This window comes from Ictidomys tridecemlineatus, chromosome 8, assembly GCF_052094955.1.
Source record: "Ictidomys tridecemlineatus isolate mIctTri1 chromosome 8, mIctTri1.hap1, whole genome shotgun sequence".
NCBI lineage: Eukaryota > Metazoa > Chordata > Mammalia > Rodentia > Sciuridae > Ictidomys > Ictidomys tridecemlineatus.
Genome location: NC_135484.1, coordinates 131,633,405 through 131,749,439, shown reverse-complemented (window position 1 = coordinate 131,749,439; position 116,035 = coordinate 131,633,405). Strand labels below are relative to the sequence as shown.

The window sequence follows — 116,035 nt, the reverse complement described above, 5'->3', positions numbered from 1 at the left end:
CAGATGGTGGACCTACCTGGTGTAAGGCTTACCCTGAAATGGGTGATGTGAATGAGCAGATTCTGTAACAGGCAGAATCCTGGGTGTTGACCATCATCAGGGGTCAGGGTGACCTTGGGCTTGGGCCAATTTGTCTTCTCCCACCTTTACATTGCTCCTCAGAACTAACTGCCTGGTGTCTCCTTAGGCACCCCTTCTCACCAGACCCTCTCAATTACTAACTCGCTGTACTTAGAATCAGAGTTGAAGCATCTGTCCCTGTGCCTGGATATCAGTCAGCTGAATCACATGGATCTTGATGGCATCAAAATTTAAAGCCAGGTGTGGTGGTGAACACCTGTACTCCTAGTGGCTCAGGACGCTGAGGCAGGAGGATCAGAATTTCCAAACCAGCCCCAGTGACTTAGATCCTCAGCAACTTGGCAAGACCCTGTCTCAAAATAAAAAAGGAAGTGGCCTGGGGATGTAGGTCTGTGTTAGAGCACTCCTGGGTTCAATTATCAGTCCCTCTTCCTCCAAAAGATGTCCAGTTGAAGTCCCGTGCCCCTCCAAGTTCTGCTACAGAAAGTCGTAGCTACTCTGGAGTCCCTGGAATTTCAGGACTGTGAGGTCATGGACTCACAGCTCCATGCCACCCGCCTTCCCTGAGCCGCTGCTCCCATGTTCAGCTTCTATGGTGCCTCCCGATGTCAGTCCTGGAGAACCACCTGCTGCACTCCATGCCACCCGCCTTCCCTGAGCCGCTGCACCATGTTCAGCTTCTATGGTGCCTCCCGATGTCAGTCCTGGAGAACCACGTGCTGCACTCTGCCAGGCTGAGCAAGTTAAGCCTAGAGTGTGTGCCCCACCCCTCTTGAGACCAATCAGTGTTGTACTCTCCATGTTGGTGGTTTGTCCAGCTTCATGTTAAGCTGATGGGGATAATGAGGGACATTAGGCCTCCCCTGAACATCTGGATCTGTGCCCTCTCTTGTGCTTACTGGTCAGATAGGCACCCTTTAACCTGGTGCAACTGGATGTTTCATGGCCCAGGTCCCTGTCAGGAAGCAGCTGTGCCACTACTGTGTGCCTTCCCAGTTGGGTGCATAGGAAAATCTTTCCCCCGGGCTCTTAGAGATGAAACTTAGCATGTAGCTGCAAATTCAGAGGACACAGAATCCTGGCTTCAGGGTAGCTGGGAAAAGACTGAGGTGAAGAAATCCCCCCTTCCTGGGGTGGGAATAGAACTCAGCCTTCCTGCCTGCTAGGTAAACACACTACTCCTGAGCTGCATTCGCAGCCTCAGCAAGTTAGCCAGGCCCTCAGCAATTTAGTGAGAACCTGTCTGAAAATGAAAAAAATTGAGAGCTAGGGATGTGGCTCAGTGTTATAGCACCCCTGGTTTTCATTCCTAGTATCAAAAATTTGTTTAAAAGTAAAAATTAAAGGGCTGGGGATATAGATCAGTAGTAGAAAGCCTCTGGGTTCATTCCCCTGGACCACAAACATAAATAAAAGATGAATAAATGGACTGGGCATGGTGACACATGACTGTAATCTTGGCAGCTCAGGAAGCTGAGGCAGGAGGATTCAAAGTTCAGGTCTAGCCTCAGCAACTCAGTGAGGCCCTAAGCAATTTAGCAAGACTTTGTCTCAAAATACAAAATACAGAGGGCTAGGGATGTGGCTCAGTGATTTACCATACTTGGGTTCAGTCCCCACTACCAAAAAGGAATAAAAAATAAAGTTTTAGGGAAAATTAGCATTCAGCAGCCAGAAGAGGGTGGATTTGGGGAGCATAAGACTGTTTACCTGCAGTGATCTCAAGATAAACTTTTTCAAGTAGTAGATTTCACATGCCACCTTCTGGTAGCTCAGAACTTGTGGCAAGAGTTTTTATAAGCATAACTACCATTGACTATTTTTCAGTGGTATTTTTCAAGACCCAGTACTGTAAAATGATGTTTGAGAACAAATATTTGTGCTGGGATTTTTTAAATAATGTGCATATTAATTGATTTCAAAACTGTAAAAGAAATTTAGTGCTGGGTTAGCTTTTTGTTATTGTAACCAAAATGACTGACATAATGAACTTAAAATAGAGAGCTGGGCAGGGTGGTACACACCTGTAATCCCAATGGTTCAGGAGGCTAAAACAGGAGGATCATTACTTCAAAGCCAGCCTCAGTAAAAGTGAGGCACTAAGCAATTCAGTGAGACCCTGTCTCAAAAATACAAAATAGGGCTGTGGATGTGACTCAGTGGTTGAAACCCTGGAACCCCACCACCAAAAAAAAAATTAAATGGGCATGAAAGTGCCCACCTGTAAACCCAGGAGGTTGAGGCAGGAGGATTACAAGTTCCAGTCCAGCCTGGAACCTTAGTGAAATGCTGTCTCAAAATTTAAAAAATAAAATAAAAATTGACTGTGGAGTAGGTCAATGCTAGAGGAACCCCTGGATTCAATCTTCAGTACCAGGAAAAAAAAAAAACAACAAGGCAGGAGATCTCTTTTGGCTCAGAGCTGGAGAGCCTCAGCCAGGGTTAGCCAGCTCCACTGTTCTGGCCCCTGAGTGAGGCAGAACAACATGGCCCAAGGACCTGGTGGAGCAGAGCTGCTCAGCTCCTGGAAACCAGAAAGCACAGGAAGCAAGAAAGAGGTCAGCAACAAGACACAACCCCCAGGGACCAGCACACCCAGTGACCTACCTGCTCCAGGCACACCCCCCCCCTTACAGTTACAGCTCAGTAACCCACTCAAATTGTTAGTTTATGCAGTAGATTAAACACTGAGGGGTTATAGCCCTCACTGCCTAAGCCCCACCTCTGACCTTGCTGCACTGGGGATCACCTTTTTTTTTTTCTTTCTTTCTTTTTTCAAAATGTGAGCTTTCACGGGAACATTTCTAGATCCAAACCATAAGAAGTACTTTCAAATACTACACTACGATATTTAAAATAAATGTCTAACTTGATTGATTCTCTCAAGGCAAACCAGATTTAAAAAAAATAATTTTAGACATAAATGAGTGAGATTTATTTCTTTAAATAAGCATTCAGAATAGTAAATGTTAGCTGGTCAAGGTGGCTCATGCCTGTCATCCCAGCAACTCCAGAGGCTGAGGCAGGGGGATCCCAAGTTCAAAGTCAACCTCCCCAATATGGCAAGGCCCTGAACCACTTAGTGAGAACCTGTGTTAAAATTAAAACAAACAACAACAAAAACAGGGCAGAGAGTGTCGACCAGGGATGTTGTTCAAAGGTAAAATTGCCCCAATTCAATTCTCAAAAGGCAGAGACTGGGGATGTGGCTCAATGTAAGGTGCCCCAGAGTTTGATTCCCATTACCAGAAGAAAGAAGAGGAGGAGGAAGGGGAAGTAGAGGAAGGAGGAGGAGGAAAAGCAAAGCCAGATTTTAAGGACAGGTAGTTAGTGTATATGGTAAATTGGGTCAAATATCAAGTTCCATAAAGAAAATGGAGACCATAGTGGGAATGGAAGAAGAGGATATCCGATCTGAGCCTGGGAAAGCTGAACAACACCTGGGTTATTAAATGTTAAAGTCCCCAAGGCCTGAGGCTCATCCCAGAGAACTATTCAGGAAGTAGCTCCCAGCAAACAAGGAGGTGCTAATCAAACCACCCCAGGCCCTTCCTGCCCAGATCACTCCTCCCCTTGCTCCTCTCTGGCCCATCCCTCCACCTATTTCCCACCTTTTGGCCTTCCCTCCTGCATCCTCCACCACTGCAGGATGGAGGGAAACAAAGGACAGGGGTGTGGGAGGACTAAAGGAAGACCTTAGCTATAAAAAAGAGGAGACCCCTCCTTCCACGGATTCTGCCTTTTGGGTTTCCTTCTTCCTCTGGGGGGAAGTCATTTTTGCTGTCCTTTAATAAAGCCTTCTGTTAAACCATGATGCAAAGAAGACCCCCGACTCCAATTTTAAATCAACTTAAAGCAAGCTTGTATTCTGTCTGGCCTGGACTCTCTCTGGAAACCCGTGGGTCAGAGGATATTGCCCCAGCTCTCCAGGAACAAGGTTTTATAGCATAAAAAGTTGCAAAGGGGGGTGGTTTTGAAACCTACAGATTTCAGGATTTTAACAAGCATAATACAAAGGCAGGTAGTAGGTTAATGATCTACATGACTCAACATTTCAAGATAGGGAGTAAATTTAGATCCCAACGCCAGAATTTATGAGGCCCCGCTAAGGTTTCAGAGAGAGTTGTTATCTGGCCAGGGAAAGCCAGGCATGGGTGAGTTCCAGGCACGGGCAGGCATTCCAAGCAAGTTTAGAAATCACAGTAATTTATAGTAAAACAGAAATTACCTTTTCACGTCTTTGTGATGAGGTGGCTCCCAATCTTAAGATGGAATTAGGCTGGGCTCATCACCTTCCCCTGTACCCTCTCCCCTTGGCTGGATGGGCCTCTCTGGAGTCATACTTTGGCATTCGGGGAAGCAAGGACTCCTCAGTAAACAGAAGGAGAAACCAACATTAGATCTGAAAGCCTACCCTTATGTTTTTTTTTTTTAACATAGACTGTATTTTCTTTGTTTGCTTTGTTTTAGAGTAGTTTTAAAACCATAGCAAAACTGAGCAGAAGCTCCACGCTTCCCAAGTCCCTTTGCCTACCCAGCCTCCCCCAGGACCAGCATCTCACACCAGAGTGGTACATATGCTACAATTCATGCCTCTGAAAAACTGATGTGACTCCATTTTTGAAAACAGCTTCTACCTCAAGCCCTGTCCAGAGAGAGGGGGTGTGTCCCTTGTCCTTGGAAAGACCCACAGAGCACTTCTAGGCACATACCCACCCTTCTGAGTTCTTTTTTTGCTAATAACAGGAGAGATCTGCAGCACCAGGTGTCCCTGACTCAGTTAGGTTAGTTGAGGACCCATAGCAACCCCCTAGCAACCACCAATTAGCATGAGACAGGGAAAATACCTGGAATGTCATATGACCCCCCCCAGTAGTCTTGGTGGTTGATAACATCTTGGGAAACCTGTAGTTTAGCACATACACCCCTCACAGATTAAACCAATTAGTTCAAAGGAATCCCTCTCTTGAAGTAACAGTCACCCCATACCCAACTTGTTCCCGCCAGTGATTGTGCTAATCAATGTTAAGAGTTGTTTGATTTTCCTGTGGTGTGTGATGTTTTGCTGTGTGACATTGTGACACATAGAGTATCCCCCAAAACCTATAAAATTTCACTGAACAAAGGACCAGGACTCACTCCCTGGAACTGGTGTATCAGAAACGGTTGTGAGTCCAGGCTTGAGTTTGCAATAAAGACTCTTGTGTGATTGTATCGGATTCGGCTCCTGGAAGTCTATTGGGGTCCCACAAATCTGGCATTATACCTCTACTGTGACACATCAGTGTTATGCAAAGTCCATAGTTGACTCCAGTTCTAGAGTCTACACTTCTGGGGTTAGAAATGCCCAATGACATGGTATCCCCCATTATAGTGTCACGCATAATAATTCACAGCTTACAGCCCCTGGGTGCTCCAGCTGTTCAGCCCTCTCCCCTACCCAAACCTGGAAACCACTGGGCTTTATCCTGTGCCCCTGGTTTTGTGTCTTCAGGAATGTCTACAGTACACTGCCCTCGGTTGTCTTCCCTCCCTAGTGACTGCACTTCAGGTCCTCTGCACCTTTTCACAGCTGTGTGGACCACTGTGTGTGCCTCCATTCCCCAACTGCAGGACATCTTGTGCCACTGAATAGAGCAGCTGGGGTCCCCACCCAACCCCTGGGGCAGCTTCACTCATGTGGTGAATGCCTGGAGCTCCGGGGCTGGATCATGGGCTAAGGATGTTTTCCAGCTGTTTACTGAACAATCTCACCTGATACATGGAGCTGCCCCTTGAAGGGCTGGGGCTGTGTCTCCATCTCCCTTGGAGCTGAGCATGGAACCTGAGGCTATGGTCACTATGTGTGTGCATGTGTGAGTGTGTGTTTATGTGTGTGTGGGCACGTGTGTGTGTGTGTGTGTGTGTGTGTGTGTGTGTGTGTGAAAGTCCAGCAATCCTAAGGGCCCTCGTGGGCAACCTTCACTCAGTTTTCGTATGTTCTTTACCCATGTAATGCACAACCACATTCTCCCTGTAAAAGGTCCAGTTATGCAGACACCTTCCCTGGCCTTTCCTTCATCCTATACCAAGCATGGGAACCTCTTGGCTTCTCAATGTCTTCTTCCTGTTTTTAGCTCCATCTCTCTTGAATCTTGTTTCATCTTCTCTTATAGATCATTTTTGCAAATTTAGGAACAATTTTCCATTGAAAACAAGGAAGAAAATGAAAAGAAAGAAAAACTTTTATCGCTCTCCACCCCCACCCCAGCCACAGATTCATTCCTGCCTAGGGGACCTTCTTAGCCTTCCCTTCTCTCTCTCTGAATCTCCCACACATTTTTTGCAGGGTGGGTGGGTACTTGGGATTTAATCCAGGGGCATTTAACCACTGAGCCATGTCCCCAGTCCTTTTTATGTTTTATTTTGAGACAGGGTTTTACTAAGTGGCTGAGGCTGATTTTGAACCTGTGGTCCTCCTGCCTCAGTCTCCTGCAGCTGGAGTTAACAGGCATGCACCATCATACCTGGCAGACAAATATTTCTCCCTGTGTCAATTGAGAGGATTCTTATTTCTTTTTCTTTTTCTTTCTTTCTTTCTTTCTTTCTTTCTTTCTTTCTTTCTTTCTTTCTTTCTTTCTTTCTTTCTTTTCTTTTCTTTTTTTTTTGCTTTATTTATTCCATAGATATGGTTAATCAATGAAATTGTTATTCAAATTCAAAAGGAGATTTGCATTCCAGGTTTAGTCCAAGTGTTAAGCCAATCTTGCAGGGGCTGGGGATGTGGTTCAAGTGGTAACGTGCTCGCCTGGCATGTGTGCGGCCCGGGTTCGATCCTCAACACCACATATAAAACAAGGATGTTGTGTCCGTTAAAAACTAAAAATAAATAAATAAATAAATATTAAAATTCTCTCTCTCAAAAAAAAATGTTTACTTATTAAAAAAAAAAGTCTTGCATTCCTGATGGATTTTCAACGCCTAACCAATCTTGCCTGGTCTTGGTCTGTATACTGCCAGAGGTAATTTCTTTCTCCCCCCTTCCTTCCTTCCTTTCTCCTCCCCTACACTCCATTTCTTTCTTTTTTCTCCTTTCTTTTCCTTCCCCTCCCTTTCTTTCTTCCTTCCTTCCCTCTCTCTCTCCCTCCTTTCCTCTCTTCTTTCCTTTTCCCCTGTATGAAGGAACTCAGGAGTCCTCTGTCACCAAGCTACATCTCTGCCCTTTTTATCTTTTCTTGTTTTATTCTGAGACAAGGACTCACTAAGCTGCTGAGGCTAGCCTAGATCTTGCCATCTCCTGCCAGCTTCTCTGAGTTGCTGGGGTTACAGGGGTGAGCCATCTCCATCTTGCCTGACTGTCAAAGGCAAATTTACCCAGACCTCAAAGTCAGAAAAAAAAAAAAAAACCTGAACTTGACTTAAGAAGTTCTGCCAATACCAGAAACCTGCACTGGGACCCTCAGGCTTGTCTCAGGGCTGGCAGGCTCCCAACAAGAAATCCGAATGTGAATCTGAAGATTCTTCTGGAATCTGTAAAGCCCCCTAATTTACCACTTTCCCCAGAACTAACACAAGTGAAAGATTTAGTGCTTGCTTGAACCTCAGCTTTCTTCTTCAGTGATAAATAAAACTAATGCCAGAGATTTTCTCTCTCTCTGGAGATAGCCTGCACTCTGCCTTTGTTATGCTCAAATTCAGGACCCCCAAAAGACCACCAGAGACCAAGGTCCATGTAAACAGCAAAGAGGTGTTTATTGCGAGATAGCATGGTCCTCCGCGTTCACACAGCAACTGCTGTGGCCGAGAGGCCATGAGCCCAGGGTTTGCAGCAGTTTTATACATTCTTTGGAGAAGGCAGGGACCCCCACATACAACATAGCATCTCTTAGCAAATCATCACACACCCTGGGAAAATTAAACAACAACTCTAAAACATGGTTAGCACATTCACTGGCAGGAACAAGTTGGGTAGGGGTGATTGGTTACTACCAGAGGGAGTTTCATTTGAATTGATTGGTTTAAGCCAAGAGGGGTGTTCATGCTGAATTATATGGTTTCCCAACACCATAAACCACTGGGAGGGTCATGTGGCATCCCAGGTATTTCCCTGTCTCATGGTGATTGGTGGCTGCTAGGGGTTGCTATGGGTCCCCACCTAGCCTGACTGAATCAGGGACACCTGGAACAGCAGATCTCTCCTGTTATTTGTAGATAAACAACTTAGCAGGGTGGGAATGTGCCTAGGAATGCTCTGTGGATCTTTCCAAGGACAAAGGTCATGTCCCTTCCTTGGACAGGCTTTGCTCTGAGGTAGAGGCTGGTTTTTTCACCTTGAGTATTCCTTGCCTTACCTTAAAGGCATCTTCCTTGAGATTGCACCATTCTCCCTAGAATTTGTATCTACTTTACCAAATAAACCTTTCTCTGTGGTTTAGAAAAAAAACAGTGTCAGAGCCAAGTGTGGTGGCAGATACCTATAACACTGGCCACGACGGAGGCTGAGGAAGGAGGATTGCAAATTCAAGGCTGATCTCACCAATTTATCAAGGCCCTTAGCAATTTGGCCAGAACTTGTCTCAAAATAAATGAAAGGACTGGGGAGGTAGTTAAGTGGTAAAGCATCACAGAGTTCCTTCATCAGCATTTAAAAAGGGTGGGGAGGGGCTGGGGATGTGACTGAAGTGGTAGCACACTTGCATGCGGCCCGGTTTGATCCTCAGAACCACATACAAACAAAGATGTTGTGTCCACTGAAAACTAAAAAATAAATATTAAAAAAATCCCCTCTCTCTCTCTCTCTCTCTCTCTCTCTCTCTCTCTCTCTCTCTCTCCCTCCCTCCCTCCCTCCCTCTCTCTCTCTCTCTCTCTCTCTCTCTTTAATAAAAAAATAAATAAAAATATAAAAGGGTGGGGAGAACAAAGATGGCAGGCCAGAGGGAGGCAGCCTTCTGTGTTGGTCCGTGATCCAGATCTCAACTAGTTGGAATACTGCATCACAGAGAGTGTTCGAGGACTCCTAAACAGCTGCTTTCCACAGAAATCACCAGCACTGTGACTCCGCACAGGGCTCCTGGCCTCAGCATTGGAGCAGGAATGAATAAAAAAAATAAAAAAAAGTGGCCTATAGAATAAAATCATGGCATTTGCAGGTAAATGGACAGCAGTGGAGAAGATAATGCTAAGTGAAGTTAGCCAATCCCCCCAAAACAAATGCCATTCTAATGTTTTCTGTGATATAAGGTGAGGGACTCATAGTGGGGTAGGGAGGGGGAGTTTGGGAGGAATAGATCAACTCTAGATAGGGCAGAGGGGTGGGAGAGGAAGGAAGGGGAAGGGATGGGGCAGGGGATTAGCAAGGATGGTGAAATGTGATAGATATCATTATCCAAAGTACATGTATGAAGACACAAATTGGCATGAGCATAATTATATACAACCAGAGATATGAAAAATTGTGCTCTATATGTGTAATAAGAATTATAATGCATTCTGCTGTCATTTATTTTTAATAAGTCAATGAAAATAAAATAAATAAAAGTGTGGGGTCTGAAGAGGCAGAGCCAAACTAAAACACCCTGGTTTCAAATGCCAGTACCACAAGTAAGTAAATAAGTAAATCTAGTTATCATAGAGTTTTAAAAAGTAGTTACTGTCATATAATATATGTTAAAAACAGCTTTTGCCAGGTGCTGTGTCTTATGCCTATAATCCCAGCAATTTGGGAGGCTGAGGCAGGAGGATCACAAGTTCAATGCCAGCCTCAGTAATTTCTCAAGGCTCTCAGCAACTTAGTGAGATCCTGTCTCAAAATAAAAAATAAAAAGGGCTAGGGATGTAGCTCAGTGGAAAAGCAGCCCTGGGTTCAAACTCCAGTACCAAAAATAAATAAATAAATAAACAATGGTTTGTGTGGGTCTTGGTGGCGAATGCCTATAATCCCAACTACAGAGGCTAGGGCAGGAGGATCTCGAATTCAAAGCCAGCCTCAACAAAAGTGAGACACAAAGCAACTCAGTGAAACCCTGTCTCTAAATAAAATACAAAATAGGGCAGGGGATGGGGCTCAGTGGCTGAGTGTCCCTGAGTTTAATCCTCAGTAGCCCCACCCCTGGAAAAAAAAAAAAAACAGGCCAGTTTGGGCAAGTCAGTGAGATCTTGTCTCAAAATAAAAACTGAAAACTGAGGAGCTGGGGATGTGGCTCAAGCGGTAGCACACTCGCCTGGCATGCATTCGGACCAGGTTCGAACCTCAGCACCACGTACAAAACAAAGAAATTGTGTCCGCCAATAACTTAAAAAAATAAAATAAAATAAAAATAAAAACTAAGAAGAGCTGGGAATGTGACTCTGTGTTAGAACACCCTGAGGTTCAGTCCCCGGTAGTGCAAACAACCAATCAGAACCAAACAAAGATGAATCCAATTTGTTCTTATATTGTATTTTATGAAGTTGTTTTTAAAAGCTGAAACAGAAGTGAATATGTGAGAGAAGGCTTGAGACTCTCAGGAGAATTATCATACACCTTTCTCACTGTTTTAGTACTTAGAGCCAGTATCGCTGGTTGGGGAGGGTTTTTTCCTTCTTTTCTTTCTTTTTGCTAAAATGTTTCATATCCAATGTACCTGAGCTTGCCTCCTGTTTGCCCTGCTTCCAGAATGTTTTCAGCTGAAGTCTTCAATCTCCCCTTACGAGGGCAAAACCTGCGAGGGAGATCTAGATGAGCTGCACAGGGGAAGCGGCCTGTGATCGCAGCATCTGGGGACATGGCACCCTGTGTGTGAAGACGAGTTCACTGTGGAAAGACATTGGTCTTCAAAAGCAGGCGGGAAGGGGAGGGTGGGGGACAGAGGGGTCCAGGGGGTAGGAATGATGGTGGAATGAGTCAGACACCATTACTCCAAGTACATGTATAAGACACGAATGGTGTGAAAATACTCTGTGTACAATCAGTATCTTGAAAAATTGTGGTTTATATGTGTAATATGGAATGACTGCATTCTTCCATTGTGTATAACAAAATATAACAAACAGAATAAAAAATAATAAAATAAATGAACTAGGAGAAGCAGTGTGAAACTCAGAGCCTGGGACTGGTGGGTGCTAGAAGTTGGCCACACAAAGTTCTGCGGCTCCAGCAGATTTTTCTCGAGGGCAGGCAGGAGGGAGGGTTGGAGGCCCAAAGCCGGTGGTTCCCATCTTGATAACTTCCCCACTAAGGAAACCATCAGGCAATGGGCAGATGCAGGCCTGCATTGGCTTCAGTCAAAGAAGGGAGGCCTGGGACATGCGAACTACCAAGTTATCACTGCAAGCTCTTAAGAGGTATGTGTCACTGACTTGAAGTACCCCATATTCTCACTCTCACTCACATCTGAGACCTACTGGAGGAGGGCAGGCCTCCAGAACCCCAGGAAGGAACACACCTTCAGGGATGGGCATGACGCTGAGGAGCTAGAGGTGAAGGCTGGGAACAGGTATCTTCCAGATGTCCTTGCTCAGCCTGCGCACTGGGGGCAGGGTGAAGGTAATCTCATACCTGTGCAGGATCTTCAGGAAGCCAACCTTGACCAGAAAGCTGCTGTCACCCTCCTGGTTGACCATGACCACTGAGTCATGTAGCTTCTCATCAAAGTGGACATGGCTCTGGGAGCCTTCGACATCATGGCCTGCTACAAAGCGGATACTCCAGACTCTGGGCTTATTTCCCTTATTGGCTGCAGCCATGGACGCCCTCCCTGCCACCGAGTGAAACACACAGCTCCTGCTGTATACCTCCGCTCCAGCTCAGCAGCCTCCCATGCTCCAGGGACACAAGCAGGAACCTTGTAAGCGCAACCAAAAGTTCTGATTTTCATTTTGGGGGTCCAATGGGATCTAACCCAAGGTGATATGTGGGCTCAGTAATCTCCTTTATCACTGAGCTACTACCCTCAGCACAGCTCCTAAGCTATAGCTATATCTAGATTTACATCTGTGCATGTCCACATATGTATATAGTTTTGTGTGTGCATGTGTGGTACAGGGAATCGAACCCAGGGTCTCACATGCTTGACAAGCTCGCTACCACTGAACCACATCTTGAGCCTCAGACAAGGTCTTGCTCAGTTTCCCAGTCTGCCCTCGAACTTGAGGTTCTCATTTTTTAAAAAACTATTATTTTTTTTGGTAATGGGGATTGAACTCAGGGTGCTTTAACACTTAGCATTTGAACTCAGGGTATTTTACCTCTTGAGCAATTCCAGCCCTTTTAATTTTATATTCTGATTGGATCTCTCACGAGGGCCTTGGGTCTTGTTAAGTTTCTGAGGCTAGACTTGAACTTGTAGTCCTACCGCCTCAGTGTCTCAAGTTGCTAGAATTACAAACTTGTGCCACCAGGTTGGGCATTGGCCCTGTGACATTTCTATTCTCTTTAAGGGGGTCCTAAGTGAGGTTTAGGTTTGGGATGTGGATCAGTGGTAAGGCAATTGCCTGGCATGCATTCAGCCCTTGGTTCACTCCCCAGGATCTCAAAAGTGAGGATGAGTCACCTGTCCATAGGGGGACTGGTGAGCCTTCAGACTCCTTGATAACCAGTGGGATTAGAGTTGGGAGGACCAGAGGTGGAAACTGGATACTGGGGATTAGATCCCCACCACCGAAGTGCTATGGCTTACCAGGATTTGGACCTCGGCTGGTTGAGAAGGGTTTTTTCAGGCTTGGCCTGAAAGAGTGCCTCTGTTCCCTGCAGATTCAACAGGATGAGCTTCCAGACCGTACTCACACTCCAGGATCTGGTGATACAGAATGTACTATGCAAAAAGGACTTGCCCATTCCCAATCTGGAGTACCTGCCCAGGGTGCTCATCCTACAGTTGTACAAGGAGGCTATAATGGGGGGTCACAAGGAGATGCTAAAGAAGATGGTGCTGTCCTGTCCCTTGGCTTGTCTGTATGTGGACTACCTGGTGAAGACAGGAGATCTGATGGCCTTAAGAACTCTACTGTATGGGCTAAGCTCGCTGATTTTCAATAACGTTCACCCCAGGTGAGGGGGGCCCAGGAAGAGACATCTGGGGGAGGCAGGGCAGGGTGAAGGGTGGACCAGGTGGTGCCAGGGAGGAGGCTGCCCTTCCCCCTCCACGGGGAGGGTCCCTGGCTGGATTCAAGGAGAAAGGATATGGAGAAAAATAGGAGAGCAGAGGAGCAACCGCCCAGAACAAGGGGTTCATTGGGGTCTAATGCACAGATTGGAAGTTGGCAGGTCTTTGTCTATTTTTCCAGCATCCTTCCCGTTTTTTCCATAGGAAATAGAAACTGAAAGCAATCGATTTTCGATTGAATCAGGACTGCCCCAATGAGTGGTCCAGAGCCCCACTGGGCGCCTGCTCACAAGAGGCCACGTCTCCAAAGGAAAGAGAGAAATGCAGCCAAAGAGCAACGAAGCCACACTTGAAGATCTTCATAGAATTCTGTCTGGACAAAGTCTTCCGAAGATTCCTTGGCATCCTCACTGAGTGGGTGGGGGAAGCAAGGAGGGTGGTCTGTATATACTGCAAGAAGCTCCAGGTTGATTGTTTCTACTCAGACTATCAAATCTGGAGGACTGTGTCCTTTTACTACCTGCGGGAACTGGAGGTGAATGCTGACCACTAGAGTTGGAAAATAATGGAACAATTTTGTTTTATCCTGATCAAGATGAGGAACCTTCGCGTCCTCCATCTCTCCAAAATGAGCCCTCAGGTCTTCAGCAGGCGCTCCATAAACAGGTGGTATTCCCATAGACACAACCTTCAACTGCGGAAGGTGAACAAACTCCGTGAGCTCTACGTGAACAATGTCTTCTTCCTCTACTGAGCGCTGCACAAAATCATCCTATAAGCATGAGGGGTGTGCATTGCTGCAATAGCCATTTTTGCTTACTGAGCAGTTAAAGGGCTTGTGCTCCGGCCACTGGCCATGTCAGGGAAGGAGATGCTGGAGAATGACTGAGTGACCTCAGGTTCTGGTCCCCTGCTCAGTCCTGAAGGACAGTCTCATCACCACCCACACAGAAGCAGAGGGCTAAACTGGGGTGCATGGTCTGGGAAATGCCACCATGCTGGGAAGCCAGCTGGGGGGGACAAGAGCTAGTGAGGGTGGATGAGGTTCCTTCCCTGGGAGGCCTGTCCAGTGAAGGAGATGGGAGATGGTGTAGAGGAGAGGACGCTGGAAGAGGGAAGCCCCCACACCTGCGACTTGCAACAGGGAAGCTCTGTGCTCTCCAGTGGGGAGCAGAGGAGCTGCCCCCAATTCCCCCCTGGGGAAGGCTGCTCTGAGCCTCAGGTGGTGATTCTGGAGTTGAGGGTGAGGAGCAGGGATGGAGGGTACAGGGTGTGAGCCCCACAGGTGGACAACTCAGGTGGTTTTCCTTCATCTTGCCTGGGTTTGTCCTTTGTACATGACTCCCCCTGGCCTCCTGTGGCCAGAGCTGTGGCCTTCTTCTTGGCAGTTAGGGGAGGAGCCTTAGAGATGATGGACCTATCTGGTCACTCACCTGGTGGTGAAAGGCTCACCCTGAAAAAGGTTGATGTGTATGAGCAGATTTTGCAACCTGCAGTGTCCTGGGGGTCCACCATCATCAGAAGGTCAGGTCGACCTTGGGTTTGGGTTTAGACAGTTCTCACCTACCATTTCCCACTATATCCACTTGGTGCCTTCATTCTCCAGAAGTAACTCTTTGTTTTCTCTCCAGGAGTCAGACCCCCTTGAAAACACTTTCGCCGAGAGGTTGACCACTCAAGGAGAAGGATTTAAGGCATCTGTCCATGTGTCTGAGCACTGATCAACTGAAGTCTCTGGATCTCAGCTCTTTTTCCATGAAAGATATGAGTCCTGCGCCTCTCTGGGTCCTGCTGGAGAAGGTGGCACACACCCTTGAGACCCTGGTCTTAGAGTTTTGTGAGATAACAGAGTCCCAGCTAAATGCCATCTTACCAGCCCTGGGTCACTGTTCCCAGCTCAAAACCTTCAGTTTCTGTGGGAACCAAATCCCCCTGATTGCTCTTAAGAACCTGCTGAGCCACACTGCTAGCCTGCCACTGGAACAAGCAAAGAACCCTGCCCCTGTGGAGAGCTTTGACGAAATCCTCAGGGATTTTTGGGTTGAGATCAACCCCATGAAATTGACCAGGTTCGGAAGGAGTTGATGCAGCTGGTGAAGGACATCAGTCCTGTCCATGACATCCAGATTTATTCTTACAATTGTGTTCTTCACCTCAAACATACAGATTTTATTGCCTGAAACCCAGTGGCATTGGGTAGGCAGGGGATTATTGACATGCACAACACATTAGCTTTCTTGGGCTGGGGGTGAGGCTCAGGTAGAGTGCGCCCTGCAGGCATGAGGCCATGAGTTTGATCTCCAGAACCTCAAGAAATGCTTCTTATAAATTTCTGATGGGGTTCATGTGTGCATATGGCCTCAAGTTTGAGTCCAGTCTTGACAACTCAGGATGATCATCTCAAAATAAGGGCTGGGGATGTAGCTCTGGTCAAATGCCCTGGCTTCAATCCCCAGTACCCCTGAAAAATGGGTTAGGGTTGGCCTTCAGGAAGATAGGTATAAGGGCCTTCATTTTACTATGTTACTTGGGTTTTGGCTCTATTATTCCATAATAAAAATGTACTAAATTTTTACTGCTATGATGATTTTTTTTTTTTTTGTGTGTGTGTGTATGTGGGTATTGAAACAAAGAGTGCTCAACAATTAGGCCACATCCCCAACCCTTTTTAAGACAGGTTCCAAGTTCCATAGGACATAGTTAAGTTGCTGAGGCTGGCCTTGAACTTGATCCTCCTGCCTCAGTCTCCGAAGCCACTGGGACCACAGGTGTGTGGTACCACACCAGGCTGCTAATTTGAAATCCTTGGGAAGCATGGGACATAACTGCCATACCTGTCTTGCTGGATTTGAAGCCCTGCTTTTTTTATGTGCCTCTGCTCAGGGCAAAGAAGCAAGTCTGAGCTACCAAGACAGACCAGCAGTCCAGTAAGCCTGGTGCTACTTGCAGATTTGTTCAGGGAAGTGAAGGGAGAGGTTAACTCGGAAAGATCAGACAACTCTAGTCAAGGTCAGAGGACAGAAACCACAGGTACTTTAGAATTTTAGCCTGCACTGTGTGACCAGGCTATTTAAAAGGACTTCCAGTTGCCTAATTCAGATACCACTGGAGGTTAAAATCTACTTTATGGCATAACTGAGGAACAGGACTCAAGACTAGGATTGTTCTCTGTTCGGTGGGAGCTCAAAATAGATTTTTTTATTTGGTCATTTGCTGACAATCTGCCCAGTGTGATGAATAAAGCAGGACACTCCTCCACCCCCTTCCTGTGGATTTAACCAAACCATTTCTCGATTGTTCTTTTTGTGATCAAATAACTCTCTCCTTGCTCCAAGCATCTGCAGCTTCCAGAACAAGTGGACAAGTGTTCTGAAGGGGCTCGGATCTGTAGAATTGTGGCCAGGCTGCCATTTGGGAGGAGTGTGGAGAAAGATCAAAGTGCTGTCACCTTCTGCAGCTGCAGCATGTTGCCAAGGTCACTCTCCTTCAAGCAGACTGGCTCTCTCTCCCTCTTGGGGTGAAAATCTGCTACTTGCCAGGCAGGAGCAGCTGCTGAAGCAGGGGTTCAGCCGCTGTGGTGACTGTGGCTCTGGCTGTGGAAGGGGCAGGCAGGGGGCTCTCTGCTGTCCCCATATGCCCCCTACTTCCCAATACTAGACTAGCTCCTTCTCCAGGTCTCAGTTGGCATCACCTCAGAGGCCCACCTTAAACACCCCATCATGCACACCATGGTTGTTCCATAGAGGGAATGGATCACAGTTGGCCACATTGCACATTCTAGCTTCTTATATGTGGCCAGCCCCAGAGACAGGGACTCTCCTGCCATCTTCATCCATGTGGACCCTACCTGAACCCCTGCCTAGCCACATAGGTGCTTAATACATAGTGTTATGACTGAGCTACATTTTGACACAGGGTCTCAAGTTGCTAAGGCTGGCCTGCAACCTGTGATCCTCCTGTCTCATCCTCTTGAGTTGCTGGGATTACAGCTATGTACCACAGTGCTCTCTGGTCTTCTCTGTATGTGGCCTGTTGCCCACAAGGGCCTTCCCCCGATGAGTGTACTTCTCAGCATGGTAGTCTCAGGAGGGCTGAGCTTCCTACATGACAGTGGCTCCCAAGGGGCAGAAAGCACAGCCTTCCAGGTGTGTTAGGCTCCTCTCCAGGGCCCAGTTCAGCAGCACTCCAGCATATTTATATTCTATTCCTCAGAGCAGGGCTGGGGATGTAGCTCATTGGCAAATGCCCCAGTCTCACTCCCTTATACCAGGCTCAATTCCTTATAAATAAATAATAATAATAAGGAGTGCTGGGTGTGGTTGCACATGCCTGTAATCCCAGTGACTGTTGAGGCCAAGACAGGAGGATCTCAAGTTCGAGGCCAGCCCCAGCTATTAGCAAGGCCTTAAGCAATAGGGAGACCCTATCTCATTAAAAAATTAAAAGGCCAAGCCATGTGGCTTAGTGGTAGAGAACCCCTGGGTTCAATCCCCATTACAAAAAAAGAAAAAAGAAAAGCCAGTGTCCTGTGGATGCCAGAGAACCACTGTGAAGCTTCCTTCCCATTCCATCCAGAGCCCTTGTACTGGCTGTTTCTCACTGGGCACATGAATTCCCTTGTGAGCCCCAGTGTCCATGAGGGAAAAGCAGCTAGTAGGACCACTCTGGTGTGGATATTTGAAAATTATGGAAAGTACTTGGCCTGTGCTAGGAGCTCACCGGGTCACCAGGTCATCATCAGCCTGACTCTCTTCATTCTCCATCCTCTCAAGGTTGGAAAGACCCCAGGGCACATCTGTAGTCACTTTCCTTGAAGGAGCCCAGGGTTCAAAGCCATCGTGACCTACAAGAAGAGCAAGCTGCAAAGGGAATTGGGGCCTCCTCTACCCCACCTTGAAATCCACTTATCTATCTCAAGAAAGAACACTGGAGGTTGCTGCCTCTGGTCAGATGTCCCTTACAAGATAGTGTCTGTCCCCGGGGCTCATTCAGATTCTAAAGAGGTAGCCCAGTGCTCAGACCTGCTGGGTTCCATCCCCAGTGCATGTGTACACACACACACACACAAACACATACACACACACACACACAAATGTGTTCGCGCGTGCATGCAGTTCCGGAACTATTCGTTACCCAAATAATAATTTATAAGCCCTCAAAATTGCCTACACTCTACATTATCTTCCTGCTGTATAGACAAAAAAAAAATGACATATAAGTTTGGCTAGGCATGATGGCACATGCCTGTAATTCCAGTTGCCCTGGAGGTAGAGACAGGAGGATTTGGAGTTCAAAGCCAGCCTCAGCAACAGCAAGGTGTTAAGTGTCGTCTGTGGCCCTCAACAGCTAAGCACCTCAGTGAGACCCTGTCTCCAAATAAAATACAAAAGAGGGCTGGGGATGTGGCTTAGTGGTGAAGTGGCCCTGAGTTCAATTCCTGATACCCCCCCCCAAAAAAAATAAATAAAATAAAAGATAAGGTTGTGTATAAGTTTAAGCATGTGGGAACACCTGAAATCCTAGAGACTTGGGAAACTGAGGTAGGAGGATTTGAAGTACGAGGTCAGCCTCAGCATTTTAGTGATACCCTGTCTCAAAATAAAAAAATAAAAAAAGAGTGAGGTTGATTTAGGAGTGAAGCAACCTGGGTTCAATTCCCAGTGCAAAAAAAAAAAAAAAATCAAGAAACCCAGAGACAGCTAGGTTCCAGGCAGAAGTACCCAGAGGAGGCCCAGCTGGGGAGCCAGGAAAAATAGATCCCAAAGGCACAGCACAGCCAACACCCCTTCTCCCAGTGGCAGCAGGGCTTCCCTGGGAGGTACAGGGATGTGGCCCATTAAGCTGTAGCTCTCTAGGTAAAGGGAAGGACTTCATTGCCAAGTGGGTCTGGGCTCAGTGCTGCCTCCACTGATCCCATCTTCTCTACTCTAAAAGTTCTAATGTTCCAGCTGAAACTTAGTTACTTAATCCACCCTCCCTGATCCCAGGGCTGAGGTGGAACCCAGGGCCCTGTACATGCTGGGCTGCTCCACCACTGAGCCCCCTCACCAGCCATGTCTATCCAGGACTTGCTCTGGGCAAGGAGGTTCACCACCTGTCTCTTCCCCTGCCCAAACAGAAGTCCTGTGTAACCACTGGGGCCAGGGCTGCCCATGAGATGTGGAAATGGGAGGGCAGAATTGACGGTGAGCTGACTCTGGGCTTTCAGCTGATCCTCTCTGTGTCTGCAACACTGTCCTCCCAGCCCCTGTGGCTGCTCAGGCGAAAAGAGAGTTGCCCATTGATGGAGGGCTGCTGTCGGAGGCCACTGCCTTACATGGAGGGCTGCAGAATCCTGGAGTCTCCGACATTCACTTTCCACAAATCAGGAACTAACAGATTTCTTTTTTTCTTTCTGATTCTGAGGCAGAAACCACACTGGCTCTAGCATACAAGTAAGAAGTTCCTGCACCTGGTGCCATGAGTTCTGAACTCAGAAAGAAAGACACAGAGGTATTCAGGTAGCATTTCCTCAAGAGTCCATTGTCCATTTGCCCCTTTGGAGAAACATGCCTGGAGAGATCAAAGGACCTGATCACTGTCAGAGCCCTCAAGTCTATGCAGCAGTAATGACAGGAAGGGGGCTCAGGGGTGGGGGGTGGGGCTTGCCTAGCAGGATGGAGGCCCTGGGTTCCATCCCCAGCACTGAAAAATAGACAAATAAAAGCTCCTTAGCAATAAAAAGAATGAACTTTTAATATGTGTAATAAGGATGAACCTTGAAATAGTCATACTGAGTGAAAGAAGCCAGACCAAACAGAATAGGAAAGTTCTAGAAAATGCAAGTTATTTTAAAGTGACAGAAAACATACATCTTTGATAACAGCAGCCTTGAAGTCCATGAGGCATTGGCAATAAATTCCCACTGAGTGTATCTGCAATATCTATTGAACTTGTGTGATGTTAGTGAGGTCATTAACTGTTTCAAGTTCATTATTTCTGTGCCCTGTCTGTGCTTTCTCTGAAGGATCAAGACACATTACCCCAAAATATGCTGCACTGGCCTAAGGACTAAGTGGAGGAGAACTAAGGGCAACTGAGGCTCCCAGTTGCAGGTAGAGTTCTCTGCCTTTGCTCTCTCTGCAAGACAGGGCTGTCCTGGAAGGAAGGCCCCAGGCCTGAGGACAGCAGGGCAGAACTGTTGTTCTCATGGAAGATAGGGCCAATGCCACTGGCGAGAGGAGTCTGTGTCCACAGCCCTCCTGGCAAAATCCCTCTCTTCCCTTACTTCTGTCCTGTATTTCCATCCTTCCTACTCACCACTCTGAGCTCACATGATTCTTGGCAGAATTCATTTCCCAGGGCTGGGGATGTAACTCAGTGGTAGAGCACTTGCCTAATAGTGTGAAGTCATGGGTTCCATCCCCAACAATGCAAAAAAAAAAAAAAAAGTGAAGAATTTATTTCCCTGCACCTGGAGAATGTAAGGCAGCAGCCGGCTTCTTCAAGTCCAGAGGGAGACACAGTCTGCCTCCACTATTCCCCATCAAAGTACTCTCCCAGCCACATGCAGTGGTGCACACCTGTAATCAATCCCAGCAGCTCAGAGTTTCAGGCAGGAAGATTGCAAATTCAAGGCCAGCCTTAGCCACTTATCGAGGCCCAAATCAACTTAGTGGGATCCTTTCTCTAAATAAAAAGCTGGGGATCAAATAAATTTAAATAAATTGCTCACCCAATATGTCCTGCTCTCTTTGATAAACCCAAAGTCAACCCTTCACCTGGCTTTTTTTTTCTTTTTCATTTTTTTTTCTTTTTGTGCATGCTGGGGTTGAACCCAGGCACACTCTTCCAAGGAACTACATCCCCTGCCCTTTTTATTTTATCTTGAGATAAATTCTAAATTGCTGAAGCTGGCCTTGAACTTGCAATCCTTCTTCCTCAGCCTCCCAAGTAGCTGGGATTATGGCTTTGACATTTCAAGGTTGAAGAATTCAAGTCTTAGGGTGGAGCAGGGGGGAAGGCCAATCCTCCCCCTGGGGAACATTTGGCAGATTTTGAAGACATTGTTGGTTGTCTCAATTGGGGAAGGATGCTACTGACATCTGGTAGGCATAGGCCAGGGATGCTGGGTGCACAGGACAGCCTCACCACAAAGAATGATGCAGCCCTAGGGAGAAACCAGAAATGGAGTGAGGGAAGCAGGAGAGGAAAAAATGAATACCAGTGGGATTCCGGGCATGTCCAGACTTAGCCCTATCCCTGGGGGACTCTCGAGCACGCATTGTCTCCCAGGACTTGTTCCACCTTAAGTAGATTGAGTGGGCTTTTGTACCCCAGTCGCCTCTGCCCTTAGTCTCTGGCATGGGCTTGGGAGCGTGTGGGGAGAGGGCACAGGCCTCTGGACATGGCTCCCCCCTGTGGCTGAGTCCAGTTATGCTCGTGTCTTCCTGAGTCTGCTGTAACTTCACATTGGTAGCCTGACATTGGCCAAGACACAGAAAGAGTCAATCACTACAAACCAGGGGCATTTTTTTTCTCTTCATGCCCTTGTGGGAAGGGGTGTCAGCCTGGTGGAGGCTGTGTTGGCTTGAGGGCAAGTGCCATAGAAGGCTGCCCCTGTGCCCTCCAAGGCTGAGCAGCGGTGGTGGGGTGAGCAGAGCCTGACCCGGGGAAGTCTCTTCTTGCCAGGCAACATGGCTGCCTTGGGAGGCCAGTGCCCATCTCACTAGTGGGGACTGCAGAAGAGGATGGGGGTGAGCAGTGGAGGCAGTGCCCCTATAAAGACCAGGGATGGAGGGAGCAGCTCCTTCCTGCAGCCTCCTGCTGCCCCTAGCCTGCTCCTTGCCCCATTGTCACTCCTGACCCCTGTGGGGTGTGGTTGAGGACAGGGCCACATTAAGGAGAGGCAGGGACGGTGGAGGCTGGAAGCACCACAGCGGGAAGACTCATGGAGCCTCTTACCAAGTAGATTTTAAATGGAAAGAGCCCAGCTGGCAGCCTCAGGCCTGGGAGCCAGGCAGCTCTGGTTACCTGCCCTCCCTGGAGCTTTAGAAAGGAGGGGCAGTTCCTTGAGAGTCCTTGGTAGGAGTGTGCTCAAGGTCTCATGAGGCTTTCTCCCCAGCTCCCAAGGGGAGCTCCATGGCAGCTCGCACCACCTCAGGCCACACCAGACCACATGCCACCTCACACCCACGGGGATGGCAGAGTCACAGCAACAAGGGCCATTGAACACACAGAGAAATCGGAACCCTTGTCTGTGTCTAGTGGAAAAGGGCCCAGATTTTGTTCCCATAGGCAGCTCCTGGAGTCACCAGGGGACCCAGAGATTCCACCCTCCCACATTCACCTGGGGGGACTGACAGCATGCTCAGGAGACACTCGAGCCCACGGGCGTCCTCAGCAGACCACTCACAGCTGCCCAGGGGCAGAGGTGTCCAATGTCCAGGCCCCACTGAAGGGATAAACAAGGTGTGGGGTCCGAATAGCAGACGCTGAGGAAAGAGCTCATAGGAACTGTCCAGAATAGGAAGTGGACACAGAGGTAGATCGGTGGCTGCCAGGGGTTGGGGAAGTGCCGCAGTCTGGTTGGGCACAAACCAGGAGCCACTGAAGCAGGAACAAACTTTATTTTTGAACTCCACCAAAACACTTCACACATGCTCCTGGGGAATTCCCCCGAATACCATGGGGCTCGTCCAGGAACCAGCCACCGGAAATATCTCCTCTGGAAACCCCTTCTCCTGCACTTCCACAACCAATGGGAACTCTCCAGGAATCCCTGGGAATCCCCAGGAGAACTCCCAAGTAGCAGCAGAGACAGATAGTAATGCCTCGTCTGTCAACCAATACTATTGGAAAAATGCAGGGGCCATTCCGACTCAGCTGTGGCTCTCAGCAGGGAAGGGGCATAGGGGTCACTGCTGATGGACATGGAGATGAAGTGTTCTGGAGCTGGACAGTGGGGATGGCTGTGTGATGCTAAAGGCCCCTGGCTGCACCATTGCAAAGGCTGAGCTTCCAGGCTGGCGAGTGGCTCTCGGGGAGAGCACAGCAAGCTCCAGGTCCTGGGTTCCATCCCCAGTGCCACAGTGAACAGAAGAATGAGCGTTAGGTGTGTGACCCACATCCCAGTTTTTAAGAGAGGGAAGAAGCCCTGTGGTGTGCATCCTCTTGGTCTCCAGAGAGGGCTGGACAGCCCCAAAGCAGCCCAGCAGATAGGGGGTGGGACCTGGTAGAGCAAATCCATGAGGGAAGAGAAGCTCCAGGGAAGCAGGAGACGCCCTGTGCCCCTGAGAGGCGGTCATGGGGATGCGTGGACAGGCTGCCCACAGGGCAGAGGAACACTCGTGCCAGGGAGACCAAGGGCCCCAGTGACCCGCTCTCCTCTCCACTCCAGCTCTTCTGAGCCTCCTTTGGTTTCCCTTATTCTCTGCCTAGAACATCCTCCACCTGCCCCCTCGCTCCAAACCCTCCCACTTAGCCTGACCAGCCCATGCTCTGCTTCACAATGTCCCTCTCACAACATCAAAGAGAAACAAGAACAGGCTTAGTTAGACAAAGCGTATTTTTATAGTGGGGCAAAAGCAGACCTCCATTCTGGCTTATACAGAGGTCACCGGGCATTTTATTTTATTTGTAGTCCTGAGGATTTGAACCCAGGCATGCTCAGGTTTTTGGTTTTTTTGTTTTTTTAAGGCAGAGTCTCACTAAGTTGTCCAGGCTGGCCTTGACCTTGTGATCCTCCTGCCTCAGCCTCCTGAGTAGCTCATACCACTGGGCATTTTAGAGGCTGCATGAAGGAGGGGGAGGTCGAGGGCTCAGGGGAGTCAAAGAAGTAAAGAATCACACAACATTGGCCAAGGAGAGTGTGATTAGCCCAGGGTCTGCAGCTGGCAATGACAAAAGTTAGGGTCCCACCCTCCTGTGAGGCTTGGAGGCAGAGGCCCCACCTTTCCTGAACACATGTCAAAGAGCTGGTCCCCAAGTCCTTGAAAGGGACACACTTGAGTTGCTGGCATGAATTTCACATACATCTCAAAAGGACAGAGGACACTATGCTAAGCCCTTTATGTAGATGCGCTGAGGGGGGGTTGGCTTTGGGGGCAGGTGGTGTCCCAGTGCTCAGTTTTTCCACCACCCCTGGCCTGGCCTCCCACTGCTACAAGCCCTGCTAGAGTCTGGCCATCGCCAGACATTTGGACAGACCCCTTATTGCTGAGTATTCCACAGATCTCACCAGAGACTCTTTCTCTTACCCCTGAGCCATGACCCTGAGATGGCTCCTGCTCTGGGAACCCCTGATGTAATCATACCTGTGACAAGTGGTTGCTCCTGTACTTGTCTTCTCTGGCAGGAAACCATCACAGTGGAGGCCTCATGGCCTGCTGCCTGACCAGAGCCTGGCCTGGGGTGGCTACTTAACACAAATCTTGAATGAGCGAGCGAACTGGTCTTGCATACAAAGCCTCTAGGACAGGGAGGGCTTAGGCAGGAAAAGTGGAGGGAATGAGAGGAAAGAACGACCAAAGAACCTGGTGCCCGTATGTAATGGCACTCTCCCTCCACAGAAAACCTTAACTAAGCTTCTCCAGAAATCTTCACCATAATTGATTTTAGAACTATGAGCAAAAGAATCTCTACAAAAGAGTTCAATGGATGTAAACTTCCTATTTTCCTGCTGCTCTATTACTTGACCACTGGCCTGGAAGAGATCAGCACCCAGGTGCTTGAGGCCCCTTTACTTATTTTCCACAAACATGGATCCAGTATAGTAGTATAGTATAGAAGTGTGTTCGCAAATGCAAAATGTGATAATAGAAAGATAAATCCTTTAACAAGGCCTCTGGCCTTGAGCTGGGCTTCACAGAGATGTCTACATTTCTAATATCAGAGAAGTTACCACCTGGGCTCCATGGTAACAACTGGCAGGGGAGGAGAGAAAAGGGAGAAGAAGCTCTCCCCTTCTCAGGTGTTGTCCTTGAAGGGTTAACTTGCCCAGCACAGTGAAAGAAGAAGCTGCTTTTATGTGAACTTCTGCAGACTGTGAACTTCTGAGCTCCTCCCCTTACATGCTGGGTATAAAATTCTGAAACTGCCTGAACTCGGGGTTCAGGAAATTAGTTGATTACAGTGAAAGCTGTGCCCTCTGAACCTGACTGCAGCCAAATAAAACTGTTTCCTGCTATCTTTGGTGCCCTGCCTTTCTGCACTAGAGGAGGGGCCAAGATAGTAGCCCTGTGCATCAGGAGATGTTTGAGGGATGGTAGGAGCTGTAGGCTTTTGTTCTTGTATGTGTGTGTGTGTGTGTGTGTGTGTGTGTGTGTGTGTGTGTGTGTGTTGTGGGGAGAGTGCTGGGGATTGAACTCACGCATTCTGGTGAGTGCTCTACCACTGATTGACCCCCCTAGGCCCAGCTGTTTCCCCTTATGACTTCTGTACAGGGTTACGGCTGCTATAGGCGGGTCTTTCCTTGGTGGAAATCAGAGAGGGGGCCACAAATAAAAAGACCAGTTAATTCCACACTGCACAGTGGACCGAGGCCTCTGCCCTCTCTCTCCTTTCTTCCCACTATCACACTCCTTCCCCACCCCCCCATAAGCAAATCAGTCACTTTAGAAAACATGGGATTAGCAGAGCATCTGGTCTTTGAGGGAGTCCATCAGAGGACAGGTTGACCTCAGCCGGGCTCAGAATCTGCAAAAATCGATTTCTGGGGTATAAAATAACCTAAGCTGTGTCCAGTCTCCTCCCTGGAGGGGCAGGTGGTGGACAAGGACAGATGAAGAACACCCCTCCCACTTCCCTAGGTTTTAAGCTGTTTTTATATGGAAATCCTGTCCAAGTAATTAACAGAAGTAATTAGGGGTCAGATGGTCACAAATGAAAATCACTCAGTATCCAGCACTGGTGCCAGGCCCGGAAGTGCCAAGGGAAAAGAGAGAAAAGGGAGAAGAAGCTCTCCCTTTCTCAGGTGTTGTCCTTAAAGGGTTAACTTGCCCAGCACAGTGACAGAAAAAGCTGCTTTTATGCGAACTTCTGCAGACTGTGAACTTCTGAGCTCCTTCCCTTACATGATGGGGTTGGTGACATGGCAGTCTGACTAGGACTCTGGGGGAAGGCCAGGTGTCCTAGCAGCCTGAGCTATGACAGAGACAGACAACTACCAAAGAAGGAAACATAAGCGGCTCCCAGAGCCCCAGGCTCAGGGATGTGCATTTGCAAGGCAGAGAGGGAAGAATTCCTTTAATGTAAGGAGTGTGAATCTCCCTGTTCCTGGGCCTCACACAGGATGTGCAGCTTTTAAATCCTTGAAAAGGGCAGGAATTTATCACCCATCCATTCATCCCTGCTAGGAGCCACTGCAAAGTATTACATTCATATGGAAATTGGGCTCCTACTGTTCACTTAGGCCCATTTGGGGACTCAAGTTACAAGACTCCTGGAGAGTTCCCATTGGTTGGGGAAGGATGGTAGGAGGGTGTTCCGGGGGAAGTGGAGCCCCCCGGGTCCGGTAGGGACACACGTGTGTGGGTGTGTGGACCGGCTTGTTAGGGGGACGCACACGGCCTCTCACAAAATAAAACTTTGTTTCAGTTCCATCTGGCTTGTGTTTTTGTGCTCAGCCGGATTGCAGCATCGCAAGCCGGCGTGCACTGACAGCGACCCGCGAAAGCGCCCAGCAGGAAGGCAGCAGGTGAAAACAGCAGCGGGCAGAAGCGGAGCCAAGGCTCACGCGGGCCCCGCCGTCCAGCCTGCAGCATTTTGGTGGCCCTTGTACGGGGAACGCCCAAAATTTATAGGTGAGTGATATCGCTCGCCCCTAAGGAAAGGCGACAGAATGGGTATTTTTGTTTTGATTTATTCTGCTTTTATTTCAGGCTCTCTAGCCTTACAATTTTTTCAGGCGAATTGGGAAAAATGGTTGGCTCAAGGTTTTAAGTTATTCGGCCCTGAGAAAGAAAAAATTGATATAATCATTTTTCTCCTCTCCGTTTCTGTTTCATTCTGTTTTGGCTTTCTTCTATCCTACCTTATTGGGTTACGTTACCTTTATAGTAGATTAGAATCTAGTAAAAAACAAACCGAAAGACTGTTAAGTAAATTGTTAGAGGTCCAGGCTATGGCAGAAAACTTATTAGGTCAAGCAAAACAAAAGGTCCCTCAAGCTAGTCAGACAGAAGAAAAATTGAAGAAGGCAAGCTTAGGGAAAAAACGACCCTCAGATAGGGAGGCTAGTACTAACTCCGTTCCATCACCAGAGGGCGTAATTCAACCAACAGCTTCACCTGTAGCTGAGCAGCCCTCAGTTTCCATAGGTGATGAACAGAATCCTGAGGCAGGACCCCAAAAGTTAGCATGCCCTGTAGTTGAGCGGGGAGAAGAAAGGGAACGAGTTTACCGTGCCTTAGATTTCAAAATAGTAAAGCAATTAAAGGAAGCTGTACAAACCTACGGGCCTGCGGCTCCCTTTACTGTCAGAATGGTCGAATCTATTACCAGCTGGGACTTAACACCAGAAGATTGGGCTAGCGTGTGTCACTCTGTGCTAAATGGAGGACAATATTTATTATGGAAAATTGCCAATGAGGAATTTTGCAGGGAGACAGCTAGGCGAAATGCAGCAGCAGGTTATCCTGAAAGAGATTCTCAAATGCTATTGGGGAAAGGACCTTATGAGGGTCAGAGGCAACAGATTAGATATGATCCTGGCGTATACGCTCAGATCACTATGAATGCAATTAAGGCATGGAAAACTTTGAAGGGACAAGGGGATTTACAAGGTCAACTATCTAAGATAACACAAGGAGTTAATGAGCCCTACGCTGACTTTGTAGCTAGACTTATTGAAACAGCCTCTAAGACATTTGAAAATACAGAACAGGCAATGCCATTTATAAAACAACTGGCTTATGACCAAGCAAATCGTTGCTGCAAAGAGGTCATTAGACCGTGGAAACATGGAGATTTAAACACATATATTAAATTATGTAGCGACATTGATGAACAAGGACAAGTCATGGCAGCTGAAGTAAAACAGGCTTTAGATACCAAACCAAAAACATGCTATAATTGCAATCAGAAAGGACATTTTAAAAGAAATTGCCCCATAGGAGGAGGGTTTAACAAAGCTAGGTATCAAAGGAGTAGAATCCCGGGTATTTGCCCACGATGCCATAGAGGGAGACATTGGGCTAATGAATGCCGTTCTCAAACCACCATAGAGGGTATTCCGTTATCAAAAAATGGACAAAGACCAAGTGTCTACCCACAATATCGTGGAGAAAGGTATCAGGCCCCGTTGTCAAAAAACGAATTGGAGGGCCCAATGCCCCGGGGCCCAAAGCCACAAATATACGGGGCAATGGAGGAACCCAGCAGCACCATCAAGGTAGTGCCCAGGACGCACTATCCATCAGATCCCTCATCAGACAAACTAGAGGGAGCGCAGGGTTGGACATCTGTGCCTCTGCCAGAGCAGTATTAACTCCAGAGATGGGAGTTCAAATCATTCCCACAGGAATAAAAGGACCTCTTCCCCAAGGAACAGTAGGCTTATTATTAGGACGCAGTTCTTCTACACTAAAAGGACTTATGATAAGTCCTGGGGTAATTGATCCCGATTATGAGGGTGAAATAAAAATTATAGCCAGTTCTCCAAGAGGTATATCCGTAATTTCATCAGGAGATAGAATAGCACAGTTATTAATAATACCCAGCCTACATGATGAATTTTCCAGTTGTAATGTAGAAAGAGGTTCCAAGGGATTAGGCTCCACAGGTGTAGATTGGGCTATGCTTTCTTTAAATTTAGATTCTCGCCCAATGCTAAAATTAAATATTCAAGGACATGATTTTAATGGGCTGCTGGACACAGGTGCTGACCTCAGCATCATATCTCGTCAGGAATGGCCAAAGCACTGGCCATTGCAACAAGCCACTCAAACGCTTCGAGGCCTAGGAGTGGCAACTAACCCCCATAGAAGTGCTATGGTATTAGATTGGAGGGATCCTGAAGGATGTGAAGGAACTATACAGCCTTATGTATTGGACCATCTTCCCATAAATTTATGGGGACGGGATGTCCTAGATCAATTAGGATTGACATTAACAAATAACGTCAATTCTAACGCGCCCACTAGTAGGGCTAAACAAGGCTTTAGAAAAGAAAAAGGATTAAGGAAACAAGATCAAGATATGATAGCACCAATTCAAATAGATCAAGAAATAAATAAACATGGATTGGGTTTTCAAAAAGGGCCACTGAGACAATCAAAATTACATGGAAATCAGAAAGACCAGTGTGGGTTCCTCAGTGGCCCCTGACTAAAGAAAAGATACAAGTAGCCCACGATCTGGTCAAACAACAATTAGCGGAAGGACATTTACAACCTTCCGTATCTCCCCATAATACTCCCATTTTTGTCATTAAAAAGAAATCTGGTAAATGGAGATTATTACAAGATTTAAGAGCCATTAATAATGAGATGGTTATTATGGGACCTGCTCAATCAGGGATTCCCCAATTGTCTGCTTTACCAAAAACCTGGCATGTGTTAACTATAGATATTAAGGATTGTTTCTTTTCAATTCCAATTCATCCCGAGGATAGTCCACATTTTGCATTTACTATCCCTGCACTAAATCATGAAGGTCCTGATCAGAGATATGAGTGGAAAGTTTTACCCCAGGGGATGGCGAACAGCCCGACTATGTGTCAAATTTATGTTAATAAAGCAATCCAGCCACTTAGAAATCAAAATCCTGAACTACAAATATTTCACTATATGGATGATGTGTTATTAGCACATAAAGATAAGAACACATTGCTAGAATGTTATGCCACACTTACAAACTTACTAAAAAATTATAATCTAGACATAGCAATAGATAAAGTACAATTAAATTTTCCAATTAATTATTTAGGAGTTTTATTATCCTCAACCATGGTCCGTCCACCAAAAATTCAAATACGAGTAGATCAACTCAAATCACTTAATGACTTTCAAAAATTATTGGGAGACATAAACTGGATAAGGCCTTACCTAGGCATACCAACAGGAGAATTAGGACCCTTATTTGATATCCTAAAAGGTCCATCAGATCCAAATTCACCCCGCATGTTAACGCCTGAAGCAAGAAAGGCATTAAAAATCATTGAAACATATATGGAAAATATGCATTTGGATAGAATTGATATAAGTTTGCCTTTATTATTTATTGTACTACCAACAAAAAATATTCCTACAGGAGTATTTTGGCAAGAAGGTCCATTATTGTGGATACATTTATCGTATTCCCCTAATACTATTCTTACTAGATATCCTGAGGCTGTAGGACAATTAATACTCAAAGGGATAAAAGCAGCGAAGGGAGTGTTTGGGATTTCTCCCAATAAAATTATTACTCCATATACTATGGATCAAATTGATGAGTTAGCTAATGAGTTAAATACTTGGGCAATAATCATGTGTAAATCTAGTGTCTCATTTGATAATCACTTGCCATCTAATCCCTTGTTGTCCTTTTGGTCTAAGCATCCTGTAGTTTTTCCTAAAATGACAAAAAAAAACCCTATCATGAATGCTCCAAATATATTCACTGATGGGTCAAACAATGGTACAGCAGCGGTAGTTACCCCTGATCAAACTTTTACATTTTTAGTACCCAAACAATCAGCTCAAAAGGTAGAGCTCAATGCAGTATTACAAGCTTTTATGATGTTCAAAGATTCTGTATTTAATTTATTCTCTGATAGCCAGTATGTAGTTAATGCTATAGCATCCCTTGAAGATGCTGGTAGGATTTCTCCTTCCTCTACTGTTTTCTCTTTGTTTTCTGCTATACAAACTCTAATCTGGGACAGAAAAGATCCATTCTTTATTGGACATATCAGGGCACATACAGGGTTGCCTGGAGCCCTTAGTTTGGGTAATGAACTAGCAGATAAATCTACACATGACATACATATTTTCTCCACAATAGAAGAAGCTATAAATTTTCATAAAAGGTTCCATGTCAATGCTAATACCTTACAAAAACGTTTTAAAATAACTAAGGAACAAGCCAGACATATAATAAAACAATGTCAAAATTGTGTGACATTTTTACCACAAGTTAATCTTGGAGTCAATCCTAGAGGACTGATACCTAACCATATTTGGCAGATGGACGTTACACACTTGCCAGAATTTGGAAAATTAAAATATTTACATGTTACAGTTGATACTTCTTCTGGATTTTTAATGGGCTCCCTTCATGCCGGAGAAAAAACTAAAGATGTTATAGCTCATTGCTTACAAAATTTTGCCACTGTGGGTGTTCCTAAACAGTTAAAAACTGATAACGCTCCTGGTTATACGTCTAACTCTTTTAAACAATTTTGCTCATCATTTGGCATTACTCATATAACAGGAATCCCATACAATCCACAGGGTCAAGGCATAGTTGAAAGAGCTCATCAAACTATTAAAATGTACTTATTAAAACAAAAGGAAGGAATTGGAAAAGGGTATATATCCCCCAAAGATAAACTTAAAATAACCCTTTTTACTCTAAACTTTCTAAATTTGGATTCATCAGGACTTAGTGCTGCGGAAAGACATATGTATCCGAAAAATGTACATAAGCCTAAGGTACTTTGGAAAGATATTCTAACAGAACAATGGAAAGGTCCGGACCCAGTAATAGTCTGGAGTCGGGGCTCCGTCTGTGTTTTTCCACAGGAGGAACAGCAACCAATTTGGATTCCAGAGAGATTAACTAAAACAATTTCTACAGAAAAAGAAGATGATTTGACTCAAATCCATAACAGCTGATATCCAGAGCTCCAGCTTGGCTATTCTTACATCTACAACAGTGATTTACCACGGTGCCTTTTTCAATATCTATTTTATTATTACATTTTTCCCACATCATAAGGTTCTATTTTATTTATTTATTTATTTTCTCTTTCTTTTTGAGCTCATACAAACCTAGGTTAATGTTTTTCTGATCAGTTTTATTTTTTGACTGTGTTTTATTTTTTTTTAACTGTAAAGTTTTTAAACATTGCAATGGAGATTTCACCTAGGTATAGCTACAAGGCCTTTATTTACTATTGTCCTATATGTTCTATGTTATGTATGCACTGTTTTGTGTTGTATGTCTGTATGTGTGTATGTCCATATTTCATTTATAAGGAGCGCTCATGTATAAATAGATATAAATGGATCCAAAAAAAAAAAAAAAAAAAAAAAAAAAAAAAAAAAAAAAAAAAAAAAAATCACGTGACTTATATGGTTTAATTTAAATTAGGTAAACAGCTGTTATAAATTTTGCTTTTAAAGGTGGTTAACAGATCTGTTTGTTTACTTTCACCTTTCCTTTTCATTATATTTAACAATTCTGTTCAAGATAATGTCTCTTTAGCACCATGGCCAGAATTCCCATCTCCATCCCAATGCCGGTGAAGACTAAGATAAAACCAAACTACAACTTCTATGATAGCTATCACAGTAAACTATATAAACTGATACATCAATCAATATAACTCAATAAGTATCCTCAATCAAGGACTTAATTTACTTTGGGAGAAAATGGACATATTGACAGACTCCTCCACTTTGAACTGCTCAATCAAGGACTTAATTTACTTTGGGAGGAAATGGACATATTGATAGACTCCTCCACTTTGAACTGCTTACACAACTTGCCTGGACTATGTATCACCTGTATGCATTGTGCTCTATTTGTTGATACAGTGAATTATGGTAGTGCTGAAATATCTTAGCTGCTGTGTCACCAGTGTTACTGTTCTTCCTAAGGAGCCGTCAATTGGCTTGGTGTCGTGGCATTTCTGTATCTTCCTCCCTTCTACTAGTGATGGTCTAAAACTTGGGGGCCAACAGAGGTGAGGCAAGAACCTCACCCCCCCACTGGCACCAAAGTTAAATTTGGGGGCCAACAGAGGTGAGGCAAGAACCTCACCCCCCCACTGGTGCTTAGGCCTATCCACAAGCATGGCTATGCTAGACCGGTAGTCAGTGACGGGTTGATCTGATTACAGTGGATTCAACCTAAGACAGGAAACTGACGTGTAAAAGTCAGTTCTCCCATGACGGGTAAGAACCACATGTTAAATTGGACAACCTACCAGGCACGGTCCCTAGCCACATTGCCATTGCTTAATTAAACAGAAGGGGGCAGATGCTAGGAGCCACTGCAAAGTATTACATTCATATGGAAATTGGGCTCCTACTGTTCACTTAGGCCCATTTGGGGACTCAAGTTACAAGACTCCTGGAGAGTTCCCATTGGTTGGGGAAGGATGGTAGGAGGGTGTTCCGGGGGAAGTGGAGCCCCCCGGGTCCGGTAGGGACACACGTGTGTGGGTGTGTGGACCGGCTTGTTAGGGGGACGCACACGGCCTCTCACAAAATAAAACTTTGTTTCAGTTCCATCTGGCTTGTGTTTTTGTGCTCAGCCGGATTGCAGCATCGCAAGCCGGCGTGCACTGACAGCGACCCGCGAAAGCGCCCAGCAGGAAGGCAGCAGGTGAAAACAGCAGCGGGCAGAAGCGGAGCCAAGGCTCACGCGGGCCCCGCCGTCCAGCCTGCAGCACATCCCACCCACCTGCCATCCACAACCCACCCATCTGTTCATAACCTACCCACTTATCCAAACCCAAAAGAGAGAGAGAGAGGCACAGAGAGAGAGAGAGAGAGAGAGAGAGAGAGAGAGAGAGAGAGAGACAGAGAGAGAGAGACAGAGAGAGAGAGACAGAGACAGAGACAGAGAGACAGAAAGAGAGAAAGGAAGGAGGGACTGAGAGGTATCAGAGGGATTCCTTAGGGGAGCTGGCTCAGGTGATCATGGAGGCTGGGATGTCCCATGATGTGCAGAAAGTTGGAGACACTGGGAAGCCTGTGGTTCAGTCCAAGTCCAAAGGCCTGGGGGTCAGGGGAGCTGGCAGCACAAGTCCAGGCGTCAGAATGCTGGAGAACCTGGGGTCTGACGTCCAAGGTCAGGAGAAGGGTGTTGGCTCCAGAAGAATGTGCCAGTGAGTTCACCTTTTCTCTGCCTTTTTGTTCTGTCCAGGCACTCAGCTGGTGGGACAAGGCCTGTCCACACTGGGTAGAAGCCACCATCCACCAACTGAAAGGTCAGGCTCTGCCAGACACCCCCAGAAAGGGTGCTGTTGCAGCCCGCTGAGTACCCTTTAGCCCCAGGCAAGCTGATGCCTTAAACTAACCATCACAGAGGGTGACAGGGGAGGGTTTCTTTGCCTGGGATTGGCAGGGAGGGCCTCTCTGAGAGGGTGATCTTGAGAGGAGATCTGGATGCCAAGACAGAGGAAAGACTTGAGGGAAAGCATCCTAGATAGAGAGGACAGCAGGAGCAAGGGTCCTGTGGCTGGGACCAGCTGGAATTATGCAAGGATTTCAAGGTGGGTGGGGGGCTTCAGGGTACTAATAATGGGGAGAGGGACAGAAGCAGGTCTTTTTAGGACCCTCAGGACAGCATCATGGGCTAAGGGCCATTGGAGTGAGCAGCAGGCCCCACTCAAATGCCCCAGGTGCTCAGGTAGAGTAGAGATACACTGCTCTGCTTGATTATTTTGTGACTCTAGCATCCTAACCCTTGGGTACAATATTCCTCCCACCAGTCCTTCACCTTCTATGGTTTCAATTAGCTGTAGTCAATCATAGTCTGGAAATATTACATGGAAAATTCCTGAGATAAACACTTCATGAGTTTTAATAACATTTATTTATTGTTTGTTTGTTTATTTTGTACTGGGAATTGCCAGTACAAAATTTGGGTTTACCACTGAGCCTAATCCCCAGCTCTTTTTATTTTTTATTTTGAGACAGGATTTTGCTAAGTTAATTAGGGGGCTTCGATAAGTTGCTGAGGCTGGCCTCAAACTTGTGATCCTCCTGCCTCAGCCTCCTGAATCTCTGGATTACAGGCGTGCACCAGCACACCTGGGTAAATAACTTCTATTGTAGTATAATGCTAGACTTACTATATTTTATTAGGAGTATTGCTGACCTCTTACTGTGTCTAATTTATTTATTTATTTACAGTCCTGGAAATTGAATCAAAGGCCTCACCCATGCTAGGAAAACACTCCACTGAGCCACATCCCCAGCTCTTTTTATTTGATTTTGAGACAGGGTCTCACCAAGTTGCCCAGGCTGGCCTTGAAGGGGTGATCCTCCTGCCTCAACCCCCTGAGTAGTTTGGATTACAGATTGGTGGCCACTGTGCTGGGCACTGTGACTAATTTATGGTTTACATAGGTGTGTATGTGCAGAGGAACACATGGAATAAGTGGGGTTGGGCACCCTCTCTGGTTGCAGGCATCCTCTGGGGTCGCTGTGAACAAGGGTTACTGTAAAGCTTCCCCAGATACCCAGCTAGACGGCTGCAGTGGGCTTCTGAAAGGCCAGCACAGTGGGCTCTGGTGTGGACCAGCCGCACTGTGTCCTGCCTCCCCACTCCCAGGGACTCGCCCTCCAGCTAGGTCACTTGCTGTAGCTCTTGACCTGGGAACCGTGTGTCTGTGTGTCCATCTCTTTGGGCCACAGTTGAGAGGCCTGCCTGCCAGGGCTGGGCCAAGGTTGTTATTTAATGATGAGTGACGACCTCAGCTCTGGCCTCATCTATGGGGACAGAGGATTCCACAGGGAGGAAGGGACCTATCTTATGGGGCCACCATAGTGCCCCTGAGGAGGTCCCTGCGTTTCTCACCTCCAAGGTGATGGCTGGGGTGTGTGCCGAGTCCACAGCCTCCCCGGGAGCCCCAGGACTTTCCGGCTTCCTCGATGTCCATCCTGTGCCTGCTCTGGGAATGCGCTATCCTGTCTGGGCAGCGGCATCCCTGCCCCAGGGAAGCTACTCAAGTTTCTAAACATGAGTGGAGGGAGCCTGAGGAAGGGGAGGTCTTAGAGTCCAGGGAAGAGACTGGAGGCAGATATTAGAGGGCTGGTCCTCATCCTGTCCATGGGACTAGGCCTGGTACCTGGCAGTGGGCATGGTTCCCATTTCTGTGACAGGCAGGGTGGCCCTGTCATGTGCTGGGGGCTGAAAGGAAGCTTAGTATGTGAGCACCTCCAGAAACAGGCACTTCCTGATCAAGCTTTTGGGCAGGCAGGAATGGCCTGAGGAGGGCCCCCAAGGGGGCAGAGCAGCGCTGGTGGCAGCCACGCTGTCCTGGGCAAAGGTGAGCAGACATGGTGTCCTCTGGATGGATGCCGTCAAACTGGTTTTTTCAAGAGGAAGTCTCCCTCTCCCCACCTATCACCTGAGGGTTGCAGCCTGGGCCAGGGGGACTCTTGCATTCAGGCAGAGTCTTGCATTCATTCAGGTGATGGTGACCAGGACATTATTTAGGTGTTCAGGTGTCCTCATTTGCCTTCCTAGGTGAGTGGGCTCTGGGGGTGGGTGGGTCACATGTGTGGAAGCAGCTCCAACATTCATCCAGATTCTGAGTGCAGAGGGGCAGCTGGGTCCTTAGGCCACCACAGCAAGGCTGGAGACAGCTATGAAATGGAGAATCCAGAGTCTGGTCTGCGGACTGACTCTGGGACTCTGCTCTGGTTCCCCAGAAGGCACTCTGGGACTCTCAGGGAGAAGGGCAGGGAAGAGAGTTGGCGGGCAAGGTGCACCCCTTGCTGCACAGGGCTCTTCCCATTCTGCCAAGAAGTCAGGGTCACTGAGCCCCTATGGAGGGCTCCTGGCTCCAAGAGGATCTGCAGCCCACCAAGGCCACTGGCTGTGAGGACCGGCTCACTCCCTGGGAGCTGCTGTGGAGACAGCTGACATTCATTCGCTCCGCAGTGGGATTCCATTCAGAGGCTGAGGGGGCCTGAGCACAGTGGTCTGTGCCGGATGCTGAAGAGATGGTTTCTTGGAAAACCAGCTCCTGGCTCAGCTTCCAATGGGACTCAGAGCAAAGCCTGCACAGAAAATGGTCCCAACTGTGGGTGTGAAGATTTCCCAAAAAGGACATAGTGTTATTCCAGGGCCAAAATATAAGTCACACCCTGGGAAGGTATGTCATTAAAAAAAAAAAGAAAAAAAAAAGATCCCATCTGCAAACAGCAGAGAACAGTGGTCTTTCTCATTTTTAAACTCTCTTTTTTCCATGGAAAAACATTTAAAGTTTGGACATGTGTTTATTAGCCTGGGGACTTAAGAACAAAGCTACCTTGTTGGTTGCAGGCAGGTGATACCCACAGGGGCCTGCAGATGTGGCTCAGGGGTAGAGTGCTGGCCTCACAAGCAGAGCCCCGGGTTCTACCCCAGCACCACAAAGAAAAAAGAAAAAGAAAAGAAAACCCAAAGGGGTTTCCTTCTCAGATCACTGCACAGGGTTTGAACAGATCACTTATGCAAATAATGAGTCATTTCAAACTTGAGGCCACTAAAAAGGAGTTTATAGCCAAGGTACAGAGATGGTGGCTATCTTAGTAAAAATTTTTTTGACTGTGAGAGATTTTTATTCAATTTGTTGGTGTTTGGGGCTGGGGATGGGACCCAGGGGTGCTCTTCCACTAAGCTACAGCCCCAGCCCATCTCTCTCTCTCTCTCTCTCTCTCTCTCTCTCTATATATATATATATATATATATATATATATATATACAGACATATATATGTATACACACACACAGTTGTAGATGGACACAATACCTTTATTTTATGTATGTATTTTTTAATGCGGTGCTGAGAATCGAATCCAGTGCCTCATCCATGCTAGGCAAGCATTCTACCACTGAACCACAATCCCAGTCTCACCAGCCCTTATTTTTTATTTTGAGACAGGGTCTCACTAAGTTGCTGAGGCTGGCCTTGAACTTGGAATCCTCCTGCCTCAGCCTTCTGAGTAGCTGGAATCACAGGCAAGTGCCACTCCACCCAGCTGTAATAAAAATAGTTTTAAGATAAAATATTAATGCACTCTTAAAACATTGGTTTTTTTCACTTGACATTTTATCTCTCTGTGCCCATTGTTATTACAAAAAATCATAAATGTCAAAATTCAGTACAATATCTACACCAGTAGTTGCCTAAACAAAAGTTAATTTCTATAAAACTATTAACTTAATGCAGTTCTATTAAAAGAGATTCAAATTTCCCTCAGTTAACAAGATATTAATAGTGGTATATATGTTTTAAAGCAGAAAATCCCAAAAAAACAAGGAGAAAATATTAAATATTTTGATCTGACGGTTCCTACAAGTGGTAACTTCCAATACATATAAAGGAAATGTTCATGGTTAAAACTCTAGAGTGCAAGTTCAGAATTTACCCCAGGCTACATCGTTAAGTGGCATTAAGTGGGGGCACCATGTATGGCCCCATGTCACCGTGTTCTACATCTAAAGCCTTCCCTGCAAGACAAGTTGCAAAGTTTAAATGAGAAGTCAGGAAAAAAGACACTTCTTTTTTTTTATTTTTTAGCTGGACATTGAACCCAGGGGTGCTTTACCACTGAGCCATGTCCCCAGTCCATTTTACTTTTTTATTCTGAGACAGGGTTTCCCTAAATTGCTGAGACTGGCCTTGAACTTTTGATCCTTCCTGATAGGAACAGGTGTGCTTTGTTTGGCTCTTTTCTTTGCACAAATCACTACTAGGCATCTCTGTGAGGCTACTCCTTGTGCTGGGAAGCAGCCACGTCATCAGGAACTCTACAGAGAAGAGCAAACCAGCTTTTCAAAACTACACCCATGTGTAAAAGGTAAATAACCATGCACCCCATTTATTGCCCCAGTTTATCATGATTAGATATAACTCACAAAAAGAAAAAGGACAATTTCTAGTGACAATATTAAAACATATCTAGACACTGGCATAAAGAAAAAAATGCATTTTTTTTGTGGTAGTGGGGATAGAACCCAAGGGAATACCACTGAGCCTCATCCCCAGTTCTTTTAGGTTTTTTTTTTTTTTTTTTGAGACAGCTGCTGAGGCTGGCCTTGAACTTGCATCCTCCTGCGTCAGCCTCCTGAGCTGCTGGGATGACAGGCTTGCACCACGGCTCATGGCTTGTTCCCAGTTTTTCAAAGGAATTTTATATTCAGGAAGTAATGGTTTCACTGAGCATTATGTGAAAACTCCTCTTTTTTTCCCCCCAGAATAATGTTCATGCTAAAACTGTGGGATGTGGAAAGTACTGTCCCTTCCTCACTCAATAACCCTTTCAGGGACTGCTGCACAGGGCTGGTACCATGACCCTCGAGGGGCAGCATGACCCTCGGGAGGTAGGTTGAAAGACTAGAGGAGACAGGGTGAGAACTTCATCCTCCAGAACCCACTAGAACAGGGCCTAGCGCCATGTCCATTGCCTGGGCACCACCTCCTGAGGATTCTGGGAGAAACACACTCTTCAATGGGGCCGAGAAGGGTTCAAGCCTTCAGCTGTGACCCAGAGAGTGGTGCTCCTGGGGATGGGGAACAGGTGATGGCAGCTGCTCCACACAAGCCTGGATGAGTGTGTGGCCAGGCTGTGAGCAGCAGGTGACCGACAGGTGATGACATTAAGTAGTGTCTGTCTCCTGGCTTCTGTGCTCCTCCCACTGAGCTCTTCTGGAGTCTTCTCCCCTCCCTGCATGGCCCAATGTGAGTGGAGCCTCCCTCTGTTCTGAGTGAAAACCTTCCCCCAGGAGCCTCCATTCCCATCAGGGTGTAAGTGTCGGCTGGAGCTTTCAGACAGAAAATCTAGCAGTGTCTCATGGCTCAGGATGACTAGTTTCTGGGTGCCTACATGGTTTTCTCAACAGAAGTGCCACCTTCACCGACATCAGAGCCCACTTGGCAGCTCCCTAAGGTTCTGAGGTAACCATGGAGACCAGGAGGAGGCTGCTCACTTCTCTACCTGCCCAGGGACTGTGAGAAGACAGTTCCTCTGAGCAAAGGATCTCTGCTGGTGACCATAATGGTGGATCGGGAGTCTCCTCAAGGTTGATGAGGGTAAAGAAGGGTAGGAAAGGAGAGTGGAAGAAGAAGAAAGAAGGGAGGGAGGGAGGGGAGAGAAGAGGGAGTCAGAACCCGGTTTAAAGGCTACCGATCACAGGAATACTAGTTTTATATGTCAGCTTGACTGGGCTACAGGGTGCCCAGATATTTGATTAGTTCTGTGTGTCCACTGAGGGTGTTTCTGGATGAGATTAACATTGGAATAGGTAGAGTGACTTAGATGACCTTCCCTTATATATTGGACACCATCCATTCCACTGAAGACCTGAAGCGAACAAGAAGGTTGAGAAAGGGGACATTTGCTCTCTGTCCCCCTGACTGCTGAGCTGGGGCTTTTCCTACCCTTGGATCAAATGTCACCATTGGCTTCCAGCTCACCAGCCACAGCTCCTGCTCCTCAGCTTCCACAGCTATGTTAACCAATCTCTTTTTACACCTTCTGTTGACTCTGTTTCTCTACTCCTCAGAGACCCCTGAAGAATATGCCCTCTACCTGCTCTACAGCAGCTCCCAAGTTACTTTCTATCACAGGAGTTTATTGATTTTCTTTGTGGAGAGTTTCTCTACATGCAATGATACTTTTGGCTCCTTGCTGGTCCTGTGTCCTACCCATAAAAATATAAGGCCTTCCAAAGAGAGCAGGACTGTCTTTCATAATTAAAGCAGTATCTGGCATTTAGCAATCACTCAAAAATTACTAATGGAAGCAAAATTAGAGAGATGAAGGAAATATAGCAGATATATTATGAAGCTGGGCACATTGGTGCAGACTTGTAATCCCAGCTCCTCAGGAGGCTGAGGCAGGAGGATCACAATTTAGAGTCCAAACTCAGGAACTTAGAACCTTAAAAAGGGGTGGGGATGTAGGTCTGTGGTAGAGCATTCCTGTATTCAATCCTGAGTGCTGCAAAGAGAAAACAAAAAAGATATCTATTATGAGTAACAAAGGAGAAATGTTTTCCCCAAATATCCCAGGACCTTCTTGAGAGCCTTCCATCCAAGATTCTGTCGGAGCCCGTCCAATGCTGCTCACGGGACGTCTTGCATCAACCCAGGGACACACAACCTCTCACATGGTCTCCAACCGAAGTGCTGCATTCCACATCCTGAAAAACACTGCCTGTCACAGCCCACTACAAGAAAAGTTTTCCAAAAGTTCCAGAGAGGACGAGTTGGGGCCTGTAGAATGGCCCAGTGGGACAGGCTGAGGAGGACTCAGGAGGGGCTGGGGGAAGGGGAGCACCTTGACTCCAAAGAGACAAAGTGACTGTCCCTCCTCTGCAAGTTGCTGCCTCTCAGAAAGAGGGTGGGGGTTTGGTTATACCAATGAAGGTTTTTCCAATGACTTACCAAAACAACAGCAGTGAACGCCCTGTGATCAGTTCTCATTTCTTTCCTTGATAACCATTTTTAAAAATTTATTTTTCAAGGTCCTAGGGATTGAACTCAGGGCACTTTAACACTGAGCTACATGCCCAACTCCACCTCCCTTTTTTAAGACAGGGTTGCTGAGGCTGGCCTCACTTGTGATCCTTTTTCCTCAGCCTCCCGAGGAACTGGGATTACAGGCATACTCTTTGTTCCACCTTAGCTGAACGCGGTCTTCTAGGTTGCTTGGGCCACTATAACAGAACACCACACCCGGGGTGATTTATAAACAACACATTTATTTTCCACAGTTCTGGGAGCTGGAATTGGAAGATGGGGGTGTCAGGATTGAGCTCCGATTACTGGTTCATGGATGGCTGATTTCTGGCTGTGTCCTACCTGCTGAGGGAGAGAGGGGTTCTCTGGCATCTCTACTCTGAGGGCAATCAGGAGAGTCCCACCCTCACAACATCCCAAGGGCTTCACCCACCCTGGGGATAAGGAATCCACACAGGGAAGTGGGGGGAGGGACACAAAGGGTCTATTGCACATAGATTGATTTGTTCTCCATACAACATCCCAAGGCTGCTGAGGCCTATTTTATGGAGAGAATCCTGCTTCCTGCTTCTGGAGGAGGCTCTGAACTGGAGGCCCTGCCTGGGCAGCTTCCGGCCTTGCAGGGGAGAGGTTGATCCTGATCTCCCAAGCACAGCTCTGGCCCAGAAAGAAGGGCTGAAGATGTGTCTTGGCATCTCCTGCAGAGACCCCAGCTGGATCCTCCCCGGCCCCCGCAGCCTGCACTGAGAGTTGGCCCTGCTCAGGATCGACCCACCCAAGCTCCCCAGGCTTCTGGGCACTGCGATGGGCAGGGCCAGCGGGTGCCCCAGTCCCCTAGGCAGAGGAGGCTCTGTTCTGTTCACAGAGGGTGGCTGGTGCCTCCCTGTCTTGGGCGCTTTCCCCTCCCTCTCCAAGAGGCTCTGCAAGCTGGGTGTTGCCAAGGGAGGCGCCGGAACAGGGGGCTCAGTCGTCCTCGTCCTCCGCGTCCTTGTTGGGGGCGCATCTCTGGAAGCACTGAACGATGGTGGCCAGGAAGAAGCTGGAGATGATGGACGCGATGGAAACCGCCTAGCCCGAGAAGATGATGATGAACAGGTCGGTAAGCAACAGGCTGAACTTGCACTCGCTGAAGCTGGCCTCCGACAGCTGCCGCAGCGCCACCCTCCGGTTCTCCTGGGACAGTGAGCACTGGATTTCCTCCAGGCCTGTGGAGAGGTGGGTGGCCAAAGAGTCAGCCTCAGCCCAGCCCAGCGGTATCCCACCCCACCCCAGACACAAGGAGACAGGAGCTGGCCTGAGCGGAACTGGGACTTCTCTAGACCTCAGAGTCACCATCGTGGGGAGAATCATGCCTCTGGCTCTTCCCTGGGCTCCTAGAGGATTAGGCGCCCTTTGGGTTTGGAGTTAGGGTGGCATGGGGGGCGCTACACTCCACTTAGGGCTGGGAACCTCTCTAGACCCGGTCACAGCCAGCCATGGCGGGGAGCAGGAGGTGGCAGCAGGTGCAGGGACTAGGAGCAGGGCCCACCTGGTGGCAGGACCCTCCAGGCTGCAGGGCCAGCGCCCCACTGGATGCCATGCTCCTCTCCACCATCCTCAGGGCAGACAGGAAGAGAGGCTTTCCACTGTGTAAAGCCCCACCACCTCGACACAGGAGAGGGAAGGAAGAGGAGGCAGCTGAAGGGGGTCTTCCGGTGGCATCTGGTACTTTTTTTTTTTTTTTTGTACCGGGACTGAAACCAAGATTGTCATCCACCACTGAGTTACAGGTTTCATAAGCTGCCCAGGCTGGCCTCTAACTTGGGATTCTCCTGCCTCAGCCTCCTCAGCGAATCACTGGGACAACAGGCATGTGCCACCACCCCCAGATGGAGTATTTGGTACTTGGAACTTGAGTGAAGCTTCCATGTGCTGAAGAGTCACCAGAAGACTGTGCTTGGATGCAGGCTCCCCAGGGATCCATCCAGAGGTCCTGGTGGGGGAGGCTACTCTGCTTTTTTTTTTCTTTTTTAAGTACTGGGCATTGAAACTAGAGATGCTTAGTCACTGAGGCACATCCCCAGCCCTTTTGTTTACATTTTACTGAGAGACAGGGCCTTGCTATATTACTGAGTCTGGCTTTGAACTCCTGGTCCTCCTGCCTCAGCCTTCTGAGCCACTGGGATTTCAGGGAAGCACCACTACATCAGCCCACTCTGCATTTTCTAATAACTGGGGGATTCTGTTGTGGCCGGAGGCAACTTTGAGAAGTTTCACTATCCAAACATCCAAGGAAGAGGCCTGAGCCCACCCCTGATATGACCAGAGGAGGCCTCTTGCACTCTTTTTTTCTGTATTGGGTTGACTGTAGGATTTCACTTGAGTGTTTGACTAATTTAAGAAGAAGCCTCAAACCCTCCAGTCTAGAAAAATGTTAACAAAGGAGCCCATGCTGAGTAAGGGCTTGCTAATAATAACCACCACACTACCATCTCCACAAGGATCTCTCCATAGGACTCACCCAAGCTCTGTTCTGAGCACCTGACTTAGATGAACTCATTTAATCCTTACAACAACTCTGTAGAAAGACCTCAATATCAGCCCCACTTTTCAGATGGGGAATGGGCTCAGACAGCTGAAGTCACTACTCAAAGTTGGACAGCTAGTAAATGGCTGAGCCCGGATTCGAACCCAAGCAACCTGGCTCTGGAGCCAATATGCCTCCAAAAGGAAGAGAAAGGGAGAGCAGCCAGGAAGAGAGGGCAGGGTGGGAACAAAAGACACAGACACTTCCTCCCCATGACTGCCATCAGGTAGCCACCTGGTCATAGGAGATGCAGTTTCCAGGGTAATTAGTTCATAACATTTTTAGAGACACTTCTGATGACTCCCCTTTTTTTGGTGAGCTGTTTCTCTTGGGGTCCCCCTGTCTGCCATCAGTGAAGTAGGAGGCGGTCAGAGTAGCAGGCAGGTGAAGTCTGTCCCTACCCTTGACTTAGATAAGGAGGGCAAAAATGAAAAAGGAAAGTATGGCACTCATGGTTCTGCAGTGTCCCCATGGTCCTCAGAGACCAAAGGAAGATTGGGATTTCAACCTTGGAGAGACGCAGCTTGAGAGGGCCTCTGGGTCTCACTGTATAAGGGGGCAGAGAGGACTGTTTTAAATGGGGGTTAGGAACTTGATATGGGATGCCCTCAAGGTGGGCCACCAAACAAGTGGTAAGAATAACCCAATAGAGTCCAGTCCATTTTGCAGAGAATTGAGAGGAGGCGGCAGGCTTTTGGGAGTGGTAAAAGTACCAGGTCACCAGGAGACAGAGTGGGAGAAAGAGAAGAGGCAGAATTGGCTTTGCCAGAACAAATCCCTGTGTTGCCAAAGAAGGATTCTAGTGTATGAAAGAAGGAGCCAGAAGAGATGAGGAGCAAGGGATAGTGGAGAATCAGAGGGTGGTGAGCTGAGCAGGGAGGTGGGCTGTCCATATAGAAGCTCAAAGGGGAGATGTTGAGTGGTTTCTTTGGGAGGGCCTGTGTCAGAAGAAGAGCCAAGGAAGGATTTTAGTTCAGTCTAAATGTAATTCAAGGGACAGTAGACATTGAGAGGGGCTCCCTTTGCCAAAGTGAAGGCTCTGATGAGGGCAACAAGTTCAGCCTGCTGATATTGGGAGTGGAGGCTCTTACACAACTGAAGCTAGAGATACAATTACCTCCCTTGCCTGATGAATTCCCTCCTGAAGGAAAAAGGAGCCATTTTTGAACCAGGACTCAGAGTGAACTTGCGAAGGAGAAGGGATGAGAAGGTCGAGAATCTTGGTGCTGGGCCAAGATCTAAGTTAACTTTTGTGTCTCAAGAGGAGACTTGTCACTGCCATCTCTAGGGGGTAGGCTTGTGAGAAGGAGGGGAGGAGAAGGATAGGGTCACTTCCCCATGGGAGCCGGTGTGTGGATAAAGAAGAAGAGCCCTAGGTGAATGGAAGAAGGTGTGTGGTCATTGTCCTGGGCCCTCAGGCCAGGGTTCAAAGGGGTGAGAAAAGCTGTTGGGGTCAAGTCTGCTCTGCAAAGAGAGGGACAGTATCAGCAAAGAGGGAGAGCAGGTGTTGTGATTGGGCAGAAAATGGAGGAGGTTTTGAGACAAATGTGAATGGTGGTGTGAGGTGATAGAAAGACTGTAAACATCCACCTCAGAAGCGGGTCATGGGAAGGCACTGGCCAACAGAATAGGTGATGGTCCTATGGTAAGGGTGAGGGTCAGGGGAGCAGCAGGTGAGTCTGCATGGAAGCATATATAAGGGGAGAAGCAGAGCATAGTCCCCAACTTTGTGATGATGTCCCTTCCCATAAGGGGAACAGGACACTGTGGAATGACCAAAAAGGAATGAGTAAAATTTAGAGAGCCACAAATACAAACAAGGCTAAGTGTCTGTAAGGGTTGGTAGTCAGCCGCCAGAACACCTTGAGGGCTAAATATGTAGCCCTGGTGTCTAGGAGAAAGGAGATGGGCCTACCTGACATATGCAGTGTTATCCTGAGTTTCCATGGAGTGATGGTAGTGGTTGGGTGATGGGGACCTGGATCTTTTCAGTCCTCTGCATCCAGTCCTAAGAGTTGGAAAGGGGAACCCAAAGGGCCAGGTGGCTGGGGGGCCCCAATGTGCTTGGGGAATGTGAATATCCCTGTGTCGTTCTTGATGACATTTAGGACAAAAATCCAGAAAGTATGAAGCTTGGGACATGTACAAACCCAGTGACCCATCTGACCACATTTAAAACAGGGTCTGAGTTGTCCTGAGGGACTGTCCCATGGGCCAGTGACACCAGGGACAGATGGTTTGAGCGAGCATCTGCTATCTCTACTTTTAGGCCTTCTCACCTCTCTCATTATACACCTTAAAGGTCACTTCCAGAACCTCAGCTTTGGGATTTAGAAGCCCTCTCTCAAAGCATCTGTCACAAGGAGTCAAAATTGCAATATATGCAGTCCAGGGGATAAATAAAGAATGTCCACATGCTTCTGCCCCTTTCATGCTTTATTCACTCAAATTACTCAATGCAATTTCACACTATAGATTATTTTATTTAACATTTATTTTTTAGATGTAGATGGACACAACACCATGCCTTTATTTATTTATTTATCTATCTATTTATTTATTTATTTAGAGAACTTTAATATTTGTTTTTAGTTTTCGGCAGACACAACATCTTTGTTTTGTATGTGGTGCTGAGGATGGAACCCGGGCCACACGCATGCCAGGTGAGTGCGCTACCCCTTGAGCCACATCCCCAGCCCCAATGCCTTTATTTTTATGTGGTGCTGAGGATCGAACCTGTGTCCCACCCTTGCTAGGTGAGCGCTCTACCACTGAGCCACATTCCCAGACCTCTATATGTTCTTAATCAAGAAAATGACAATCCTTAATGCTAGGCACTGCAATAGACATAATCAACTCACAGCAAACGATTCTAGATTAACTACTTCACAGCAAACAATTCTAGATTAATTTTAAGCACTGCAAACACATTTAATCATGACAGCCTAATAACAGACCTTCCCTCTGCATGCTTATTTTTATCAAGCCTGCTTGCTGAGCCAATCCCCCCAAACACCCTTTACCTTGCAGGGAAACAAAGAATGCTTCTCCCTCCCTGTTCTCACGGGTAGGTTTGGGAGTCTCTGCTATGTCTCTAACAACTCTCTTCCAATTTATTCTTTTTGTTTTAGTTCTTATAAGATTCTTGCTTAGCACCTGGATGACCATCTTAAATGACAGCTGCCATTTTAAGGAAAACATTTCACTTTCCTGCCCAAGGGAGTTACTGAGAAAGGCTCATCACTCCCTCATACCAACCAACCCCTTAACCACCTGCATTAGGGACCACTGAGTTTTGATTCCTCAGCTTCCCCAATAAAAGTCCCAGAACTCAAGCCTGTTCTGCCTCTCTGTCTTATAGAGAGATGCCTTCACTTGTCAAGTCTGAAAAATAAACTCATGTGTATGCCTGCCAAGTCTATGTCTTTCATTTGTTGCTCATTTATCTTTCATTCCTTGCTTTACCTTCACCCTCATCCCAGGTTTTCATTTTTTTTTTGGAAAAGAATCTTTAAGGACATCAATTTTACATGCCAGTGCATACCAATTAAAAGTAGAAAGTATAAATACAAATTAAAGAATGAATATCATTGTGTTTATATGGGCTCTGGTTCTCTTCTCAGATAGACAATTTTCTTCAAATTAAAACTCCACCCCCCCTGGAGTCATATCCATATTGGATTTACTTATTCACTTATTTGTTCACATACTTTTGTGGTTCTGGGGATGGAACCCAGGTCCTTCCACATGCTAGGCAAGTGCTCTACCACTGAGCTATGTCCCCAGGCCCTCAGTTATCTTTTATGAAGTTCACTGATTTCTATGGAAAAGCATGGGTTCTGGGTTCCTAGATTGTACAGGGAAAATTGGCCAGTGTTCCAGTAGGGGATCTAGACTCTTTTGATGCAGATGCACAAAGGAATGTGCACCTTTCAGTAGCACTGCAGGGAGTGAAACCCAGTCCCCTTCTGACATGGCCAATTGTAACCTTACAGACCTGGTCCTGTTTGTCATGACATCCTACAGTTGTGGACTGTCTCACAGCACAGATGAACTAGAGTCAAAAGTTGAGGAGCTGAAAGAGCAGTCTGGGTGCTTTATTCCCAGGGCTGTGTGAGGACACATGCAGCTCACGGTACTTATACAATTCAAGGAGTCTGGACACACCAGAATATCTTCAAGTCCCTTTTTGGTCATGAAAACCCTTAAAACAACCAGTGATGACACATCTCATATTGCAGATTTCCTTGCCTTTATTTGATCCTAGAATCCAGCAGCAGAGTAGAATGAATGCTGTTCAGAACTTCCCCCTCACCATACACACAAGTTAGACATAGAGCCAGAGGGAAGGAAGTGTCATAAAGAGAGATGAGGCACACAGATCGCTGTGTGAAGGAGAGATGGGTTGGCTGTGTAGGACCTGGACTCTGCTACCTATTCCAAGAGTGAGCTGAAGTCTGCTTACAGATCCAAGTGGGTTTTAGTTCACTGTGTATGGAGAAGCCTTCAGGCCCAAATTAGAACATGTACACAGGCAGCTTTAGGATAACTCAAAAGAAGATTGGGTGGACCTCCTTCTCCTCCATGGATGTGAAGCTAAGGCTAAGGTCACTGCATAATCCCACCAGCCTGAGTCCTCAGCAGGAGTTGTCATTTAGGGAATCTTGGTCTAGGATTAGGGAGCACAGGCAGGGCCTCCCATTTGCCCACAGCCACCTCATCCTTACTCATCCTCTGATCATCTGCTGATTGAAAACCTTCTTTCCCTGGGTAGAGAGAGATGGAAAGTGTCAGGGGAAGATCTGTCAGTTATGAGCAGCCTTCTCCCCCACCAGAAGGTGGTAATTTATTAAGTTATTTTAGACACATTCAGAAGTGTTATCTACCTATATAATTTTACTATTTTGATGAAAGCCAATTTGGATGGTTTCATTGGCCATGACTTGGAAAAGTCTGAAATCCACCAAGGGTGGAAACTGTGGGCAACTTGGGAATGGGAGAGAAAGGGTTGGACAGCAGGTGTTTCTGACAACATCGAGGCAACCAACTGGAAAGTCTTCATGCAGAATCAGGGACCCAAGGGCACATCTCCCAGGCAACTTTTGCTCCAGGCAGTTTCCAGGGCCCTTTAGGCTGTGAGAAGTTCACAGACAAAGGAAAATTTGAAGAGTCTAAGTAAAAAGTAATTCAGGAATTGAAGAAGGAGAGACAGAAAGAGAGCGAGTGCTTGGATGATGAGCCATGTGAGGGGAGGACTTGCAGGGAAGATGTAGAAGGAATGGTTTGATTGGAGGCAGTTACACAATTGCATTTCTGCTTTGTTCTGTCTTTGTGTTAGCCAGCTTTTTCACACTGTCACTACAACACCCAACCCCAACAACTACAGAGGAGAAAAAGTTTATTTGGGGACTCATGGTTTTAGAGGTGTCAATGCACACACAGCAGATTCCATTTCTTGGGCCCTCACCTTCAAGGTGAGGCTGACCATTATAGTGGGAGATTGTGGCAGAGGGAAGGTGCTCACATTATTAGAGAACAGAGAGGGTGAGAGATGGCCCCTTGCCAGATACAAAATATACACACCATATTCACACCCCCAATAATCAGGTTCCTCCAGCCACACCCCAGGTGCCCCCTATTATCACTCAGTTAATCTCATTAGGAATTAACTTACTGACAAAGTTAAGGCTATAAACCAATCATTTCTCCTCCAAAGCCATTCTCTCACAGGTGAGCTGTTGGGAGACACAGCATCTAAACCATGATGGTCTTCTTGGGTATCTGTTGGAAAATATCCCTGTTCACATTACAGTTTAATACTTACAGTTGGTTGAGATGATCTTTGGTATCTGTTTCACATAATGACTTACCACAAATGACACATATTTAATCTCCTATGTGTGCAGTGAAGTAGGGATAAGGCTATTTCAGAGACCTCATTGCTTTTTAGGTTTCACAACAATGAAAATTTAGTTTCTCAACTGAATTCTAAATTCCTCTGCCATTTGTCTGTGTGTAGCCAGCTGGAAAGGGAGACTTCATGCCAAAGCCCTGCCTTCTCTTCCCACCCTTGACTTGGTGCAGGAGGCACATAAATGTTTCTGTCAACCTAAGTCACAACAGACAGTGGCTCTCCAAAGAACAAGTGTAGTCAGACATAATAGGGCAGGAATGCAGGACACCTAAAGAGAGATGAGTCAGAGCCCCATCCAGGAGGCAAAGGGAGACAGGGTGTCAATGGCAGCTTTGAATCAATTATCACTGATTCCACGAATTCAGTACCAAGGGTGGCCTCAGTTCAAGGACAACAGGCGGCTACTGCCAGGTGTCCTCCTAGAGTTTGGGGGGTGCAGGTTGGGGTGAATTTTATGCACATGTGAGGTTGGGGCTGACTGGTTTGTGATACTTCCTGACATCAGGCAGGGCTGCCCAGGGACCCTCCCCTCACAGCATCCTGCTTCCCCTTCATCAGGATTTGACACAGTTCCTGCCTGTTGATTTGAGCACCATTATGTTTCCCCCTTGGGATGAAGATTTTTTCCTCTGGATGCATCACATAATGGTTAGGGTTTGATTCTCTCTCAGTGCCAGGATACACTTTTCCTGATTGGTCCAGTCTCCCATTGGAGGGAATTAATAGATGACTAGGAATCAATGTTGAAACTCATTGAGCCACATTTGAACAAGGTGGGTTTGGAGGGAGTGGCTCTCAGTGTTCCTCCACCCGAAAGTCACTGATAAATTCTAATTTGCTTGTTCATTAGGCCTTGGGTACCTCATCTCCAAGCTCCAGCCTTTATTATTCTATAAAGTGTTAGACTTTTGCAAAAATTTTATGAGTACAGGTGTTTATTTTTAAAAAATATTTAGGCCCTGAATTTATTTATTTTTATTTTTTGGCATTGGAGATTGAACTCAGGAGAGCTTCACCACTGAGCTACATCCTCAGCTTTTTTCATTTTTAATTAATTACTTAGTTAATTAAATTATTAATTTATTCAGTTTGGGTACCAAGGTTTGAACCCAGGGAAACTACACCACTGAGCTACATTCCAAGCCCATTTTTTAAAAAAAATTTTTGTTTTGAGACAGGTTCTCACTAAATTACTGAGACAGGCCTTGAATTTGAAATCCTTCTGCCTTAGCCTGCTAAGTAGATGCTGTTATGAGGAGTCCCTCCAGAAAGCACTCTAAGTCTGAATTTCACATCAAAAGAGAGCTTTACTTACCTGACTAGTGACTGTCACACACCACAGAGACTCAAGCTCTGTGAGAGGAAAGCAGCTTCCTGGTCCATCCAAAAACTATATAAGCACAAAATCCACAACTCAGTGATTTGCTTATCGTCATGTAAGCTGGCCAATCATAGAAATCAAAACATTAATAAGTGGGGCCTCTGTGCTCTAGGCAGGACCAGAATTTTCCAGTCGGCAAGCCAGCACATTAGCTTTGCAGTTTAGTTGAGCATGGTCCTGGGTTCAAGCAGGTGCTAGACAGTCATATCCTGAATTTGGGTGGGGGTCAGTGGGGCGACAATGTACTTCAAAGTCCTGTAGACCCACAATAGCATTCAAACCCAGGATGTAGCTCTCCATGACCACCACTGCATCCTGAGTAGGGTACAATTTGTGGGGTACAAAGTACAGAATAGCATTTTTTAAATAAGAAAACATTTTTCATTTCAGTTTCTCAGAAACAGCTCTTGTAACAGTTTTTCATAGGAGGCACCAAAATGGAGTCTCAGGCCTGCCTATGACAGTTCTTGCTTTATAATTGTCTTATCTCACTTTTCAAAATTTTATATCCATCATCTTTTTTTACTAATCCATAACTGATAACTGACACACTTATTGATTGTATTTATCAGTTCACAGGACAGCAGATGGGATTACAAGTGTTCACCACCACACTCTGTTTTGAATTACAATTTTGAAAAGGTAGAGAATTTGCCTAGCATGCATGAGGCCCTGGGTTTGATCCCTAGCAATAATAAATAAAGAAACAAATAAATAAATACATAGATATATAGATGAGAGACCTGTGTTCAATTAAACTTGTTAGAGGTTTTTTCTTCTTAATCAATTAATCTGATTTTAGTTATGTTCAGGGAAAAAATCCAAATGATAGCTCTTGATGATGAAAATTTAGATTTTTAACATGGTTAAAATCTTTTTAATAACTGTAAACAGTTATTAACAAATTGATTTGATTGGCATATATTTTAATATAGTGTCCAGAATTATGTTTGCAAACATATGAGATTTTTTATGAATTTTTGCCATTTTAAAGCAAATATTAATAAAATATCCAAATAAATATAACTTGAAAAAGTTATATCATATTGGACAGGACTTTCCATCATATCAAATTAGGCTAATTTTCTTAATGTCTCTCTTCTAGAAATCCCTTGTGCAACTATGGAATTTTCTAGAACATCTCAATATTAGCTCAAGTTCAAGTGACAATGTAGACTTTGATCATAGAGAAGTTAGTAAATAATTTCAAAAAATTTAAAGCACTTCATGAAACTTGGAGTCCTAGATCATTATAAAAGATAAGTCATTTAAAAAGATTCATGAAATATATTTAAAGTGAATAAGGAAATTTATGTCCTATGAAATAATACTTCAACTTTTAACAGAGATGACTCAGTTTTCCTTTTCCCATGTAATCAGAGAATTTGATAAAACCAACTTAAAGCCTAAAAACTTACTCTCCCCTCCTCCAGTACTGAGCATTGAACCAGGGGCACTCTACCACTAAGTTACCTGCCCAGTTCTCTTTGTTTTATTTTCAAGCAGGCTTACCAAATTGCCAAGTCTGGCCTGAATCTTGCTATCCTCCTGCCTCAGGCTCCTGAGAATCTGAAATTACAGGCATGACCCACCTCACCTGGCTTAAAATGTACTTCTTAAAGAACAGCCTTTTGAGAGATGTTCAACTGGAACATTCCACATGGAAGCCATTACTGTTTTTAATTGTCTTTGGAATCATTTGCCCACCAATTTCAAAATGTGCTTGAGAAGGAACCATAATAGTCTCCTCTGCAGTGCAGAAGAAAGGCTCTCCTGGATTTTCTTGGAGTTTTCAGGTCCCATTCTGTGTTTTATTAATCTCTAGAGAGCCAATGATAAAAGTCCTATGATCTTGTTTGGAGAGTAAGGAGTTTAGAAGCAATTTTTTTTTTTGTGTGTGTGTGTGTAATGTTGTGGTTTTGGCAGAGTCTTCCTGAAAGTCTATTATCAAAGGACCAAGCGCAAGGACCTTCTCCTGCATGGTCCCCTGCCCTACACTTTTGTGAGGCTTTGGTACAAATAATTCCATTTTGATTCTGCAGTCTTTCACAGTAGCATCATCAGCTGGGACACTGTGGCCATGGAATATTCTAAGTTATTACATGGTCAGTATTGGCTCCCTTTAGTTGTCTAAATCTGATTGCAATCACTTGGCATGCATGAGGCTGCTGGACTGTGTGTGTGTGTGTAGTACCAGGGATTGTGTACCTGGGGCACTTTACTACTGAGCTACATCCCCAAAACTTTTTATATTTTTATTTGAGACAGGGTCTGACTATGTTGCCCAGGCTGGCTTGGAATCTCCGATCCTTCTGCCTCAGTCTTCCAAGTTACTGGGATTGTAAGTGTGCATCTCAGTACCTGGCCATAGAGCATTGAAAACCCTCAAGATATTACACTATTCATCAGTGATGAATCCTCTGATATACAAATAAAAAAAAAAAACTACCCTATTCACTATATATATATATATATATATATATATATATATATCTTTTTTACTTATACATGAAGCTAGTATTATTCTGATAGATAAACCAGGCAGAGACAGATCTCCTTGAATAGTCATAGAAATAACAAGCTGAGAGTGTGGAAGTAAACCAGAACATTGATAGTGAAAATAGAACAGAGAGATGTTCAGGAAAGAGAATCATCTGGGGTAGAAAACTAATTGTGGGTGGTTGGCATTGTGGATGGTGGTTGAACACTTGCCTAGCACATGTGAGACACTGGGTTTGATACTCAGCACTGCATAAAAATAAATAAATAAAATAAAGGTATTTTGTCCAACTCTAGCTAAAAATATTTTTTAAAAAAGAAAACTAGCTGGGCAGTGAGAGAGAAATTGACCGTGATGTTTCAGTTTCCAATAGAGAAAATGGGAAGTATATCCCACATACAAAGATAGAGCAATTTTAGGGGTGTTTTTCTTTCTTCTGCTGCTAAGAGTTTGGAGTAGTTCCTCCTATTTACATGCATTTTATCCTAATATAGTACTCTGAAACTCAGTTTGGTGTGCGGTAAGTATCATAATGGAATAAATTATTCTTTCCCTAGACCCACCAAACTTGTCCCTTGACAAACATTTTGTAGTCTTCTGTAGCCCATGTTTTCTCCACCCTTCTCAAGTCATAGTAAACTACCATTAAGGACCTCTATTAGGCAAATCTCATATACTTTATGTGTTCTTCTTTTCAGGGTAGTAGACCATTCTGAAGAAAACCTGATGAACTCAAAAAACTTGGGGATGGTATTTGGACCCTGCCTCATGAGGCCAAGGCCTACAACTGCTCCTGTTACCGCCTCATCTTCCCTTGTTGCATATGTCAATCAGGCCCTGTTGGTATAGTTCCTCATTATCAATTCACAGATGATTTTCGATGGGTCCCTAGAGACAGAAAATGTTTTGTGTAGTACAGATGTTATTGCACCTCAGGTGGATAAAAGCTGTCCTTCCAAACCCATGATATCACCAGAACATTCCACAAAGTCACAATATTTTTCTACAAAGCAAGCGAGTTTTGACCATTATAGAACTGCATTAAATTTATGATGTTTATGTTAACTAGTTAATAGTCTTTGAACTGTTTATTTTGAGATTTTTTTGCTTTTAATTTAAATTATTTTTGTATCAATATGATATCCACACTGCCGATATTGAAATTGAAAATTTTGAATCGGCTACATCATGTGAGGACTCAGAATGTAAGCAAAATGCATTGGAAAAATTGGATGCACGTCTCATTGGTGAGTGGTCATGTAACATATACGGTTGCATATTTCAAACCTTGCCAAGAAGTTGTGATTAAAAACCAAAGTGAGGGTTGGGCTTGTAGCTCAGTGGTAAAACGCTTGCCTCAGCATGTGTGAGGCCCTGAGTTGGACCCTCAGTACAATATAAAAATAAATAAATAAAGATAAAAATATTGTGTCTATCTACAATTCTCATTCTTAAAAAAATCAAGGTGAATTATGTTGAGGTAAGTTCAAACTTTAATGTTTTATTAGATAACTTTGCTAGCCATTGAGAAACTTTAATGAATGTCATTTAAATGAATATCATGCTTTGTTTCTTTCTTGTAAAAAGATATCTTGAAATTCATAAATTATTTTTGTTCTCCTTCTGAAATTTGTTTTCAAACTTACTTCTTTGTCATCAATTAAAGTCAAAGAAGAAACAAGATGGACTCCTGAAATTAAAAAAAAAAATAGACTCCTAACGTTTTGATGTCTCTTGACCTGTGAAATAAAGGGACATGATGTACACATGTCTTCCATTTTCTTGGCTGCAGTGCTTTTGTTCATTGTTTTTTGATCACTTTATTTCAGTGAATGGTTTCTGATAAGGGGGTTGAAAACCTTCCATTTGTTACTGCTTTAGTAGAGCTAAATCAGAATTTTTCAACATATAGCCATATATGTTGAATTTGATATATAAAATTAATGAAATATCAATGAGTGAAGCCTGAAAATGTCTGAAAACAAAAGGAGTCCATTACCTCTCTGTGAAGAAAAGCACTGGACTCACTGATTCCATTTATCTGATTTGATCTTATTAGCCCTTCTGTGCTATGAACATTGGCCTCATTTAATCCATAGCTAACAGTCTGAAGAAGGTTAATAATGCCAAAGGTCATGTCCCTAAATTATTGTTGATTCAGGATTTCAACCTCATCCTGTCTAAATGTAACCTTGTTTCACTGTCCAATGAAATTTGATTCCCAGTTAGGTATAGTAATAACAATAAATAATTTTAAAATATTTTGAAGTTTTCATTACATACCATGTAATTCTGAGCCTTTTCTTTATTAGATTATTAACACCACATGTCATCATAGCTCTATATAGGATTCTGTCTTGACAGAGAATGCAGGCAGGGCTAGTGCACTAGACTTGCCCAGGGCAGAACTGGAGCAGAGCTGAGCAAGCACCCAGGCAGCTGGCTGCAGAGCCTGCACTCTTCATGGTGCTTGAAGTTCTGCAGGACTGTAAATATGTTCTGGTGCCATCCAACCACAATGGCTCCATTTCCTTTTATCAATGTGGAGAAGGGTCCAGGACAGCAAATCATATGAGCACTGCATAGGAAACAGGGAAGAGAGGCCAGCAGCCTCAGGTGAAGAAGAAGGTCAGATGAGATGATGAACCTGCAAGTGATGCTGGTGTTCACTGTCTGCAAACCACTGTCCAAGGATATGGGAAAAGGACAAGGTGGCAGGGATGAGGACTCTGGGCTATCTGACGGATCTGGAAATCCGTCAGATCACTGGTAAAGCACACAGTTGTCTGATGTTTTTTTCAGCAGGGAGAGGAGGATCATGGCCAAAGGGCTGCACCTTTCTAGCAACAAGAGCTTCTGGGGTACACTCAACAAAGACAGAGTGTGAGGATCTAGGGTTCTAGGTGAGAAAACAGGAACCCTGAGACCAGACTAGAGGAGAAAGAGAAGGAAGTAAATCTGGAATCACCAGGACCAGTAGCAGAATGGCTCTTCAAACTTCCTTTGACCAGTGGATGTTGCCATGAATTAGTGGATCAGCTGGGAGAGCACCCAAATCCTCTCTGGTATGTTGCCCTCAGTATGGACAGAATGAAACTGGAAAGCAGATTAATTGACAGGCAAAGTCCTTGGGATTCATGACATGGCTTTTGTAGGTGTACAGAATAGTGTTACGGTTCTATAGTTACTATTGTCTGCCAGTTGAAATCAGGAAAGTCCTTACCCAGAAAATATTCATTCATGGGTAGTATATTAAAACAAGTTACTTTAGGAAGTGTTTATTGTTGTTGTTATTGTTGTTTTAATTTTATGTGCTTTGTGGCTATCTGTTGTATTGATTAAGATCAATTTTAAAAAGTAATGCTTTAATTCAAAATGTGCCTTTATTTTTAATTCCTCTGCATAGATAACTGAGAATATCATGTTGGAAAAAATATGAAAGACTATATTGTTTGAGAGAGTGCCCATTTATAAATAACCACACTTTCTTATTAATCACGCTCCATGAAGTTAAAAAAAAAAAAAACCCTCTACTTTGTCAGATATCAAAGAACTTGAATCATCATCCCAAAGATGGACACTATGTGAAAAGCCATGAAACAACTTAGTCTGAAATCTGATGTGGCAACAAATGATATAAAAAACATACTGCTCAAGGGAACCATACACCAACAAGACTTGACAATCATTAATATGTATGCTCCAAACAATGGTGCAGCTACATTCATCAAACAAACTCTTCTCAAATTCAAGAGTCTAATAGACCACAACACAATAATCATGGGAGATTTTAACACACCTCTCTCACCAATGGACAGATCTTCCAAACAAAAGTTGAATTAAGAAACCATAGGGCTCAATAATACAATTAATAATTTAGACTTAATTGATATATACAGAATATACCACCCAACATCAAGCGGATACACTTTCTTCTCAGCAGCACATGGATCCTTTTCAAAAATAGACCATATATTATGTCACAGGGCAAATCTTAGCAATTACAAAGGAGTTGAGATACTACCATGCATTTTATCTGATCATAATGGAATGAAATTGGAAATCAATAATAAATTGAGAAAGGAAAAATCCTACATCACATGGAGATTAAACAATATGCTACTGAATGAACAAAGGGTTACAGAAGACATCAAAGAGGAAATTTTTAAAAAATTCTTAAAGGTAAACAAAAACTCAGACACAACATATCAAAATCTCTGGGACACTATGAAAGCAGTACTAAGAGGAAAATTCATTTCATGGAGTTCATTCCTTAAAAGAAAGAAAAACCAACAAATAAATGACCTCACACTACACCTTGAAGCCTTAGAAAAAGAAGAACAAATCAGCAGCAAATACAGTAGAAGGCAAGAAATAATTAAAATTAGAGCTGGAATCAATGAAATTGAAACAAAAGAAACAATCGAAAAAATTGACAAAACTAAAAGTTGGTTCTTTGAAAAAATAAATAAGATTCATAGACCACTAGCCCCGCTAACAAAGAGAAGAAGAGAGAGAACTCAAATTACTAGCTTACGGGATGAAAAAGGCAACATCACAACAGACAATTCAGAAATACAGAAGATTATTAGAAATTATTTTGAAACCCTTTACTCTAATAAAATAGAAGATAGTGAAGGCATTGATAAATTCCTTAAGACATATGAACTACCCAGATTGAGTCAGGAAGATATAAACAACCTAAACAGACCAATATCAAGTGAGGAAATAGAAGAAGCCATCAAAAGATTACCAACCAAGAAAAGCCCAGGACCGGCTGGATATACAGCAGAGTTTTACAAGAACTTTAAAGAAGAACTAATACCAATACTCCACAATCTATTTCAGGAGATAGAAAAAGAGGGAGAACTTCCAAATTCATTCTATGAGGCCAATATCACCCTGATTCCCAAACCAGAAAAAGACACCTCAAAGAAAGAAAACTACAGGCCAATATCCCTAATGAATTTAGATGCAAAAATCCTCAATAAAATCCTGGCAAATTGTATACAAAAACATATCAAAAAGATTGTGCACCATGATCAAGTAGGATTCATCCCTGGGATGCAAGGCTGGTTCAATATACGGAAATCAATAAACGTTATTCACCACATCAATAGACTTAAAGATAAGAACCACATGATCATCTCAATAGATGCACAAAAAGCATTCCACAAAGTACAGCATCACTTTATGTTCAAAACATTAGAAAAACTAGGGATAACAGGAAATTACCTCAACATTGTAAAAGCTATATATGCTAAGCCTCAGGCTAGCATCATTCTAAATGGAAAAAAAACTGAAGGCATTTTCTCTAAAATCTGGAACAAGACAGGGATGCCCTCTCTCACCACTTCTATTCAATATAGTTCTTGAAATACTGGCCAGAGCAATTAGACAGACAAAAATAAATTAAAAGAACAAAAAGACAAGACAAAAAAAATTAAAGGCATTAAGATAGGAAACGAAGAACTTAAATTATCACTATTTGTGGATGACATGATTTTATACCTAGAAGACCCAAAAGCATCTACAAGAAAACTATTAGAGCTAATAAATGAATTCAGCAAAGTGGCAGGATATAAAATCAACACGCATAAATCAAAGGCATTCCTGTATATCAGCGACAAATCATCTGAACTGGAAATGAGGAAAACCACCCCATTCACAATATCCTCAAAAAAATAAAATAAAATACTTGGAAATCAACCTAACAAAAGTGAAAGATTTATACAATGAAAACTACAGAACCCTACAGAGAGAAATAGAAGAAGATCTTAGAAGATGGAAAAATATACCCTGTTCATGGATAGGTAGAACTAACATCATCAAAATGGCAATATTACCAAAAGATCTCTATAGGTTCAATGCAATGCCAATCAAAATCCCAACAGCATTTCTTGTAGAAATAGATAAAGCAATCATGAAATTCATATGGAAAAATAAAAGACCCAGAATAGCAAAAGCAATTCTAAGCAGGAACTGTGAATCAGGAGGTGTAGTGAAACCAGATTTCAAACTGTACTACAGAGCAATAGTAACAAAAACAGCATGGTACTGGTACCAAAACAGGCGGGTGGACCAATGGTATAGAATAGAGGACACAGAGATCAATCCACAAAATTACAACTATCTTATATTTGATAACGGGGCTAAAAGCATGCAATGGAGGAAGGATAGCATCTTCAACAAATGGTGTTGGGAAAACTGGAAATCCATATGCAACAAAATGAAACTGAATCCCTTTCTCTCGCCATGCACAAAAGTTAACTCAAAATAGATCAAGGACCTTGGTATCAAATAAGAGACTATGCGTCTGATAGAAGAAAAGGTTGGCTCTGATCTACATATTGTGGCGTCGGGCTCCAAATTCCTCAATAGGACATCCATAGCACAAGAGTTAATAACTAGAATCAACAAATGGGACTTACTTAAACTTAAAAGTTTTTTCTCAGCAAGAGAAACAATAAGAGAGGTAAATAGGGAGCCTACATCATGGGAACAGTTGTTTACTCCTCACACGTCAGATAGAGCCCTAATATCCAGAGTATACAAAGAACTCAAAAAAATTAAACAATAAGAAAACAAGTAACCCAATCAACAAATGGGCCAAAGACCTGAACAGACACTTCTCAGAGGAGAACATACAATCAATCAACAAGTACATGAAAAAATGCTCACCATCTCTAGCAGTCAGAGAATGCAAATCAAAACCACCCTAAGATACCATCTCACTCCAGTAAGATTGGCAGCCATTATGAAGTCAAACAACAACAAGTACTAGCGAGAATGTGGGGAAAAGTGTACTCTTGTACATGGCTGGTGGGACTGTCAATTGGTGCGGCCAATATGGAAAGCAGTATGGAGATTCCTGGGAAAGCTGGGAAGGGAACCACCATTTGACCCAGCTATTGCCCTTCTTGCACTATTTCCTGAAGACCTTAAAAGAGCGTACTACAGGGATACTGCCACATCGATGTTCATAGCAGCACAATTCACAATAGTTAAACTATGGAACCAACCCCGATGCCCCTCAATAGATGAATGGATAAAAAAAGTGGCATTTATACACAATGGAGTACTACACAGCACTAAAAGATGACAAAATGATGGAATTTGCAGGGAAATGGATGGCATTAGAGCAGATTATGCTAAGTGAAGCTAGCCAATCCCTAAAAAACAAATTCCAAATATCTTCTTTGATATAATGAGAGCAACTAAGAAAAGAGCAGGGAGGAAGAGCAGGAGGAAAAGATTAATATTAAATAGAGTCATGAGGTGGGAGGGAAAGGAAGAGAAAAGGGAAATTGCATGGAAATAGAAGGAGACCCTCATTGTTATACAAAATTACATATAAGAGGTTGTGAGGGGAATGAGATAAAAAAATAAGGAGAGAAATGAATTACAGTAGATGGGATAGAGAGAGAAGATGAGAGGGAAGGGAAGGGGGGATAGTAGAGGATAGGAAAGGTAGCAGAATACAACAGTTACTATTATCGCATTATGTAAAAGTGTGGATGTGCAACCGATGTGATTCTGCAATCTTTGTAATGTTTTGAATAACCAATAATAATAATAATAATAATAAATGATATACATAGGCCTATGCCAAGCACCAAGATCAGACATTTCCATTTGCCTGTAGATAGGTTCCATTTTGCAAGCTCTCCTAATGAGAGAAACAGCAGAAATGTGGAAAATGTCACTTCAGAAAAGTTTTGCCAGAATCTTACCTTTGGAGGACTTAATAAAAAAGATACCCCAGTACTGTTGGTTCCCAATTTAATGGCTTTCATCAGCAGATTCCACAAAAAACTCAGGGACAACAATGTGAACCAAAGAACTTAACTGGCATGAGTGCGGTGATTGTGCCAAGTGCACTCCAGGAAAAAGTGACAATGAGAGTCAGGGTTAGTGGTGATCATTTCAGAGGTGCCACAAAGCCCAACATGCCAGGCAGATCAGCAAGAGAGGCATCAGAGAGAAGATTCTCTCATTCTTACTGTCTTGCTCCTACAAGAGCACCCAGAACACTGCAGCCCCATCTCAGGACAGCAGTTTACATACCACCTACCCTGACCAGCAAAGCCAGAAGGACTGAGGAGAAAGCAGCTTCAACTTCAGCAGCAGTGTCTCCTAGTACAACTCTTACTCCCTTGAGTCATGTGGAGGAATCCATTCCAGAGGCAGACAGCAAATCATCGTGTCCTTTGCAGCCAAGTTCTGAGTCTAAAAAGAACTCTGAGAAGCTTGGCCTGCCTGACATGAATTGAATATGCCAGTGACTGAAGATAAATGGAAGAGTTACAAGACCTTGAATTTGAAATGTCACAGTTTGTGTAGGATTGTCAAAATTCAGTTTTTCTTTTTCTTGTTTTGTTTTATGTCATTATGTTTATTTTAGGAAAGAATGCTGTGACAGAACCCCTTTTGTATAGGATTGCCAAAGTGTGTATTTTGCTTTAGGGCCTTGTATCCCATTTGCTAGTCATATAGAATGGTAGTGTTTTAGTTATATAGAATGATAGTGCCTCACTGGTATTGTCTTTAAATTCTGTGTTTTTGAAGTTTTGCATAAATTAAGTATTATGATTTTAAAATTTCAAATGATTTTCTCGATAAAATGATTTATGTAAATGATCCTTAATATCTGATACTGTTCTCAACAAATAGGGGCAATAGGGGAAAATGAGCTTTGTTTTGGAGCAAACCTGGTGCTTATTCATAAAATGTTTCTGAATGCAAGTGCCTGAAAAATCCTGATTGGGTATGAATATATTTCTCACCACATAATGTTCTAGTGCATCTTTGACCTCTTGTGTTATTATAGTTTGTATGTAAGCATTGGCAATTCACTTAATTTTTTAATATTTAAGTACAGGCCAAAAAGCTTGCAAACTTGAATTTAATTGCATTCTAATTATCAATTTTTACATATGGTAGTCAGTACAATTGTAGAAAGAAAATGCACTTCAATACTAAAAAGTTTGGAACTGTCATAAAATAAAAATTTATACAGATAAAACTAAAGGATAAAACATTTTCAAAAGCATCTAAAGCCAAATAACTAAACTATATAATTTAAATAATAATATATTTATATATTATACATTATGCATTATATATTATATACTACATATTATAGAATTACATATATCTATATGATATAATTTCAATTATATATAATTATAACATAATTCATATATTTTATATATTTTATTAATATAAATTATACTAATATAATACTAATATTAATAATAGAAATCATATTATTATATTATAATGATAAATATTATAATATAAATTAATATAAATCTAAATAAATTATGTGATATATAATATATATGTTATATACATAATAAAATAATATATATTTAGCTTATATATATTATTTTATTATATGTGTATATTGAATATGTATTTTCCATATCATATAATTTATCTTTAATATGTATAATTCATATATATTTTTATACATAAATATATAATTTATATCATATATCATTTACATAAAATATATAAAATAAATATATATAATTTATATATAAGAATATAAATGTTATATATTATATAATTTATATATAATATATGAATATATAATATATGTATATATAAATATGTATAATTCATATACATAAAATTTACATATATAAATTTATAAATATAATTTATATATATTTTATTATGTGCATATATAATAAAGTAAATATATAACATTATATAAATTAATATATGTGAGAATGTTATATAAATATATTTTATTCAAATTGTATTATATAATATATATTACTATATTATATAATATGCAACATGTTTATATAATATTATATTTTAATTTATATTATATCTTATTTGACTTTAGATGACTTTACCACATTTGATAGTTTTTAACCCCTTAGCTTTATCTGTATAAATTTTTAGTTTATGACATTTTAAAACTGTTTCATAATTTTTAAAATGGCCTTAAAAATGCATTATTCTGAAATTTTTAATTGCAATGCGTTTTCTCTTGAGATCATATGGGTATTGTTAAAACTATTCTTTTTGGCCAGGCACAGTGATGTATGCGTGTAATCCCAGTATCTTGGGAAGCTGAGATAGGTGGATCTCAAGTACAAAGCCAGCCTTAGAAATGTCGAGGCACTTAACAACCCTGTCTCTAAATAAAATTTAGAATAGAACTGGAGATGCAGCTCAATGGTTGAATGTCCCTGAGTTCAATCCCTAGTACCAAAAAAAAAAATCCTTTTGTATGAAATGTTTTGACTTATAAATCACTTTACATACTTTTTCTACTTGAACTATAAACCAATGAAAATGTATATGTCATTAGAATTTAACAATAATTTATTTAAGTTCATTTTGAGAGTATAGTAAGTCTCATTGTTTGGAATTGGAGAGACATAGTTGACTGAATCTTTTTCATTTATAAAATACCCAGTTTTTATAAACTAATCAATTCCTATTATTTTCTGGGTTTCATCATTTTGCCTAAAATAGGATGTAAAAGGGAGAAAAATAAAATAGTCTTCTTTGGTATGTTTGAACTATATTGTGAGTCAGTGTTTTTGTATAATCATGTTATACTTGATAAAAAATTATATGTATAGGTTTTGTACACACATTATATATACATAAATTATTTCAAGTGGCTTCTCTGAAATTGTTGCCTCTTGGAGTATGATACTCTAAGATTATTAACTATTAACTCAGGGGTCAACACATGGGCTCATCACTTGACTATAATATGAATTTGATTTTAGGGCATGTTGTCTTATAGTTCTCTGTAACATTAAGGACTAAGGAGAAATGAACAAATGCATTTTTATGCTAAAGCAATTTTTTAAGCCTGCCTTATAGAAAGTACAAGAATCACATTGGTTTTAAAACTTAAAAATAAAATCAGAGCTAACATTTATTGAGCTTCTTTTGTGTATTTAGATTTTACCAAGTTGAAATTTCACAGCAACCTCTAATGGGTAAGTAAGCATTTTACAAATCCTGTGTTACAAATGAGGAAACTGAGGCTTAGCTAAGTGACATGCTTTTAATTTCCAGAGATGCAGCAAGTCAATCCAAACCTCAAATACAGGGCTGTCAATTTTTGATGAGTGCTTCTTTTTTTTTTTTTTTTGGTACCACAGATTGAACTCCTAAGCACTTTGCCACTGAGCCACATCCACAACATTATTTTGTATTTTATTTAGAGACAGGGTCTCACTGAATTTCTTAGTACCTTGCTTTTGCTAAGGCTGGCTTTGAAGTTGCAATCCTCCTGCCTCTGCCTCCCAATGGCTGACAGGCGTGCACCACTGTGGCCAGCTGGTTAGTGCTCTTAATGAATGTGATTACTAAATATTAGCAGGAAATACTTAACAATAGAAAATGCATCTTTAGATGTTTTTATTATAAAATACACATACAATTTGCCATTTGAACCATTTTGAAGTTTACAGTTCAGGAACACTTTGTATATTCACTTTGTTCTCCAACTATACTCAATTGTCCATTTCCAGAACTTATTCATCATCCTGTGAGAAAACTTACATACATTTAAACTCCTTCAGTTTTAATACATGGATACAACCCAGTCAACCCTCACAAGTAGAGTTGCACTTTCATGTCCTTCCAAGGAGCTTGTTCAGCTTGGAGCCTTCAGCCTGAATGTTCCAGCTTCCTGGAGGCACTGAAGCAAGTGTCTCCTGAGAAGGGGTTGCATTTCTAGAGTGTCCAGAGCATACACAGTGCCCTGCTACTCAATAATGTGATAGAAATTGTTCATTGGAAAGTTGTCTTAGAACAGTTGGAAACAAATGTGAGTATGGGGAAAGGGCATTATGGAGATTTCTGATAGAGCTTCCAGGCCACCAGAAAGTTTTGTGCAAAGCATATTGTTCATGTTTATGAGAAGTGTTTGTGGAGGGTTCTTTATACTTACCCTACATGGACCTGTTTTACATGCTGAGGATTTCATGAGAATTTATGAGTATTTTAAAACCTCTTTTAATGTACTGTGTTGGTATGATTATATATGTAGACAATTCAGTGAATATCTGTAGTTTGGCAAAGTTCCATCTGCCATCAGTATGTAGTATACTGTCATATTCCTGGATATGGGCCACAAACAGAAATTATATAGAAATGATGATGACATCTAACTCACAGATTGAATTCACATTTTGGTAATTGCCCCCCAAATGCTGCTGTTTTCAAGCATCCCAATCCAGGATAACATGTTCTCCTTGGTCTGGTCTCCTTCCATCTGGAACAGTTTTTTGGTTTTTTCATTCATGACCTTGACACTTGAGGAGCATAGGCCAATTTGTATAATGTTGCTTACTCAGTTTAGGTTTCTGTAATATTTCTCATGATTAGAATCAGGATATACATTTGTGTCATAAATATCAGAAATGATGTTTTATTCTTTTTGTTGTGTCATACTAGAAGATGCACAATGTTTGTCCTATTTCTGGTGATGTGGTCTTTGGCCACTAGGTTAGGATATCTACAAAGTTTTTCAATTGTAAAGTTAGTAATTGAGTAGACTGTGAAATGTCCTAATTTCTACTGAATTGCTGACAGCTAGTTTGAGTCTGTTGATAATTCTTGCCTGAATCAGTTACTATTTTGATTGCCAGGTGGTGAGTCCACCACTTGTGCTTCCATATCCTATTGTAAATAAGAACCTTCCCCTCTCTATGTATTTATTCATTTGTATCAGTTTAGGCTCCTGGGTTCTCATTTTACTTAAGTAGCTAATAATATATCATTTATTTTCATGCTGAAATTTCCCAGATTTTGGCTGTGGGAATCTCTTTACACTGTCTTCTATAGTCCTTTCAACATGTCTACATTACTTTTTGGATTCTTCCTTATTTTTGGTACATCAAAGTGTTACAAGTTCATCTTGTACTCATCCCCCAATATAGATTACACAGTTTCAAAGGAACACTGTTTTCTTTAAATGGGGAATGGTATATGGAAGCCAAGACTGGAGAAGGATTCATAGCTAACTGGGAAGTTACTGGTTTTAAGCCTATTGGTAGTCAAACTTGTACATTTACATATGTATACACAAACTCATTGTTATGCATGCTCATGTAAGCATGCATTGTGAACCTTGAAAAACTTGAGTTCACACTGATATCTAATTCTTCTTCTTCATTACTTTGGGATCTCAACTATATCCCTTTCCAAATTTGTAATTCCCTTTTCTCCTGGATTGGGATGCTTGAAGACATCCCAATCTGGCTTCCATAATCCTAAATATTTTATTTGTTCCCTCAACCTCCTGACAAGGTCAACTGCTGCTTCATTCTGCCTGGTCTCAAACATGCCAAATCCAGTCCTCAGTCATTGCTGTATTTGTCATGTCCACAGTGATGCCTGAAATGCCACTTGAAACCTAACCTCTACTACACCAGCCCAGACAACATGAACTGAATCTATAATCCCAGGGAAGTTCATGCTGAGCCCACCATTGGAATCTTAGATCCCTATAATTTACTAGAGGGAGGCAAGAAAAAAATTGACTATCTTTTGAAAATGAGCACTAATTGAATTTTGAGTTTACTAAGTAAGATTTAAAAAAGAATGATTACACATATTAACCAGAAATGATTAAACAAGCATGTATTTATAATATTTGTATAAATAATTTGTAAAAAATAAAGTATGATTTTACTTTTGACTATAAGAAATTTCAAATAATATTAATACATTAGTAAGTAAACCATATATGTTATGCTGTTCTAAAATGTCTTTACAAACAGCCAGTTTAATCCTAGCACATAAGAAGAAGAAAAATAAAAAGAACAAAATGAATTTCTATCTACCCATATAGCTCTAATATATTGTTAATGAGCAACTTACACATCCCTTCCTGATCACGGCCTATTTCTTTTCCCACCAGGATAAACATTATTGAATGTTTGGGCTGGGGGGTGCAAGAATTTACCCAGCATTTTTCACATACTAGGCAAGCATTCTACCACTGGGCTACAAGCCCAGCACTTTTTCTATTGGATGTTGAGGCAGGTTCTAAGTTGCTCAAACTGGCCTATTGAGATCCTCCTCAGCTCAGCTGAGATCAGCCTCAGCCTCCCAAGTAGCTGGGATTGCAGGTGTGTATCACATCACCCAGACATTATCTTGAGTATTATTATTTTTTTGTTTTAATTTGTTATCAACTTAGTATTCATTTTTGCCTGTTTATTAACCTTTTTACAAGTGGAATCACCGAATATTTTTTTACTTTGTACAAGGATGGAAAAAGAAACTTAGAACTCTCAATGTAAAAGCTCACCTAACTACATTGACATCTGATTAAACAGATTTTAAGTGAAGAAATAGTACCAAAGAGAAAGAGAAATATTTCACAATGATAAGGAAGCCCATTCTCTAGGAAGAATTTCACAATTCTAAACACTGTTTCAAAATATGTAAGGCAAGAAGAGACAACTAAAATGAAAATATGGTATAAATCCACAGTATGGGAGTTGCTGAGTATACCTTTAAACAGAAAGTTTGTAAAAACAGTATGAAGAGTACAGTTAAAATCTTGACCTACTTGAGATACATAGAACACTTTTAGCAGGGACACAATTTCTATTTCACTTATACCCATGTGGAAAATCTACCAAAACAGACAGTAAACAGACCACAAAAAAGCCTCAAAATATTTCAGAGAATTTAAATAACTCAAAATACACCCTATAACCTCAGGAAAAATATCCAGAAGTTAATAACAAAAGATGACTAGAAGCTCCTCAAATTTGTCTCAATGCCTAGAAATTAAACAGAACATATTTCTAAGTAACCCAAGGATTGAAGAGGAAATAAACATTAGAAAATATTTTAAACTGATAATGAAGAGTTGCCAAATGAAAAAGTATGGGCTGCAGTTAAACCAACATTTAGAGGGAAATTTATAGCTTTACCTACACTTCCTATAAAAATTATGAATTGGGGCTCAGTGGTAGTGCACTTGCCTATCATGTGTGAGGCATTGGGTTCAATTCCGAGCACCACATAAAAATAAATAAAGGTATTGTGTCCATACACAACTAAAAAAATTCAAGAAGCAAATGTAAATGGACAAGTAAGAGTGTCAATCACTGCAAGACAAAGTTAAAAGAAAAACAAAACTAAAAGCTGATTCTTTACAGAGATTAATAAAATTGATAAACCACTAGTAAGAGTAATCCATAAAAGGGGGAAAATAACCTCAGGAATGAAAACATTGCTAGAAAACCCACAAACATTAAAAATGTTTGAAGAACTTAATATCAAGTTGAATAAGAATGAAATTAAAGTCAAAAATTTAAACTAAAGCAAGCCCAGAGTTTCCACTGATTGGTAGAATTCCATCAGTTAGTTAGTTACACATTTTTTGGTGGTCTTGACGGTTGAACTCAGGGGCTAAGTAAGTCAAACAGTTATTTAAAAGCTTTCCATGGAGAAAATGTAAAGGCATCGTGGAATCTTTTCAAACATTTAAGGAAGAAATTACCCCATTATACAATTTCTTTCAAAAAGAAAAAAAAGAAAATGCTTCCCAACTCTAAGTCTGTTCTTACCTTGATAAATAAACTTGACAAATATATCAAATATATAGAAAATAAATTAGCAATATATAACAGTGAGAAGAAGTCTCTATAGTGTACAAAAGTGTCTTAACATTTGGAATACCAGTTGTATTTGTCACAATTTTTAAGGAATAAACTTAAATCCAAGTTTTCAAAAGAATTGGGTAAAATTCAACAGCTAAACCCAACCCCCCCCAAAAAAGGGAAATAAAGGACTTTCCTAATAGGTATACAGTATAGTTTTCAGCAGGCTGCCTTGTAGTAAAATATTGAGTTTGGCCCCTGAGATCTGTAATCAACAAGAATGCCCCTAATTACTACTTCTATTCAACATTGTACAGAACTAGAAATTGTAACCAAACAATAAGGCAAGGAAAAGAAATGAAAGATGCAAAGACTTTTCTGTTTGTAAATTTATCTTTATGAAAAACACAAAGAAATTTGTAAACTATTAGAATTAGTGAATAATTTTGCAAAAATAAAGATTGCTTAAAATTCAGCATTCAAAGTCCCTAACATTTATATTTTAATACAAATAAGAAAATGAAATTTGTGAAATGATAATGTTTAAAATAACACCAAAACATCAAATAACTAGGAAATATAAGCAGAGATGTGTAGAGAAGAGATTAAAAGAATCTACACTGAAGTATAAAAAAATATTCTTGGTACAAAGAACTAAATAACTGGAAGAATATACCATTTTGAGAATTAGAAGATTCAGTATTATGAAGATTGCATTTCTCTTCCAATTTTTTATGCATTCAACCCAATCCTATTTATTCTTGTTAATATTTTACAGATGTGTTCTAAGATGCTTTGATATAGACTGTTTCAGGATCCTCAGAAGGACTGATGTTTTGAACTCTCTCTTAGCGGCTTAGTTAACTTGCCACAGGTTGTACAGCTAGTAGGAGAAGATAGCACCTGAGACACCTCTGTGTTATACATTATTTCTTACTGTATTCTTTCTTCCCTCTTATATTAGTCCTATTCTTGCTGGGCACATTTCTTCTTCCTAACATCTCCACACTTAGTAAATGTGCTATAGGATCTAACTCACCTGAAACCCAAATTCCATGTCCCATTTTTCTTTCTTTGTAAAATGCTCTATAATACAGAATTTGTATTCATCTAAATAAATCCCTTGAATTTAAAGTTGGAAAATTTTTTTTCCTTACAAAACTGAAGTTTGTAGGATGATTATCAACTGTCACTTTATCCCTAGTCTTCTTTTTAAAGTATTGCTATTTGAAGTTCACTCTGGAAATGTGACCTAAGTATTTAAGTGACTCTCAGTGGTTCTAGTTGGTCCCAGGAATTAAGACTCCATCTGGAGAAAGCCCTTAATTATTTGGGATCCTGTGAGATTTCATGTGACAAAGACAAACATTTTCTGGCACTAAGGAGCTGGATAGTTTGTCTTAGCCACAAATGGGGGAATCCATTGAATAGTTATTTTCCTTCTCACCTCTCTTTTAAGCTAAGTTTAATGTTAAAGGGGGATTTTAATTTTAATTTTATTATTATAATTATTATTGTTACAGTGCTGGGTATTAAACCCTGGGCCAACAACATGCTAGAAAAGCCCTGAGCTCTATCTCCAGGCCAAAGGCAGATGTTTTTTTTTTTTTTTTTTAAAAAAAAAAAAAAAAAAAAACAAACTCAACCTTATTTGGGCTAAGCTAAAGTCTGAAAAGATTCCTCATAAAATATATCCAGTGCAATGCAAGCTTTCCACAATTTTAACAGTATCCCTTGGAATCACATCAAAGATAAAGATTACAATTGAAATATATTGTATAATAATAATTGAACATGTAATTTGAAAAGAATATTGTAACATAATTTGAGAAGAATGTAGATATACCTATTAGCCATGGTGGCAAAACACTAAGGATTTGTTCAAGAAATGTTGAAGAACTAAAGGATTTTAGTGAACTATTGTGAATATGGAATTGAGGATGAAGCTAGAGTTGGACAAGATTTAAAAAAAAAAGAGCCATAATCTGGAAACTAGGTCATGTGATAAACAGGATGCCTCACCTAAGAGGAAATTTGAGGGACATACAGTAGTCTCAAACATTGGAAGTTAAAAGGAATTAAAATGTTTGCACTTTGTGGGACTTTAATTGAAAACACTCCTGAAGGCTGGGATGTGTTTCTATGGTAGAGAACTTTCCTTGCATGCTGAGGCCCTGGGTTTGAGCTCCAGTGCTAGAGACCAAGAAAGGAAGGAAGGAGGGAAGGAAGGAAGGGAGGAGGTAAGAGAGTCAAAGAGAGAAAGAGAGAAAGGGAAGGAGGGAGGGAGAAAGGGAGGAAGAAAAAAAGGGAAGGAAGGAAGGAAAGGAAGGAAAAAGGGCAGGAAAAGAAAATCATAATGAACACCAATTAAAGTGTCTTCTGCTAACCTACATATTAACTATCCAATACAGGAACTCAAACCCTTGTATAACTATTTAAATTAGTTAAAATCCTACAAAATTAAATTTGAGTTTCTCGGACACACTACTTATTTCAAGAGCTCAGTAACAACATGGGTTGGTGGCTATCATACCTGATAATGAAGTGCACATACTATACATTTCATTCATGGCAGAAAGGTCTATTGGACAGTGCTGATAAAGAGGAAACATCACATCAAGGTACTCATATTGTGGATGTGTTAAAGAATATTCAATAAAATTCAATACCATTCATGTTAAAAAAATTTAGCAAATTGTGACCTACAAGAGGACATCCTGAAACCCAAAGAGGACCTTCTTACCAAGCCAGGCAAATCGGCAGCATCTCATTCATGATGTTGGCAAAATAACATCATTTAGAAAATAGCCTCTTTGCTGTGTATATACAAAAAAGCATTGTAATCACTTTAAAATTCCCAATTCTTGTGTACAAATCTGGGTTGATTATCAATCCAATGTTACAAATAGAAAAAAAAAATAGGAAAACATCAAATGTATATTGGCACAGCATTAAAATAACAGACTGGAAATTCTTCCATGAAACAAAGCCAAGCTAGGGGTGTGTTAACACAGTGAAACTGCTTTGTTGACTAACTGCTCAACAGGGATCAAACTAGACTTCTATAATTCATGAGGAATTTTGTAAATTTTTTTGACTGTGGTCTGCCTTTAGCTCATTATGCACATATGTGAATATACTTTTTTAAATTTAACTATATTTTGTTCACTTTTTTTGTTGCAATAGTTCATAAACACTGATTTAAAAAACTATTTGTTTTCAGGCAGCGCCGTGTGCAGGGCTTGCAGCTGCAGAGCGCTCACCTTGCTGAGCTGTGGTCATCACTTGAGCAGAGGCGCCAGGACCCACTGCATCCTGCTCATGCCCCCCCCCTGGCAGCGTGAGACCCGCAGCCCTGGGCCACCCTGCCCCCAACACACACAATCATGTCTGTCTGATGTTGCTTCTTTTTCAGAGATTATGGCAGTTCCAAGAGGAAATCAGGTGCTGACACCAATGCCGAGCCCATGATCCTGGAACAGTATGTGCTGATGTCCAACTATAAGAAGCAAGAGAACTCAGAGTGAAGCCTCCAGGCTGGGAAGGTGGAAGAACAAGAGCGATATAAAATCATGCAGATTTTAAAATGTCTTGGTAAGAAGCAGGGTGGAGATTGGCATTCTGTCTTTCCAAGGGGGATACTGAAGTCCAGAAAGGATGGTGGTTTGATAGCACATCTGAGGAGCAGAGCTGGGTCCCTGACACCTACCTAGAGGCCCAGAATGGGACACCTCCAAGATGGGGGAAGTGTCCAAGAGACAAAAGGCCCATCTGTGGCTCCTGGATCACCGGTGGACCCTGGGCAGGATGGTGAACAGGCAGCACAGCTGAGAAGAGAATTATGTCACTGTTCAACCCTATGTCAGGCAAAGCAAGGACGAGATTGGCTTTGAGAAGTGTGTCACCATGGAGGTTATCCAGAAGAATTTGGAGGGCTGGTGGTATATCAGATACCTGGTCAAAAGAGGGCTGGGCACCAGCATCCTACCCAAAGAAGGTCAAGGATGACCTGCCAACCTGGAAAAAGAATCTGGCAGGCCCCTTGGAGATCACTGGGAACATCATGGAGATCAGCCACCTGTTAAACAAGAAGAGGTCTGGGGACAAGGAGGCGAAGGTCCTGAAGTCCCTTTGCTAAAAAAGAGATTAGCCTTCCCATCCTGTGCAATACTTCCAATGGTAGTACCCTCAGTGTCCCCAAGAGGACCGTCTCCAAACTGGCCCAGGGTTCTCCAGCTGTAGCGAGGATTGCCCCACAGAGGGCCCAAATCAGCTCCCCAAACCTAAGGACAAGACCTCTACCACGCCAAGAATCCAGCTTGGGGTTTCAGCTGCTGAAGCCACCAGAGCCCCCTTCTGTCGAGGTGAAGTACTACACTATTGCAAAGTTCCAATCATGCATCTCTGACGTGATCAGGTTCCACTGTGGATTGAATGCAGAGGTCATTGACAAGAACTCAGGCTGGTAGTAAGTGCAGATCTATGAGAAGGAGGGCTGGGCCCCCGCATCCTGTATCAATAAGCAAAAGAAGCCCAACTTGAGCAGCCGCAGGAACACATTGACATGGCCGGAGGTCCTGCCGCCAGTACCTCTCAGCAAGCCCAAGGAGACCAACAAGAGCCAGGGACCTGTGGGTGCCAACAAGAGCCAGGATTCCCTTTTGAAGCTCAAGTAAGAGGAGCCTGAGTATGATATCTCCACCTTTGGCTTTGACTCTGAGCCAGAGCTGAGTAAGGAGCCCAGAGAGGTTAGAGGCTCAGGAGACCAGAAGCCTGCCCAGCCCTGTAGACCTTCACATGCCTCCTCCCTGCAGTGGGCCTGCTTCAAGGCGGGCGAGTCTTCAGAAGATGTGGCCCAGAGAATGAGGGCTTTTGGTCATATGGAGAGGACACCCTGTCAACCAGAGGCTCCTCTGGGGACAGTGACTCCCCAGGGGGCTCCTCACTGTCCCTTGCCAAGAGAAACTCCCCCAAGTCAGGCTCCCCCAAGTCATCATCACTCCTAAAGTTCAAGACAGAGAAGAATGCCCAGAAAGAACTGGGGAAGAACCAGTCCTTGGCCTCCTTTTCCTCATCCATCAGCATCAACACCACCTGCTCCTCATCCTCCTCCTCTTCCTCCTTCTTGTCAGAGAACAAGGGTGACCTGAAGCCATGCTTTGCCTAGGATGCAAGCATTCATGGCACTCCCAAGGTCGGGGCCAAGAAGGACACTGATATGAGGGCTGGGCTGACCTCCTGTGCCCAGACCAAGCCATCTGTTCAGCCTAAGCTCTTCCTGAACCAGGCAGAGTCACAGAGTCAAGAGAAGATGGACATCAGAACTTTAGGATGCCAACTGAGACCCACAGGCCAGCTCTGGGGGAAAAGGGGCCCTAAGGGGTCCTAAGAATGAGGATTCAGAGCTTACCCCACACATAGCCTCTGAAGGGCCCAATGAGGGGGGCTTGGAGAGGCTCAGCCAACATCAACACCCTCCCGGCCACCGCTCTCCCATGTATCCGTAAGATGGAGTGGGAAGGGCCAGCCATGTTCTTTGTGACATGTAGCGCCTACCAGAAGATCCAGGACTCAGAGATCAGTTTCCCTGCTGTCGTGGAGGTGCAGGTGCTGGAGAATCAGGAGAGTGATTGGTGGTATGTGAGGTTTGGGGAGCTGGAGGGCTGGGCCCCTTCCCACTACTTGGTGCCTGATGAGAATGAGCAGCCTAACACTCCTGGAAAAGAGCAGGATGTGCTAAAGAGCAGGCAGAATGAAGGCAAGTCAGACAGCCTGGAGAAGATTGATAGATGGGTGCAGGCACTCAACACCATCAACCAGAGGAGAAGGACAACATTAAACCCTACAGATGTGGGACCTGAAAGATGGCCCGCCTCCCAGCTATTGCCTGTAAGGTAGAATACATTGAATAGGGAAGGGAATGACCTGGAACCCAGACATGAGAAAGCTGGGACCTACAGTGCAACTTGATGACTTCATTGATGGACTGCATGTCATTTGGGACAGGACAACTGGAAAACCCCAATTGTGCCTTTGCTGCAAATCTGGAAAAGATGTGGTCATAGGGGGGCCTCCAGCATCCTGCCTGTTTGGCTGTTTTGGTGGCTACCATGTTGCCACCAGAGGTAGCCCTTATTTTGTCCTTATCCATGTTTGTGGATCACACTATTTCCTAGGGATTGCCACCACCCACCATAGCTGGGTGTATGTGAAGACCCCACAGGCCCTGGGACTTGGAGTTGTCTCATGAGCTCACATCTCTTCCTAGACCAGGCCACTGTCAGTGTCTGGGAGTTAAAGAAAACACAATTCCCAGGTGCTGGTAAGAACTACCTTCTTAGCTGTCATTGCCCTGATCTTGAGAAGAGAGTTTGCTCTCTTTGGGGTACCCATGGAAGACACAATGCTCAAGTTAAGATGGTGGGAAAAGCCATCATGCTCTCCATCATCAGCACAGATGATTTGGGATATTTCTGGGTGAGCAGTTCCTTTGCATGTTTCAGGAGGGGTTTGTTGATTTGGGGTTTACATGTCAGACTTTTGGTCTGAGTTTTATTTTAGGGGTTGTTTGGGCTCCCTTGGGGGTCAGCCTCACATGGGAACAGAAGGAGTGTTGGGTGGGCTTTTCTGTTGTACTCTGTAGAGTGGTGTTTTGTTTTGTATTTGGCTTCCCATTCTCCCCCTAAATAAGCCACGTCATTTTGTTTGGTTTCCACTGTGTGGACTTTGGCTGCACGGCACTTGCCAAAGGGATTTGGGGTTGGGTAAGCCCATGTCCCAGTCTTGGCAAAACAGAGAAACTATCCTTCTGGTTCCTGCCCAACCTTGGTAGGGCAAAATCTCCCAGGAGGGAGGAAGGTGTTGTTAGGATCCAGACCTTTGGAGAGAAGGCAGCTCCCAGGCTGCTGGGTGGTTGCCATTCTGTGTATGTTCTCCCACCGGGGCAGGGCTGAAAGCCTTACAGAGACTGTGGAGAAACAGCGGTGGCCCCCACCCTGGGTGGAGGAGACCCCAGCTGGGCCTCCTGGTCAGACTGGAGAAGACATCACCAGCACTTCTCTGGACTACTGGCAATGCCATGATTGCTCGCGAAGAAGGAGGACCCCAGTGCCTGGATCCAGTCTGGTCTTCCCAGGAGCAGTGCCCCAGTAAAGAGAGAAGCAATAGAGTGACATTTCCTGCAGGTCTTCTGTCAATTTTGGGTTGTATTTCCATTGTTGATATCTCAGAGGGACTCTCCAGAAAGAAGCCCAGCCAGTTTCTCTAAGGACTCACCCTATGTTGGGAGTAGATTTCTGCATGTGCCTTTGATTTCAGGCAGATCAGGCTTCACAGCCACTGAATGAGCTGCCAGAATCACCAGACAAAGGGCTGTTGATTCCTAAAGAGGGGGGAGGCCCTTCCCTCACCTGCTCCTCCCTAGCAGGCCTTTTACCCTCTCACCCCACCCACCAGGATCCCAGAGGCCTTTCCCAGAGGCCCTTGTCCCTCACCACACACCAATCCTGGCAGCTGTAGCAAACTGCTCAGTGTTCTTTGTCAGAGGGCCATGGTGAGATTGTTTTAGCTGTTTTGTTTTTGATTGTTTTTCCTTTTGTTTTGTTTTTGAGTTTGTTTAAAACCAAAATTAGATATTTTCTTCCGCTGGACAGTATTAAATAGAGCAGGATGTTAAGTTGATCTGCTAGATTGCAGTACTAATGGTAGTAGATTAGTGTCTTCCTATTAATATTATTTTTACTTATTTGAACAATAATGAGAAGAAGTGGTTCATTATGTTTTTAATTGATGCACTTTAAGATGGAATGGAAAGAAACCCAGAGAGCAAAGTGCATTATTAAAGATGAAATATATATATTTTCTTATTTATAAACAGCACATATTTATTAAAAAAAGTAATTTATGGTTATTTTAAAAAAAACTATTTGTTGCTACTTCAGTTTATACTATTAGAGCTAAATTCCAATTGATATATGAAAATAAGGCCCTGTATGATAACTTTGATCTGAAATCTGGTATCAGTAATCATACGGTCTAAAAACCACTGCACTGAAGCTTAGTAATTCCTACTTATTCCTTGCTGACCATAATACAAAGTGCTTAATTCTATTTATCTTTTTTATTTCTATAACAACTATGTGTTATGAAGTAGGTATTATTAATCCTATTTCCTAACAGGCTGATTTAGTTTAATAATGTGCTCCAAATTGCAATCCCAATGAGTGGTTCAGTCAGAATTTGAACCCAGCCCCTTCCATTCATTTTACTGTCACAAGATCTAGGGCTCCTAATGAGGAATATTAAAAAATATATGTAAGTTAAAATTTTTAATTTTGACTGCTTATTATATGCCAGGTAATTCTAAGCCTGTTCCTTAGTAAATCATTAACACCACATGACAATATAGCTCCATATAGGAGTCTATCTTGACAGAGGAAGGCGTAGGGCTAGAGCAATGGACTTGCCCAGGGCAGAACTGGACCAGGAGCTGAACAAGCACCCAGGCAGCTGGCTGCAGAGCCTGCAATCTTCATGGTGCTAGAAGTTCTGCAAGACTGTATAAATGCTCTGGTGTTTACCATCCAACTACCATGGCTCAGCTTCCTTCTATCAATGTGAAAAAAGCACCAGGACAGCAAATTACTAGAGCACTGCATGGGAAACAAGGAAGAGAGATCAGCAGCCCCAGGTGAAGAAGGAGGTCAGATGAGATGATGAACCTGCAAGTGATGCTGGTGTGCACCTATCTGCAAACCACTGCCCAAGGATGTTGGAGAAGAACCAGGTGGCAGGGAAGAGGATTGTGGGCTGTGAACATGGCTAGTGGAAAAAATGTCAGACAAGTATCAAGGTGCACAGTTCCACTATCCCAAGATATACAGTACACAATAAGAAATGTTGATATTAACAAGGTAATGATAAAGTGCACTGATAATTTATTAGGTCAGGTACTGTCCTAAGTACTTTTCATCTCACTCAACAAACTCCAACAAACTCCTTGTTGATCTACAAGGTTATGCATGTACGAACTCAAAATTGGCCGTTTAATTAAATGCCATTCAAAAAAAATTGACACACACCAGGTACAGTGACAAACATTTGTAATCCCAGTGAAGTAGGAGAATCTCAAGTTCAAGGGCAGCATGGGCAATTTAGGGAGAACTCAAAATAAAAAGGTCAGGGGATGTAGTTCTGTGGTAAAGCACCCCTGGGTTCAGTTCCTAGTACCAAAAAAGAAAGAAATAAAGAAAAAAAGAAAGAAAGAAAGAAAGAAAGAAAGAGAAAGAAAGAAAAAGAAAGAAAGAAGAGAGAAAGAAAGAAAGAAAGAAAGAAAGAAAGAAAGACATGTGTCTCTTTTGTCAGGAAAACTTAAGTTCTTGCTCTTGAACCAAGGTCTTCTTAGAAAAAAAAGAATTCAATACATCTCTAGATCTTGCTCAGCTTCAAATTCTTGAACTGCTTTCTGAGTGCAAAAATTATTGTGGCCCAAAGAGGCCATGATGTTCTCTAAGCCTCCTGAGCTCATTATGCACATCACTACATTTTGTGTTTTTATACTTATAAAGACAGTGTGATGATTTAAAGTTCCATTGATTTTTCATTCCCATAATGAAAAAGCAGTCTCTTTTAGTTCATCTTCAACAAAATACAGTTGTTGAACTGATAGAGTTAGCCAGAAGCTACTTCATTTTCTAGACTGGAGCTAAGTGCTTAAGTATAGAAATAGTATTTCTAACCACAATGGTTAAAATAAAATATTTACCATATAAATTATATGGTTCTAAAAAAGAGCTTGACTTTAAAAAAAGAGTTTTCCTCTGTTAAGCATAGCTTTTATTTTCCAAATGACAATTGACAGCTTCATTTTCTAATATTTTTCCATATCAGCCAAAGGTTGCCAACTATATTTACATATTGTTTTACTAAGATTTTTGTTTTTGCCAGTGACCATCATCGGGATGCACCTAAAGTTCTTTCTGAATATTATTGTTTAGTTACATTTCATTATTTAGCTTTTTAAACATGTTTATAGTCTTTTAAGACATGAGTTTCAACAAGAAAATTATACATTTCCAATAAAATTCAATGCTGAAAATTTAAACATTTTATGTAATGGTGAAAAGCTCAGAACAGTGTTAAAGATTAAAAAAATTAAAGTATGTGCAACAGAGCAGAAATATTTGGAGAGTGATGAACTATTACTGGTTTTAAAACATGACTTCTTTAAAGCTCACAAATCAAAGACCAGATTAATTGTATTTCTTTTATTGTAAAAAGGATGCTTTATAAAACTGTTAACTTTTAAAAATTTGGTACAATAAAGTTTTTATTTTTTAAAAAGATAAATTTGGTTTATAATCCAAGGAGGATTTATATTATAACCAAGGCCACCATGTACAAACACAAGAGGGGAGCTTTATTTCTTGGTCTCTTTCTCCTTGGACAGAGTCTTTATGATGTCCACCTCCTTGGCCTGGAGCGCTCCTCCTAGCACTTGTATGCCTCCTTGTTCTTATACCTGCAGGTCTTAGCCTGGTCAGCCAGAGGCTTCTTGTCAGCCTTATCTGCCTTCAGCTTGTGGATATCCTCCATGAGGATCCACTTGTTCTTGTTCATATTGCCCTTCAGGTAGAGGCTGTGATACATGTGGTGGTCAATGTTAGATTCATGGTATCTCTGAGCAGCCTACACAGAATCTGAATCCTCTGCACCAAGGTGACCTTCTCCTGCATTGGAGCATTAGCTATACTCTTCTGCTTACATATTCCCACATGCCTGTGCATCTGGGGAGCCAAGATGTTTTTCTGACATGCAGCCCCAGAATGGATGATCACTGTTTTGTGGATGATCAGCCCATCTTTGATCAGCTTCCAGATCTGCTGATGAGAGTTGGCCTTGGAGATTACATTGGTCTCACTGGGATCCAATCAGACCTTCTTTTATCCACAGCAGAGGACACTGGAGGCCAGCCTCTTCTGAAGCCTGAGCATCCTTCTGGCTGGGGCTGTAGCTGTAAAAGGAAAGAGCCCAATATAGTTTGAAGCTTTTCATAATATATATAAGATTTAAACATTAAATACTTGTAACATATTACATGTATATAATGTACCCATATATTCACACAATCATCTTCATTTGTTATCAGTGTACAAATGGTTACATAGTACAGAGATCATATTTATTTAAACTTGTTTCTGAAGAGTTCAGTGAATCATTTTAGTTTTTCATCTTTCACATTTTATCAAAACATCCTGAATGCAATGCATGACTCTCTTTCTCATATATCTATATCTATATATATATCTATATATATATAATTTTTTTAACAATGGTAACATAAAACTCACAGGCCATATCTGGCCTGCCACTTATTTTTTGTTTGTTTGTTTTTTCCAGTAGGGGATACTGGGGATTAAACTTCGGGGCACTGAACCACTGAGCCACATCCCTAGCCCTATTTTGTATTTTATTTAGAGACAGTGTCTCAGTGAGTTGGTTAGCTCCTTGCTTTTGCTGAAGCTGGCTTTGAGGATCATGAGATCTTCCTGCCTTAGAATCACAATCCAATATAACAATATTGTATTGTAACACAATCACACTAGTTTATTTTATAAGTTGTCTGTAATTGCTTCCTTGCTACAACACCAGAGTTGAGTAGTTGGGACAGAGAACTACCATTCTGCAAATCCTAAAGGATTTACTATCCTGTTACAAAAAAAAAAAAAAAAAAGTGTGCTGACCCATGGGCTTCATGAATGTGTCATATTGTGAGCTAAATATTTCACTTGCTATTCCAATAAGTGTCCTTTTTATGTTTGGAAATTTCCTCTTCTGGGTTTTGACTAATGTGTTTAAAATAGAATACAATATGAAAAAAGCCTAAATGTCTATATTAGTATATGCATATTATATTCAATAGTACTGAATATTGATTTGCATGATCATATTATAGCTTATTATATATATTTTAAATGTGTAATTTTTGTAAACAATCTATTTTAAGGACTCATGTCTCATCTGAATTTGTGGTCACTTAGACTTTATTCAAGGCCAAGAGGCCTACACTTTTCAACATTATGAATCACACCGCCCTTGGCTTTGAGCTAAAATGTATTTTATAGGAAGTTGTATTATAGTTCTCAACATCATTAAAAACTACAGGGATATAAATAGCTCTTTTTTGCCCCAAGGCCTTGGGGTCCCCCACACATACACCCATTGTATGTGAATGTATGATTCTTTATATTTCACACCCATTTGTGTGAAATATAAAGAATCATATTATTTATAGAAACCTAAAGAGAAAATAATGGTAGCTCACATTTGTTGAACTTCCATGGTACTTCCATGTACATTTTCACATTTCATCTACACCAGAACCTTAAGAAGGAGAGTGGTGTATTACAAATATGAAAATGAAGGCTTAATTAATATACTGGTCCAAGATCACACAACCCATAACTGACAGAGCTAGACCTCACATGTAGAGTTGTTAGATTATCAAGGCAAGGCTCTTAACCACTATCTTACTATTAAATAATAGGATTGAGTATATATACACTTTGAAATACCTTCACATAGGGTGATAGATGTTAATTATCTTGATTTAAATATGTGTAAAACCATTAATGTCACTTTATACCCCATCATGCATATAATTATAAATTTAATTTAAGTATAATTTATTATAACAGTTTCTAAATAAAAAAATACTTTCACCTGCCTTTAAGCATGGTAAGATAACCAGGCTCAAGAATGTAACAGAGTTTCCTGGTAAACTGATATCTTCATTTCCTTCACTGGCAGACCTCAGTGGGAATGTCATTTTTTTTTTTTTTTTGCTGCCATTCCTCTCTTGTTGCCTAGTCTCTCTTCTCCATTCCCCCACACACCTGTATACCCTGAAGTGAGTTGAGAAATCATGCCTTTGTGGGGTCTCAGCCTATTTATAATCCTCAGCCTGTAGACATGTCTCAGTTTCTGAGTCTAGTAAACAAGAAAAAGAGCTGCTATCTCTCCTGTGCAAGTCACTAGTCTGGAAGGTGACTTTCTGCAAATAGCAGAAAGAGCTGACCCACGGGAAGGGGCAACAGGGTTGAGTTCCCCTGGGTCCCCTACCCTTCAAAGTCTTCATGGCTTGTAGACTGAGTGTAGTGGGTAGTAAGAGACTCTCTGAGTGTTGAGATCTCTTCTAGTCATCCATCTTTGTCACTTAAATACTCAGTTACATATGTGTAAGAACATTTGAAAATGCTTCTTACAGGGCATATATCTCAAAATTTACAAATACAGAGATAGATAAGGTGTGTTTCCTGTGGTAAACTTTCAGTCTAGAAATTAGTTTATTCATTTATTTACTCGATAAAAGTTGCTGCAGCATTTTTTAGCCCAGCCTGGCTCATGCTTTTTTCTTTGCCCCAAGGCCTTTGGTCCCCCCAACCCCTTTGTGTGAAATATAAAAGAATCATATTATTTATATAAACCTAAATAGAAAATAATGGTAGCTGACATTTGTTGAGCTTCCATGGTACTGTCAATTCTGCAGTTTATTCCAGGAATGCCTGAGTGGTCCTGTCACATAAAACCAGATACTGTCACTTGATCTGGGGACTGAGAGGGATGGCAACCTTCATCATTTTTCAACCTTCATCATTTTAATTGGGTTAACAACACGGTGACGCCCTGATGTAGATCAACACAACAAGAATGTGGCTGTAGCTGCTGTTTGTTTACTATTTAACTCTGCCCTAGAAATATCACCTGACACAGTGAAAGTAATGCCATGGGTTTGATCTCCTGCACCAAAAACATTAAAAATCTAAAAAAATAAAAAATAGACCAGAAAGGATGTAAAGACCTTGGAAGAAATAGATCAAATAAATGATCACTATGAAATATAATTTTAAATGTAAACACCCAAACTACAAACAACAAAAGAATCTGGTAAGCTGCTGGCAAATACCAAAATGATACTAACTTAACAGGCAGCACCTAAGAGCTGCCTTGAATCATTGTCACTGGGCCACCTGTTGAGAATGATCTCAGGTGAAGGCTAATCACAGGATCCTTTAGACCATCTGATTTTAAAATGTTTAACCTCCTAATTCTGAAAATTCTCTTCTAGACAATGTCCTTAAATTACCCAGATGAATCTTCCTGAAGTGATACAAAGAATATACAAAGCTGATTAAGCACTTTCCTAAGCAGTCGATTTAAAAAAAAAAAAAAAAAAAAAAAAAAAAAAAAAAAAACCAAAATCCCTCAACAGAGTTTTTGGCATGTATACCATCTGAGGACCACTAGCTGCACTCAGTTTGTCCCCTATGCTGAAATAGAGGTAGTCCTGGGACTTTTAGACCAAGGTAAATCAGGGTTTCTGAGCATGATCAAAAGAAAAAAAAGCAATTTCCAGAGAATGTTTGTCACACCCCTTTCAATAATCATTGTCCCTGGGTCTCCTATAATAATACTTGAAATCAGATGGTTCTGACCCAGTGAGAGGCCAGGATTAAAGAAATATGCTTAGAATTGAATTGAGTCTACCAGAGCTTCTTCCAAGAGAAATGCATTCCACAGAGTGCTCCTCAGAGAACCTCTTCTTACCAGACTGTAAATCTTTGACTTCTTTTCACTTGATATGTGACCACCTGGAATTCGTTTAAACATGACTGTGAATATATGCTCATACATGTTCAGAGCATATTACTTACACTTCCATTTTTCCTGGACAACATATGCAGTCTTTTTTTTTATGCCCTAATAGTAACTGTTGTATTCTGCTACATTTCCTATCCCCTACTATCCCCCCTCCCCTTCGCTCACATCTTCTCTCTCTACCCCATCTACTGTAATTCATTTCTCTCCTTGTTTATTTTCCCATTCCTCTCACAACCACTTATATGTAATTTTGTATAGCAATGAGGGTCTCCCTTCATATGAAGTCTTATGTAGGACTTTGTTATCCATAACTTTGGGATAAGAATGAAATGTTGTATAGCTTTAAAATAAATTGCATGCATTCTAGATAATTTCTTTTTATAATTTTATATGGTTTTAAATACATCACAATAATGAAAGAGTCAAAACATTACCTTTCAAATTAGAACTAGCTGGAGCCCTTATTTACTATTTTTAGAAATGAACAGCAAAATATATTCTGCTACTAACCAGATGCAATAAAACCAAGATGCCTTTTCTCATCTCTGACAATTTATGTTTATTTTTTCATTTTTACAGTTGTTTCTCATGCCATACTTGATGTTATCTATGGCTATTGTGTTTAGTCTAGAACCTTCTCTTACTACATGTCCTCATGCAGATGGGTTTGCATTAAGATTATCTATTTGAGTTTGAAACTCTTAGGTGGAGGACTCTATAGGATTGAACTCAGTTGTTTTTCAACCTGACTCTCATTCCAAACACCAGAGAGACTTTATAAATTCAGCCTGGGTGCTAATCCCAAGAATCTAATTCAGTAAGTGTGGGGTGAGGCCCATACTCAGTATTTCCCATACTCAATATTTCTTAAAAAACTAACATGTAATTCTAACACATATCTAAGAGATGAGAAGAACTTTTAATACTGCACTTAATTCTATCCATAGTAAACAAGTAAATTACCTGGCACATAGACAACCCTCAAAAACTGTATACATAATTGGTGAACAGGTTTGAGATTGAGATTTATGAAAGAAATTTCTTCACTGGGGTGGCCATTGTCAGTCATTACATTGAGTCAATCCAGTGTTTCTGCGTAAATAAGATGCTAGTAAACCCACAATAAAGTTTTGTCATTTGAGTCTACCAATTATTGATTTAACCTGGACGAAGCCAAAGTTTTCAAATCCAGTGAATTCAACTTTTCTTCCAAAGCTATTGGAATGTTTTTGCAAATCCTACCCTTTTATTTGAATCAAAATAGGATACAGACGTCACTAAAACATTATCAAGCATAATTTGTAATCTAATCAAGAGAGATTAATACTAAGTAATCCAATGAGGTAGGAGTTCTCCTAGTGGGAGAACAGAAGCTTGGATGCAGGCTGCACCAGTGCTAGAGTAAAATGGCAACTGCTGGGAAGGCTTTTCGGGGAGCAAAGGTGGAGACCTTCTGCTCCTGCATCACTGGGACCTCGCTGCTTGAGGGTGTGCTCTGTGTGGTTCTAACACATATCTAAGAGATGAGAAGAACTTTTAATACTCACCTAATACTGTCAGGATTCTAACCTTTCTCTTCTATCAGCCTTTATTTTTTCTAGGATTTCCCCTCTTTTCACCTTTTTTCTCCCCTTTTCCTTCCCCTTACTTTTTCTCAAACAAGTGAATAAAATCTGTGTCATTTTGAAGGTGCTATTTGACCTTTAACAAAGACAGTGCCAGATACACTGGCCATAGACTCCAGTTCAGAAGTCTCATCTTCAGAATTGAAAGAGCAGACCCACCCAATCTTTTCCTCTCTTTGGATGCTCATAATGACCACTAAAGTCTATTGATAATTTCTGAAACAGGAAAGAAATAGGAGAGTAGGACTCCTGGAACTAAATGGAACTGCAGACAAGCTGCCAATATGCAGATGAGCCACCAAAGCCTGGGAGCTATTTGCCATCTGTCAGCATAAAGGGAGGTTAGAGTGGGAATCCCCAAAATACAAGTGACTCAGTTTTCCCCTATAGAAAATTCTTCATTCCAGCTGCCTGATATTCCTGCTTAAATAAAGGGGATATAACCATGACTGAGCAGGAGGGGGAGTTCACCATGCTTCCTGTACTAGGGGCAATGTCAATTGGGATATTCCTTTACTCTCTGAGGCCTTGGAGAGCTCTCTGCAGAAGCTTAAGATATTACATACCAGGAAGGGAAAAATACAAGTCGAAGGGAGATTCAACTATGCATTTTCTTCTTTGTCAGAGACTTGTGTGGTGGGAAAGAATGAGAAGGGCTGTTTCCATTTCAACTTTTCTACTAACAGACTGTGCCACCTTGGCAGGTTACCCACCCTTTTTGAGAGTGTTTCCCAAATGTGAAATGAGACTAGTACCTGTAACACAGCATAGGTGTGAAGGACAGGTGAGTTATTGTACCTGAGTTAGTGCACATTTTAAGCCTATAGAAACTTGAATCTGGATGCAGCAGCACGCACCTGTAATCCCAGTGCCTCAGGAGGCTGAGGCAGGAGGATCAGCCTCCTAAGTTACTTAGTGAGATCTTCTCTCAAAATAAAAATGAGAGAGAGAGAGAGAGAGAGAGAGAGAGAGAGAGAGAGAGAGAGAGAGAGAGAGAGAGTGCTAGGATTATGTCTAAGTGTTTAAGCACCCCTGGGATTCAATCCCTAGTGCAAAAAAGAAGGATAATATTTTGGAGAATGTATTTGGAGATTTTTTGGTACAGAAAGGAGGCAAGAGAGAGAATGTGGAGGTAAAAATGTTTGGATATAACTGATCTCACAGGTATATTTTTATATGTATGAAGATGGATCTTCATTTTAAAAAGTGCAATTGTGTCATCATTGATTTTAAGGTATAAGGAGAAAGACATCAACAGTAGATATTTCTGATCAAAGTCCTAATAATATAGAAGCTTTCCTTTTATGCTTCCTTTAAACTTAGCACAGTGATAAGCTCTTCTTTTCATATCATCTCATCATCTCATTTAATCTCAGCCCCAATGATGTAAGAGTTCTCAGTAGCCATTATCCATAACTCTGTGCAACAGTTAGTGTTATTCCCATTTTTCAGATGATGAGTTGGATCAAAAGAGAATTTTAAAAATATTTCCCAGGATCTTCACCTAATAAGCAGGAGAATAGAGTTTCAACATCAGGTGAGTGTGACTCTACATTTTTTAATTTTAACATTTTATTTATTTATTTTTATATTTTAACATCTTGAAGAGAATGGAAGCCATGCTCTCCCTAACTGGAAATTACTTTTAAAAAATTTTGAAATGAATTATTTTTTTCAAAATGAATTCTTATGGCTAAATGTTGGTGTCCATTATCCTAGAGGACATCCCCTTGTGTGTTCTCTCTCCTCCACATGGCCTTGGCATTTGGGAAAGCTGACCACCTGAAAGGTGGACGATATGTTCACGGTCCTTCCATCCCAAAGGCAAGCCCAGGGAGGGACCCTCAGGGAGGGAGCCAACCTGCCTTCCTTTGGCTCTCCCACCACCAGGTGACAGAAGAACCCCTAGCCCATGCCCCATGAGGCAGGCACTAGAGACTGGCACAAACTCCTCCAAGAGACTTGGCATAGCAGCAGGGAGATTAGTGAAGTAATTTGGTGGAAGTGTACTGTTTGATTACAAAATATACACCAATAGGAAAACTATCAGTTGTTGGTAAACCTGTCCTACTTTTATGAAGGCTTCTTAAGAAAACAAAGATAAAATCATCTATATTTAGAAATGTGAACTGCCCTTAAAATATTTCTTTTCTTTGAGAGACAAATAATCAATAAGCATGTGGCCACATTTGCTATCCTATTTTTTAAACTAGACTACTATGCAAAATGTCAATCAGCTCTGACCTAGGATGTAGAAGCTTCCATCAAGGGCTATATTCTTGCTGGGTGGGCCATGGGTCTGCATTGCCAGGACACAACCTACCTTATTCTCTGGCCCCAAATTCATGCACACATACATGAAGTGTCCAGGGTCATGTCGTGATCATTCCACAAACATCCCCCTTCCTCCTACTTTCTCCTGTGTAAAAGACTTTAATAATACAGTGAGTACAGGCCTAAGTACCAGAAAAGAAAATTTATAGAATTAATCCTCAGAAAGGACAACTCACCCTTGGAAAATGTTGCATAATGTAAAAAAGACAACTACAGCATGATGCAATATAGAGGGAATGGAGTCTCAGTTTCTTTGGATATAAAATGAGCTTTGTATTAATACCTAGTTTGGCAAAGTCAGAAAACTATATTTAGAGACATAATTAAACATGCTCAACTCATCAGTTTCTGTCACATTGATAGCAAAAACTATAAATAGTTTCCTCTTCTTTATATGAAGATTCTGTCACTCTCTGAACAGTGGAAGCAGATTAGTGTTGATTCATCCAGGTATTTGAGCCCAAGTTTCTCCAGTGACAGCTGCCCTCCACTCAGTCTCTAAGTTTACTGCATCAATTAATGAGCTTTGTCTGGGAGAAACTGCCAACATGGAGATTGTTCCTTCAGAACTCTAGGCTTAGGCTTAAACACTATCCACATTCAGCTTGTGGAACAAGACCTCCCAACACTAAGCCATGTACTGGCTTTGAAAATAGGAGTTCATCTTGCTGGTAGAGCTGTTCCACAACTTGTTTCACTGTGTTCTAAGTATTCTTTGTAGAGTTGCCAAGACCTGCAAGGGTTCAGAACTAGGAAATGCATATTGGCTTCTATAATCACTAACACTCAGGAAAGAGAGACAAATAAAGAGGCCTGACCCCATTCAGCACCCATTCCATATATTTTTAAAAAGCCAGTTGCCTACAATACAGGTCACACCTGTTGAACAAGCTGTAATTGTAGCCTATTAAGATCCACAGAGAAACTAAATAGTAGCAGAAAAATAACCTAAAAAAGCTTAAAAATTCTGTTCTGAATAGAAAAGAATCCCATGTAGTGGCAAGATGGCATGTGAAATTGTAGGTTAATGGCCTTGCACTTTAGAATATAATGAAACACTTACAGTCTCAGCCTGGAATAAAATGTATTGTATGATACTAATACATATAATAACAGTTTATAAATAAGTTGTGTTAGCACTGATTGCAATAAATTGCCTTGTTTTAATATGATGTTGACATTAAGATATGATTGGCTTGCTGCCTGATTCTTGCCTAATTTGGCACAAATACAAATATTTTTTTCAGCAACAGTAGTTGTGAATGAACCTAAACTACTTTTACTAATATTCTTCTTGTTGGATGAACATCTATTAGAAAAACAGATCACAAGTTGGATAAATCTGTGCCCTCTTAGATAACAAATATTGTCATTTCTGACTCAAAATTCTCCCCTAAAAATTGTTTACAATGTATAAAACTTTTTTTCTAAATTAAAACCCTAAATAAACACTCTAGCTTCAATTGCTATTAGTTGATTTAAAAGGCACTAATTTGGGAGGTCACATCCATTATTGGTCTCTACTAGCTTTGATGAGTGGGTTATGATAATGATAACCAGGGCTACTCTTCAGGGACCTAAAGGCTACTTTTGCTGAATACACCACTGAGTCTTCATTTGGGCCTACAGATATCTAATCAGTAACTGGAATAGGATGAAAAGTCTGAAAATCTCAGTCTTTATTCTGTGTCTGTCTCCTTTGTTACCTTAACCTTTCGCCAGACTCTACCCAGTTCTACATCTAGACACATGGATCATTTTGGAAATGTTTTGTCTAAAATTAATATAAAGAGTTAACATGACTCAGACTGCACAGGGTTCTGGGTCTGTCTCTCTCTCACTCCTTCCTCAACTACTAGTCATGATGAACACAAATAACAAACCATGAAGAACTGAGAAAAGGTGGCACAGGAATTCCTGCAAGCTCTCTGCCAATTCCCAGAGAAGACTTGATTATTCCTTTCCTTTCCTTCATTATTCTATCCATCTCTCTCATCATTCCTGTCCTGTATCTGTAACTCACCAACCTCATGCTGACTGGTAAGCAAAGCTCCCTCTTTTTTCTTCCACCACTCAGTAAAGTCTTTCTTTCTCCCCAGCACTCAGCTCTCAGATATTGAGTTTCCTGTGGGATGATCTTATGATCTGAAGTTGGTAACACAATTTCCCCTTCCATCTGTTCTATACCACTGGGTATTGCCGCAGTCTGACTGGGCACAATTCAGGAGCCACTTGTCAAAAGAAACTAACTTTATTTTTAGAACCACACACGCCAAACAAAACAGCTCCTCAGGAAAAAAACCCCAGAGCCCAACTGCCACCACCGGCTTCCCACAAGCCTCTCACCCCAACACCAGCCTCTCCACCTCCCACAATCCTCCTGCTCTTGAGGCCGATTGACTGGGTCGTGTGGGCAGAGCCAAAGAAGTCCCCCAATGAGCAGCTCCGTGGTTTGAAAGGGCAGGGAAACAGCCCAATGAGCATCACCGCAGAGGAGCCAATCAGCTAGATGTTGCTGGGGCCACTGTGAGCCAATCATCAGCTGGCAGTCTGAAAGGGCGGGGAAACAGCTCAATGAGCATCTCCAATGAGCATCACCACAGAGGAGCCAATCAGCTAGATGTTGCTGGGGCCACTGTGAGCCAATCATCAGCCGGCAGCTGGAAGTTTTCTGGCAGCTGGAAGTTTGCTGAGGCCCCTCCGGCTGTGGCTCTCAACAGGGTACATGCCATACTCTGGGAGCCCAGCTGTAGCTGAAATGCCCTTACCCCCCCAACTGTCCTCCCCCCCACACACAGTTCAGTCTGATCAGATCTCCTTCCCCTGGGTAGCTGTGTGTAGTTCCATTCTAGCACTACACCTATCAAAACATAAACATCTTCACATGAACCTCTTCATCCTAGTCCTAAGAAGGCATGCATGACTCACTTGATGTTTCCTGAACACATACTCTTTTGGGCATTGGATTAGAACCCTAGCTAAATATGGAGGAAACAGAAATTCACAATCATCTCTGCCTTTAAGTGTTTCAATTTAGAGAAACAGCATTGTGTAAACCACTTCTATTTGGCACAATGACATTAGCTTTCCATCATGTTAAAAGAAAACAGTGCCTAGAAAGCAAATGAAAGTAGCAGCTAATTGGTTGGAAAATAATGATAAAGATCATGGAGGTGGCTTTTCTTTGCCTGGGAATTAAGGGAAAGACTGCCAGAGAGTCTTCCTGTGTGCATTCAGACAAAAAATAAAATACATCATTTCAACGTATGATTCCATGAAAAAATCAAATCCATCATTCCTGAACAGCAAATAGCATTATCTCTTCTAAAAAAACACAAAAATCAAACATTATAAATCTTGGATTGAGAAGAGATAAAGGAAGGAGAGGAAGCAAGAACTGCAAGATGAAAGAGAATTTAACACACATGGTGGAAGGTGAACAGAAGAATATCACTATCAAACAGCATTCACACAATCTTGTCTCCATTTTCCTGGCTAAGTGCCTACTGAAACAGTCATATCTTTATATCACCCAGATGTTTTAAGAACTCTTTCAAGTAAATGACTAACAACAGGTAATTAAACTCTAGCTTTCCTTTTCTATACTGAATGAAAGAAATTAATTCTGCATAGAGATGAAAGCTGTATGTTCAAGCAAGAAGCCAACAGCTTTTTCAGCTGCCCATTTTTCTCATACAAAGCTCATTTGCATGGCTTAAAATGTTAAGATCTGGCTTCTTTGACTAATAATAGCACAGTACTTGGTCCACAAAGAAAGCCTTTAGAATCAAAAGATGTTTCAGGCATGACTGTTTTAGTTAAAAATATATTTTATTAATTTGACATGAAGATGTTAAACTATAAGGATGAAGATACCCTTATACTTTATCAACTATTAATGACTTGAGGCTTGAAGAAAATTAGAATTTCTCATTTTCTGTCTCTTGCCAGATATCAGCCAGGCTGCTCACTCTGTAAGGACAACTTTATGAGTTAGGGTCTTTTGTGATCCAGGCTCGAATCTAAAGAAATCTCAATAACTTGTGCTCATCCTGATTCAATGAGGACATCTTGTCACAGAATAGGCTCTAACTTTCAGAAGCTGCTAGAGAAATTGCTTCTGGTTTTGTAGTTCCATTTCAGTGCAGAGTCCTGGGGAAAACTAGAGTAGGGCAAAGATCATGAGGAGCTGAATACATGATGGGAGCCACCTGGGTGTCCTAAAGAGACAGAGATTTTCATCATTTCAGGTCAACTTTGTGTTTCCCACTTCTCCTAATAAAATGAGAGTGATGAAATGACAACAGCTACAACTCATGAAGAACTCATTGTTCCAAGAGCTAGACCTAATTTATCATTCACAACCACTCTGTGAAATAAATTGCATTACCATTAACATCATTTCAATGATGTTTTTATTAGTTATACATAGAAGTGGAGTTCAACATTTTATAAATACATATAACATTTTTTCCATTTAAATCCCCAGTACCTCTTCTTTCCCTCCCACCTTCACTCCCTGGATAACCTTCCTCTATTCTATTGATCTCTCTTCTATTTATTTACTGTTTTTATAATTGAGGTATTATATATTAAAAAGCAGAATTGATAGTGATTTATTCATACATGCACATAGCACAATTTGGTCAATTTAATTCTTCAGTTCTTTCGCCTTCCCAATCCTCCTCCCTTCCCTAGATTCATTTCCTTTACCCCATCATTCTCCCTTCTATTTTCATGAGATCTTCTTTTATTTTTAATTCCTAATTTCTTTCTAGCTTCCACACATGAAGGAAAACATTCAACTCCTGACTCTCTGAGTCTGGCTTATTTCACTAGGCATGAACTAACATTATTTTTTTAGGTGGATAAGGAAAATTAGGCCCCAAAAGTCAGAACTATTTACCCAAAGCTACATGGATAAAGATTAATGGTGCTAGAAGTGAAATCCAGCTTTTAAAACAATGAAGTAGATGACTTACCTATCATGCCATAACCTATGATAACTATTAAAAAAAAAAAAAACTCAGGTTAATGGAGAACAGAGAAATATGACCTGATTTATTTCTTGGGCACAAGAAAAATGAATCCCTATCTATTGGTAAGATTAGGGGTCATCCTTCACCTATTCCAGAACTGATCCACACATTTCCCATGGGCCAGATTTATTTCTCTCAGAGGAAATGGCATATTTTAAAATCAAATTATTTTGTATATAGGGGAATGGGTGTAGGAGGTAGAATCTATCAAGAGAGGCATCCTATTCACCCCTGGAGATGAAGATACGATAAAAACAACATAGCAGGAAAGAAAATCCAGATTTCTTGTTCTTGACAGAATAATGAATAGAGAATGTCTCTAGGTATTTTTTTTTTCTTTCTGGGAGAAAAATAGATTATTTAGTGATAAAAGTCAAGCTGCATCAATGTTGAATGCAGAAAAAATATTTCTGTATTCCTAACTCATTTAGTAGCCTGCACTATGGATTGGAATAATAAAATGACAATAATAGTGTTATTGGAGTTAAAAACCAGAGGCCCTACTTGGGAGGTACCAAGAAACAAGTTTTGGCCACTCACCCCCAAAAAAATATAGAAAAAGAATGATTATAAACAATAAAGAAATTTTTTAAATATTTATTTTATAGTTATACACAATATCTTTATTTTGTTTATTTATTTTTATGTGGTGCTGAGGATTGAACCCAGGGTTTTGCATGTGCTAGGGGAGTGGTCTACTGCTGAACCACAATCCCAGCCCAATAAAGGAATTTTAATCAATATGACCACATTGGGATGACAAGTGAGATAAAGCATCTCTTCCCTGTCTTCAGGATACTGACATGAACTCCCAGACTTCCAGATTATATAGATATGGGGTCCAGAAATATGCATACTCAAACCATTTTGATCATAGTGGTCTGGTTGATAATTATCTCAGTCATACAGGGTCTTTCCTGAAATAAAGCTGCTGTTGACTGAGGGATAATTTCCTCTCATCACAAGACATTTAGGGATTGGACATAATGTTCCTGGAATGCAAGGTGACTCAGAGTGAAAGAGATAGATATGCCAAGTTTGTTATCTCATTTTAACCCATTGGACACTTGCAGGCCCAAGGAAAGAGTCAGTACTTTTAACAAAGGCAGCCTCTAAATTCTTGTTACAATAGCACTTATTTGGGTTTTACAATGTTATAAAGTGCTTTAGTGTTTACTATCCTATACTATACAGCTAAGTGAAAAAGTAGGATAGAGATTACTAACCTCATTCTCTAGTGAAAAAACTAATTTTTAAAAAGTGAGAAGAAAAAACTATTAACTTAGTCACACCTGATTGATAATTAAAAGTATTCAGTTCCAAATGTCTCTGTTGAAATTCAGGAACTAGTTCAAATGCAGACTAAAGTTCTCAGAAGGCAGGTTGGTGAAGTCCTCAACACTGATACTACTTTGTTTGCACCATTTGCTGTTCTTATTGCTTTAGAATAAGAGGTAGGCATATGTCTGTGCACCAGTGTGCATCAACTGATTCTCAAAGACATTTCTCATACATAGCCATATTTTAGATGGAACTGAAGGTTAAAAAATAAGTATATAATAGCTTTATTTGTACTTCTAACTAAGAAAACACTAAATACATGTGTTCTATTTTTCTTGCCCATTGTGCTAGAAAATCTAAACAAATCAAAATCAACAAAAGAAAACTACAGACCTGTAATCCTGATAAACTCAGATGCAAAAATCTTTAATGAATTATTAGCAAAACATATTTGATAATGTATTAAGAAGATTGTATATTATAAGCAAGTCAGTTTTATTTCTATGTTTCAAGAATGGTTTAACATATATGAATCAATAAATGGAATTCACCCCTGAATTGAGGGGAAAAAAACCTTAATCATCTCAGTAGATGAAGAGAAAGTCATTGAAAAACCCCAGCAGTCATTCATGATAGTAACACTGAGGAAACTAGGAATTAAAGAAACTTGTCTCAACATAATAAAGGCTGTTTATGAGAAAGACAAAGCCAACATCATAGTAAATGGGTATTTACTTGAAAGTATTTACTTTAAAACCTGAAACAACAGAGTGTCCCTCTCACCACTCCTATTCCATATAGTACTAGAGATTCTAGCTAAGAATTAGGCAGGGAAAAACTAAAAGGGATAAAAATAATAAAAACAACATCAAGTCATCACTGTTACAGATGATATATCCTATATTTAGAAGATCCAAAAGGCTCCACCAGAAGATTGCTAGATCTAATAAACAAATTCAGCAAAGTAGAAGATTACAAAATCAGCATATGAAAATCAAGAGCTTTCCTATATACTAATAATGACTCTGCTGAGAAAGAAACCAGGAAAAGAATCCCATTCACATCACCTAAAACAAAAATAAACAAAAAAAGGAATAAATACAATCAAAGAGGTAAAAACTTCTAAAATGAAGATTATAAAACTGAAGAAATTACAATGACAGAAGACTATGGAAAGCCTCCCATGTTCATGGATAGGAAGAATAATACTGTTAAAATGGCCATAGTACCAATATCAATATATAAATTCAGTGAAATCCCCATCAAAGTGTCAATGACATTCTTCATAGAACTAGATAAAATAGTCTTAAAATTCATTTGGAAGAATAAAAGACCAGAATGGCCATATAAATTTTAAGTAAAACAAACAAACAAACAAACAAATAAACAAGTAATGCTGGAGGCATCATAATACCTGACGACTTCAATTTATACTGCAGAGTGATAGTAACAGAAATTGCATGTCACTGGCTTAAAAAACAGACAGACATATAGAAGACAAGGAAACAAACCCACACATCTATTGTTATCTGATCCTTGACAAAGATGCCCAAAAAACCTCTACTGGAAAAGAGATAGCAGTTTTAACAAATGGTGACAGGAAAACTGATTATCCATAAGTAGGATGATGAGACTAGATCCTTATCTCTGACTCTAAGCAGAAGTCAACACAAAATGGATTAAAGATCTAGGGATTAGACCAGAAATTTTGCAATTCCTAGAAGAAAATGTAGGGTCAACACTCCAAGATATAGGTACAGGCAAAAATTTTCTCAGTAGGACACTTAAAGCTCAGAAAAAATATCAAGAATTAATAAATTGGATAAACAAACAGTTTAATCAAATTAAAATGTTTCTGCACAGCAAAGAAAATTTGAGAAAATATTTGCCAACTACTCTTCTGATGAAGAATTAACATCCAGATTATATTAAAAAAACTCAAAAAAATTAATACCAAAAATTACCCAATCAATAAATGGGCAAATGATCTAAACAAATACTTCTTGAAATAAAAAAATACAAATGACCAAAAAATGAAAAAAATGTTCAAAATATTTAGCAACTAGGGAAATGTAAATTATATCTACACTAATAGCTAATCTCTAGCTGAAGGGGCAACTATAAAGAATATGAACAATAATAAACACTGGAGAGGATGTGGAGAAAAAAGAAACACTTTACTCTATTGGTGGCATTGTAAATTAGTATGAACACTATAGAAATCAGTATGGATGTTCCTCAAAAGAGTAGTAATTGAACCTCCATTTGATCAAGCTATCCTACTCCTCAGTCTTCATCTTAAAGAATTAGAGTTTTCATATTATAATGACACATACATACTCATGATTTTACCCTCACAATTCATAATAGCCACATGATGAAGCCAGAAGAGATGCGCATCAATTAATAAATGGATAAAGAAAATGTGCAAATGTACACAGTGCAGGTTTATTTTGGCACAAAGAAGATAGAATTATGACACTGCAGGGAAATGGATAAAATTCAAGAACATTATCTTAAGAAAAATAAGCCAACCTTAAAGACAGACAAGCATCATATATTTCTCTCATAAGTGGAAGCTAGGGAGAAAAATGAAAAAAGGTAGAAGGTGGATTTCATGAAAATGAACAGAGACCAGTAGAGCAGATGAAAGGGACCAGGAAGAGAAGAGGAAAGGGAAAGGGGAAATTGTAGTGAATGATATTGGTCAAATTATACTGTTATATGATTGGCATGTACAAATATGAAACAAGAAACCCAATAATTATGTATAAGTAGGATGTACCAATAAAACAAATAAAAAATCTAATTAGAGAGATATCACACTGGGACCACAGAAAGGTAGTTCCTCCTGAGCAGAACAGTCAATAATCATTAGGCATTAACAGTGTTCAGTCATTTATAAATGTAACAGAATACTTGGGAAAATTGACCTGCAGAGCTAAGCTCACTTAGGACACATTGATGCCTTGGGTTATGTGTTGCTCTCATTATAATAAACTTCATATTATTATCTATAAAAAGAAAATAGTGATATTAGCTACCATATAAGATTTTACAAAGACTAAATGGGATAATGCAGAAAAAGAATAGAGCAGGGTCTACCATTTTATAAAACCTCAAAATTGGTAGTTATCACAAGTAGCAGCAAAAATAGCAGTAGAAGTAGTAGGAAAAAGATGCCAAATGGATATGGTTAGATGAGACACAAGAATGGGTATGGGAGAGAGCATGTCAAGGAACACATCAGACCTAAAAGGATCACTTGAAACCCAATAGACTAGTCAGTAGGAGATCTACCACCAAGGGGAGCAGATAAAGGAAGAATTTGAAATAGAGATTTAAGAACCAGAGTGAGGAGCAAATTCACAGCTGATATGCGATAATGAGACCTCTCTATTATTTAGGTCTCCAAACACCAGGCTGTAGACAGTGTGGGGTAGACAACAGGACCACATTGCTATCCACTCTCTCCTGACTCATCCCCAGCTGTTTGGCTCAAGGGCAATATCTAAATAGGAACTGTCCATCTGGGACCAGCTGGTTTCCCACCCAAAATACAGAACACTTCCTTTCAACTGGGAATTTGAAGAGAGTAAAGATTCTAACCCCCAGTAGAAAGGAAGTGTTCAAATATCAATAATTAGACTTATGAAGAATAATATGTAGCCAAAGAAAGGAGGGATTTCAACATTACCCCCACAACAGTCCTACTGCATTGGCCTTGGAGGGGGTGACATGGACTCTTGAAGCAGAGATGGCTCCCACAGCAGAGGTGTTGGCAGCTCTTGTGACAGCATTAGCTGGGACTACTACATTGGCTTGGTAATTATGGTGTCTCCTGTTCCTGTGGTGGCTCCTAGGGTATGGGCCTCAGTGACTCCTGCAGCAGCAGTGCTCCACAGGGGCCTTGGGCTTGGTGGCAGCTCCAACGTTGATGGCTGTGGCGGCTTCTGGGGCTCCAGTGGTACCAGCAAGGCAAGGTAGACCTTGGCTCCTGCTCCTGTGGCTGCTCCTATGTTCCTGACGCTACGCTGGAGGCTAAGGCTTCTGTGCTAATGGTGGTTTGGGAATGGACACACTATTGGTTAGCTCAGGTGCCCCACCCTCACCTCCAGTTTCCACTGGGGGCATGCTGGCAGAGAGCTTTTATAAATTTGGACCAATAGTGTGGATACTTTTTCCAAACCCTTATTAGCATAAAAGTGAACTAATGGGATTGACCCAAGAAGTATATATAGCATTAGCTGCATGCATCAGCACAAGGTGCTGTGGTTTCTTGCAGGCTAGACTTCTTCCTTGGGATTTGGAACCCTGGAAACTTTCTGTATTTTGCTATTTGATATACACTGAAGCAAATGTGTCAGGAATGAAGAATGTTTTAAAATTAAATGTTAAAATAAAAATGTATGATTTTTACACTTGTTTCTGAATGCTAACAATCTGCTATTTAAGTTGAATACAGTAGTAAAAAGGATAATGCTATATTGCTAAGTTAACACAATTTAAAAATAAATCGAAAGATTATGCAGGTATATTGGAATTGGAAAGTCAATAGATGAAAGAAGATGGCAGTCATGTTTCTCACTGTTGGAGTGAAATTTTGTTCTGCCTTTTCAGTTTTTCTCTAAATCTTTGAAAATTTACCTGTGATGGTATACACACACACTCTTACATTCATTCATTAAAGAGAAAGGAGAGTTCTAGAACATAATTTATACCAAGAACAAAATTTTAACTGAGGAAAAAAGAAACTTTAAAATTAGTAAAAATGTGAAAACTTGATTTTTGAAGGGAGAGAACAAACAAATTTTTTAAATATATTTTTAGTTGTTGATGGGCCATTATTTTTATTCATTCATTTATATGTGGTGCTGAGAATCAAACCCAGTGCCTCACAGGTGCAAGGCAAGCACTCTACCACTGATCCACAACCCTGCTCCTATAAAAGTATTTAAGAAAAATACCAAGGTTGGAGAAAGGCTTAGGGAGGTGAGCCATCATGGAGCTGCTTTTTACTTAGGGACACATGCTGACTCTGGAGAAAGGTATTTATAAACATAAAGCACTTTACTTTCAGCAGCTAAAGTTTAAAAAATCATTGCTAAGCTGTTGGTTGAGACCCAAATGGCTAAAAGTTAAAGAAAGTGGACAGTCAGAAATAGATAGGCCCTTACAGAAGGTGTAATTAAGATTGTAATCTTTTCATCCTTTGAAATTGGAGTGTTGTATTTTCAAATCCTAAAACTCCAACTCACAATGATATAATAAAATATATATGTTTTTAAGGAAAATTGTGAACTAGCTGTGTGTGCAATGATTCCTATACGTAGCACTCACAAGCTCCTGCATTCACTTGCACACTCACACAGACATGTACAAACACAACACACAGAACCAAGACATGGAGGATATAAAACATTATTGGAAAAACAATAGAAAAAGTAGAAAAAAGCAATCCTATAGTTATTGGGTTCTAAGACACATTTTATAGATTTTTAAAAATATTTTTAAAAAATTAAAATGTATATTTTTAGAATGATTGCAAACTTAAAATAATAAAAAAAAGCCTAAATGGAAATGATGCATCTAGTCAAAAGGTAATTAAAACATTTTTGGTGTCAGTGGTAAGTTTTATCTTAAATTTAAATACCACTTAAGTATGAATTAATGTACATGGGTTGGGGAGTATGGTTGAGAGATGGAGAAGATAGAATTAAACAGAATAGTACACATTTAATTGGAGTACTAAACAAAAGTTAGCAAAAAATAGACAGTAAAAATGGCATGTTAATGACTGAGTGGATGAATGAATGAAGGACAAAATATATATATCAAATTACCATTCATCAGGTATTTGTTAAGCATTATTTTTCTCTACTTAGTGAATAATTCCATCATATATAATGCTATTCTTTGGTCACAATATTTTAGTTAAATTGAGGCTTCGGATGTTGCCCAGTAAAGGTGTTCCTACTAAACTTGCCTGAGTCCAGAGTTTGATTCCTAGCACTGAAAACAAAGAAAAATAGTAACATTGTTTAAAACAAAACAAACTCAAAAGCTACTATTGTTTGAGAGATGATTGTGGGCAATACAGTAATATCAATAAAAGTCTGGGATAGATTTATAAAATGTCTGCCTTTATATTTGGTATATGAACGGTATATCTAGTCCTAATACTTTTTATATAGTCTCAATTTATGCCAGTACCTTGATTTTTATCAACATATTTATGGAGCCCAAAGGGAAGGTATTGATCTCTCCATTCATTAGATATAAAAATATTACATAAATAAGAGAGTAGCTCAACTTTATACTTGAGAGTTTTTAAACTAATTATTACTATGTAAATCAAGTCAAAGAAAATCATTGAATTTATCATAGAAATGTTAATTTAGCCCATGAAGAAAAACTTCTACTAGATGACATTATTTAAAATTAAATGTCTGAATAAAATTCGTGAATGATGGTTTTAATTAGACTTCATCTCCTAATAATTATCCAATTATCTTCTGAATCAATAGAGTATTTTTCACTTCAATATAGTGCTTAATTTGTGATTAGCCCTAATGTCATATTGCAGTAAAGCTCATACTGAAAATTTCCTGCATTTTCCCTATGCCTAGTTCTTTTCCAAAGTATTCCATGTGCAAAGAAAGACAACAAAATGCTAGCATGTTTCTGAAAACTCCATTATTCTGGCAGAAAGGAAAAGTAAATTGGTCTGACGATTTTTTTCTCTTCCTGTCAACAAGAATTAAGTCTTGCTGCTTGAGAATAAATCAGTGTATGAAATTAACTTCCTATTTAATTCTCTCTCCTTCAGGAAATGAAATGAGTTATCAAAATGGTAGCAAGCTTACATTCTTCCTCTTATTTCTTCTCTATCTTTTAGGAAAACCTTACTGCAAATCTATTTTGTATGGATGGGATTTACCACTGAAGTGAATCTTCATTTTGAAATTAGCATCAAACACTGCTTGAAGGTACTTGACTCATGTTCAGGCAGTAACATTAGCAATTCACTACCAATTGTGGAAGACTCCACATGTTCTAGGCATTTACTGCTGCTGTTTTAGATACACTTAATTACATAAATATCTTCTAATTTTACTGCAATGCCCTAAAAATATTTGAGTGTTTTAAAACCATTTATTTCCAGTGGAGAATCATTTCACCAAATGCAGAATAATAACTGCAAGGTGGTAGAACAAAGAATTGAGAAATGATATATAGTACTAAAAGAGAGCTTACAAATCAGTGCAATTCCCTTATTTTTACAAAAGTGAAAGATAGGGCTCAGAAGGTGAAATGAAATTATCAAAGAACTTTTTAAAAATACAATGAGTTTCTGTATGATCTTCTTCAGATACAAAATCCTGAATTATGCTAATTTCTTCCCCCATTGGGTTCTTTCTCTTCCTACGCAGAATTTTCATTGATTTCTACCTTCATTCTGCATTCCACCTAACATTTAGGAGTACCTGTTCTGTGTCATATACTGTTCTAGTCTTTGTGACTACAAAAGTGGGGGGAAATTAAAATTATCACTATCATATGGGGTTTATAATCTGATAAAGAAGATGGTCTGTAACACAATGAATAAATTAATTGTATAAAAGAGGCAAATGAACTATGGAGTTAACAAAGCCCAATTTTCAGGAAAATCTGCTGATAGCAATTTCTAAGACTTTAATACATTTTATTTAGTTACCATGTTGTAAAATATATACCTGCCTCTTCAAATTATTCATCCTGTATAGTTAAAATTTTGTGTCCTTTCACCAACAACTAACTAATTTTTCCACTCTGTATTCCCAGGCCTTGGAAACTACCATTCCGTTCTCTTCTTCTAAATTCAATTTTTTAGTTTTTACATTTAAATAAGATTATAAATATGTCTTTCTTTCCAAGCCTTGCTTCATATCAGAAATGGCTTCCTGATCCATCCAGGTTGTTATAAATGACAAGACTTGTGTAAAAACAAACAAAAAAGTTAAGTAGAAATATATTCTGTATATGTACCACGTTTTCTTAATTCATTTTTCAATTGGAGGGTAATTTTATTTTGTCCCAGTTTTGAGTATTTTGCATTATGCTGCAATAAATATGGAAATACACATTATCTCTTTAAAATATATGAGCTCTAGGTAGATAGGTAGGTAGGCAGATTGATTCATTCATTCCATGAAGTATTGCTGGATCATGTATGACCATATAGATTCTTTATTACTAATTTTACAAGGAGTATCCATAGTGTTTTTCATATGGCTGTACTTACATCCCAATCAATAGCATGTAAGAGTTCACTTTTTTCCATTTCCTCTCTGAAAACTGTTATCTTTTATCTTTTTTATAATAGTGTTTTTAATTGGATAAGGAGATGTCTTGTAGTTTTTAATGTCATTGCTTTTATGATTAGGGATATTGGTCATTTTTTTTCACAGAAAATTTTACATTTTTATTCCTTCTTTGAAGAAGCATCTATTCAAATTCTTTGCTCTATTTTAAATAATTTGTTTTTAGATTTTCTTATATAGTTTATTTATTAGCACCTTATCAGACATATTTTCTTCTGACATTTTCTTCTATTTTATAGGGTTTTCCTTTACTCTGTTAGTTATTTTCATTCCAGAGCAGAAGCTTCTTAGTTTTATATAATCTCATTTAACTACTTTTACATCTGCTTCCATGTATATAACTTAGTGACTTCAATGTCATGAAATGTTTCCCCTATGTTTTCATCTAGTAGTATCATAGTTCTAGGTCTTGGCAAAAAGTTATTGCTGAAACCAGCATCATGGAAAAGTTCCACTATGTTATCTTTCAGTAGTTTCATATATTTTATTTAAAATTCTAAATTATTATGAAATCTTTTGGTATATTTTGAAAGACAAGGCCTAAATTCATTCGTCTCTATGTTGCTATCTAATTATCCCAACACCATTTATTGAAGAGACTGTTGTTTCCCGATTGTATTTTTAGTACTTTTACTAAAAATTAAATGACAGTAAATAACTGGATGTATTTCTGGGCTTTCTGTTCCATTTGTGTTTGTATCTGTTTTTAGGCCAGTATCATGCTGTTCTGGTTACTATATCACTGCAGTTCATTTTGAAGTCAGGCAGTATGATGCTTACAGCTTTGTTCTTTTTCTTCAAGACAGTTTAGGTTACTTGTGGTCACATTTCATATACATTTTAAGATTGAATTTTCTGTTTTTCTGAAAATTGTCATTTGACTTTTGTCAGAAATTGCACTGACTTTTTTAAAAGTATTTTTTATTGTAGATTAATACAATGCCTTTACTTTGTTTATTTTTGAGTGTGTGGTGCAAAGGATTGAACTTAGTGCCTTACAGGTGCTAGGCAAGTACTCTAACCACTGAGCCACAACCCCAGCCCCTGCATTGACTCTTTAGAGCACTTTATGAAGTGTAGCTCTTTATAAATATTAACAGTTCTTATAATTCTTGCCCACAGGATTTTTTCCATTTTTGTATCTTCTTATAATTACTTTCTAAATGTTTCAAACTTTTCAGTGCACAGACATTTCACCACCTTGATTAATTTTATTGCTAATGACTATTACTATTATTTTGGTATTCTAAGTTGGGTTATTTTTAAATTTTTTCTGATACTTTTTAGGATATAGAAATGCTATCAATTTTTAAATCCTACAGCTTTACTGAGTTCATTTAATATTTCTATCTGTTTTGTTGGTAAAGATTTGTTGCTATTGGAATAGAGATTAAATATTCACATTCATAAATTTTTTATGTCGTGACTGATTTTCCTTCATTTCTGCCTCCATAGGTTAAATTTTATAAGTATTCCTACACAGAAAGCTGGGTTAGTGTTTAATTGCACACCATTAGATCTTTTATCAAAGAGGTAGAGTGGAATAGTGGAAGGAGAGAAGATTTCCAGCAGGATTGTGTCCCTTCATAGCTGTATGATTTGGGGCACATTTCATTACTTTCTCTTTTGCAATGGTCATCATCAGAACTTCTTGTAGGGTGATATAAGGGTCATTGATAAACTATAGAAATAACCCAGCACTATGTCTACCTAGAGTAGCTGTTCAATAAACTACAACATAGAAAGGTTTGGCAAAATAAATAAGTACATTTATGGAGTAAAACAGGATAACTTATACTGATATTATTTATATGGCAGTACTGGATTCCTTTGGATGCTAAAATTTGTGTCAGGTTTGGATCTCAGAAAATCCTGAAATAATTCTAATAATGAGTGTAGCAGGATAAAGTTTCTGAAAGGAGGGGGAGTTTCGTATTTCTACAGATAGATTTGTGGTCTTACACTTTCCACCAGCCTTTTCCTTTTTTTCTGCCCAGGACAAAGCACCTTATTTAACTTGAGTTTAATGTTTGTTTCAAATAGTGAAGCTACTAGGTCACTGAAAACTTTTCAATCAACAAAGTGTAAACATTTATGAAAGTTTTGCTTCAAATGTATTATGTACTTTACAGTTTTTTGAAACAGATGATGACATATGTACATGAACTATATCCTCAGTGATTTATGGTGATTGGTATGATCGTTAATTTTTGGTGCCTCATTTCATCAGCCTATGGTTCATTTTAGAAAACGTGATTGGTAATGTGCAAACTGGGAAGCAGATGAGCCACCTGACCAAATAGTGAATGCCCAACTGCAAGTGACACTGTTAGCAAGACACTAGGCACAGCTGTGTATTTGTGAAGTGCTAGTTTCATGTCTTCCATTTTACGTCAGTTAGCAGCCATCATCACAACCCACTGAGTTCATGTTAGCATCCTTTCTGTATGTGTAAATGAAACATTAGATTTGGTGAGGTCAAGTGACCTGGTAAGAGGTGTGCAGCTATGGAGAGACTAGGACAGGCTCCCCTTCAGCCTTAGATGTTTTTCCTCTTTAACCACAGCTGTCTTGGGACTAATGTGTGTGGGTCCAGATGAGATGTTCTGCAGTTACCTGTTCAGCTTCTGCCCATTTATATATGTGTTTATAGGCTTATTGTTACAGGAAGACCAAACTCTCCACTGCACTATCAAATACAGTAGCTACTGGCCACAGTGGCTCTTTAATTTATGTAATCAAAATAAAACTTAAAATTTAGTTTCTTAGTCACATCAGCCAAATTTCAAGTGCTCACTGGCTACAGGAGATAAGATATGTCTATAATATGTAAAAATAATAACTTTCATCATAGCTAGTATGTATATATGTACAGTTTGCTCATGATTGGCATCTGTTTCATGTAATACAGTCTTTAATTTATCCACACACACTGCATTCCTGCATAAGTATATGAAAGTCAACTATGATATGCTGAAAATATCAAATGGAAGACATATGTTCAGCAAGTGAGAAGTATTAATCCCACACAACTAAAATTATAATCTCAAATCATACCTTTCTTTTTTAAAATCATTTTTTCACCTATTCTCTAATTTTATCTTTTCCATCACAATTGAGCATCATTGTTTGTGTACATACAATGATGCCAAAGGTTTTTTTTTTGTTTTGACATTCTATAATTTTTCTCATTTTTGTCCCCACTTGTGTTAAATTACAAATTAATTCTGTCACTTTTCAAAAACTAGAAGCAGCATTTCTTTTTTTCTCATTATTTTATTGGTTGTTCAAAACATTACAAAGCTCTTGACATATCATATTTCATACATTTGATTCAAGTGGGTTATGAACTCCCATTTTTACCCCATATACAGATTGCAGAATCACATCAGTTACACATCCACGTTTTTACATATTGCCATTCTAGTGACTGTTGTATTCTGCTATCTTTCCTATCCTCTACTATCCCCCTCCCCTCCCATCTTCTATCTCTACCCCATCTACTGTAATTCATTTATCTCCCTTGTTTTTTTCCCTTTCCCCTCACATCCTCTTAAATGTAATTTTGTATAACAATGAGGGTCACCCTCCATTTCCATGCAATTTCCCTTCTCTCTCCCTTTCCCTCCTACCTCTCGTCCCTGTTTGATGTTAATCTTTTTCTCATGCTCTTTCTCCCTGAGAAGCAGCATTTCTATTCATTTTAAAAATAAGATAATAGAAAATTTAGTAAAGAGTTATGTGATTTAAAAACATTATCAGAAAAACTGGTGATATTGTGGAAAGTTTAGGCTGACTAAAGGTATACCATCATGTTCTAGTTAGAGGTAATTATTCTCTGGAAAACATTTAAAAAGTTGAAATTCATTCTGTAAAATGCAGGTTGGGGATATTTATGTATAACATCTAAAATTACGGATTAAATTCAAATCAAAAGGCAAATAATTTGCAAATGTTGACACTAAATTAGCAGATTATATATTGAATATTTAATACACACTCTTATCTCTCTCTCTTTCTCTCTCTGTGTGTGTGTGTGTGTGTGTGTGTGTGTGTACATGATCTCACATTGTATGTATAGTTACATATTTAGTCTGCCGATGTCCCTGTGGGTAGAGTAGTTTTATTTATTATTCATTGGACCAGAGGACAGTAGATTTTTAGATTATAGCTGGGTTTAGAGACATTCTGGAATGGAGTGTTGGACAAGAAGACCTAAAGGTCTTGCATTATTTTCAGGGTACTGGTAAGGTTCTGAGTTTACAATTGTAAATGATTTGTCTTTAAGTGTTTTTGCTGCAACCCTGAGAACATCCACTTAATAAAAACCAAATGCTAATAATACAACTTTAACAGGCTATAGATACTTTAGTCATCATTACTTTTTTGTTACTGCTGAAATATATTGCAGCAACCATTACTCTTAGTTAGAATTTACTTCAGCTGGTAGTCAAGACATTTATAGGTTTCATACTTTTTCCCACTAGACTATGAGGGTGCGAGTCCTGCCTTTTGTTTCTTTGTTCTGTGGGTTAGAGTGCCTGACATGGGAGATTTTAGGGAATGGCAATTGAAGGGAGGAAGAAAGCAATGGAAAGTTATTCTCATAATCCAGTTGCCTTTTTTTTATTTGTAAGATGACTAGTGGCATGCATGGAATAATCACTGTGGTTTATTTTTGGTGAACAAGAATGAAAAATAAATAAATGAATGACCATAGCACACTTGCAGATCTAGGCATCCCACCTTATTCTTGAGTATCACCTGCTGTCTGCAAGTGTCTCTTTTCAGGCTGAAGTTTCAATTCAGAACTGCTGTTGTCAGGGTACAGTTATTCTCAGTAGTTAAACCATGTTGTTCTTCCTTTTCCCTCTGTGACATTACCAGAGCCCACATGTGGTGTGTGTGTGTGTGTGTGTGTGTGTGTGTGTGTGGTGAGCTACTGAGGCAGGAGTGTGCATAACTTAAGATTGATTGGGCACCATCAATTCAGTACTGCCTCAAAGACTCCAACTTCCAGTGGCATGCTGCACAGATACTGCAACTGCTGTCTTAAGTGATCAAAATTTGCCCTTCTCCCAAAAGAAGTGGCTTCCTGTGAAAGATGTAATGGTAAGAGCCACATTAATAGCAGAAACCAGTAAGTAGGGAGCTGATAGGCTGGAGAATGTCATGACAATTCTCTTGAAGCTCTGATAAACAGCTGTCAATCTCAGCACATCTTAACCTTGGTTTTGGAGGAAGCTGGCAGAGGACCCTGGTGGCTGCTTTGTTTCCGAAGACTTGATAACACCAGTAACTTTTAGTGAGGTGGTTTAAATTTGTCTGGAAGCCTTATAACAATGAGGAGACTTGGTTTATTTTTCTCCCTGGTTGAAGCAAGAGGAGAAATAAATGAATCAATGATAGGGATTAAATAATATTTTTTGAATATCAAATTATTTATTTGAATTCACTTATGTTCTTTTAGCATATAACTGTGTTCTCATCAACATTCTTTTCTCATTGACTAATAATCAAAATAGCTTATTTAATCAAACACTCTGTGTCAGCTAATGTATTGAGTTCTCTTATTCTGTCACCATAATTCACAATCTAGGTTTTATCAGCAACAACTTGAATTCCACAGAGGTTTAGCTCTCACTCAATTACAGACAAGTAATTTTATTCAACATTTGTTTGTGCATATAATGAATAAAGCATGAGGATAGTTGGGAGAGCTTCATGGAGTCAGGAGTGGGGCTTGTCAGATCCTTAAGTGGACACAGCTGGGCTTTTGATGGGTGAGCTCTTCTGAAGCTGGATTGGGGGACCCAGGAAGGGCATAGGAAAGCCTTACATAAACTATAGTTTTGAGTTTAAACATAGTGTGTGTTACTTTGGGGATTTATAGAAACCGTCAAAAATGTTGAAAAGAAAGGGGTGAATGAAAAAATGTCTGTAAATACATTAAAGATTAAAATAAAGACTGAAACCAGTGAAACAAACTGATCTTGTGAATTATCAATTAAAGTGCCTGTATAGGTTATTGTCTTAATGGAGTCTGAATTTTAACAGCTGCTAGTAGTTTAAACTAATAGAGGCCTGAATAGCCTGTAATAATTTGAATATTCATTGCATTTATAAATTGCTTCTTAATAGGAGTCCTGATTAGTGTTGCCTTGCTTGAATTACTTTAAGGGTTGTTATAAAAATGGAATGAGTAAATAAATTTTGCAAAATTGAAAGTTGCTTGCTCTCTCATTCTCTGTGTGTGGTTATTGAGTTGTGGTTTTAAGGGTTTTAAACTTCATTTATACCCCATGAGTACAAATAGTGAAAAGGTCTCAAGCATATTTGGCTGAAAAAGGTTAAGTTTGTGTCATAAAGGGTGTTGTAAGAGGGGCTTAGTTTGTCGCTTAGTGGTAGAGCACTTGCCTGGCATGTGTGAGTTTGGTCCTCAGCACCAAATAAAAATAAATAAATAAGTAAAGGTAGTGTGTTTGTTTACAATTAAAAACATTTAAAAGGGTATTTTAAGAGTATTTAGGTGAAATATGAAGCCAACTATTTTAGGAACAGATGTTATCTTATAAGCAATGAATGCATTAATGTCATTTGCATGCCTTATTTAATTTGCCACAGGGTGCTTTTCTGGTTAAATACTGTAACATCTTGTCCATATACTTGGTTTTACTCTGTGTGCTTGAAAACAAACTGCCATTTCTTAAAAAACTATTGTAAAATTTAAATATTTAAAATCTCAGTTTATTTTTTTTAATTCATTGGTCCTCTCTTCAGTTAGCTAAAAGGGGGAATGTTTTCCTATCATCACAGATGATTATTACTAGTTTTAAAACTAATCCAGTTAAATGACACAAAGGACAATTTTTTTTCTTTTATTCTCATAAGTGATTTTTAAAAATTTGTTCTTTTAAAATATACATGATGATAGAGTATATTTTGATATATTTACATGGAGTATAACATTGTAATTAGGTCCCATTTTTATATTTGTATATGATGTGGGGAATACCGGTCATGAATGGATATAGGAACATAGGAAAGTTATATCTGATTCATTCTGTCTTTTCTATTCCCATCCCTCCTCATATCTCTTCATTCCCTTTTGTCTAATCCAATGAATGTCTCTTCTTTCCTGACCCTATTATTGAGTGTTAGCATCAACATTTCAGAGCAAAAATTCAACATTTGGCTTTTGGGGACCGATTATTATACTTAGAATAATAGTTTGCAGATTCATCCATTTAATACAAAAGTCATAAAATAATTCTTTTTATGACTGAGTACTATTCCCTTATGTATATGTACCACATTTTCTTTATCTAATCATCTGTTGAAGGGCACCTAGGTTGGCTCCATAGCTTGGCTATTGTGAATTGAGCTTCTATAGACATTGATATAGCTACATCACTGTAGTATACTGATTTTAAGTCCTTTGAGTATATGCTGAGGAATGAGATAAATGGGTCAAATAGTAGTTCCATTCCAGGTTTTCTGAAGACTCTCCATACTACTTCCCAAAGTGGTTGCACCAATTTTCAGTCCCACCAGTAATGTGTGAGTGTGCCTTTCTCCCCACATCCTTGCCAGTTTTTATCATTAATGTATTCTTTATAATTACCATTCATCTGGAGAGAGATGGGATTCCATTATAATTTTAATTTGTAGAGCCGCGCCAGCTCCTGCAAGGTTGGCAGACCTACGACCACTGATAGAACAGGCCCAGCAGCCTGTGGAGGGGAAGAGCCGCCCCAGTGCCTGCAAGTTAGGCGGACCTGTGACCCACCAGCAAAACAGGCCCAGCGCCCGACAGCGTGGTAGATACATCGCCCCGGTTGGGGGAGGAACAGAGCCACTGCCCTTGCTTGCAAGGTAGGCGGACCTGCAACCACTGACAGAACAGGCCCAGGGGCCTGCAGAGGGGCAGAGCCACCCCAGCACCTGCAAGGTAGGCGGACCTGCAACGCACAGACAGATAAGGCCCAGCAGCCCAACAGCGTGGTAGATACAGCGCCCTGGTTGGGGGAGAAACAGAGCCACTGCCCTTGCCTCCTAGGTAGGCGGACCTGTGACCACCAACAGAACAGGCCCAGTGGCCTGCGGAGGGGAAGAGCCGCCCCAGCGCCTACAAGGTAGGCGGACCTGAAACCGACAGACAGATTAGGCCCAGCAGCCTGTGGAGAGGCAGAACCGCCGCCCGCACCTGCAAGGTAGGCAGACCTGCTACCGACCAGCAGGACAGGCCCAGCGGCCTGCCGGCGTGGTAGGCACATTGTCCCAATTGGAGGAGGGGCAGAGCAACCGCCCATGCCTTCAAGGGAAACTTTGCAACTATACAAGAGAATATAAATATATAGGGGGAAAAGTCAATAACACAACAGTTTCACCAAGCAGAAAGAAACATGAGCAGTATGCAAAGACAAGGAAAGAAAGTACCACAAGCAATGCAGGTCAACTCAATGTTAGAAGAGGTAATATTTGCAGCAGATAGAATGTCAGATAAAGAATTCAGGATATACATGCTTCAGATGATCTGGAGTCTCAAGGAAGACATTAGACAGCAAAATCAGACAATAAAAGATCACTTCAACAATGAATTACATAAACAAATCCAAAAAACAAAAGATCAACTATACAGGGAGATCTAGGTTATAAAAAACAAACAGAAATCCTAGAAATGCAGGAAGCAATAAACCAACTTAAAAACTCAATTGAGAACACTACCAGCAGAGTAGAACACTTAGAAGATAGAACATCAGACAATGAAGACAAAGTATTTCAACTTGAAAAAAACATAGACAGCTCAGCAAGAGTGTTAAGAAACCATGAGGAGAACATCCAAGAAATATGGGATAACATAAAGAGACCAAACCTAAGAGTCATTGGGATACAGGAAGGAATAGAGGTCCAAACCAAAGGAATGAGCATTTTATTCAATGAAATAATATGAGAAAACTTCCCAGACTTGAAGAATGAGACAGAATCCCAAATCCTAGAAGACTACAGGACGCCGAATGTACACAATCATAAGAGATCCACACCTAGACACATTATAATGAAGATGCCCAACATACAGAATAAGGAGAGAATTTTAAAAGATACAAGAGAAAGGAAGCAGATTACATTTAGGGGTAAACCAATCAGGATAACAGCTAATCTTTCAACACAGACTCTGAAAGCTAGAAGATCCTGGAATAACATATTTCAAACACTGAAAGAAAATGGGTTCCAACCCAGAATTGTGTATCCAGCGAAATTAAGCTTCAGGATGGAAGATGAAATTAAAACCTTCCACGATAAACAAATGTTAAAAGAATTTGCAGTTAGAAAACCATCTCTTCAAAACATCCATAGCAAAACATTACAGGAAGAGGAAAAGGAAAATAACAATGAAAACCAACAGTGGGAGGTAGTACAGTAAAGGGGGGAAAATAATCAAAGATGAAAAACAAACCATGTTAAGTAACATAAATAAACCAATATAGCTGGAAGAACAATCCAATAATAACCCTAAATGTTAATGCCTTAAACTCACCAATTAAGAGTCACAGGCTAGTAGAATGGATCAAAAAACAAGACCCAACAATATGCTGCCTACAAGAGACGCATTTGATAAAAAAAGACATACATAGACTGAAGGTGAAAGGTTGGGAAAAATCATATCACTCATATGGACTTCGGAAACAAGCAGGAGTGTCCATACTCATATCAAATACAATAGATTTCAAGCCAAAGTTAATCAAAAAATATAAAGAGGGACATTACATACTGCTCAAGGGAACCATACACCAACAAGACATAACAATCATAAATATATATGCCCCAAACAATAGTGCAGCTATGTTCATCAAACAAACTCTTCTCAAGTTCAAGAGTCTAATAGATCACCATACAATAATCATGGGAGACTTCAACACACCTCTCTCACCACTGGACAGATCTTCCAAACAAAAGTTGAATAAGGAAGCTATAGAACTCAATAACACAATTAATAACCTAGACTTAATTGACATATATAGAATATATCACCCAACATCAAGCAGTTACACTTTTTTCTCAGCAGCACATGGATCCTTCTCAAAAATAGATCATATATTATGTCACAGGGCAACTTTTATCCAGTATAAAGGAGTAGAGATAATACCATGCATCTTATCTGATCATAATGGAATGAAACTGAAAATCAACGATAAAATAAAAAAGGAAAAATCATGCATCACTTGGAGAATGAACAATAGGTTACTGAATGATCAATGGGTTATAGAAGACATCAAGGAGAAAACTAAAAAATTCTTAGGGATAAATTAGAACACAAACACAACATATCGGAATCTATGGGACACATTGAAAGCAGTTCTAAGAGGAAGATTCATTGCTTGGAGTTCATTCCTTAAAAAAAGAAAAAAACCAACAAATAAATGATCTCATACTGCATCTCAAAATCCTAGAAAAAGAAGAGCAAAACAACAGTAAAAGAAGCAGAAGGCAAGAAATAATTAAAATCAGAGCGGAAATTAATGAAATTGAAGCAAAAGAAACAATTAAAAAATTGAAAAAAACTAAAAGTTGGTTTTTTGAAAAAATAAATAAAATCGACAGACCCTTAGCCATACTAACGAAGAGAAGAAGAGAGAGAACTCAAATTACTAGCATATGGGATGAAAAAGGCAATATCACCACTGACACTTCAGAAATACAGAAGATAATCAGAAATTATTTTGAATCCTTATACTCCAATAAAATAGAAGATAGTGAAGGCATCAATAAATTCCTTAAGTCATATGATCTGCCCAGATTGAGTCAGGAGGATATAGACAACCTAAAGAGACCAATATCAATTGAGGAAATAGAAGAAACCATCAAAAGACTACCAACTAAGAAAAGCCCAGGACTCGATGACTATACAGCAGAGTTTTACAAAACCTTTAAAGAAGAACTAATACCAATACTTTTCAAGCTATTTCAGGAAATAGAAAAAGAAGGAGAACTTCCAAATTCATTCTATGAGGCCAACATCACCCTGATTCCTAAACCGGACAAAGACACTTCAAAGAAAGAAAAGTACAGACCAGGATTCCAACATGGCGGCGGGCACGGAGAGATCAAGTCTCTGACCTCTTCAGCTGTGCAGGCATAGGGAGTCGTAAACAGCCTAAATCTGTTTGCTCAGGATCACTAGGCAATGCTGAGCTGACGTGGATCTGAGGTGAACAGTCTGGGCCTCTCAGAACACACACTGAGCCCGGATCAGCTGAATTCAAGCTCCCGTTCACCTGCTTTCTGCAGACAAACAGCTATGACTCAGCACTAATCCATCTGGCTGAAACAACTGGTCAGCCCTTCTGATCGTAGGGAGGAAATGCCAACTGAGCCTTCATAGGCAGTGGCCACAGGTTTGAAACGGGGCTTGGGAGAGACAGTAAGGACTCACCCGTTGCATTGGTCACCCGGCAAAGGGAAACGAACTGTCGCCATTTGCAAGAGATACCACCATGGCAGAGAAATGACGTCATCAGACTGCAGTGGAGGAGATAACTTCATTGAAACCTACCGCTACAGGTGTGTAATTCCCTAGTCTTCCCTCTCCACATATCGGGGAAACTTTAAGGGCCCCTCCCAGCTCTCCTGTGAGCGCAGTAGCCAGACCGAGGGAATTAGAGGTGGCGCGGGACCCTCGGCACGGAACTACCGCTCCCACTAGTGCTGACAGCTGAGGTCTCTTGCACCAGCTACAGGGGGCGTGGCTACCGGAGGGCCAGTAAAATTCGCTGAGGATTCTCAGCCCCAAGCTCTACAAACTTAGGGTCTGAGGGAATGGCAAACTGGAAGTGTGTGCCCAGTCATTCATGAAAACAGGGCCCTCGGGAGCAGCAGACCTGGCGTGTACCCAGTATTGTGCTGAGTGGCACCCGTGAGAGGGGCTTGGCTAGAGGAAAAGTGGGAAAGTGACTAGACACAAGAGGAGGCCCTAGGCACTCAGGATTGGAGACTTGCCCAGTCTGGGAGGAGGAGCTCCTGCACAGTGATTGGTTCCCGCTTATTGACAGGAGAAACTTGGCCTGGTGGGCACAGCGCCACCTACTGGAAAAGAAGTTAATCAAACTCTAAGACTGCATTTATTAGTTTTTTTTTTTCTTTTTTCTTTTCTCTTTTTTTTGATTTGGGTTTTTCTTTCATTTTCATTTTTCTTTCTTGTTTTTTAAATTTCCTTTTTACAATTTTTAAAATTTTTTTTCTTCCAATTTCAATTTTAATTTTTTAAATTTTTTAAAAAAATTTTTTTTCTTTTTTATTTCCTATTTTTTCTTCTCTTCTCTTTTCATTTTTTTTCAATTATCGTATCCCCCCTTCCTTGAATTCTACCTGCTTACTCTCATTCTCTTTAGTGACTTCTTCCCTTCCCTTCTAATACCTTTCCTCCCAAGCATCAAATAAATTTATAGGAGTAAACAGTAATTCAGCAGTCAAACAGAACAAGAAGTAACATGAGCAGCTTCAAAAAGCAAGGAAGAAAAAGAGGACAAACAATGCAGGACAGCCTAAATATTCAGGAGGACCTAGAGTCATCAGAAAAATGGTCATATAAAGAACTCAAGGAACACCTTAGACAGATGGAATGGAACCTTAAAGAGGATATGAGACAGCAAATTCAAGCAGCGAAAGAACACATTGAGAATGTATTACATAAACAGATAAAAGAAGAAGTTAAGCATCTTTATCAGGAAATAGAGATTATAAAAAAATATTCAAACAATAATTATAGAAATGAAGGAAACAATAAACCAAATTAAAAACTCAATTGAGAGTATCACTAACAGAGTGGAACAAGTAGAAGCCAGAACGTCAGATAATGAAGACAAAATATATCATCTTGAAAAGAGTCTAGCTAACTCAGAAAGGCAAGTAAAAAATCACGAGAAAAACATCCAAGAGTTATGGGATAACATAAAAAAACCAAACTTACGAGTCATCGGGATAGAAGAAGGTACAGAGATTCAAACCAAGGGAATGAGTAACATACTGAATGAATAATTACAGAAAACTTTCCAGAAATAAAAAAGGAAGCAGATATACAAATTGAAGATGCATACAGGACATCGAGCACACAAAATCACAGTAGGCCAATGCCAAGACACATTGTTATGAAGATATCCAATATACAGAACAAAGAGAAAATATTAAAAGCTACAAGAGAAAGGAGACAGATTACATCCAGGGGTATACCAATAAGGTTAACAATAGATTT

The 116,035-nt window shown here is 41.1% G+C and overlaps 2 pseudogenes; one reads left to right on the top strand and one right to left on the bottom strand.

The window, feature by feature from the left end:
- The first annotated feature begins 14,220 nt into the window (after window positions 1–14,220).
- On the top strand, window positions 14,221–76,638 carry LOC101961571 (SH3 and PX domain-containing protein 2A-like; annotated as a pseudogene).
- Window positions 76,639–79,903: 3,265 nt separating this feature from the next.
- On the bottom strand, window positions 79,904–80,477 carry LOC101977211 (large ribosomal subunit protein eL19 pseudogene; annotated as a pseudogene).
- Between the last annotated feature and the right edge of the window lie 35,558 nt (window positions 80,478–116,035).